The 144,179-nt window shown below is 39.0% G+C and overlaps 7 protein-coding genes across 11 annotated transcripts; 3 read left to right on the top strand and 4 right to left on the bottom strand.

Moving 5' to 3' along the window:
- Window positions 1–13,813: 13,813 nt before the first annotated feature.
- vipr1b (vasoactive intestinal peptide receptor 1b) lies at window positions 13,814–61,084 on the top strand. The gene is made up of 13 exons (XM_071485139.1): window positions 13,814–14,316; window positions 22,899–22,989; window positions 26,293–26,403; window positions 37,594–37,694; window positions 40,273–40,370; window positions 44,880–45,012; window positions 51,153–51,306; window positions 51,442–51,502; window positions 51,600–51,672; window positions 54,144–54,235; window positions 54,890–55,019; window positions 55,618–55,659; window positions 58,333–61,084. The coding sequence occupies exons 1-13, from the start codon at window positions 14,263–14,265 to the stop codon at window positions 58,522–58,524; spliced, it is 1,332 nt and encodes a 443-aa protein (XP_071341240.1). The 5' UTR covers window positions 13,814–14,262; the 3' UTR covers window positions 58,525–61,084.
- Window positions 61,085–71,579: 10,495 nt separating this feature from the next.
- On the bottom strand, window positions 71,580–77,223 carry sec22c (SEC22 homolog C, vesicle trafficking protein). Its single transcript, XM_071485138.1, has 7 exons — window positions 76,959–77,223; window positions 75,884–76,095; window positions 75,544–75,707; window positions 75,184–75,363; window positions 74,900–75,018; window positions 74,462–74,527; window positions 71,580–74,350 (listed from the first exon to the last, which is right to left on the bottom strand). The coding sequence occupies exons 2-7, from the start codon at window positions 76,063–76,065 to the stop codon at window positions 74,150–74,152; spliced, it is 912 nt and encodes a 303-aa protein (XP_071341239.1). The 5' UTR covers window positions 76,066–76,095; window positions 76,959–77,223; the 3' UTR covers window positions 71,580–74,149.
- A 15-nt stretch (window positions 77,224–77,238) lies between these two features.
- On the top strand, window positions 77,239–91,914 carry nktr (natural killer cell triggering receptor). Of its 4 annotated transcripts, none has more exons than XM_071485136.1 (17): window positions 77,239–77,378; window positions 79,504–79,582; window positions 80,114–80,188; window positions 81,240–81,347; window positions 81,788–81,832; window positions 82,994–83,081; window positions 83,905–83,934; window positions 84,383–84,528; window positions 85,223–85,445; window positions 85,572–85,739; window positions 85,868–85,955; window positions 86,468–86,616; window positions 86,721–89,423; window positions 89,503–89,586; window positions 89,889–89,948; window positions 90,796–90,897; window positions 91,130–91,914. In XM_071485136.1, the coding sequence occupies exons 2-17, from the start codon at window positions 79,525–79,527 to the stop codon at window positions 91,197–91,199; spliced, it is 4,197 nt and encodes a 1,398-aa protein (XP_071341237.1). In that variant the 5' UTR covers window positions 77,239–77,378; window positions 79,504–79,524; the 3' UTR covers window positions 91,200–91,914. The 4 variants fall into 4 exon arrangements, with proteins under 4 accessions (XP_071341237.1, XP_071341236.1, XP_071341235.1 ...); XM_071485135.1 differs by having other exon boundaries at window positions 86,718–89,423; XM_071485134.1 differs by having other exon boundaries at window positions 86,697–89,423.
- Window positions 91,915–95,091: 3,177 nt separating this feature from the next.
- Window positions 95,092–122,425, top strand: zbtb47b (zinc finger and BTB domain containing 47b). Its single transcript, XM_071485132.1, has 6 exons — window positions 95,092–95,774; window positions 109,946–111,316; window positions 112,937–113,084; window positions 113,607–113,722; window positions 114,743–114,887; window positions 115,634–122,425. Exons 1-6 carry the CDS (start codon window positions 95,772–95,774, stop codon window positions 116,077–116,079), a joined length of 2,229 nt encoding a protein of 742 aa, XP_071341233.1. The 5' UTR covers window positions 95,092–95,771; the 3' UTR covers window positions 116,080–122,425.
- A 163-nt stretch (window positions 122,426–122,588) lies between these two features.
- Window positions 122,589–126,618, bottom strand: klhl40b (kelch-like family member 40b). The gene is made up of 6 exons (XM_071485133.1): window positions 125,266–126,618; window positions 124,684–124,844; window positions 124,444–124,551; window positions 124,085–124,270; window positions 123,533–123,682; window positions 122,589–123,061 (listed from the first exon to the last, which is right to left on the bottom strand). The coding sequence occupies exons 1-6, from the start codon at window positions 126,391–126,393 to the stop codon at window positions 122,950–122,952; spliced, it is 1,845 nt and encodes a 614-aa protein (XP_071341234.1). The 5' UTR covers window positions 126,394–126,618; the 3' UTR covers window positions 122,589–122,949.
- Window positions 126,619–128,137: 1,519 nt separating this feature from the next.
- Window positions 128,138–135,597, bottom strand: hhatlb (hedgehog acyltransferase like, b). 2 transcript variants are annotated; one of them, XM_071485129.1, is made up of 13 exons: window positions 135,408–135,550; window positions 133,500–133,637; window positions 133,131–133,184; window positions 131,976–132,043; window positions 131,777–131,890; window positions 130,865–131,059; window positions 130,544–130,753; window positions 129,781–129,952; window positions 129,489–129,633; window positions 129,364–129,399; window positions 129,076–129,277; window positions 128,836–128,977; window positions 128,138–128,740 (listed from the first exon to the last, which is right to left on the bottom strand). In XM_071485129.1, exons 2-13 carry the CDS (start codon window positions 133,603–133,605, stop codon window positions 128,529–128,531), a joined length of 1,656 nt encoding a protein of 551 aa, XP_071341230.1. In that variant the 5' UTR covers window positions 133,606–133,637; window positions 135,408–135,550; the 3' UTR covers window positions 128,138–128,528. The 2 variants fall into 2 exon arrangements, with proteins under 2 accessions (XP_071341230.1, XP_071341231.1); XM_071485130.1 differs by lacking the exon at window positions 133,131–133,184 and having other exon boundaries at window positions 135,408–135,597.
- A 610-nt stretch (window positions 135,598–136,207) lies between these two features.
- On the bottom strand, window positions 136,208–143,948 carry LOC139625283 (glycine--tRNA ligase). Its single transcript, XM_071485128.1, has 17 exons — window positions 143,774–143,948; window positions 143,102–143,203; window positions 142,829–142,931; window positions 142,472–142,613; window positions 142,280–142,368; window positions 140,378–140,451; window positions 140,120–140,265; window positions 139,878–140,027; window positions 139,629–139,791; window positions 139,036–139,200; window positions 138,824–138,931; window positions 138,062–138,207; window positions 137,892–137,977; window positions 137,691–137,800; window positions 137,495–137,588; window positions 136,892–137,082; window positions 136,208–136,811 (listed from the first exon to the last, which is right to left on the bottom strand). The coding sequence occupies exons 1-17, from the start codon at window positions 143,816–143,818 to the stop codon at window positions 136,698–136,700; spliced, it is 2,028 nt and encodes a 675-aa protein (XP_071341229.1). The 5' UTR covers window positions 143,819–143,948; the 3' UTR covers window positions 136,208–136,697.
- Window positions 143,949–144,179: the final 231 nt, after the last annotated feature.

The raw sequence follows: 144,179 nt of genomic DNA, 5'->3' as shown, positions 1-144,179 counted from the left end.
CAGCACTTTCAGATGTGTTTCGCTTTGGGTAGCTGAGGCAGCAAGTTAAAATATTAGATCACTTTGGGTATTTCAAACCCAGTAGCATTTTTTTTCCAAAGCCTCCTTTTAATTGAATGTGATCACCATTTGCACCTTGTACAACAAAGAGGCAGTGATGAGTGCCAGCATATACTGTGGTCCAGAAGCAGGGAGCTGTAAATTCAGTAAGTGCACATCTTCTTGTGTGACCACAATTGAAGTGACAGGTAGCTCAAGCAATCCTCCAGCCCTGAGGTTAAGCTGTGGGGGGTTTAACTGATGGTGATGATGGGTGAAGAGTGGCAGCCTGTGGCAGCCTGGTCTATGACTGCATATGTGCGAAATGAGAAGTGAAGCTTAGCGAAAGTTCAGTCAGGGAGACTATCTCCTCGCAACTGTTTCTAAGTCACAAGCAGAGTTTGTTGCTATCTAAGGTCCACCAGCTCATTCTTATCTTCATCCAATCACATTCTGACGCTGGCCCTCTCCAATCAGACCCTTCGTTTGGGAATTTTCCTCAAATGAAGACTTCCCAACCTCAAGCTCCATTCCTCATCACCACCACCAGCGCCTATGCTCAGGGGGAAGTTTCCTTCATATTGGAAGCACGTTATTCCTAAGATTGCTTCCCATGGTGATCCACCTCCTGCCAGGGTCAAAAGACCAAAGTCTCCTCATGTTCACAATAAATGTAATTTTACCTCAAATGTTCTCTCTCTCTCTTTTCATTCCTCTTTTAAGTCTCTCCTGACTGAAATGTTAATACACTTTATTTGTGATGCTGTTAAGTATCTCATGTTCTTTTGTAAACTGACTCTTGCTGGACACCTGTTGTGTAAGAAGGAGGTTGTGAAAAGTTTTTTGTTGGATATTTCAAATTGGAATTTCACAGTCTTCACAGTGCTGAGCGAAGCGAAGGTTTAGGTGATTTTAATATGAGCTGTGACTCTGGTTGTGTTGATAAATAGCAGTTTCATACAGAGCTGGAATCAAAGGTTTGCAAGTTAATATTCTGTCCCTCTCTGTGAGCTCTGCCATACTGTGAGGTGAAAATATAAACTAAATGAAGGACGGAGGAAGGGAGATAGTGTTGTAAATAATATTTATGTCCACAAAATGCATTTTGTGGTGACTGAATTTACATGGTACCATAAATTTGCATCAATATTCTATACAGATTAGCTTTAGGTCTGTCATGGGAAAGCAAGCTCTCTGGTGGTTTTTTATACAAACGTCCCTCCTGTGGCGATGGCACCTTTTGAAAGATATTCAGAGCCTAACGGATGGGCACTTTTGAAATTCAATTAAATTAATCTGGCTTCCTGAGCATTTGGAAAAGCGAAAGGTCTGATGGATTGAAACCAAGTTTGCACCATGGAGGCATTTTTAAGAGTTTTACACTTAGTAAAATAATTAAAAAGTTCAACTGAAGATAATGAATAAAGAGTGTGACGCATGTGGGGAGGGAAAGAGCAGACAGAACAGTGTTTGGCTGGACAAGAGCCACAAGGATGTTAAAATATTTAAACATTGCACTGTGTTTGTCCATTCTCTGGCGCCAAGGAAATATGGATCCATGATGTAATCAAGCTAATCCAGTTGGTTTGAAAATGGTAGACCAGTATGTGTGATACTTGGGGTGGCACAGCACCAAAAAACATTTTGTAAAATGTTGTTTGGTGAAAAAGATTTTTCTTTGTAAACCTGCTCTGTACTATACAAAAACCACAGAGCTGTCAAAAACTCATGCAGTTAGCAATACCAAGTGCCCCGATCATGCATGCATTTTTGTAAACATTGATTTTCTCTGCAGGAGTTAGGAAGATGAGGTGAGGCGGGCTGTTTTCAGGCTGTGCTGGAGTAATTTAGAGGTGAGTTTACTCACTGGATCAGATGAAGCCTTTAATCCAGTCATTCCAATTAATCTAACACGAGGCCTCACTCAGTCAACAAACACAGCAGATATTAATTCATTATACCTGACTGACATGAATACGGTGAAACCTTGGCATTTTGAAAATGTAGCAGCCCATGTTATTAACTTCTGCTTTAAGAAACACTGCTTGACATCATTTTCCAGGTAAAAATGCCAAATGTTTACTCTACAGAAGCTTGTTGGTCAGCAGCCAGACCAGTATTGACTCTGATCCACAGTCAGACTCGGAAACAAATTCAGCCTTGGACTTATCTGCTGGGACCCGCCACATAAATGACACTGATGGAGCCGGTTAAAACTTTAAAAACTTCATGGATGTTCTGATAGTCCACCAGCCGATCAGGATTTGAGTTGGTAGTCCCCATGGCCAGTCCTCCTGTATCTCTTTCTTTGTTGTAGGCCTTTTTGGACAAAAATATGGTTTCTCTAGATGGTTTGCTTTCATCTTAACACTGTGTACTGCACTGTGCCACTTAGCATGTGGGCAGTTCCCGTGTGTTTAGAAATGTGGAGAGGCCAGTGGTTTAAGAGGAGGGACTCACATGCACTAACTTGGACACTCGGTCAGACCAGATATCAACACAAGGAAGAGAGAAACTTGGATTACAGCAAACTTATAGGGGGTGTGACATTCCTTCTCTCTAGAAAAATAGTTCTTTGTTGCTATATTATTGTTTAAAATCTCATTTACAGAACCTTTAATGTCTGAAAACCATGCTAATATAATTTTTCATGTATGAAATGGTGTTTCACGTGTGACATAACATGCAAACTTGTTGTTTTCACATGTGATTTCTTACATTTTACCAAAAAATATATGCCTGTACAATATAATGTGAATTTATCACACGTTCATATCTAAAAATCATAGATACTGCGTATAGTTTTCACAAGTAAAATGGTGTTTCACATCAGGTAAATAACATGTAAATAATGTGTGAAAATAATGTGTAAATAAAGCCAAACAATACACATATTTTTTCAAAAATGACATAATCTTCATGTCACTATTACAAGAAAAAAAGTGAGAGAAACTTCTGTCTGTATCTATATTTAAATATGTTTTAGCTGAGCACTGTAGACTTTCAGTAACTCAATTACTCACAGTGTAGGAATCTGAGTGACACATTGAAAAATGCAAGTAGCATGACTGAAGCTTAAAATATTACCAACACTGGCCTCTCACTGTGGCCTTTGAGATTAGTATTCCAAAACAATAATAGTGAAAAAAAAATGCTTTTGTTACATTACAGCTTCCTTATTCGTAGGTTTATGAAGCCTCTCACAGCATGCACTAGGTAGGGAAACACATTGGACATGCTCCACTTTTATTGAATTTTGTTTAGTTATTGAGTGTAAATAGATTTTTTAAAAATTACCCAGTTATTGCCTGTGAACAGCATCGATTCTCAGGATCAAAACTGTGACTGGCAGCATTGAAGCTATAGGCAAATGCAAGCGTGGTTCATTTTCAGTGCAGAGAATATAAATGTCTCTATGTAAATCTGTTCACTGAGCCTTTGGCTTGCACCAGATGTCTGTGGCCAGGGCTCAACAAGCCTGCAGTCAAAATTGTGAATGTGTGTTTTTTTGTTTGTTTGTTTTTTTTTTTTTTCACAGACAGCCAGCCTGCAATGACTTGGTACTCACAGCAGTGATGGAATTACACTAGACAATCCCATAAGCATATTGTGTCGTCTCTGCTCAAAACAGAAAAACACTGGACTGAAATTATGAAATATTATCTGCCATACCATACTACTCATGCCTCTCTTATGTATGCAGATACAAACAGCTAGAGGTAATTTACTCTGCTGGTTTGATATTGAAGAGGCTGCAAAGAGGCAGCAAACAAATTACAAACTGTGACAAGTCCTGAATTTACAGTTGAAGTTTACATGCAGGACAATGATTCTGATTATTCTCCTACTGAATTGTCATGCTTTCTTTTAGAGAGTGGATACCATTGCTCCACAAAAACACAGAGATGCAGATGATTGAAATAATGATGAAGTCAGTGTTTATATATAATAATCAAATAATCATAACCACCATAATCATCATTTTCATCAGGGTGAGGGATATCTGACAGCAGGTCCATAGCATATATTATAACCTCAGACAGATCATCATCAAGCCATTCAAGAAACTCATGGGGGATCATTGGCTCTGGAGGTTGGTATGGATAATCATCCAAGTCCTCGTGGTCACCTCATTCATTAATTGTGATTAACGATTTTCTCTGGTTGTTCGTAATCAATGTGCAGTTTCTGCCGTGTGTTCAATCTAAATTATTCCAGTTTTCTGACGATGTCGTCACAAGAATCAAACATCACACTAAAAACGAAAAACACCATAACACAACCTGGGTCTCTAATCTGGCTGCCATTTTTCTCTTCTTGAAAGGATTGTGTTTAAATTCAAAAGAAAACATGGTTACCGTGGTGATGACAAGTGCAGTTTAAAATAAATGGACAAATCTGTGTCTGTCGATTTTTTGACAACTACTCATCCAAAAACTTCACAGTTGACACAGCACTTCTTTGGGTCAAAAAAACACTCGTGAAGTTTGAAGTCAATTGGGTGAGCGATTGTCGAAAAAAAAAATCAAAATACACACACTTCTCCATTTTAGTTAGATGTACATGCTGTAGGCTACAGTTTTAAGGTACTTGCACTTTATTTTAGTATTTCACCTTGGATGGCAGCAATGAATATCTTAAAAATATCCCCTCAAAGATTTATTCTTCTAGTTTTATTTTCCTGCATTCATTCCGCTCAAAGTTCAGCTTTTGTTCAGTTTGAAACAATCATTGTAAAACAAGGTTTATAAAAAACAATTTGAGGTGAACTAAAATAGACCGACACTGACTGATTGAAATGGTGTCAAAATGCCAATATCCGTGTGTCAAGGCCACGTCTAAGCTGGCAGTCCATCTTCAGGTATTGTACATGCCAGGCGAAATGTTCAAAGCGGGACCAGATTCAGATTTATTGTTTAAGATCAACAATCTTTTAACTTTCTATTTTATGAATCCTCTCTGGGGTCATTTTTCTTCTCGTCTCAATTCTCTGCTGGCCTGCTGCTCCTGGACGTCTCTGTTGACTCCCTGCAGGTTAAAAATGTAACTCAGCAGTGACCCTGACCCACAGCAAGCAGGTGTCAGATTTCACATCAATATTTGAGAGAATATCTGATTGTTCTAGAAAAAAAACAACAAGATATTCAATTTACCTGTGCATAGTTGCACATACTACACTGTAGTTCTACAGTACAAGATAATTGAGGTATATAATTTTGGCAAGTTTTAGTCTTTCGGCAGGTGACTGGGGGAATCACAAGCTGCTCATACAGGTGTGACATAACTAGTCACAAAACAATAATGTTTCCATTTTACCTGCCATTGCTCTGACAATTGATGGCTGCTGAACAAAGGCTTTCAGCAAAATGACTCTTTTTCAGGAGCACGGAGATTTAGAAATGGAATAATTTCATTTTGATTCCCAAGGCAGCTCCTTAGGCATCTTTGCAGAGTGTGTTAAAAGTACAGATCCTCCTGCAAGCCTTAAGACACACTGAACCTTAATAAAATATTATTAGGGTATTTGGGGGCTATTAAAGATGAGCAGAAGAAATGCAAAGTAAAACCCTCTGGCTTGTGTAGCTGTGCAGAATAAATACATGATTTTGACAGGATTTCAAATGATCATCACAGTGTTATCACAATTCAACATTTTTCAAACAAAACTTTATCAGGGCTCTTGTGGGGTGGGTTCATCAAAGTTTGTATAGAGTTCATCCAAATTTCATGACAAGCCATCGAACAGTCAATATATTTCATAAAAGAAGTCAACTTCATGATAACACTGGAGGGGATTACCAAAGTCATTAGGATGGATCATCTGGGAATCATGAATGTTGGTACAAAATTTTGTGTCAGTCTATCAAGTACTGTAGATGTTGAAATACTTCAATGGACAAGTGAAAACTTATTACAGAGGATCACCAAAGTAATTCAGAGTGGACCTAAATGGTTGACCAACTGACAGTCATTGCCATCCTTAGAGCAATGCCGTTGGCATGGTTAGATCAGTCTGACATGCCACACCCCTAAAGCTTTTTTTTCAGCTTGGTTGTTAATCTGGTTAGGACACCTACCTGTGGAGGTATTCTTGGCACAAACAGCTGGAAGGAGACCCAGAACACACTGTAGGGATTATGCATCTAGCCTGGAAATGCTTTGGGATCCCCCCGGAGGGGCAGGAGGACATGTCTTTCCCTTGCTGCCGATTTGACCTGAGCCCAGATAATCCTCAGGAATTAATATAAAAGTAGACAGATTGACTAATTGATCTGATGGAGCTGCTTAAATGAATGGTCAAAATTCCAGCCATTAAAGGTATATAACTGCAATACCACTGATAAGATTTAAAAATGAAAGCCACATCAGTTGTGGAGTACAGTATATTCAGTTTTTCTCCCATATAAATCAGTCACATAAATGCTTGGCTTGGGAGCTTCAGTAGTATTATTTTCAATGGCAAGAATCATTTCACACCAGCAAGACATCAAGTGTCACGTTACTGAAATTGAAGTTCAAAAGTTCTTCAGCCCCACATTAGGCCACTTTCTTTTTTTTCCAGATTGTGTAAAACCTCAGGTCTGTCAATTACATTTTAAAGCCATAACCACTTTACAGTCCAGACAAATAATAATTACATTGGGGTGAAAGGTGAGGTCTCAGTATGAAATTGCATTCTGCTGAGCTTATATCCCCCCTGGGAGGTGTGATTGAGGAGCAGATCTCTGTAAAAGATGGACACATTTTTTCTCTGCCGTAGCTCCGTGACACTAATCCTCATAGAGAATCTGAAGGTATGGCCGTGTTTTCATCTTATCAATAGAGTCGTAGGCATTTAAAAACACTGCACTGATTGCAGATCAATCTCATACTGTCTCTTACCACTGATGTTTGCCATACCTCAATGATGAAAAATGGTTGCATTTTCTTTCCTTAAATCAGCAGTCTGTTTATTATAATGGTTTCATGACTGCCACGCAGAAAATTGTGCATTCTGAGAGAAACAAGTAAAAAAAGGCTTGCTGTTTGTCCTTGAGGAGATGTTGTAGTCACTCACCGCACAGGTTCAAATTGCCTATTAAGTCGCTGCTGATTGTGTTTGTGTTTGTGTCATTTTGCCTGTCACCTCTGAAAAAATAGTTACTACCAGTGGTGGAAGAAGGATTCAGGTCCTTTATGTAAAGCATTATTAAATAATTGATATTTTCACGATAACAACATATTAAATGACAATGAGATGACAATATGGCAATGTGAAACCCAAATCTGGAGCTACCCTAGACTTTGAGCCTCTTTTTCAGTCCTTTTTCTAAATGAAAAAAGCTCTAAAAAGCTGCTTAGAACTGAACAGCAGACAGATACAGTTAGCCACTAGTTTTTGAACATAGTGGAGCATTTAGAAGCTGTGGAGCCAGATGTTTCCCTCAGGAGCTGGTAAAGACCAAAAACAGAGCTAAGAGAGAGTGAAAATTGGCCTTACAATCACAAAGTGGCCACAAATGTAGAATGTACTAAATGCTGATGTTGCTCCGTAACTGATAAATGCATTACCAGTTTGCTTAAAAGGTGATGTGTTCGTGTTGTTTTCACAACTTGTTTCTGCAGCCCCCAAGTGGCCAAAGAGAGTCAAAATACTTCATCACAATTAAGTCTTGCACTCAGTACTTACGTGAAAGCATGTAAGTATTATCAGCAACATGTACCTCAAATATTAAAGTAAAAGCACCATTGCTGATTTTCTGTGAAACACACATCAGCAACTTACGTCAGCTACACAAAAGTTTCAAAAGTAACACACTTAAGTAAGTCGTCTGAGGACTCTGCACAGAATTGTACAGTGCTCGAACAAATGTACTGGCTTTGTCGTCAAGCTGCACAGACTAAAGACAAAGGCAGAGAGAAGTCCGTGTGGAGGCAGACACAAGTGAGAATGTACAGTATATCTATAGAGTATAAAAGATGACAGCTGAGTGGCTGTGCCACAGCTGGCAGGCTGCTTTTCTGCTCTTCCATAACTCATCACGGAGAAAATCAAGTTGGCTGTCAATATGATTGCTCTCACTACACTATACCTCCATTATGATGCATCATGTATGTCATGTTTTCATCTTTCCCCTTTTTCCAGCAGCTTGCAGAAATGTTTAGCACATGTCCACTGCAAACATCACAGCAGCCAAGCTAAAGTGCAAACCAACCTTAAAGACACTGGGAGCCTTTAAGCAAAGAGAGCTTATCCTAAGCTGCCAGACCACACTGAATGCTGGAAAATGAGGTTTGGCACTGATTACACAAAGGCCTGCCTCCAATACTGGACATGTAAAAAGCCTACTACAGTAAATAATTCCAGTCAGTTGGTTTCTGCACTCACCACAAAGCAAAGTGCCTTTAACCATGTGTATGTAAATATGTCACTTTTGTAAACCAAACAAAAGCTTAGATTTAAAGTCCACAATACAGCAGGGAGAAAAGGCTTTGTGTCATACATTTGTCCACTGGAAAAATTGTAACTTTATGTATTTGTGTGGTCTTTTGACCATGGTCTTCACCTAGGGGGCAGCCTAGCCACTGGAGCAAAATTAGATTAATGAACAATGTTGACTCCTCTGCTAACTGTAAAATAAATTGCTTTAATTATGTAAGACTGCAGGAAAGACACCCTTCAGTTTGACCACTGTTTGCAGCAGCTCAGATAAAACCATAATAATACAACAACTGGACAAAAACTACATGGAGTATTTCTCTGATCTTTGGATTCACAGTGTGAAAAAACCCTGAGCCCCACAGCATTCTTCCTCATCGAGCTTTTTTCCTACCTTCAATAAGTTTTAGGTTCCCAGCCTGCAGTTCCAAATTTCAGCAAGTCAGGTGAATGGAGGAGTGATCGGTACCAAAAGTGGAGAAGCATCAAGCTAGATGCAGCTTTGAAGGAAAAACCTAAAAAGCAGTCTTGAGATTAAAAAAAAAAAAAAGTAGCTCTGTCTTGCTGTTAACTTTAAACTGCATTGATTTTGGTCTCGGCTCAAGCTGTGTTATCACTGCCCTCTTTTATGTCTCTGCACAACTAATGAAAAACTCTGGCTGCAAATCTCCCATTAATTTTTTTTCCTCTTCAATTCATTCCATTCATTTTAGATTCATGATTGACTATCACACACTTGATCTGGTTCAACAATGGTAAATTCAATATTTCCTTTTGTTTGCAGATTACAAAGAGATATCTCCAGTGTAAAATATCTTTGTGATTACCAAAACAAAAAAACCAAAAAAAAAAATAGACGTAGGTGTAGAAACTCACTTTCAATTTCCTCTTGCTCTATTCACTCTGACCAGGCTCAGCTGGCTAATGTCCTGCCTGTATACAGTATGTGCTTGAATCACAAGATGACAATGACAATGATACACACTACACTAATGTGCTCACCTTCACCGTGGGTTAAGCCTTTTTTTTTTTCTTTTTTTTTTAAACAGGAGAGAAGTGTTGTTTGGTGCTTTTATAAATGACAGCCACAGTGAGAGGATTACTGGAAACATATTGTGTGTAAATGTATTGCTCTACTTTCATTCTGTTAATTGTCCCCAGCTATTGTTTAGCACATACAAACAAATGAAACATGGATCCACTTTGAGGAACCTAAACACATTTATTCGTGTTTTATGTTACATTTGTCAATGAATCAAGTTCATCATGCAAAGGATTTACATAAATCCAACAGACTAACTTTTTTTTACACTGCTCTCTTGGAACCCGTCATTCTATATTTAACCTTTGTTAAACATAGAACCACAACAAACATTATACAGCATGGTACCCATAAATGGTTAAATAGTCAGTTTATAGTGTTAATAATAATACTTTATTTCTTATGGAAATAAGTTTTAATTTAGAAATCTAAGAAATCCAAATCATGGTAAAGAGAGACTATGTAGAATTTGCTGAACAGTGGTTATGTAGCTAGTGACAGTTATGGGATAATGTTAAAGGCTAAATTACTGTGTAGCAATATTAGGAATCTTTACAAACCCCGTGAGTGTACTGAATTGAGCAAAGGTGCATTTTATTTTGAATTCAACTTTTCCATAAGATGATGAACGTGTAATTTCTTTTTACAATTACAGTGGCCCTGAGAGCTCAATACACTGCAGTTTAAGAAAACATGCAAAGAAATAGAGATGATTGCATGAAGTGCAGGAGAAATGTCTAATTTATAGTGTAACCTGTTCGTTCCTCCCTTCTCCAAGGCCTTGAGGAACAGTTCATCCTACTTGTAAATAATTAAGTACTTCATTTATTATCATCTATTGCCTCTTAAGTGTGGACACTTCTGACACAGGCAGCCCTGGATTAATTCAGTTGCAAAAGACTCTTGACCTTAGGACAGAAATCCTTTGTGGGCGTCCTTTAGTTTTCCATCATCTGCTAGTCTAAGGTGACGCTACATCACCTTCTTGAAGAGGTCAAACCTGTTTCAAATGCCACTAGGTTAAAGAAAATATTGATCTCCTTTCATCAAGTGAATTATAAAATTGTCTCTTTCCACACAAAGGTTGGTCTTTGTTATGCATCTTAAAGGAAAGACGTAGGTCAGCTCATGCTGTCAAACCTGAATTTTAAAAAGTGCAGGTAACACAGCGTACATTATATAGTTTGTACATTATCTAGCATTTGTTGTATATTTATCACTTGGTACATGTCAGCATGCTTTGACCCTACAGATCTTATTATAGTATAGATACTGTCGAGCGTTGCTGCACAAAGATACATGGGAATAGAAGGTGTCATGGTAAAATGAAAGGCAGTATTATAGTATTCATGGTCAAATTAGATTCGGACCATGAAGCCAGACCATGCTACAGAAAAAACCTGCAATGTCACAAAGAAAAATAAAAAAAAGATGCAATGGAAACAAGTCTGTGTTCTTCATGTCGTTTGATGCTGTTGTGTCCCACTGCAAAGCTGATTTTCCATCAATATTAATGGGTGGACTCATGCAGAGAAATGCCTCGCAGGGTGAACTCAGCCTGCTGCAGGGACTGAGGATGAGGCTGTGCTGTGAGGTCCGGTCAGCTGGGAGGGGAGGTCGATCAACTGACAGCATGAGCGTGGGACTGTGGTTGAAGAGGGTGGAGGAGATGGACATCTGATGTTGCAGTCAGTAACCCAGGATGGATGGTGAGTGTATTTGTGTGACTGCAGAGGTGTGGTGCTGGGGACAGAGGGTTTGTAGAGATACTACAAGGGCCTATAGTTCATTTTGTATCCCTCCCCCTGACCTATAATCCAACTTGCTGTCCCCTGTCACCACCTCTGTTTTTCTTTGCATCAAAGTCTCATGAATTGAGCTGTCGTCTGGATATAGATCTCCACAGCATCTTATTTTTGATTACACCTTTCTCATCTTTATGCATTAGCAATTACGACAAGATGCGCTAGTGTAATTTGGGTAATGGTCTTTTTATCATGAAAAGCAGGCAGCTGATTAATGGATTCCTCACTATATATCTCTTACCCACGCTTCACAAATTATTATGTTTTATACACTCATTACAATAAAGAGCTGAACGCCAAGTGCGGTAAACGTCTCCCCCTTTCTGCCTCTGTGTGTTATAGTGGTCCATAAATCCAACCTCATATTTGTTTGAGTGTTGTCTTCAAGAATTGTTCAGGAATTCTATATTTTCTTTACTATAGATGATTATTTTATTCATCCAAAGATGCGTGCAGCTTTCCACAAGACGAGGGGTGACAGGGGTTAAAAGTAACCTTGTGGGAACTTTATTCTTATTTGACAGAAATCAGTTTGTTCTCTTTAACATATACAGATAAAGGCACCCTGTGGAGTTTTTGGCCCCTTTTTGTATTTTGTTTGTATTGTGTAATGCACATGAGTTGTGAGTGCACAGCTCAAGCATGCAGGCCACTCAATACACATCCCTGCTGTTTGTCTTTCTCTGGTCATCTGATACACATACAGTGGATTCAGAAGGTAATCACAAACCATTCACTTCTTCTGATGTATTGTAGACTTTGTAAATAATAATGTTTTCCTGTCAGTCTACACTCAAAAAATCATTATGAAAAAGTGAAAACATGTTTTTAGAATTTAAAAGAAAATGTATTAAAAATGAAAAATTGACATATCTCATTTAAAATAATTTCAGACCCTCTACTGTTGCACTCCATATTGTGGTCAGATATATCCTGTTTGTTTTAATTTTACTTGACATGTGTCTAGAACTTAATTTGAGTCCACCTGTGAAACTGGATTGATAGGACATAGTTCAGAAAGGCACACACCTGTGTGTATAAGGTCCCACAATTCACTTTGCATGTCAGGATAAAAGCCACAAGAGACTCTGTAGACCTCTGCAATTAAATTGTGGGAAGGCATAGATCAGAGAAAAGGTGTAAAACAGTTTCTAAAACTGGGTGTTCCCATAGAGTGTTCACAGGAGCACAGCAGCCTTAATTATTGTTTGGAACCACCAAGACTTTTCAAAGAATTGACAATCCAGCCAAACTCAGAACAGAAAAACGGTTGGACCATGACTAAAAACCCAGAGGGCACTCTAACAGAGCTTCAGTAGTCCTCTGCAGAGATGGGAGAACCTGCAAGAAGGAAAGGACAACCATCTCAGCAGCACTCCATCAATCAGGCCCTCATGAAGAGCGGAACGAAAGCCACTCTCAAATAAAAGGAAGCCGTTTGGCATTTAAAGGACTCTCAGAGCACAAGGAAAACAATTGTCTGGTCTGATGAGACAAAAATTTGGCAGAACTATGTCTGGAGAACAACTGGCCCTGCTCATCACCTGACTACAGGTGAAGACACAAACAGGCTACAGGTGATGAGCAGGTTATTTTTGCTAGTTTGATTAGCTCTGTGTATAAACAGTAATTACTTCCTGGACATATTTTCCCAAAGAATGTCTCCACTTACAGTGGCAGTGTCAAAGATTTAATTGAAATAAAGGTCTGTTAAGTCACTATCTGTCGCTGAATGAAAAAAACACAATGGTGATTGAGCCCTTAGCTCACTGTAATAGTTCTCCAATATTTATATATTTGCATTACTAGAAAGTGTGTGCCTGTGGTGACGTTCCCAGTAAAAATGCTGTATTATTACCAATGCAAACTAAACATTTCCTACTACTATAGCTACACATTAAAAGCATTTAACTGATGAACAAATCAACCAGGGCTGAGATCTTTAAGAAACAGCCACTTCAATAAAATGGCTGGTGGAGAGGAGGGTGTTTGTATTTCTAAATCCTGGCTAAGGCCCTGGCAGAGGTGGCGTGATCAGAATATGGAGTGTAGGAATCCATTGGTTTGTGACCTGCCGTTTTGAAGCTCGAGTTTGTAATTTGGCTGTCACCATTTTGGTTTTTTGAAACCAGAAGAAACCATGTTTGGAAAAAGAAGGTGGAGCTGAGGAGGAGTGAGGGGTGGATCTGACCGGCTCTGTTCTCTATCCTGATTATCAGGCAGATCACTGAGTGTGGTACAGTCTGTCAATCACACAGTAGCCACGTCCTAATGCATGCCCTGCTTTATCATCTATTTTCCTCTAAATGGGAACATAATTTAAAAAATGAACATCATGTTTTATTGAAGGAGACTTGAAACTACCGATTGAGACAGTAAACTCATGAGGAAAACGTTTACTGAGATGATAAATCAAGTAAGAAGTAGGGTCATTTTTCCATAGACTTCAATACAATCGGACGTCTAATTGCAACCAGTGGAGTCGCCCCCTGATGGTCATTAGCCAGAAGACAGGTTTAAGGCACTTCTGCACTTCCTCAATCTTTATCTGTTTGTGGTCACTGACATCAAAAGGAGGAGTTACTGGTTAAGCAGCAGTTGATCAGAGGTCTTCTTACTTGCACCATCCTCCGTGAAGCACATTAGTCCACCTCCAGCTGTTAGCTCCCTCCTGGGACTGGCGGTGTGGAGTTGTGAATGGGCGAGGGGCGGGCGCTGTGCAGTCAGACAGACGGAGCTCTCCTCTCCTGCTGGAGCAGCGCACAGAGCGGAGCGCAGTCCGATGGAGCGGCAGCAGCGCTACACCTCACACATTTGAACACACACTCACAAAATACACGCAAATTTCTGTCTTCACACACACACACACACACACACACACACCTCAGCAGGGTGACAGAGGAGTTTTGCCAACATCGTGGAGACTTGAATAAGAAAACTCCTAAAGTAAAAACAGGATGGATGCTTCACAGCTGTCCTTCCTGCTGCTGTTGTACCTATACCTGCCAAAAGTAAGTGTCTTTATTCTGAAATTATTATTTTATCAACAAACAGAAATTTAAAAAAAAGAAATTGTTTGTTCTTAATCGTCAGTTTGCGACGAAATAACTGCATGAAACTAAGGTTTAGTTGACAGTATCACTGAGAGCAGGACGAGCTGTTTTAAATCTATCTATCCATCTATCAGTCTATATTAATGCAGTCATTGATATGTTTAGTAATTATAGTGATATATCATCTGCTTTTCGACATAGATTTGAATAATGTCCTTACAAAAGAACTTGTTTAAAAAAAACCAAAAAAAAAACCAGTGCATTTCCTATAGTAATTTTGAATAATGTGGGCTTTTCACCTGTTTAACTGGTCACTTTGATTTTACTTTGTTTAAAGATGTTCTTAGTTCATGGGGCACATCTCATCCTGAGACATCTGACTTAAAGAGTTCAGACACCTTTGTCTGCATCTGAGTCAGTGCTTGTGAAGGTGAAGTTTACAGCTGGCAGCAGGACCAGTCTATGCTTCTCAATTGATATAAAGAAGTCAAACGAATTCAAATAAGACTTTTTAGACCACGTTGCTGCAAATCAGATTTTTATCTGAGTATCACAAATTTGACTGTGATAAAATATAGATTTAATGTTCTGTTTGAAAAGCAAATCTGTGTCTGACTTAAACAATCCCTTTTTTAGAAGTTTATTTTCCTGCTCTTTTTAGACTTCCTATGTGAAAGATTACAATAGCCAGTAAAGATACAGAGTTTAATGACAATCTGATCATTTCTTCTACCATAACAACTGGAAATAAGTGCATTTGCTGAATATCATTCCTGATTGTGATATTTAGACAGATTGTGCTCAGACAAACTTATTTAATTGAATACACACTCTGCTGTAAATTAGCATCTTCCAATGACACCTAATCATGCCAGCCTCTAAAATATTTACAAGGACTGTGTCGTATACTGCAGGTTTCACCATTATTTTTGATCTATTATCTCCCATAGGTTTTGCACAGTAAATGAACTTCTAAATTCATGACTTTGCAGTAAGTAGTTGTACTCTCTCTGGGTTTAGATAGCTGGATTGAAAGCCTTTGAGCATTGCCACTTGGTAATATGTCACCTTTAAGTGTCACTGTGCTTTGCTGCAGGGTACTGTGGAGTGACCACTGAGGGTGCTAGATGTAGGCTATATGTTTTCCTCTATGTTTTCAATTACATATAATTCTAAAGATATATCTTGGGAATTAAATGAACTAACATGCACATATACAGTATACCAAAATCCACCTGATAGTGTGATATGTTGCCTCAAGAGATTAGTCTTTTCATTAGGCTGAAAAAGCCCAAGTGTCATCTGCACTTATGCCTTATGCTTTATGCTTTTTTTTTTTTTAGAGATGTTTTATCTTTATTAAGAGATGTCAGAAGTGTTTGCTGCTGTTCCTCTCACTGTGCGCAATTCCTGACAGGGATTTAGCCAACCTGTGCATCTCATCTCTGCCAGGTATCTGTAATTTCAGTGATCAGGAATGACTGGTTTTTACAACAGTTTAAGAAATAAATGAGAGAAAATCAAAATTAGTGTGACTCTAAGAAGCTTAACATTTCAGATTATGATAATGGTTGTGTCTTGGGTGGATTTTAGTCATTTGACAGTCAGCATGGCTTTATTTAATGCCTACCAGTGAAGCTCTACCCAGCCAGAATGACTGTGAACATCTGACTATGTGAAGATTCCTTCCCCCCTCACCTCTGACAATTCTCAGATGTCTGGTCCACCCCGAGGCTTTAAAAGATCAACCAGATACGTCATTTGTTGACATATTTTAGTGGCTCTTATAGGCACCAGGGTGGAAAACGTTTAACGGTTTGCTGGTGTTTTCCACAGTCCTAGGCGGCAGCTTTACAATAACACACCCTGACATCACATCAATATATCTAGTGAGGAAATGTGGTGTTGAGAGGAGTACAGAAAATCCCATAAGTGGTTAAAAGTGCATGTTAGCGGCTGGATGTCACTGTTATCAGTTTAACATATTGCAGATGGGAAAGTAGGTGATAGAATATTGAGGGTGGGGGACATGACTTCTCATTGTCTCCTACTACTGATCATTTCAAATAGCAGCAGCTCATTTAATCAGGTTGCACTTAAGTAAGTGTGTTAGCTAATAAAGATTTTAGTTAGGCTACATGTAAATGGGTTGCTAGAAAACATCAGAAGTGATGTACAATCAAAAGCATTCAACTACAGTTAATGGGACATGTACTGTACATGCTGAAACATAACTTACACTTCAAGAGGGGTAAACAATATATTAATTTCACCTGCTTTGTAGGAGTTGTAGGTTACAGATGAGTGGGAAAACTCAGATCATGCTAACCCAGCTAACGTTCTAAGGTATTTATCAAAACGTTATTGGCATAGTGTTGTGTTATTTGAGATATGTTCTGTAATTTTGTAGAAATGAAATTTAAATTCTTGGCTTAAATTCTTAGTTTATCTTTCTTTGTTTATACATTTTTGTTTGTGCACAGATCAAACAAACGGCATACGATGTGTCAGTGAGCTTTATAGGTGCTGGTATGTGTTTGAACTGTGGAGAGAGGCAGGCAAGCTGTTTCCCCTCGCTTCCAGTCATTATGCTCACTAAGCTGCTAGCTGTAGCTTTATATGATATTATATATTATTATTCAAATTGTATATTATATATTATTATTATATTCTGGTTCTTAGTTATTAGTTATTGTTGTATTAACTTCTTAGTTAATACACAGACTCGAGAGTGGCGTTGATCTTATCATCTAAGTCTTGGCAAAATAATGAATAAGGACATTTCCCAAAGTATTTCTTGAAGACAGGAAGACGTTTGTTTCCAGAGTAATTTCCAGTTCTTCTCAATATGCACACTTCTTATGTTCATTTTTGTTTGGCCTTAAGTCGAGTCCAATACACACACTGTGCTCTGTGATTATTCAGCCTCAAGTGTTGGAACATGAGGTGACGGCAGAGGTATAAGCATGATGTAGATGTTGCTCTCCAGTGAAGTGTAGGATGTGGATAAACACATTACTCTGCATTGTGTGGCCACACACAGGCACAAGTTATTCCTGTCATCTCTCCTCGTTTTTTATTTGATCGTTATCTTGTACTCAAACAAGGCAAGACTGGCAGCCATTTCAAATGACAACCATCACTAAAATCTTAAAGCAGCGGCCTTTGTGAGCAACTCTGTGTTAACAAACTGTCAAATCTGGCAGGTATTTATGTAATGTTTTACTCATGTGTCCCTGAGGCTTTGCAGAGGTCCACTTATCATCTGCATATTTTGTGATTGACATTTTAGTTCATTGCTCCATACAGTAATCTCCATGCTTGGCTGTCCAAAGTGTATATATTATATGTTTTCAGTGCCTCTCACCAGTGGGCACTTAATATTTGTCTCTAGCATTTTGAGCTCAAGCATAAATGAGTGTCAGGACCCTTACCTTCTCTTGTATTTTCATAGATTAGAAAATCTACCCCAAATTCAGCCATTCCCATAAATCACATACTCTGAACCGTAAGATTGTTTTGTTATCATTGGTGTCTATCTTTGTGTATTCTGGCTCTATTCACAATATACAGGATTATATGTGAACTAATAAACTATCTCCGTGCAATGAAAAGAGGTTGCAGTACACGGTCATGCACACATTTCAGTATCATGTCTGTTTTTCACCATGAAGAGCTTGGTTACAGTTTTTGTACTGTTTATGCAGCATAACGGTTTTCAGGACACTTTTTGTTCACCACTGATTTGCATTTCCCAAAAGCCAGAAAACACCAAAACAATGCATCACTTGCATATACAATTAAACTGAAAATCTGGGTTGTTAGCTTGATTTTTCAGTCTGAACAAAACTTCCAGTCTGTGCCTTAATCAGAATCAGAAAACTTTATTGATCCCTGCAGGGAAGGGCTTCATTACAACTGCATGACATCCAGTTAGCAAAGAGGAATTAAAACAGTAAAAGTGCAAATTACTATAAAAAAAATTATAATTAATATGTAAACAGAAAAAAAAAGTAATGTGCAAGGTGGAATCTCTGTGCCTCTTAAACATTAGCATAAAACAGGTCCAGGGTCCTGTCTCCTCTGGTAGTAAGCAGAGCGGCTGAACAAAAATCAAGATGGCATTGTGAGAACTCCCTGGGAATGTAGTATGGACATAGCCCCACGTCTAACACATTTCAGTGTTGGCAGAAATGTTCCAGCCTTTCTGCCTGAACCGTCTGAGAAGCTATTGATGGTAGCGCTAGAATCGGGGGTATCCTTCTGTGGGCATGTATCTGTGCAACACATAAGACTACACTCACAGAAGCCCCTCAAATTCCTCTCTATGGCTTCCAGCATGTCCATCTTATGTGCAGTGATCTCCGACTGGCAATGACGAGAGAACGGAGATATGCTCTTCTCCAACAGTCTCTATTATCTGCACTCAGCTCTCTACCCTCATTGCATCTTTCATTCTCTGCTTGCTCTGTGTGTCCTCCTCCTGATTTCTGGGAGGACGTCAGTTGCTCTGGTTGCCAGCTTCAGCGCGGTCAGCTGGTCCCTGGTGTAAACAATGCAACCATGGAGTTCCTGAGTAACAGAGGCGTAGCTGAATGAAAAAAGTAAATCCACTGTGGATGGAAACGGACCAGAACTCTCTCTTTTAGAGAGGGCGCATTTCAAATAAGTTGCTGGTAAAAATAAAAAGAACTATGATAAAAGAAGAAAGAATAACTGCAACAGGTTGCATCCATAGATGACGCATTTTTAACATGTCTTAATTTAAATGTTTCATGAGAAGCACTTCATCTTAGAACAAGACCATGTAACTTTTGCTGAGCAGTTGTATCAGCAGCCTCTGCAGCCACAATAGTAATTTACAGGATGCTGGTGTGTTTATTTTCTGCCGGGCTTTGAGTCACTTCGTACATGATACCAGCACATATCAGCAATCGCACATGTCAAGTCAGCATATGACTAATCTTATCTGAACTTAGCTCTGTTGATTATAAGCCAGGTTACACATTGATGAGATAATGAGCTAATGAGCAACTGTACTAATTGAGTATTAATTGAATTGCTGATAAATAAAAAAAATATTATATGATATACCTAATATGTTAGCAAACAATTGCTAATACATCCAGTAGACACAGAGAAACATTTATTTTGAGTTGGGTTTCTGGCCACCTGATGAATCTAAGTCCAATATTTGCCTCCTTTTAGAGCTCTGTATTTTCGGTTTCCTCCAACCCCTGAGGGGAATATCTGGCTCTGAAGTTGCTAAATGATTCACCATGTTCACTAGCTAGTTGCTAGCTTTATCTGCCATTTGCTGATGGGTAGGTAGCATTCAGTAGTTTTATCAGAGCTTTTTGGCTGAAAACAGCTGCCTGCGGAAGAACAAGGTTAATGACAGTGCTGAGACTGAATTAAAAAAGTAGAGTTATGCATATGCCATGAAGCAGACATCAAAGCGCTCCATAGTGCTAAATGGAAACAGGTTCGATAAAATTCTCTGTGGGTTTGTCATAAGACCAAAACCATTCACATTTGACTTAGTCATTAGATCTGTTGTTGATACAGTATAAATATTATTTAGTGCAGCTTTATCTTCAGTTCTGCAGTTTTAACATGGCTCCCTTGGTAGCTAGCTAGTTGATTCTGGGAAGACAGGGATTACAGAGTAGATCACAGTTATGCTGTATTGGCCCATAAACAGCATAACATATAAATTTGCCTTGAACCTTGTTTACTTTCTACTACTCTGCAGAACATCACTGGTTTGCATGTATATTGAAATGGTAATAGTCAGGATGCATCACTGTGAGCTGGACAATAATTCAATATTTTATCAATTTTCAGCAGAAATATATTATGATGATATCATGGCTGCCAGGGGAGCCCAAGGCAAAAATGTGTTGTTTGGCCCTCTTATTTACAAAAAACACAACTTTCATTAAAATATGTTGCTGTTAGCACAAACTCAAGAATAATAAATACCTAAAACCAAAGCAACAGAAGTAATAAAACTAGGCTTCGACAGTGTCCCATAGTTAACGGGCCCCAGGACTCGGGGGTCTTGGGACACTTGGAGCAGTTGGCCACCTGACTAGTTAAGAGCCACCCTTGGATGATGTGTTTTGTGATTACGTAATGTGTAATAGTGGCACAATTTTCTATGCACTGAACATAATTTTGATTATTTTATATTTAATTTATTTTCAATAGTTCTAAACAATCATACACTTACTTGAATAATGTAACAGTAGCCTTACTTGATATTATGATCACAATACTGATATTAAATTGGTTGCACAGAAAAGTCACAGATACACCAGGTAGCAGAATATTATGATTATATTCTCAGTTTTAAGCACACTGTGATGACAAGATATTACCTTTCCCTCTTAGTGGCTTTTGGACTCAAATCCTCCCCTAAACGCTCCACTATTACATTGGCCAACAGTCAATGTCTTGGTAATCAAAAATAAGGTCACCAAGGGGTCTGACCGACATGAGATTTCCTCCTCCATCCATGTTGCGGTGCACAGATAATGTTAGGAGATTAATCTTTAGCCTCCCAGCCAGTGCTGCTGCTATTACTTCAGGATATGTTGGATTTTCTGCTGTAATAGGTTGCAGTTGCAAAGACTCCTGTGAGCAAAGTTCTGTGGATTATGATAGTGTCAGGGCGACCTCATCCATGGGAGACAGGGGGTGAGTTAAGCTCCAGGAAGGCAGTGTGGAGAAGTGGAAATAAATAACATAGAAGTACTTTGTGTATATGCATTTTTGTGTAATATTTCTATGAATGTCACCTACATAGAGGTCGCTAATGTCTGTGGCGGAACATGGTGCATATAACTGCATTTTGAAGTAGTGTTGTTGTGATGCCTTTACAAGTCAATAGTAGCTCATTGTTAGCTGTAGCGATGGCATATCAGCAAACTGGCATTTAAATCATTTTTGTAATTGCCCTATGTAACTTTTTTGAAAGGCACTGACAATTAATACTGTCTGGCCTCAGATCAGCTTTGGAAGGCAAATACAAACAATGTATTTTCATATTTTTGTATCATGTAGTTTGAAGACTTGTTTGCCCCGACAGATGTGACCTGTAACCATCTCTTGAACTACACCCATTTTCACCCATTTTAATGAAATTGGTATAATTCCTATAACCACATACATTTCTGCACATTGACAGGCCCTCAGAAAAAAAAATCCTACTGTAAAGACTGTGGTCAAATTGATTTCTCCATTTTTAATGGATGTGCTGTTTTATCATCTCTAAGCTGCAACTCATCAACTGCTACAATTTTACCAGGATTTTCTACATTTTTACAAACAAGAACTTATTAAATTAGAATAATTTGATTATTGTTTCTATACATTTGTCATCTCTGATGACTGTGTAACAGTGCCGGCATTGACTGTGTGAAGTAGTGCTTCATCATCTACACCATCACATTTTGTGTGAATGTAATTGTATGCTCTTGAATATTCCTGCAGAATTAGACATCATACAGCACAGCACATTAGTTGTTATGTACTAACTCTTTGTTTAAATAATGAATACATCTTAACTCTGAGTGTATTCTGCCTCATTACATTGAGTCATTACACTACTACACATATTCTAATGAGCTTGTGGCTGTCACTCCGAGTGATGCTGTTTGCCTTTAATGGAGGTTTTCGGGTGTTTGTCATGTCTGAGTTGAGCCCTGCTTTTATAACAAAGTCATATCTATTGGGAGCTCAACTCCAGACTAAAGAGGGTGTTTGTGGCTGATTGATGAGCATCATTTCACGGTTGACAGCTCCAGGGTGGTTGGGGCTTATGAAGAGAGAATGTAAAGACATCTGTAAGGACCAGTTAGAGAACATGAGTTGTACAATCGTAAATACATGATGCTCTCTGTGCTGCATCACTCCTCTCACTGTGACCTTTACTGCCTTCAGTCTTGTAAGCATTGTCACTTTGGTAGCAGGGTGCAGGGTGAAGCTCTTCCCTGGGAGTTCGTGAATACACTCTGCCTCATGTCGACTTCTTCTCCCTCTTCCTCTTCCTCTCTCTCTTTCTCTCTCTCCATCTCCACTGACCTTCTCAAGCTCATCGCTGCTCGCCTTACACATTTTCATTGACCCACTGGCTCTCCGCCAGCAGCTGTCAGCCCACATTTTTCAGCCTTTGTTGACACAGATGAACAATCGCAGCAGATTACTCAGTGGCTCCCTTCTCCACTTCCTAATCCATTTGCATGATAGCATCTATTTGCCTGGCAAGAGAGAGCTCTATTTAGATTTCAGACATAGAGAACATTTCTGTGTGTTTACTGTGTTATTAGCCAGGGTTTCATTCTAATAGGAAAACAGTTGCAGGAATGTGATAAAGGGAAACTAAAATATTTATTAGCACTTTTTTTTCCCCCTTCTTGTAACCACTCTACCAGCCTCAACTTCACTGGATATAAATTCTTTCTGTATCTAACTGCAATGAGATGGAAGCATATTTGATTCTTGACACCTAAATGTGCTTTTTGCCTCTTCCACAGGTGTTGTCGGTGCAGATGTGTGACGTGGTGAATGAGATCGAGCTGGAGAAAGAGCGCTGTGAGAACAGCACCTCTGGGAACGTCACTTCAGGTCGTTCTCCGAAACATTTTCCTCCCTCTAGCTGTTCAGAGTGTGCAGTAGGAGGAGGCTATTTAGAGGAAATGGGAAACAGTATGAGTAAATAAATAGTGAGGTATAAGGGAATGCAGTGTGGGAGTTTATAGATAAAGCATTATTATAGGCAAGCAAAAATACAGACACAGATTTTCCAGAGATGTGGTTGAATTACCTCGACTTTAACCTCAGCCAACTCTTACAATCACTCCTCACTGCAAGGAAGAGGAACCATATTGTCGTCAGTTGTCAGATGGTAACAACCTTGAAAGAGTAGTTCAACACACATTTGTGAATCAAGAAAATCTACCATAAAACAGGGTGAGGATCAGCTCTGTAACTGTTAAATTTTAAAACCAGGAGAGAGTCTGTAACTCTACTTTTAACCTTATTCCTAGCATCTTTAAGCTGGAACAAATTACACCTTCAATATTGAAATTTTTAGTCAGAGTAGGGGTGGCCTGTTGTGTCCATTCCTACACTCAATAGTTTAGTGTATAGCAGAGGTTTTCAAGCAGCATCCCTGTGGGGTCGCTCAGAGGTAAAGATTCTGCCTGAGGTGAAAGGCAATTAAGATACTTTAAAATGCCAGTTTCCGCAATTTGCATCAAAATTCATACTGAGTCATAACTCAGTCACACACAGCAGTGATACACATATTTTTAGATTCAGTGTGACTCACATCTCCCATGCCTGTTGTGATTAAAAGTCCATAAATCCGCCTCAAAAGCTTACAAAAAAGATTCTAAGTCTAAGATTATAAGTCCCGAACTTGCCAGAGAGTTGTTAATCGTTTTCTTCAGTATCACACATTGCAAACTGGAGCTGCCTACAGCTAATTTGGCATGTCCATCTCCCAAATCATTATGGGAACTATAGTTAAATAATGTTTAAGAAAGCATGATTACCCCCAAATCAAAGTAAGACAAAAGTACAAAAGACAAACAAAATCCATTACATTAGTAGAGGGGAGTGTGAGGGTGTCATAGTTTTTTCAGTTTTGTCAGTGGGAGACACCACAGTGTTAGATTTTGTAAACCCCAACTTTATAGTCAGCAATAAATTGAGATTTGGGTCACTTGTGAATTATTTTGATCATTTTGCATCACAGGTGTAGTTTTGCACAGCAGTAATAATCATATCAACAACATGTAAATGATTACAGAAAGCAGTGTGCATGCCAGGGACACTACTTTTTTCATTTCATAGTGGGAATGTTTGAGGGAACTATATAGTTCATCTTATAAAGTAAAATCATGAATATAACTGTGAATGAAGTCATATGATTTTTACCCAACACTGCCACTGAAAGTCATGAATGACGACGTCATTGACGTTGAGAGTTGAACACCCACGGGCTCATCCACTCCGTCTGTAGGAGTATGTAAATATATAATGTATATACAGAGTCCACCTTCTACTCTGAATAAACATGCCCCAGCAGTGGATACACTCAGTAGAATGAGATAGAATATGGATACGAAGCTCATCTTAAAAAATGCCCTAAAACATTTTCATCGAATGAGACCAAAATTCAAATTTAAGTTTCTACTCAAGCCCACTGAAGTATCTGGTTTGCCTCACTTTCCATGACCTTACAAAAACAACGAAAAACTAATCTGTTTTAACTTTGTCAGAGCTATCTCCATTTGCTCTCACTTTAGTGAAGAATCACTATGCAAGCTGTGCATGCTGCACAGTGCATTAAGTGAATATACATGAACTGCTTGCGTGGAAACAGCTATCCTCCTTATCTCTGCAATGACCCTCATTTCTCTGCTTCCCTATCTGCTTCCTCAGCAGGAAGGTAGTGGAAGCTACTTTCAGAGGTCATGTCCCTAATAAATGAATTAGCATGGTGTGTATTCGTGAGAACCCATACGTTCACAGCCGATGGTTATACAACATATTAAAAACAGAGAATGTCCAACAGAACAGACATAAAAATTAATACAGCATGTCTTGACACTTGACACAGAAATAACTTTTGAGATTATTGTACAGACTTAAAGATGTCCTGAAGAAGCTGTGTGTACTGACAGTAACTGTGTCAAGTTTTTAACTGTGCCTCCATTATTTTCTGAACTTCTGGAATCTATCTGTCCCAGATTTGGTCCATTGCTTGTGTTTTTGTTATTTCGCGCTTTTCTGAAGATTCGCTCAGGTGTTGTAGGTCTGTGCCCGGCACTATTGATTTACACTTTCAGACTGAAAGGTTGTGACTTCCCTTCAAATATAGAAAATAGTTTTAAAAAGATTTCTGACAATTGTAGTAGACAGACAAACTGGTGTGTGATTGTCCATGTAGTCACCAAAAACAAAAAATAACTCATTCCAGCTTCAACCAAATAAACTCTCCTGGACTATTAATGCGCTCCTAACCAATGGCATGTGTTTGTTTATGCCTCAGTATAAGCTACATCAGAGGAGCAACCAGTGATAGTGGTGGTGCAGGTTTCCAAGAGCATAATCAGAACAAGATTAAAGAGTAATTAAAAAAACAACAAATTTCAACTGCTAAATGGGTAGAAATACACAACAATCACAAAATTGGGTAGTTCCTGAGCAGTGGTATGTTTTAGAAATACAAGGACAAAGACTGTAGGGGAGTTCATCATCTTGTCCTCTGTCATTGTTCGGAATAGGGTTCAGAGAAATGACTGACTACCTGATTAAATATTGATTTGTATAACTCAATACATTTTTCTATATCTTTCTAGGCAGACACCACAGATAAGCGTTTCTAAATGTCCTCAGAGTGGATTTAAAGCAGGTTGAATCACCCCAGATCTTTGTTGGCGCCCCTAATATTGATTTTATTGGTGTTAAGATGTTTGCAGCATTTAAACACTGTAATTCTGTTTGATGCAGTGAAGAGTAAAGATGATTTAAGTGTCATGGTCCTGATTTACATTTTATGTTTGGACTTTTTGATTAGTTTTGATTCTCTTTGTTTTGACTTTTTATTATTATTTTTACTTTCTTGTTGCCCCGCCCTAATGTGTTTCACCTGTGTTCTATTACCCTTGCCTCTTTTGTGTCTGTCTGTCTATTTTTCCTGTGTCTCTTGCCCCTGTGTTTTTTGTTTTCTGACTTTAAAAAAGGCAGCTACTAAAATCACTTGTTTATACTGAACTGTACCAAGCAATCACTGCACACCACAGACACTGATTGTGTCATGGGTGTCATGTTGAGCACATGATTTAATTTTGTCACTGAAGCGTGTGTGCGTCTGTCACAATATGATGCCATGTTAATGGTATTGTCTTCTCCTGGCAGGTTGCCAAGGCACATGGGATATCATCGCCTGCTGGCCTTCAGCCAGTGTCGGAGAGGTGGTAACAATAACCTGCCCCACATACTTCAGTTACTTCAGTGACCAGCACAAAGGTAAAAGCATCTTACTTCAATTAATGTAAATGTAAATACAGACCATGTCAAGTATTGTCACTGTAAGAGTTTTGGTTGATTATATATATATATATATATATATATATATATTAATTCTAATTTTCTTCCTGTGAGTATTTTGATATTGAAAAGTGTATTTGCATACAGTCAAGCTGTTGGGTAGATACCGATGATGAAATGTGTTGCTGGCATGTAAATGGACATTTAAAGTCATCAAACTGGTGGTTTCACCATCACTTCCCATGGACAGTAGAAAATTATGAGACACCCTGCAGAAGGCCCAAGGCAAACAATAAGTGGATATTGATTCATGAGCCTCATAAAGAGTTTATTACCACATTGTTATTTTTTAGATTCTTTTTTTTTTATTATTTACAGGATCCATAAAATTTCTGAGTTTTTACCATACCTGTAGTGCTTTCACATTTCATAGAGCAAGAGGAACAGATATCTCTGCAACACTCTTTACCACTGCTTTAAACAGCCTCTGTAATAGTGTGGACCCTGTGAACATGTCGTGCAATAAAAAAATGCTTCAGTTTGAGACTGGGGGTTCTCCAGGTGCCTCAAACCCAGGATCAAAGTTTATCCAGGTTACTGTAAACAGTATGTCGTGTTTACATGAGCCAAATGAAAGAGCAGATTTAAACTGCGCATGTAAACTCAGTCATAGATTACACTCAGGGTCTGAGCAAACAAGCAAGAATCCAGGTCATCCTCTAACCTTTGTTTTGGAACAAGCACAGAGACGAGGAGGGAGGAAGAGAGACATTCCACCAACATAAGATAAGAAAGAGAAACATCACCAAATTTTGTGTTTTGTTCATTGGTTCAGTTTGTTCATGATTAAAACAGGGCTCTGGGCCCCTCGCTGTCAAATATAGGACCCCCAGACTGAGCATTTGTGTCTATTTGTATTGGTTTTGAACTCTTTCAGTTGCTTTGTGGCTATTTTTGGTAGTTTTGCATGTTTTGGGTTATTTTGCAACATTACATCTCTTTGTGGTAATTTTGTGTATGTCTTTGTGCTAATTTTAATCTGTTTGTAGTTGATTATGTGTCTGTGCTAGTTTTGTGTTTCTGTGTGGTAGTTTCTGGATCTCTGATTATTTTTACATCTCTTTTTGGTTGTTTTGTCTTTTATTGTTTTTGTTTTTTTTGGTGTCTTTTTGTTATTTCATATATTTCTATTGTAGTTTTGTATCTCTGTGGTCACTGCAGCCCCTTAGTGGTTGTTTTGTATTTTTATAGGATTGTTTTGCATCTCTTTGTGGTTATTTGTGTCTCTTATCTGAGCTCTATGACATCCGTGGTTATGTTAAATAAGCTTTTGTGTCTCTACCAGGAACCAAGGTTTTCAGCAGCCTTCACCATCAGCTATCTTTATAAAGTAAATGTTACCTCACTGAAATGGTTTTATCTTCTCCTGACCTAGTTTAGCTCAGCAAGAACATTTTAATCTTTTTAGTGATCCTTCTTTTAAAAACTAGTCTTGATCTGATTCAGAGTCCTTTGTTTGGGATGCATGTCGGCCACTCACTTTAATTTCTTTCAACACCACATGTCTTTATTGTCCTCATCACATCAATTCCTCCACTGCGTGTAAATTCTTCAACCTTCATAGTTGTTCTCAATACTTGCACTGTCCGAACCGCAACTCCAGGACTTGATCTTATTTCTTGACTCTTTGGCTACCCTTAAATTACAAAATACAAAAAAGAAAATGGCTTACACTCTCACTACCAGTCTCTTTAAATGATGAGTCGACACTGAATCTCCGCAGCTAAATTCCTAATGCTGCATTGCTCTCTATGTAGGTAGAAAATGAACATATTTAGTACTTTTTCCTACGCCCCAGTTTTACCACTCCTTATGAAGTCTTACATACCACAATAATGTATCATTTAAACAGGACCCTACTTTATACTTTTTTTTTCCTCCAGATTAACCAAACAAGATATATGTGAAATAATGAGGTTGTTTTACTTTTAGACGGAGCTAAGCTAGCTTTAGCTGTCCCTTGTGTCCAGTCTTCTTATAGCTCAGCTAAATGACTGTTCTGTTAAATTTTCTTGAAAATGTCACTCTTTTCCAATTACCACCTTTCTTCTCTTCTTGATGAACCTTTATGCTTATGTTGAGATGGTGCTCCTGCACCCTGGTGTCAGTATGTCCCAGCCTCATTTGTATCCGCTCACTCTATTTTTCTTTTCTCTCTCTTATTTGACTTACTTTATCAAGGGGCAGATCATCCTGAGGTGTAAGATCTTCTATGTAGATACACAACTCATCTCCCTCTGAACAAGGACTGTATTTAAGACATCAAATGTTTAATTTTATAACATTTCATTTGAGTTATAGGAAAATTAAAAATTCCCTCTTAATAGATCAGACATGTTATTCCTCTATGACTTCCAGACCTGGCTGTGCTCCCTTATTGTCCAGTTTCAAGGGGTGAACATAAGTTGGTTTTGTGGCTACTAAACTCTAAAACAGATCATCTCTATATCTCAACCTTGATTCTTCAGCTTTTCAGTTTCCAACTTGTTATTTAGATATCTCATTTTTTTGGTAATACTGTTCTGATCTACATCTATTAAAAGTGTTTACAGTTACTAACTTTGTGCAGCACTTTGATCAACTTGTGTTTTATGTTTTTTTTTTTTTTTACAGTTTAATGAGCCTCAATCTACAATACGAGCAAAAGCCAGAGTTAATGACAGCCATGAATATAAACTTTTCTGACATGCTTTGCAAAGATTTTCTTTCTTTTTCTTCTTGAATTTGACTTGAATTAAATATTGAGTTATTAAATTAAACACACATCACAGCGGGGTAGATGGTGGTTCAGATCAGCATGAGCACCAGTTTGGATGTGGATTTGGTTTTGTGTGATGTTCCCTGACCCAAACCTCTCCTTCAGATCCTTTTTTTTTTCTTCCCCTCAGAGTAATTTTCAAATCTCTGCTGATGGATATCCATTTCTTCTTTTCAACACCTCTGGGCTTTTTACCTCCCACTTTTTACCTGCTCCTCTTGTGCTCCTGTCTGTATGACCCAGCCAGTGAGTGATCATTCTTTCCCCCTGACTGAGAGATGTGCTAATATCCAACTATTGACAGCACCACTGGGCACAAGAAGATGGGGCTTTTACTGCTGGGTAACCAGTAACACCCTCATAGATATTACCTCACCATAAAATATTTTCTGTAAGGACAGACCATATACAAACCCTCCAATGAGATGAATAACAAAGATGATGAAAGTGCATTTGCAGAAAGACCAAAGCCTTACATTAGTTTCAGACTCAAATCCCTTCCCAGTGTGTAGCTGTTCTCCCTTACTCTCTATTTTAACATCTGCTGGTTCTCACATCAATTGTATTGTGTATATTTTAATATCCACCTCAAAATATAGTTTAAAAATGGTTCATTAATCCTCTGTTTCTCCTTACTACCATTTGAGCTCTTGTATTGATTTTCCATTCCATTTCTCATTGTTTTACTTTAACCTTATACCAAAAATGATGAATATATATTTGAAACACATACAGTATATAAACATGCATTTGCTGTAATCACCTTTTAAAAAAAAATAAAATAAGAAATAAAAAAAAGATCAATCTGCCTGCTAGCACCTCTTAAGATCACTAATTAATGTGTTAAATGTTTCTTTAACCTGTGTGAAACCAAAAGTGGAAAGACAACAATGTATGGTTTTCAGTGCAGGTATAAGTGTGGCTTTTAGAGTTGTTATCTTCAGAAACATTAAGCTAAATTAAGCTAAGCCAAGCTAAGCAACAAGCTTAATATCTACAGGACTTGAGAAGGGTATTGATTTTCTCATCAAATTCTTGGCAAGAAAGTTAATGAGCGAATTCCTTTAAATTGCTGTAAAGGATAATTCAGTGTGAATCTAGATGAGCACATAATTTAGTCTAATTACTGCTAGCGTTTTGATTACAATAAAACTAATACACTGCTTGGATGACTGTAAGGAAACAGTTTACTCCAGTGTATTTCTGCCTTGTTTTGGCTCATAAGCTGCCACTTCTCATGCTTGTCACAAACTCTCTAAAATTTTAACCACAACTTTCAATACTTTTCTCTGTTTACAACCTAAAAGTGGGTGAACTCTTTTACTTTGCATATACTGTGGGGGTGAAGCCAACCAATCCTCCATAGCCAGAAATTACAAGATGGTCTATTTCCATGTGTGAATTTTTTTTATTTTCCTCTCTCTGGGAGTAATGATGCACTCATACAGGCATGTATGAGTGACAGTCAAACAGCAAATTAGAGACACAGGGAAATGTGACACTTCAAAGATGGAGGATGCACTTAAAATCCCACATGTACCGATGGCAGGATGACTGAAACTCAGCTTAAAACTTTTGGCAAAGATAGAGTACCACAATCAATTCTGTAAGAGCCAAATAATTGTTGAATATACCTTAAGATATTGTCAGATGTATTTTTGGGCTTCTAATAGGCAGTCCTTAACAATTCAACAAAATATCCCTCCTTCTCTTTTTCTATTTTGTATTTTTTATGCCTCTGTCAGAGAGAGCCAGGGTTAGAGTAACGCCTTCAGGGGATTTCTTCAAACACAAAGATTCAATAGGACTCAAGGATGAACTAATTAGAATTTGGTGCTCAAAAGTCAAAGGTCAAGGTAACTATGACCTCACAAAACATGTTTCTGACCTCTTGAATTACCTCTCAAGACCGCCTTGAGCGAATTTTTTCAGATTTGGCACAAACATAGAGCAAAGTTATGATGGAGTTTTGTTGTGACTTTTTACATGTGTCTAAGCAAAGGGAGGGATGTGAGACATAAGCCGCAGTTTGCATCAAAATTCATGTGCTTTCTCGAAGTCATACCTCAGTCACTTTTTAAGTTTTCTTTAGTATCAAAGTAACAGTGACAGTTGTCTGTACTGAACTAGCTAGTACCTTAGGTTTTTAATGGTGAACTGACAGAGGCTTAAAAAAATGGGACTCATGTTGTAGTTCACAGCTAAATAATTGACACCATGGCAACATTGTACTTCCTCCATGTTCTGTATGTGATTGGAAGTAATAAAGAACTAAATGTGATTTTATTCTACAACAGGGTTTTGTTCATTTTTCAGTTGAAGTCAGGATTTCCTTGAAAAATCTCACTCAGGGGTTTTCAAATTGAGTTACAAATTAATTATATGAATTTCCTCAAATTTCAGCTCCACTTTCAGCAGGTTTTTCATTTGATCCAGTTAAAACTTGTTCCTCTTTAATGTACACCTCACCTTGTCACCACGTAGGAAGTTTCGGATTTTAATATCATGCTTTTGATACTTAAAATTAGATGAAGGTTCTGGTTGGAAGGATGTTTTTCAAAGCTGTCATATGTAACTCCATCCTGAAAAATCTGCAGGTGTTGCAGATGAAGCCAAAACTTCAATAGTTACATATGAACTTTACTTTGAAACCAGTTGACTTTTTGTCAGACTAGGTTTTAGTGGGTGTCTGCAAATTGAGGCAAATGTCACTTTGTAATGAAAATCTTCACCAACTCTTCCTTCCTCACTGAGAGTACAAAATATTCATGACCTTTTCCTGATATTGAGTTGTGTCTCTTTTTGCTTGTTCCACCTCTCCGCTGTCTCTTAGATTTAAAAAATTGACACCCAGACTCCCATCCAAGTGAAACTGTCGCCAACAAGATGGTTTCTCTGTTTTTGTTTATCGGCTATGACCCTACCTGTTCTGACTTTGCCTATGTCCCTTGTCATTGTTTTATAATATAGTGTACAAACCCGTGCCTTTAATATGTTTTACCTGTGATCATAAAGGGTCAGTAAACTAAAACATAAAAGGAATCTGGGAAACATTAAGTGTGCATTTTCATACCTTTTCAGCATGACAACAATCACCTAGACATTATTTCTGTGACATTCTACAATTAAAGTGGATATTTTTCCTGCCAATCCACTTCTACACTTAATGTTAGGCTGCTCGGCAAAGCAGACATCACAGCAATTAATTTTTCACTGTGAGAGATGGCTGTGAATAAATGCTCATCTAAATGATTATGCACTTTGCAGCTACAGTCATAGCACAAAACACAGCACTACGCTGAAGTGGAAAGGAGAAGAAAGAAAGCCAACGTTCCTCTGTCATGGATCTTCTCTTAGCTTTAAACATTTCTCTTTAAACTTTTTTAAAACACATTTTCTGTATGAAAGTAAAACTGAACACAGGACTTTCAGACATGGGGGCACAGCTTATTCTTTTAGGCAGATTGAGACTGTTAAGTGTTTGAGTTTGACACCAGAGGCCATGATTCATATCTCATCTTCTTATCATCCTGCCATCAACACGTGTTACTTTTTTTTTTTTTTTTTTTTTTTTACCATGATCTCAATCTTTTCATAACCTTAATCCAGTGGCCTTTGTTTCCTAAACCTAACCAAACCTTAAACAACAATCATCAACATAATGGTGGCAGATCAATTTGGTGGGCAATGACAGTATTTTTGCCGTTTAGTTTGGAGGATTTTTTGAGCTGATTCTTCTTAGTTGCTGCCCGATTTCTTTGAAAGAACAACTGTATGTTTAGATACAAGCAGTTCCAGCAGTGCAGGAGGGGGGTGTTGTCTGCCTCTTCTTCTGTGGAAGCAGCCTCAGGCGCCAAATCACAACATGCAATGGAGGACAGAGCGCCCGCACTAGGTGTGGCAGCCCCCTGCTCCTGTACGGCTGTGGCAGACGTCAAAGTAGCCTCCTCAGAAGTGACGTGGTTGAATCTGACTTTTGAAGCTGTGGAATTCACATTTAGTCAAATATCTGACTTGTTGGAAGTTTTGTGACAGATCTCTCTAAGCCACTTTACACCACCCGCATGTGAAAACGCCTAGAGGACATCTATGTTTTCAAGATGTCTGAATAATGAAAGAAGCGTACAAATAACAGTAAAGTTATAAGAAGATTGGTGGCTGCCGGGATAGGTTAACTGAATGAGTGCTGTGTGAATTTCCGGAAACCTGTTGTGAAGATAAACTGCTTCATAAAATCTCAATAATGGAGAAAAGAGGTTCAGCAAAAGTCTAAAGGCATTACCCCTTGTGACGGCAGGGCTGCTAACAAGAATGAAATACAGTGCATGCAGATAGTGCAGGGATTTACACTTAAACTCAATGCAAATAAATTGAGCCGACAACAGCTTGAGGTAAACTCCACTGGAGAGGTGCACAGACATGGACTGAGGCTGATGCTCAGGGATAAATCTCTCTAAATCCATAACTTCACAAACAAAAGTAAAACTCTTCATTTGATCTGGTTTAGGTCCTTCTTTTTTCTTTTACTCTCTCTTCCTTTCTGACTCACTTTCTCAGTCTCACACACACAAATGGCCTCTGATGGCAGGTTGATATGTCTACTGAGGTTTCACCATTTTGACATTTCCAGGTTAAGAGGACACTTGTAAAGTCTGACTGATATGACCTGGGGGAGCAGCATAAAATGACATCTGTCTGTCTGTCTTTTGTATTTAATCTCATCTATGTCATATAACTGATCTAGTAATCTAAGCCACTCTATATGCATAAAATGAGCTCATAGTAAATTTACATATAATCTATGTAGTCATCTGTAAAATGACAACCATAACTGAAAGCTTTACAGGAGGACCCTTTTAAGGGTTTCTCTGAACTAGTTCTTAAGACTGACCATGTCAGACATCAAAAGTGGTTATAGTTATTTCAAAAGGCAGCAAGAAAAACTGTCCCACTTTGGCCGTCATAGCGCTACTTGAGGTGTTTTTTTTTTCTTGTGTACCAGACTCAGTCTTCACACCACCTTTACAAATTATACATTGTATGAAAGCTCTAAATGTCCTAATTCTATCTGCACAAAGCATTTTAGGATCCCCATATCACTGCAACTATCTGCAGCTGTTGACACAGAACTGGTTCAGACTTTTGCTATGGCTCTCAATATTCCCTTTTTCATGCCATGTTTGGCCTCTGTAACTCTGGTTCGGTATCTCTTATACTTTTCTGCTGTAAAATTTAAAGAATTACCCTCAAAGGAGACCAGTGTTGCCTGTAATCTTAATGCTTGAAGAACAGTAACTTTTTTATTTTGGGTACATTACGTTTGGGTGTGCACAAAAAGGGGAGTGTCTGGTAATAGGTACCTTCAAAACTAATGACCTTCCCATTACTCTCAGCTACACTTCGTGTTTGCTGCTTAGATGCTAACAAGTTAAACTAGAGTAGTGAACATGGTAAACATTACACCTGCGAAACATCAGAGAGTGAGAATTGTTATTGTGAGCATTTTAGCATTTAGCTCAAAGCTCTGCTGTGTTTAAGAGCAGTCTATTCCCTTGTCTTGTTTTATCCTTTTTCCATCCAAATATCATTTCATCACTCCCCTCTTTTAGACATTGAGTTTGATTTCAAAATCAGCACCAAACTGGGAGCTGATCCAGTCCTGCTGAGGAAAAGATCAAGGCATCCTAACACTTGAGTTTCAAAGTGCCTTTTCTTGTATTTTTTCACTTATTGAGTTTTCAGGCAGACACTGACAAATATGCAGTATACAGAAAGATCAATATCCAACAAGCTGATGTCATTCCTGTGCAACACCATGTCTGAAAACTTTATTTGTCTCATCTGAAAGCATGCCTGTCATCACTCATGCTACACTGTATATGTCTAATCAAACATCTCCTTCACCTGAATCATAAGGGATTGCTGGGTAATCTATACCTTACAGCAATACTGGATATGCTGCAGTCAACACTGACTGCTTTCTCACAGAGATGATCAGAAAACAACAAACTGGAGTATTTATAGTGAGAGGTAATTGCAAGGGGAAAAAATGTTCTTTCTTTGCCCTTTGCTGCTTATTTTCTAAAGGCGCAGTAAGTCACAACAGGAATGACCTGAGCCATACTTCACTGTTCGTTTAGGTTGGAGTTACCACTGAGGATGCACCCTGTGTGAAAAGACATGTTGTCTCAGGTGACCATGACTCGGCTCGGTGGGGTCATCTTTTTCTCTGCAAATGGCTTGACAGAGCTCCACTTATGCTTTTTTTTTCTGTTACACACAAGAGAATGTAGTGACAGCTGCTTCCATCAGGACCTGCATCATTTAGGACATAATTTGATGACGCATTCCTCCTGCATGAGAATGCACAGATTAAGCTGTTAGCGGCAGTAATGGGACTCTCGGAGGTGGCAGTCTTCTCCTCCTTTCTGTCATTTGTGGATACAATATTGTGGGTTCCTCTCTGCCTGAGTAAAGAAAATACAGGAACAAAATATGAGTATGATAGTTGCCACAGACAGGTGTATAACAAGCTGCCACAGACATCAAGTAGCAAGGTTGTCCACAAAAGATTAAAAGACAAAAAAAATGTTGAATGGTCTGGTCATGTCGTTAATTATTTCTAAATTTATTTCTATATTTGTGGAAACTTAAAAAACAATGTGTCAGATTGATTTAGCCATGCTAGCCATGCTAGCAGTATGGTTCATTTTGGTGCAAACTAAGATATCTCTAACCACTGAATGGTTTGCTATGACATTTTCTACAGACATTCATAATCATGATCATCTGACTTTTCATTTAACACCATTATCAGATCAAAATCTGGCCAAATACCAATGACATTCCCATCAAATGTATTTTGTGGTTGGTGTTTATATTTGTCTACTGTATATAATGGATCCAAAGAGTACTTTGGCAACAACAAGCAATTCAGGCTTTTACAATCCATAAAATGATTGAATGTGTCTGTGAAACAGCCTTGAGTGGAGGTGCAGTTACTTTGCTTTCAGGTGCTTTTCTTGTCCTTCCCCTTCCTCCCCCTATCTTCCCTTCCGCAATATTGTGCAATGCAGAAATAAATCTCTTAAAGAATAGTAGCATACCATCCAGACTACAAATGAATACAGAGTCCATTGGGCTGAAAGACAACTTCACATCTACTTTACTCAATGTTTCATTCAGGAGCCTCAGGAGGATTCAGCCCACGCCTTCATGCAGCACCACTTCCAAAAACCTCTGAAAAGTTCTTTGGCGACAGTAGAGGAAGGTGGAGGATGTTAGTTTAATGAGACTGATGCTGGGCATGTGTGTGCATGTGTGTAGAAAACTTACACATCCATGAAAGTGTGTTTGGTTAGTAGAGGAATGGATTTAGGATAAAATGAGAGACATGATAAGGGAGAATTCACTGACATCATCCCAGCACGATGCTCTGATGCAGCCACAGCAGAGATTAATAAAACGTGACATTTCAATCACATGACCTCTCTCTGACCGAGCAAATACTCACCTCTTACTGCATGTTCTTTCCCTCACTGCTCATTACCTGCATACGATAACATTTGGACCTAATTGGCTCCATTTACACGCACAGAGCAACTTGGCTGTCGGTCACATTATGGTTAAGGTCTCATTCGGGTTAAGCTATTTACATGAACCTTTGATGCACCACAAATGAATAAACCATGAATAAACCCCATGAATAAACCAAATACCAGACTATTTCTGGTGCTTCTTTCACAGAGCATTTCAGCTGCAATTAAGTACAAAAAGTATTTCTTTGGCTGAGAAATAGCAAGTTATTTCTAATGCATGGGAAATGATAATATATGAACAGCCAGTTTTATAGTACTATTTTACACAGTCAAGCTATGTTTTGAGCAATAAAAATATGTATCTTATAGGATATATATATACACAGCAAGTTTTATAGTACTATGTTATACAATCAAGCCATATTTTGAGCAATAAAAATATATATCCTCTAGTTTATATATATATATTTTTATTTTTTTTTATTAATTATTTTTTTTTATATTTAGCATAGAGTAAACAAGGTAGGGTTCAGAATGTCAGATCTTTAACAGCCAAGTACTTTTCTGGAGCCACAGATAACACCAAGTCAATAACTACTCACATTATAGGGAGAGAGTAACACAGCGGTTTCTGGAGCTTGAGATCCTCTAGTTGTTTGGAGCGACCTAACCATTGTATGAGGTCAGTCAGTCACAGTATGTCTCGCAGAACGTGGAGTGTTGAGTCAATTTTAAATTAAACTGGTGAGGAGATAAAAGAGAAATCTACAGCCTGGGTGGCCTGGGTGACTTCTTTGTCTTCTGCATCTCCAGGTAATCTCTCCAAAACCTGCACAGCAAACGGCTGGACTGAGATGAGGCCTATTGACATTGCAGTGAACTGTGGATACAATCTCAACAGCACTAGCGATGATGTGAGTAAACCAGCACAGTCTATAAGAGACAACAGGACAGGTACCTGATGGTCCTATAGAGACACAGTGGGAAACCAAATGAAGAGCCAGTGGGCAGGAAGGATGGGCTGAGAATGTCTTTATTTTTCTCTGTGGGTGGGTGTTGTTGGCTCTATCAGAAAAGTAACTGTACTGATTGTTTGTTTCATGACTCCGGTGTTTCCCTCCTTTTTGTTCTAGGCCTTCATCCCATCTTTTTTGTGATGTTTTTCTCATGAATTGTCTCAGGTTATTTGCAACATGACTTAATGTACCAACAATCTTTGTAAACAGTTTGTAAGTCCATTTTAGGGCTTTGAACAGTAATGCAATTTAAATGATTATTATGATTTTGATTACTGTTGGAATCAAAGTCAGATCTTTGTAGACATTGTCAGACATGCCATCAAAGATTCAAAGTTGATTGAGTTTTATTAAAGCAAAATTTTTTTGGGGGAAATTTGCTTATGCGATTTCTTGCTGAGAGTTAGATGAAAAGATACTGCTCTCCTCTGTGTGTCAAGTATGGAGCTGGAGCTAACTTGCAATTAACTTAGCCTGTCTTAACATAAATAGTGGAAGTAGGGGGGAAACGGCTAGCTTAGGTGTGTCCACAGCTAAAAAGTATACCAGCAATTCTGGGGCTCGCTTGTTCAATCTCTACATAAACAGAAATTTAAAAATTACTCTTCCGTCTTTGTGGTTTAATTGGGAGTTATGAACTGTAAAGTTTTAGTAAGCATTGGAGGTGCTGGTAGATGTATAACTTTGAGGGCAGCCAGGCTAGCTGTTTCCCCCTAAACTAATCATCTGCTGGAACCACAATAGCTGAAGCTGTAAATACAATTTCTAACACATCGTCACCTTTTAAGCTGATATGGCAAACACTTATTTACATATCCAGCAGATGTAGAGCAACATTAGCATTTGTTTGAAGTTGCGTTATCCACCTGAAACTGTAAGTTCAGTATTCGCTTTTTTTTTTTTTTTTTTTAAAGCTCTGATTTTGTTCTCCAGTAACTCCTCTCAGACATATCTGGCTCTGTGGCTGCTAAATGTTCCACTATGTTCATTAGCTAGTGGCTAACCTTGTCTGCCAATGGGCTGAAACTATCTGTAGAGCTGTGGAGGACTGCAGAGTGATCATTATGTGTGGGTTTGTTACTGTGAGCACCCCCGTTCACATGACACATAATCATTTAATGCAGTGTTAACTATCCTGATTATAGCCACTTAATCCCACCAACAAGAGACTGATAACATAATTGAACTCTTGGCATGAAAGCAACGTGAATTTCAGCAGTGTTGACTTTTCCTTTAAGTTTCCTTATGATCTTAAAAGAAACAAAAAATACTAACTTAATTATAAGTGAATGTACCAGTATGCTAAGTCAACATCCATCTTTATCCACTGTAGCGGGCACATGTCTTTGAAGCACAACACACTTAATTTTCATTGACAAGGCCGGGTCAGTTAGTAATTCCTGCCTCTGTTATCAGGCATTATGAGTCATTAGATTGTATTCATGTTGCCTTCAGGGGCAGGAAGGGAATAAATACATCACATGTTGGTCTTGCTTTGTACAGTTTAAATGCAATGCAGAGAGAGCTAATCTTGTCTGTGTTGACCAAAGTGGAGCAGGGTGAAGAGTGGATGTGCAGTACAGGGTGGTAAAAGCCTTCTTGGTGGCCCTTCTGCTCCCAGATTCACAGAAGCAGGAAGTCAAGAGGGACTTGGCTGCTGAAGTACTCTAAAAGGAATTTGATGTCCATCTTTCTGCATACTTGATAATGTGCCACAGAACTCAGAGTTCTTTATCTAATTTTCATCAAGCACAAAACATACAGTGCCATGACAGTAACATTGTGACGCTACTCTGAACGGATCTAAATGTTCATGTACTGAAGCCAGTGCTTTCTGAAATCCAGTTTAGCTCCTATGAAAATATATTAGACAAAAACTGCTGGTCACCTGCTGGTGTCCATCGTAGTTAGCTTATTTTCAGATGATTACAACATTTTTTTTAATTACATTTATTAGGTTTCATGAAGAATAAAAAAGTAAAGGTGTTTTCCTCCGGTGTTGATCTTAACTTTGTGATCTGTTACAATAATATAAAACCATGACTCCTCATAACAGGTCGCATGGGTATGTGTTAAGAGTAGTTTAATAAAAGGGTGATTTTTGCTCATTTTGAATAATGGAAGCCACTGAAAGTGGAAACAACACCATTTGGGTGTTAAAGTGTAACTATAATCCTATATCCTCTCCTCCGGTTAGGATTGAGACTGACAGGGCTCGACACACAGCAACTGATGTGATAGACCGACCCAAATGACATTCAAGTTGCAGCAAAGTAGAAACTTTTTTTTTTTTTTCCTTTTCAAAATATTTCTGGATATCATCCCAAAAGTTTTCTGGATAACACTGATGCACTGAGAAATTAAATCAGTCTCTGATTATATTTTACAGTGAGTAAACACAAACACAGAGTCTTAGCCATTTATGCATCTGTTTCCTTCACCATGACTTGTATTGATGCTGTTTCTCTTTTCGCAGGGAAAGTTTTTCTGGCAAGTAAAGATTGGCTACACCATTGGCCACAGTGTTTCCCTCATCTCTCTTACGACAGCTATTGTGATACTCTGCATCTTCAGGTACGTAGAAATACCACACAGTAAGAGGTCTGCTGCTTATTTCACGAGGAACCATCACCATGCTCATCTTGTGCATCAACCATCTTTGCTCAACAATCTGCGCTGTTGACTTTTGTAATAAATCCTCATACTGTAGATAAATCTTCTTCCTGGATTCATATGGTTTAGTTGTTTAGTAAAGAATAAGAGGATAGGATGGAAAAGAAACAGAAGCAGTCAGAACTGCAGAACCCTCTGTGTGGAGAATTAGTATGTGCAGTTTACCTTAAAGCATACTGACATTTTTCCTGCTGCATGTTTGACGTGTATCTGTCAAACATCAAACACTTTTTACTGTGATTTGATCATCTCTGATAAATGCAGCCTCACATCCAAGCAGAAAGAGAAGGCTTATGTTTTACTAGGAAAGACAAGAAGAAAGATACAAATACTTTCTGAATGAAATTGTCACTCAAATTTGATGAACATTGATCTTTTGAGGACACATGTCTGCAGTGGTTTGGAGATTATACGACTGAAGTATAGAGACTGATGTTTCCTGTTTGACAAGTCAGGGTTTTGTTGTAAGCTCCTCAACAATTACACTTTGATATCAAAAATGACTGAGATCCCAGCTTTAGAGTGCAGAGTTTTCACACTAAAGGAATGAATAGAAAATAAAAACAGTACACAAGCATGTAGATTTCTTCCTCTTTGTTGTGGGCCATTCCTATCTCTCAGGTAAAAGGAACAGACAAAAATCTTTTTATGTCTAAAAGATGTGTGGTCTATGTTTGTAGACATATTTATTCTTGTGTACTGTATTTCGTCACTGAACACACAGTAAATAAGTCATTTGCTTTGCTGTGAAATAATTCTTATCGTTATATTAACCCTTTGTTCTGCTCTCACTTCATCTCTTTTAATTCATAGCCAAAGTAAACATATTTTTCTTTCTTTCATCTTACCATCTAGTCACTTTTGTATACCCACTCATTTCTGTTCAGGGCCACAGTGTGGGAGGGAAACATTCTTTTTATGCCTCCATGCTGCTGGCAGCCGAAGCAGTATGTTCTCTGGTTCTCCAGTACATACATCCATCCATCCATGACTTCGGGAAATTTCTTCAAATTTTTCACTTTTGCAACATTAACTTGGGCTCAAAGATTAACTGATTAGATTTTGTTGGTCAAAAGTCACTATGACTTCAAAAAAAACACATTTTTTGGCCTTTAGAAAACTAGATCCCAGGAATACCTTGATCTGCCTCTCTTCTCTTCTCCCTTGATGACAACCAGGACAGGGGCTTCCCTTTTTCTCCAGTAGTCTACCACAAGCTCATTAGTTTTGCTCATACTGAGGTTCAGGTGATTGTTGTTGCACCATGTGACAAAGCTCCCTGTCAGTACTCAGCACTCCACTGTGATACTGGGCTCTTAAATTGAAGACAGCATATTTCTCAAAAAAAATTATTCACTGGAATCATGTATGTCAAAATAGTTATAAGTTCAATTTTGCCAAAAAAAAACAGTTACTAAATTCTTATAAAATCTACACTACATGTATATTACTGTATGATTCTGGACAGACGTGCATGTAAACTGCAACCGGACTGGTTGGCGGAAGGTATGCAACCGTGAGTTTCTCATACAGTATAGGAAATAACTTTTTTTTTGGTAGCATTTTTCAAGAATCTCGTATATTCTGCCACCGCTACTACACTGTTGACTACTGAGTTAGTCCGTGATCAGAGTTACTTTTCATGTTTGCCACAAAGCCTGCACAAGGTGTGAAAGTGAGACCACCAGAGAGTTTTCTTTGCTCTCACGAATCCGTGCCACAAGGCAGGCCAAGGTCAGGATAATAAACTAAAAATTTAAAGTGTGAAATAACGGCAACCAACAGATTTGAGCCTGAAGGAGAGTTATGACGGGGCAGTGGGAGGTGAGGGTAGCTTGGGGGATAATAGGGAGGGGTTTCAGTGGGATAGGGAGACATTGCAGATAGGTGACTGTCACATTTGTGCTGGTTGACCACAGTCTGTTGAAGTACAAGCCTCAACATATGTGTCTTAATGGCAAATTTGATCAAAATGGCAACTCCACAGTATATATAGGGCACCTGTTACCTGTGCGAATGTGAGTAAATATTTAATAGAATGGTTTTCCCCGTCCTCAGGGGTTAAATAGGTTTGTGTTTTATCATCAACAGTTTGTTTTTATTAGTGATCTCACATGAAAGGTAAAGCATCAAGGGGGAGGGGTGGCAATTGACTTGTACGGTAAATATCTATATATTGCTGTTGGAAAATGATGGATGCTGTAAACAGTTGAGGTGTAGCATCAATAGAGTGCTGCAGGAATGAATCCTGAAACAGGAAACACGTTAGTACCTAACAAAGATAATGAATGAGAAAAACATGTACAAATTTGTCTAAAAGTAAGAAATCACTCACAGATAGGATGCTGTATGTTGCCACTAAACACTGAAATGGAAAGATGCAGAGGGGAGGATGACAACAAGATGATTTGTAAACATTTAGTATTGAGTGGAAAATGAAATACAAGAAAATAAAATTTGATCGATGAAAGTCTTTTGCTTTGCATGGATTACTATCTATATATTATTTAGGTCTATTTATCATTGAACTGAATCAATCGAACAATGTGTGAAGTGACATGAATTGTTGCATATTTATTTGAGGCTGTGCATACATTTACATGTATTTATTTGATGTCCAGTGTTGTCCATATCTCATGGGGATGTTATATGTAGGCTGTTTAAATTTGTATGAGGTCAATATATTGTGCTGTTAGACAGTGGCAAGTATACAATGGTTTGCTGTCGATTAATGTGTCTGAGCAATCCCATGAGCGATGGGTCATGACCATGAGTGAACACGAAAATCAAATTCACTCAACAATCAATCAAAACGATAAAATGTTAATAAAATAAAACAGAATAAAATAAATAATTATCAAAAGTAAAACATTTATGAAAAAAACGGAGAAAGGAAATAATGATGATAAATACTGAAACCAAAAAATTATGAAACAGTAGCCTACATATAAGCCAGATTTTCAGCTCAGAGCCTCTAGAAGGCTGTTCCAGCAGCTTGGAGCGTAATGACTGAAAGCAGCATCACCTAATGTTTTTGTTCTGCTTTGGGGAACAGCTAAAAGGGAAGAAGAGGAGGATCTGAGGAGCTTTCCTGCTTCCCAATCTAAAAGCAAAGCCATGTTGTGCCTCATAAACTGATAAAAGAATTTTAAAATCAATACAAAAACAGGAAAGCATTGTAAAGACTTTAGAATAGGTGTAATATGTGGTCTTAGTCAGCGGCCGTGCAGCAGAATTTTGAATTAATTGTAGCTGATTTATTGGGGTTTTTTTTGTGCAGACCAGAGAGGAGAGTTACAATAGTCTATCCTGCTAGTTATAAAAGCGTGAATCAGTCTCTCTGTGCTGCTCAGAGATAGAAATGGCCTTACTTTGGAGATGTTCTTCAGAAGATAAAATGCTGTCATTCATTCTTTGTGCTCTCAGCAATATAGCCTTCAAAGAAAATGTTTCTTTCTTTCTTCATCTCTCAACAGGAAAATATACTTGTAACACTGTAAATGTATTTATTCTCAGCTAAAATAGGAAATTACAGTCTGTGGTAGCCTATTGTATTCAGGCAGCACTAGCATAATGACAGAGATTAGATCCCACATTTGTACTCAAAACACAAAACGCTAATTATTTTACATGTGATGTTTCATCACTTTCATTTTACTGATCATTTTCACTTTCATTCAGGCACAAAAATGCTCTAAATATTTAAAACTGGCAAGAAATGTTCACATTTACACTGCAGCCGCAGTTGGAGAAAACAAGCATTTGATGAAATAACAGTTGCAGTTTGCAGTGAAGAGGAAATTTGGGAAATTGCATATAAAAATTGGTGTTTTAAACAGCTGTGACAGAATGTGAACAAGCTCTCCTGGCTGTGAGATAAGGTTAGATGAAACTTTCGTGACTCCCGAGGGGGACATTAAGCGGTTGAGTTTGTGTTACATCGCAGCTAAATATTTTCCCACCCTGGGAACAAGCACCATCGACATAAACAAATGAAGCTAATGGGAGCCCCGACACAACTGCCTTCTTCTCCCTTTAATCATTTAATCCTCTCAAGCATGATAATGTAATCAAGAAGTATTCAAAAATTGATGCTTGAGGATTTAGAAATGCTTCCGATTAGCAATTTTGAAATCCACCTCTCTTATCTTTATTGGTGCGGTGTGTGAAGGACTATAAAAAGCATTCATTATGCTCTAAAACAGACCCAACCACACAGTGACAAAAGGAACTAAGGAGCTTAATTAGGAGGTAATTCAGTCTGTGATTTGCTGTCAGTTTAAACTATTAACTCCTCGGACATTAGGTGATAAGCATAAAGGCCCTAATAATTAATTAATTGAATTCAACTGTGTGTGTTTTCTCTTGTAATGACCTGCATTCTTGTGTCTCTTTTACCATGTGTCCTAGGAAGCTCCACTGCACAAGGAACTACATCCACATGCATCTGTTTGTGTCATTTATCCTGAAGGCCATCGCCGTGTTCGTCAAGGACGTGGTGCTCTACGAGGTCGGGGAGGTGGACAACTGCTCCTCAGGCTCTGTGAGTTAATTGTTTTGCTGTAGGTCTTTTGGGATGAGCAACTCAGGGGATTCTCGGTGTCCTTGAACTTTAAAGACGTCAAACTCTGTAAGAAGCTCAGCAGGTGAACGCTGAACACTCAGGGTGTGCAGAAGTGATGCAGAGCTGGTCGGCTAATTATTATCCCCATTAAACCGCATAATGAGAGATGTCAGCTCAAATGGGGATGAGAAGATGGATTTCAGTAGTGCTGCTGTTTGAGGAGACAAGAGGTGAATTGAAGTGGTTTTGTGAAATGACCATCTCCATTAAAGTCAAAATCAAGTCTAGGTATAGGCTCGTATCATTAGATGAAAGTTTTATAGTACATATGAGCACAAGAGAACAAGAATCACGAGTCTTCTACAATTCTGAATCAATTCATAGATTCCAAAAATCAACTTTTGTGTGTTATTCATAACATCAACTGTGTCCATACAGCGATGAGGCTCTGCAAACTTGGTCACTTCCAATCACTTTTTTCTGCTTCTTTCTCTTCCAAAGACAGCAAATTTAATCAAGATCTGTTAGCATCACTGCCAGTTACATTTCACTGTGCAGTTTAGTTGACTAAGGACCAGTCATTCAAGTCTTTAGTCTGGAGTAAAAGCCTGACACGAGTGTTTCCTTTTCTATAATTGAATCAAGAACTGCTCTTGAATGAAAAATCAACTCTCAATAAAACTGTGAAGAATCCAAATCAGATTGAATCTTTAGGTTCCCACCCCTTCATTTGAACATCTCTACACAGGCTCCTGGTCTGTTTAAAGAAGCAATTTGAATTTTTTATTGTTTGTTTAAAAGGCTGTCTCAGGTCTATCACCTCCATACGAAGTCGACTGTCTCTCCTGTTATACTGCTACAATTATCCACCTCGTTAGATAATCAACTCTGCATCTTCAAATATAGCAGCATTTATTACAGACACCTTAAGATTTAGCTTATTTTATCAAATGTATGAAATTAAATCTTGTATTTTCCATACTGTTTTTTTTATTTTTATTATTATTATTATTTTAATTGTTTGCTTGCAACTATTTAAATTAGAGTTTATTTCTACCATTATTGTTTTTAACATAAACATACAACTTACAGGATCTCTTAAACTTAGTTATTAAAGATTTGCAACCTGAATATGTAGTGAAAAGGAAACATACTAAGATTTTGTACCATAAAAAAGGTGGAATGAAGAGGTTGGGTATTTCCAAATATTATTTTCTTAGAAAAGCTCAAAGCAATCTCCTTTTTTAGATGGGAATTGAACACTTGAATGGATATTGATAATGCAAATAAACTGTGATACTCAGATGATATTGGCTCTGAGTTTGAGTTACTGGCACCAGAAACGAGAGATGTCCTGAATATTTTAATAGGAGACTTCTTAGGATGCGGGAATGCCTGACTGGCATCCTTAAGTTTGATTTCATTTCTATACCGCTCAAAGAAAAATGTATACATGTAGAAAACAGAAAAAAATATCTACAAAAATTCTACTGACATAAAACAAACAGCATCACACACTAGTTAAATATGTTAATTTCTTGGTTCAAAACTGTGCTTATGTGAGGCCTACAAGCCATTTCTCCTTGGACTTACATCAAACGACAGTGTTTGGATGTCTCCCGGTCAGCTTTCTGTGCCACTGCCACCAGCAGCTCACAGCATACTGCTGAACTACATGCCAGTGGGCCCCTGAGGCCACAGTTAGGCCTACGAACATGAAGTTTACGTGACATGATGTGGCCACAGAGGCCAGAGACAAGAGGAGTCTGAGTGTATTTGTTAGTGAGCTCTCTGTCCAACTCCAGTGTGTTAATGGAGCTATTGTGTTGACAGGAGCCAGCTGCTGTCATGGGCTGGCTGAAAAAGACATTATAGAGATAGGTTTGGTGCTACAGCGCTCATCACGACCCTGACATTACTTCCATTACAACTGTTGGCTCAGTTACTCTCTGCATGCGTGTGGGTGGGTGTGTGTGTGTGTAGGTGTTCTGTGTGCTTGGATCATTACCCTTCTTGTATAGTTGCTTGTTTGCCTTTGTGACCCGTTAGATTAATTCATGATATAATCGCTGTGGGGAAGCTTCAAACAAATGCATTATTTAAGGTACCTGTGCGCTTGTCACTGTGTGTGTGTGTGTGTGTGTGTGTGTGTGTGTGTGTGTGTGTGTGTGTGTGTGTGTGTGTGTGTGTGTGTGTGCATGTCTGTTTATTTAAAATCCATCTTTTTCCCTGTGTTTTTCCAGCAGCAAAATAACTCATCATTCATCTACATGTTACAGATGGTAGGCTTTTTAAAATGGAGTTCTGGCAAACAATTTGCACTGATTTGCACGTATTAGAACTAGCAGAAAGGTTCAGACAGCCCATCTGGGTCCATTTTCCTCCATTTCCTCAACATGCCAAGTGGGAATTCATTTATATAGGCTACCAAATTCCTGTCAGCTTCACTGCCAGCTGCTTTAATGAGCTGTCCGAAACTTTACCTCTATGCTAAAGAAGTAGATCCAAACAAAACAAGAAAGGAAGGTACATTTCTCGGTTGTATATAACCCGTGTGTATTTGATTCAACAAGCAAATTTACCAGCCTTTTATGAGAGGCAGAGTGGTGTGAAATCCTCTGTCAATATGCCAAGTCTTCTCTACTTGGAAAAAAAAAGTTATCGCTTGCATGGTTAAGCAGCTCATCCCAATATAGACAGTAGAAGAAGAATTCAGATCTCTTTAACTTAAGTAAGTAGTAATAACATGAACTCCTTAGCTCCCCATGATGCCATTTGGATTCAGACAGTGCTTATCAGCTGAGCAAAGAGTGGAAATCTTCCCAGCCTCCTTCTTGGTGTGCAAACAGAGCAGCCTCTTCCTTTCCTCTAGGCTGATAAATTACAGTCTGCAAAGAAATGTCCAAAATTCCCATATAATAACATATCGGTGGTTCCTAAATGTTTGGACTACCACATTTCTCAATGTTCATTTTCCCTTTTAATAACAACAGCAAGAACAAAAGCAAGAAAAAGGACAAAATAAAATAACATATACACATACATTATTGTATATACATTATAGTACATTCCTGCATAAATTATATAAACATACATATAACGTACATGCACATTGTATAGACTGTGTAAGCAGCATTTCTTCCTGTCCTGACTCCTGTGAAAACCTCTTAATGCAAACAAGTGACAACAGGTGCCAAATAAATGTAGTAGAGGAAAAAGCAAAATATTTCCCACTGAAACTGAGTTGTGTAGATCTACAAAGTAGCATTGCATGGAAATAATACAGAAAATGCCTCTAAATTTTATTTTAGCTATACTACATATACTAGAGTAAATATTATAATATTCTTCCGTGGCTTGATATGCTAATATAAAGCCATAGCATTACCACTACAATGTGACATACATATGGTTCTGTAATCAGTTTAATGGCCACAACATGATGACAGTGTTTTCCCAAGAAACTGCTACTAAACAATGAATGAGAAGCTGTTTGACGTCCACTTCTCCAGCTTTAGTGATGATTGATGCTCATGTATCCATGAAGCGTTCCACTCTTCTGCAGGGGCTCGGGCATTATGTTGCAGTCCATTTATCTTGTGACACATTTCAAGTTGAGGTAAGAGGTGTAGCATTTTCAGTGTTAGGTCATGACTTGTTTGTCCTTGTTTTGTCTTGTGGGAGAAGGATGAGCTCAGTCTGAAAGAAAAACAAAAATGGTGCAGTTGTTCCTGCTGTTGTCTCATTCACATCCACTCTGTGTTTTTTAATCATATTTTTATCTTTACATCTCTGCTCTACTCTCCGCATTGCTGTATCTATAATATCCATCAGTCCGTCCCTGATCATTCACTGTCCCTTTGCCTCTCCTCCCATTTCATCCCATGTCTCGCATCTGGTAAATGAACCTTTTATACGTGTCCTTCTTTAACAATAGCAGTTTCAATAGCAGCCTCCGCACTCTGTGTTCAACAAGAGAAAACTGAATTTTGAATGAATTCATCCATCCTGATGGAAGGGTTGTGCTGTTGTGCAGTCAATTAACCAGAATATAGCTGATTGTATTATCCTGCATGGTTGTTTCAGCTTTCCTCACTTGTCCCTCGCTGGCTATAATATTTCTGCAGTTTGCTGGCTTTGCTTCCTCTGGTTTGGGAAGAGATTACATTTTACCATCTAACTATATGTTTTATATCTCTGTGGTGCTTACAATCAGTGTAAAACACTCTCACCCAGCTCTTTATACTAATACTGGGTAGGGCCTCCCTTTGGTCTCAAAACAGTTCTTCATGGTATAGTATATATTCAAGATGTTGGAAACTTTCCTTTGAGATTCTGGTCTATGTTTACATGATTGCAGCACATCATTTATTTGGGTTTGTCAGCTGCACATTCATGCTGCAAATCTTCGGTTCTACCAGATCACAAAGGTGTTCTACTGGATTCAAGTCTGGTGTCTGGGCAGGCCACTGAAGTAATGAAACCAGTTTGAGAGAACTTTTGAGTAGCCATTAGAAGATGGTGAATTCTCAGCAACAATACTGTTGAATACAGATCAGCTGTGGCATCCAAACTATAATTGATTAATATGATTAGTATTAAGGGGCCCAAGGTGTGTCAGGAAAACATTCCCCACACCATCACTAGCCTGGACTGTTGACACAAGGAAGGTTGGGTCCATGGATTCATGCTGTCAAAGCTGAATTCATCAGAGATTCGTCAGACCAGGCTATGTTTTCTTTCTTCAGCTGTCTAGTTCTGGTGAGCCTGTGCCCACTGCAGCCTCACATTTCTGTGCTTGGCTGACAGGAGTGGATCCTGATATGGTCCTCTGCACGTGTTGTGCATTATGAGATGCTTCTCTGCTCACCACAGTTGTAAAGAGTGGTTATCTGAGTCACCGAAGCCTTTCTGTCAGCTCCAACCAGTCTGTCCACTCCGCTCTGACTCTCTCTCATCAACAGAACTGCCGAACCGCAGAGTTGCTGGTCATTGGATGTTTTTTTTTTTTGTTTTTGGCATTGTGAGTAAACTCTAGAGACTGTTGTGTATGAAAATCCCAGGAGATCAGCAGTTTCAGAAATACTCAAACCAGCCTGTCTGGTCATGCCAGACGGGCATGTTTGTCAAAGTCACTGAGATCACATTTTTTCCCCCCTTCTATCATTTGATGTGAATATTCACTGAAGCTTCTGACCTGTATCTCCTGGATTTTATGCGCTGCATTGCTGCCACATGATTATCTGATTGGATCATGCCAAAAAGTTGTTCCTTCTAGTTCCTAATAAAGTGGTCAAATGGTCCATCAGAGGGTCATCCTGAGGAACTATACAGCTATTGTAATGATTAATTATTGTTATACCTGACCTATAAAGCATTAGTATTATTAGCATGATTTATTAACCAGTCATGTAGCCACTGGGTACAAACATACAAAGTCCGCAAAAGTGTTCAGTTAGTTCTTGAATGAACAACTTTTAAAATCAATGAATTACTAGTGACCCAGTGCAAGGAAGATGACCAAATTTTACATGTTCAAGTCCAACAGTTCATGCACTGACATTACATTTATCGCACTGCTTCACTGAAATGGCTGAGAAATTCCCATCATTAGACATATTTTAGGGAACAGAGCTGCTAACATTAGACTATAAAAAATGATTTTTTCCAGTGTAGAAAAACCTGTTTTAATCACCTCACTATTAGCCTGCCATTTATTATTCACTGAAGGCTCAGAGGTGGATTTAGTCTGCAATCATATGCACAAAGGTCATGTCAGCTGACTTTTGCTGCCCTCAGTTTGCTATGTGAGACACTGTGGTTGCTGGTACTCTCTGTCCCTGCTGTTTGACTTGATTATGCACGAGTTTGTGTTAGTGTTCTTGGCTGAGTCACAAAGCAAAAATGAATTGTGTAATTTTAACGTTAGAATACAGGCACCCTGTACCAAAAGAAAAAGAATCAATTTATGCATTGTTCCTTTTTCTCATTTTTTCATCACTAAAGGGAATGAAATGGCACTTTAATATCTTCATTGTAATTTTGTTCTCGTTCAATATCCACCTGTGTGTCTCAGTAGGTGATTGTGTTATGCTTTTGTGTACTGTGTCCATTGCCAGGTTGGCTGCAAAGCAGTGATTGTGTTCTTCCAATACTGTATAATGGCCAGTTTCTTCTGGCTGCTGGTAGAAGGCCTTTATCTTCACGCATTGTTGGCCGTCTCGTTCTTCTCCGAGAGGAAGTACTTCTGGGCTTATATTTTGATTGGCTGGGGTAAGAATGTCTTCCTTTTACACCTTTCTACGCCTTTAACTGTCTGCTGAAGATGAACTACAGGTTGTGACCCTTGTTTGTAGAATGCCATAATAACTTTGTTGTGCATTTTTATATCTTTTTTAATATGCCCAGGAGGTCCAACAATTTTCATCACAGCTTGGAGCATTGCTAAAGCCTACTACAATGATGTGGGGTAAGACAAACTCAAAGGAATTGCCAGCATGAACTTAAACATTTTTTTCTTTGATTTGCAACATCTTGTACATGAATATTGTTTTATGTCTTACCAGGTGCTGGGATATAATAGAGAACACTGATGTGTTCTGGTGGATCATTAAAACTCCTATTTTAGCATCAATACTGGTAAGTTTACAAGCCTTAAGCACTTTTTTTGATATTACATCAACATTTAGGCACACTGAGCTCCCAAGTCAGACTTTTCCAAAAGTAAAACTAATTGCCAGTGAGAGAGAAAACATCTTTGTCAGTTGTCATCAATCCACCCCAGACTTAACTGTCAGTGTAATTTATGTGAATGCTTTTGAGCTGCAAATCTTTTTGGTAGTCCTATCAGTGCAACTGAGAGGTTAGCATGACCTTAAAGTTCTCATTTCGCTTTGGGAAGTTGGCAGGAGAATCTCTATCAATTTGTTTTTCTTGACTGGCAAGTCATCATCTACTTAATTTACAGCATCTTCATTGCTGTCTTTTCACCCATTTTCGTGGAGATGCATACAGAGAGGTTGAAGACAGGGATGTTCGTAGATGCACTGGTCTGATTCACCAAAAAATAGTCAGGCATTTGATCTACTTTGGATGTTCAAGGACTTGTTTGACATTTTTGAAAATGCTCTTATTTGCTTTTTTTCAAGAGTTAGATCAGAAGATCAGTGTCACTCTCATCTCTGAGCTTGTGTTTAATGTCTTTATTAGTGAGTTTTAGAGGTGCTGGTGGGTAGATTTTGTTACCCTTGAAGAGAACCTGACTGGCTGCTTGCCCTTGCCCTAACAGGCTCCTGGCTTCATATTTAACATATTTATCTTAAAATAACTTACCTTGAAAGAGAGAAAATCACTGATCTGCATTGACTGTGTGTGTGTGTGTGTGTGTGTAAGAGAGAGAGAGAGAGAGAGAGAGAGAGAGAGAGAGAGAGTAAACAAATGAAAGCAATGTGGATGTGTGAGTAATAAAAGAAGACACTTTCAGAGAGGTGTGAAGAGAAGGGTAGAGATGAGTTCAACAAGCAGTGGTGCCAAGAAAAATTACTTATAGTACAGGAACTGCATCAGGACCAGCATTTATAGCACTGCTGTATTAATGCTGCATAATACAGATCTGTGATTTTCCTAATGGTTCTATAGAAGATTTACTGATAGATAAATTAATTTGGTTTTGATTTAATTAATTTATTGCTTTTAATTTAATTTAATTTTAATAGGGACAGTAGCTCAATTTCTTTTTTGAGTTTTGAGTCTCTAAGCAGTTGCTGATTTCAAGTCGAATTTCTTTGAAAGAACTGTTTCATTTCCCTGCTTCAATTCACCCCAAGTAAACATTTCATCATTATTAAACGTTTAAATGTTTCCACTTTATTTTCCACATTTGTTAAATTGCGTTCTTATTTCTTTACATTATTCATATTTTTCGACGTTAGCAGCATCGCTCCAGGTATGGCAAATTAGTATAGAATGTTAACATACAACAAAACAAAAAATAAGAGGTTGAACATAGTAAATATTATACCTGCTAAACAGCAACATGTTAGCATTGTCACTCAAACGCATCTCAAAAGCATTTGGTGTTGCCTACGCAGTGTGACAGAGCTAGCATGACTGCAGACTGTTCACCTCTCCTGCTGTGCCCTGAATTTCTCAAGACTCTCTAGGTTATGTGGAAAATTAATTTGAATTAAGTAGTTGTGCTACTTAAACATTGTCTCAATTTTCCCAGTTCTTGATACCAAACGACACTGTCCTTACAAGGAGCCTGCCCATAAAATTTACATGTCAGTCCCTTTCAAGAAAATTCTAGGAAACTGTAAGAACCACTAAGACACTTTATCACACTTGAAAGGGAAAAAACACCAGACAGCTACATATTTACAATAAATAAAGTATAACTTCTAAATTACTGAACATGAGAGGTGGTGGTAGGTAGATGTTACCTTTGGACCTTGCTGGCTGTAGCTTCATATTTACTCTACAGACATGATAGTGGTATTATTGGTACTAATACATGAACAACCTGATATTCACAGTTTGCACCATCAGATTTGAAAAAAGACTACATTATATACACAAAGCAAATGGTCTTTGAGATGAAATTCTCATCCTTTACTGAGGTCCTGCTTTGTCTGTTTTTTCTTTCCTTGCAGCAGTTGTTGACAAAGCAGGTTCAGTTGTGTTATTTCACATTAGGATCAGCATCAGTGGCCGGGCTGTCAGAGCTCTCTGTCTCTTTCTCTCTGCAGCTGCTGAGTGATGCTTGTGAGTGCATCATGGTGTGTGCGATGTGTTGCCGGTTCAGAGGTCCAAACCAAATTAACAATTTTAGAAATGTTCATTTTCCCACAGGGCAGCACCACAATCCAGTCAGAGCAAGATAAAATTCAGCATCTGGCTTCTATGAGCTGAATTTTTCAAACATTCCCCTAAATCCATTTGATAAAACACTGAAAATAACGTAGAGGAGAAGTACTGACTTTCTTTGGAACAAGCTTTTTCTATCTAGGAATATCATTTTGGAAAAATGTAATCATTAACCAGCAGCATTAACCCTGTTTTACTCTGTAAAAGACCCCTATCCTGTCCTCACAGTTGAATATTGTCCACAGATGAACTTTATTCTCTTCATCTGCATCATTCGAATACTTCGCCAGAAGATCAACTGCCCAGATATCGGAAGAAACGAGTCCAACCAATACTCGTGAGTTTAATGTCAAGTCTTTTTCATGCTGTAGAATAAAATATTCATCAGCTGAGATAAGATGAAATATTATTGATCCATCTAAGGACACTGGGAATCCTCTCCAGTTTTCTGTGTTGGGCTAAATCCAGTCCACAATCTGTGAAAGTGAACTGCATTCGCACAATGAATGAAGATTATCTTGAATAGGCAAAGAAAGTTGAAATTAAAATGCATATATTTGTCCTGTAGGTACAACTGGTGCTGTAAATTTCTTTTTTTTTTCTGTGACTCCCTTTAACTCTTTTATATGCTCAGAGCAATTCACGATGACCAATCCTTTTGGACTTCAGAAAAGAAAAGCCTAACATGACGCTCAGAACACTGAAGTCTCCCCCTGGCAGCTGCTTTATGCAGAGATATAGTGCTCTGTGTGCTTAAGTGATTTTTTTTTCCTGTGTTAGAGAGCCAGCTGCAACGCATGAGCTATTTTCCCACTGACATTTTTAATGATGTACTTTTCCATCTCTGGCCCATCCAACTCCTCTGAGTTGAAATGTAAAATGAAAAGTGCTCTGGAGTTGCATTTCATTATTGTCATATACAGAGACAGATTTAAAATTGGTTTCACCTGAGGGAGAAATGTGAATTTGTTTTTTTCCTTTGTCGTTTCAGGAGACTGGCCAAATCAACGCTGCTTTTGATTCCACTGTTTGGGATCAATTTTATTGTGTTTGCATTCATCCCAGAGCAAGTGAAGACTGAACTACGGCTAGTTTTTGACTTGATTCTTGGGTCATTTCAGGTTTGATATCAACTTTTTAAAAACAAGTGATTGCAAAACCAAAATGCTAAGTTTTACATTTTGCAAATTTCACTTCAAACTCCTAAATTAGTATTTAAATTAGATGCATTTTGTGAAATATTTTCCCAGAGGGTCAACCAACACTGAAAAAAAATAATGATTTTGAAACAGAGGTCCAGGTCCAAAGTAAAATTGTTTTACTATTGACAAAACCCCGGCAGAAAACTGTGGCAGGTCTTCAGGCATTTTGCCGGCTGATGCAGTGGCAGTGTTACCTTTTTAAGCCCCCAGTGTTATTTCAGTTCATCACATAAGGATGAGGAATGAGTGCAGCTCCACAGCACAGTTGCATTACAGGCCGCCTGGAAACCAAGGAAACTATTCCAACACATTCCTCCCATCATTCCTCTCATCTCTCCTTAATATAAACTAGCAATCGTATGGTATGCATTGTTTTTGTTGGTGGAATCCATTTTTATGTGTCATGAATGCCACACATTACTCTTAAATTAGCAAATAGTTGTAAAGACAAGATGAACAGATTTTACCACGACACACATTATTACAGCTCTGTCATTTGTGTTTTCCTCCCCTTTAGGGCTTTGTGGTTGCAGTCCTTTACTGCTTCCTCAACGGAGAGGTAGGTACCTCCCTCACAGTGATGTAAACAGTCAAATAAACACTGTTATATCTCAAGATTCCCATGCAGAGATTGCCCACAGTGCTGCTGTGGTAATTCCCAGAAAATGTAGTTTCTCTGTGGCTCCCCCACGATTACACATACAGTCGTGAAAGGTGGACGGAGCTCTGAGTATGAGTCACCACCGCTGGTCATTTCAGCCTTGGACCTCCTCGCAGTATATTTTCTATGCTCTGCCTGCAGGGTGGGAAGGCTGTAAAAAGCACATCCTTTATGGCAGGGAGCTATTCAGTGATGTCTGCAGAGGCTCTCTGTGGGCAGATTAGTTATGTTCCCAGTGCTGGGCCAGATTGAATCACAGTGATGGGCTGGATGGCAAGCTTTGACACTATGCTGCCTGAATTTTAATTTGGATGCAATTTCCAGGTATCCTTTGTTAGGTGTTGAGCCTTGGTGGTGTAGTTTTTAAATTAATGGAGCCTCAAGAGTGGTATACAGTCCACAACAAAACACATGAAATATAATATCAACAAAAGACAGAAATTACAGACATTTTCACATATATGAAAACAAAATTAAATGAAGGGCATGAACATATTGTGCCAGAATATAAAAAAATCCTCAGAAGTGCTTATTCATTACCTCTAACTAAATAATATAAAACAGGGGTTAAAAGTCTGACACTGTGCTAATGAAACATTACTGAATTGCATTATGGGGAATGTAGGATACAGTGTTTTTGGAGCTTGACTCATACAAAGGGCTTAGTTTGGATATATTTTCCTTCACTGCCTTGGCTTTGACCATTCTTTCACTATATGTATATAAAAAAACACAAACAAGAGACAGCTCCACAGGTCTCCACCCCAATACACCCATCAACATATAATAAAAAAGCTTGCCAGAGTAGTGAGTAATTGCCCGTGCATGGCCAAACATGCTGTATCTCCAGTGACCACACAGGCTGAGATTGTCTTTACATTGTCATAGTCCAGAGATTTACAATGGGTATGATTTAAAATGTTGTTCAAAAGGACTGTACATTAAGCCACACACATAAATCAACATGCACGACTTAGTTGCAGCCAAGTGGCTTTACTTTCTGATATAATCAATAAAGGGACACTAGTGAATATACTACCTGAGACAGATGTGGAGTATCTAATCTCCAAACACAGGCAGGAAACCATATCAGTTGAGCCACTTATTAACAATGAAGCCTTTTACCTGTAATGATACAAAATATTAAATGTTTTAGAGAATTTTCAGACTAGCCAAAACAGCATGTTCACAGTCTGGGTCAAATTGTTTCCCAATTATTATACTAAATAAATGAATAGCAATTATTTTTTAAATCTGTCTCCTTGGCAGTGCAATTAGCAGAGTACCATTTCAATCTATGACATACTTTGAAAATTCAAAAAAATGTGGCTCGAATGGGGAAAAAGAAGATCTTTCGCAAAGCTTTTCAAATCAGTGCTTTGCAACAGATTTGAAAATTGGCTTAGTGTAGACGCACATCCAATATAATAACGTTACTCTATACAGCAAAACCTGCCAGATAGAGAGCAAAAAAGCCTTATCATCTCAGTGAGGCAACGCTAACACTCCCTCTATTTTCATGCTGCAGAAGGTCCCTTTACCTTTTAGTTCACTTTCCTCTGTCTTACTGGGTCTGAATGCAAAGTAAGCTTTATGTGAGAGTTTATTTTTCATATTCCTTCACTGAGTTGGAAACCTCTTGTTCTTTGGTAGTTGTGTGGAATCTTTTAATGTTTATCTCTGTCCTTTATCTTTTCAGCTTTGGCTGCTGTTGGTGGCCGTGCAATACCTAGTTTTTCTTCTGTTTAATGTAAAATGCATCACATCTTATGTTCTAGACAGTTTATTTTGCATGGAAAGAGGGACATGCTCACACATGCTCTACACAACAAATCTCAAAGCCTTTGTGACCCAGGTATGAGTTGTATTGTTATTGTCTTATGTAGGACAGTGGAAGAGAGTTGCAAATGGGGAAACTATCAGTATAAATAATTCAGAGGTGATTACTAAAACTTTTTTGTATTATACAAGCCACCATGTTTGAATTAAGTACTGATAAAACACTTGCAGGTTCACACTAGTAATTAAATGTAGGTGCAGATGAAGACAACAAGACCATGGGGAACAAGGGGGTAACAATTGGGCATTTTTGAGGAAGGGCACCCCCCCACTACTACCACCACCAGAGACAAAATGTGATAGACAGTTGGCTTGTGGCATGGATGGATTAGTGAATGGGCGCACTGGGCTACAGGCTGAGGGCCCCTGGACAGTAGCCTCTGTATGACCTGTCTGTTGGAAAGTCAATTAAACAACTACAAAATCACAAAAGACACAAAACAGCTATAATGAAGCACAAAATGCTACAAACACAAACACAAAGAGACAAATAACAACCACAAGAAGATGCATAATGACTAAAATGAGACACGAAGTCACCATAAAGAGATGTGAAATGATTACAAAGAGACACTTACTCTCTCTCTTTTTTAAATGTGAGTCATAATTACTCATTTTGACATTCTCCTTCCTTTCTGTTCCTCATTTATACACCTATACAAGATTAGGTGGTGAATCACTGGCTGTTTATAAAGACTTACCCAGAATTCTTATTGTTCTAATCCATCGCAGGTCCAAGGAGAGATCAAGAGGAAATGGCGGAGGTGGCACCTGCAGAGATACATGAGCTCTGACACCAAATACCAACATCCATCTATTGGCAGCAGCAACAACTTCAGCACACAGATCACCATGCTGACACGATGCAGCCCGAAAACGCGCCGGGGTTCATCCTCCTGTCACGACGATTTGTCTAGCATTTGACTCACACAAACAGTGATACAGACATACGCGCTGTTCAAAATACTCTTGTGCCAAACATCAGGCAGACACAGCATATGTAAGCTCTAGAATAATGAAACTTCCTCATTAACACATGCACTCGTGGAGGATGGTATGCTTGAGTGTAACAGGGACAAAGGACAGTGATGACAGCGCAGAAAAAAAAGATATATGACAACAGCGTGACAGTAATCACCTGCTAAGCAGCTTTGAATCTCCATGCTTCTTTAAAAAATAGGTTTAAGTGACAAAAATACAAACGCATTGCTTTAAAAGCACAGCTTCTGCACATTTGAACCAGAGGGTCATTGAATATTTGTCTTTCATGCCATGACTCAGTGCACATCTACAGGTAAATTTAGTCATATCATTATGGCTCATTTGGTCAATTGTTATTAAGTTCCCAGTATGCTCTGACACTGGACAAAGCAAAATGTCACATATTAATGGGGTTAGATGAGGGATCCAAATGTCAACTGCACCAGCAGACACACAATCTGATGTGATTATGTGCTGATTAAAAATCACTTAGTGGATTCCTGCAGCTTCAAATGAACAAGGCTGGTGCAAGGACACAACCATTAGAAGAAATGGAGCTGATGGTTTTTAACACAAAGTCCCATTATTTATATTCTTAGTGTGTGCAGTGACATAACAGGCAAAGAAAAGTACCAGAAAATGCATTATGAGGTTGCATTTGAGCACTTGATGTGAGTGGACAAATACATGTTTTAAAGTATATTCTTTGGCAACCAAAAAGAACAAAAGAGCAACATTTTGTTTTCCTCACTGTGTGGAAAGACTGGCTTATAACCAGCAGGACACTTCATTTCCATACACACCGAATGGTTGAGGCTTCAGACCAGGTGACCAGTGTGATGCTGATTCACAATGATGGATTTGGAGTACAAATGCCCTTCTCTGCACTATCACTCTCATGAGAGACTGATTGCCCTTTGCCTTCCATTTTTTTCAGTACAGCCTTCCCGTTTGTGTGTGATTGTGAGCCTGTGGTAAGGTTCATGTGTTTTATTATTTGGGGCACTCTGGCAGTTTTGTGCTGATCACTGACAAGTGCCTGTTTCAGTATTTTGAAGTGACACTTTCAATCCAATCTTCACTGGCTGTGGGGCTGCAAAGCAGCTGTGGAGAGGAAATGCCTTTAAGCAATTCAGTCCATGAATGTTTACATTTACTTGTGTGGAGTCATTTAACATTGTACAGTAAGTATACAGTGTAACATATTATAAATTACTATGGACTGTTGTGCAATACTGATTACATTGTGGCTACAATATCGGTAATATGTCTCTGTAATTTTTGTTCATGTTGTTCATGCAACATGTGAGATTTAATGTTTTGCCAGGAACATAAAATTCTCCTGTACAAGCTGTTTATGTAGCAGTCTGTTTTATTGTAACACATAAAAGCTAAATAGAAGGCTCTGCATTACATTTTAAAACAGATTCATGATACAGAGTAATATATGCAGTTTGATGAGAACCTTTATTGATGATGCTTTGGTAGACTGACATGAGCTTCAACTCCTACATCCTTTGATTGTGAGTGAAAAATATTCCCTGAATACTTCTTTGATATGTCATGTTCAAACTCATCAGCTGAATGAGGTTGAACCTGACTATAAGTATCCAAAGCAAAGCAAGGTGACAAGGATGACTGGCCCCATCACAACGATGCTGTCGTTGTTCTTTTCATCTTACAAGGTTAGACTAGTCACTTAAATGTTTACGCAAGAGGGAACATCCAGTTCAGTCCAGTTTTAGATCAGAAAAAAATTATCTCAACACACTGCTAATTAAGGTGTGTTCAAACACGAAGAGTTTTTGCCCTGTGTCATTTGTGCTAATTCCATCACTGTATTGTATTTATTTTTCCCAAAGAACCAATGCATTGTACCAACTGTGCACAAATGAGCTGTAAGCTTGTTAGCAATGGACACACCAACCATATCTGTGGGAGTGTTCCTCTTTGTTTGTGCTCAGCTCAGCCTCTGACTGAACTCAGAACTCACCAGAGGCTCCAGTTATTTCTGTTATTTCACTCCACGCTCTCTGTGCTTTCCCCTTGTTTCTGTATGTTAATGTAGCAGTTTAAAAAAATGGATATGGATATTTACAAATTTTTCGCCAAGGTGAAATATTTTTCAACTCACATGGACATGAATTGCTTCCAGTTGCATTTTTTTAAATTGACTTTGTCAGTCATGCTGTTGCTAAAATTCACTTCACGTTCTATCTGAATAACAGTAACAAGGGAAGTTAAAGGGGAACGCAAGTGTTGATTGTAGAAATTATGTAGAGCAAAGTCATATCTGATGTTTGATAGGTAACATAAGCTTGAAAGAACTGTGGAATATCCACTTATTTGCTTTCTTCTGCCGAGAGTTAGATAAAAACACCGATACTTCTCTAATGTCTGCAGAGTAAATATTTAGCTGAAGCTAGCAGCCAGTTAGCTTAGCTTAGCAAAGGCCAAAAGCAGGTGGAAACAGCTAGCCTAGCTCTGTCTGAAAGTAACAAAATCCAGCTCCTCAAAAGCACACAAATTAACACTTTGTATCTGTTTCTTGTAAAGTCTAACAGCAACTTGTTGCTTTTACACTTTTTTGGATTTTTTTTTATTAAAAGAACAAGATACAATGTGTTAACTAGTGAGCTTTAGAGGTACTTATAGATAAATGTTGTTACCTTTACACAGAGCTTGGCTAGTTGTTTATACCTGTTCCCAGTCTATATGCTAAGCCAAGCTAACCAACTGGTAGCTGTAGCTTCACATTTACTACAAGGGTATTCCTCAAAATGTCTAACTTACTCCTGAAAGACTCATTGTTGTGTGCCTGTCTTCTGTTGTCAGTAAAAATGTAATGTAACTGTGTGAATTTGTCAATGTACGTCTGTGAAATAGATCTGTATTTATGAAAAAAAAAAAAAAAACAGTTTTAGTATACAGTATTTTAGAATTCAGCCACAGTTGTTGCTTGATATTACCTTTTAGTGTTTTTATGACCTGGCATGGTTGTTGTGTATCAGTCAGACAATATTAAAAAGGGATATTAAATCAACAGTCATCTAATGTGCACTTACAGTAACTATTCAGTATTGAAGTATGTGTAATATAGATTTGTTAATTTACAAACTGGATATTGTGTGGTGTATATTTAAGAATTGAGGGTTGATTTGTTTGGTTTGTTGTAAGTGAATTATATTTAACACTGGTGCTGTGCATACCATTGTGAAGCTACAAATGTACTGTAAGTATTAGCTTAAGTTCATAGTTTTGTACACATAAAGCCACTTCTTAGTTTTATGTTTTTGTATATTATCATTATTAATTTTGTTGTACAGTGTATGTAAAGAGTGTTATGTTGATGGAAGATTTAACTTGTCATAATAATTTGACATTGTTTCACTCAAACTGAATGAAATAAATTATTTACAAATATAAAAGAAAGAAGGTAGAATTTTATTTTCTATCCTCGTACTTCAACTCCACATCATACTTTGCTTTAATTGTGTGTTAAGTGTCTTTTTAAGGTGAAGCGATAAGACACTGCACCATGAACAGTTTTAATTTCCTCAATGACTGCCACATAAAACATATTGTTGCCAAATTTAATCTTATTTTCATAAGTGCTCTCCTCTTCTTGACAAGGGCATGGCTTAAAGCTGATCCATTTTTTATATCAGTCCCAGAGATGTTCACTTAAAGTGTCAGACTCAAGTTGTTCATGCATATATGCCAATTCCTGTTAGTGAAATAATTATATTCAACAAGCTGCATTCAGGTCTTTTTCATTTAAATATTTATGTTTCACAGTCCATGCCTCCTCAGCTAGCATTCTGTTCATGTTAAGCTTAGCAACATGTTGACTTGATTAAATATATGTAGTTAGAATATTGAGGTTCCAGAAGATATGAATGCGCAATATTATTAGAAAGCAGCAAATTAGGTTCTTTGAGAAATAAAGTGTTTGTAACAGACAGTTAAAAGGCTTGGGAACTCTCTCTTCAGCTCACAGAAAGGAATTATCCCTGTAACTTATTGTACTTTTTTACTTCACTGTGTGCTGCTACAGGTCACTGTGTCCTTAAAGGCAATAATAGATTTTTTTTTTCTTTTTTTCAACTCTCCAAACAGTATAACCATTTTAACATAATTTACAAGTGCACACAGAAATACACGATGGACAATAACTACAGTTACTAAAGTAACCAAATACAGTCTTTATAGACTTTGAGGTAGGTTACGAGTACTTAAAGTATTTCTGTGTTGTATTACTTTATACTCTTTTATGCCACTACATTCATCAAATTATGATTATTATAGTTCCACCGCTACTAAACACAGTATTGTGCTCATTTCTTGTTTCAAGGACAAACACTAGACATCAGTTATCAATGTTTGCTAATCCTGTCAATGGTTTTGTTTTACAGTACACACAGCAGTAAAACAATTTTTAATTGTGGTAAGCTCAGAAACAGCAAAATGTTAATTTGTTACCTGTCACTCAAATGTTTAGTCATATACATATGGTTATACCAACATTTACTCATTGATTGGGCTATAAACACTACTTTATTTACATTTCTGTAAATGCATTTTCTGCTTTTCAACATTTACTTAATCAAAATTAAGTACTTTTACCTCTACTTTTTTGGTATTGCTAGTTTTACTCAAGTACAGCCAATGCTGGACTTAAACAGTATTACTATTTCTACGCTAGATTGCTACATTTCTACGTTTCTACATTTCAGAGGGACACAACATATGATTAGTTTTAAATTATTCTGCAGTGTTATAGATTAAACTGCACAACAATTTATAAAGTTGTTAAAAAATAAGAAATTACTCCACGGCAGCTACAATATTTAAAAAAAAAATCTTTCATGAGTACATTTACTTTTGATATTTTCAGTATACTTTTTTCACTCATACCAATGTAATTTTGCTTGAGTAAAATTTTGAATACGTGACTTTTACTTGTAATACAGAATTTATACTGTGGTATTTCTATTTTTACTGGAGTTGATGAAGATACTTCATCATCCACTGAGTAAATGATAGGAATCATTCTTCCCTTGAAAGGAAATCAGCGGCTCTTGCTCCAGTTCCTCCCACTGCCAGATGCACCTCAGTTACAATATTTGACAGGTATGACTGACCTGCTGAGTTTGCTTTGGTGTATTGAAACTCCAGCTATTTGAGCTAATCCGTATGTTGTTCCTCGGATTTATTGGTCCGCTTGCTGCCTTTGAGTACAGCAGACCTCTGGCTGTGCTCAGCACCATGAAGAAGAGAGAACTCAGCCAAGGCAAGAAGCCATGTTCCATAAAAAGATTAACAAACACACCCTGCCATGCCTGGTTTCTCAAATCAGCCACTCTTGGGTCTAATGTTTCATTAGCTCTATCCATGAAGTGGAAATGAACATGCATATAATGCGATTAACTATTTATAGGAATTGTAATGATTGTAAATAAAGGGATTTCCAGAGTTGGGTTAGATTTCTGAATAAAACTGCTGGCACATATATTAAAAACATTAACCCCGAGGCCCATGTATTGAAATATGCTGATCAAAAATATACAAATCTGCTTTGTTGTATATTCTGTAATCAGACATTTGAATACTTTTGGTTTGATGTCTTAGATACCAGCTGTCAGATTTCATAAAACAGGCAGTGGTGAAGACAAGAGAGAATATAGGAGAAGTTATTTTCAGATTGTCAGTGACTCTTAAAATGTAAGACAGGTGTCTTGCCTTTAAGCATCTTTCAATATTAATGACATCAGCTAAATGTGACAAATAAGGGAAAGTTTGGAAAGGCGAGTGATTGAGCAAACAAGTGAGCTCTGTCCAAACCACTGAGAGGCTGCTTTGATCAACTCTGCTGTCCTCACACCAGCTCTGAGAAGCTGACTCCTCATTTGAAGAGAAGTTGTCTGCCAAATCTGATCTGATCTGTGGCCGGGAGTCATGCTGATGAACATCAGAGGTTTGCCCACTTTTCAAAGGCAGAGCTGCAGGAGAAAGTCATCGTATATCACTGGTTTCATGACCTCTGTGGTCGTGATTGGCTCCAGTACTTGGTTGTAATTCACAACACTTACCACTTAAATGAATGAATGATGACAAATGCTTGACTTTCTCTTCCACACAAAGGGGGCGTCTTACTTGGCTCCAATCTTTTCATTTGCATATAACAGAGAATGTAAAAACAAACTCTATTACCTTGAATTTTATGAACATGTCACGCATTAGTATGCCAACCAAAGATAACCCAAAGATATCCTGCTCAGGGGACTCTGTCTTGTCAGGCACCATACAGCACAATGGGGTTTTACTGGAAATCTACTGTTGTTTGTTTTGTAACAAAATAGAAACAAAATAACAAAATATGAAATATACTTTCACATCTCAACAAGCTGAGGATAACAGAAAGTTCTGAATTTCCCTTTGATATTTTGTTGTTTCTATCATTCATGTATGCAAACCTTGTAACTGAAAGCAGAGCAATAGTTTGAATATTACATGTGTGGCATGTAGATATTTCAGTGAATGAATTCATAACAAAACAAAATAAAACAAACATGGAAAAAACACAATTAATTAATTTTCTTTTTTTTTTTTTTTGTCCTGTAGTCCTTTGGTCCTGGTGCATTGTTGTGCTGCTCTTTCATCTTGATTTGTGAGGCACACACACTCATGACTAATGCACACACATTTTTTTTAAAGCTATTCTTCTAACATATTTTCTTACCCTCAGTATGTAAACTGATCTGTCACTGCCAACACACACTATAGAAGAAAGTGATAGAGCTACACTGTTTGATTCATGTTTAACCAGGGTGTAAACAAGCTTGGGAAATGGTTCCCCACATTTATACAATGACAGGATGCTTGATCTCACTTCTGACATAAATACATAATTCAGTTAGGGAAAATATGAGTCATGTAGTATTTGAAGTACGCTGCCTCGTCTGGGCAAAGTGATTGCATTGTATTTCGGTCTGGGCTGGTTTGGCTGGGAGAGTTCTGGCATGAGTTTGGGAAAGTGGTGTGCAACACAGAGGGAGCTTGCTCAGTTTTTGAGCCCTGACATGGAGATTGAAGCCTGTCTTTCCCACATCAGTTGTTGCAGCTATAAGTCTAAAATCCCTCTGTTGCCCACAGCACAGCTCAAAGACTTGACACCGGTATACTGTAATACAAATTTTTCAGTGCACATCATCCTAAAGTCAAATTCTAATTAATGGCATAGCTGCAGCTGCGCTCTCATACATGTAACAACTACAATGCAGAACATTCAATAAAAATATGTGTCATAAGCTTCATACAGCAAATGTGCCACATTTCATGTTTCATAAATAATAAAATTCATACAACTGATTCCATTGACCCTCTGTTTAAAAGCTGGATTGAGTCCTAAAATAATAATGTTGAAGAGACTTATGAAAATAGCCCTGGCTTTGCTTTCTTCTGATTTCCTCTGTAATATTCCTGTGCAGCAGCCTTATAGAGAGCTCTCAAAGGAGCAGTTAGTGTCGGACTGATAGGAGAGTCAATTTCAGCCTATCTCTGTGTTCCCTGAATTTCATAAGAGGAGGGGACATGGATGAAAGGAAAACAAATAAATCAATTGACTTATGGAAATGTTTTCTTCATCAGAACGGGCAGATGAAACAGCACATCTGAACAGAGTCTGCTCTTCACGTGGATGAAAAGGAGTTTTATATGTTTAAATCAATGTTTAGCATAGTTTATATCTTTAAGATAGAGAACAATGAACAAATGAATCGGAGACATATATTCCAAAGACAGCTAAAACAAAAAAAATTAGTGTATTAGACAAACAGCTTTTGGTCGTATCACATCATGTGATCTTTAATGTCACAGAACTGCAGTTCAAATTTCTGATGAAGATCACGTGATATAATTAAAAGCTAATGAACAGCTAGTTATGAGCTTGTTTGTCAACTACTATTTCCAAGGTCAAGAATGAACTTTGAACCTCAACATTTCAGCCAATATAGATGAAAAGTTATTACAGTTCTTTGTAACTCGGGGGAAAAAAATTGAAAATTTACATTTACAATTATATGACTCATGATGAAGATCGTGTTACACAATTGAAAGCTCTACAACAACTACTAAATTAACCTTTGTTGAGATTGTTTCTCTGTTTCAAAGGCCACAGATGAAATTCAAAACTCAAGTTTATCAAGAGTAACCCATGGTCAGACTTGGTTTCTTCTTGGATCAGTTATTCTCACAACTCTGACTGGCAGCAAATGCATGTGGCAGGAAAGAAAACTTTTATTTTTTGATTTGTCTTTGGTTTGTGATTTCATGCATTGACTCAGTTAAGTCTCTGTGCAGGGAACATCAAAGGCCCTGGGTTTATGAATTGTTGAGTATCCTAATAAGCATAAGGGACATGCCATATGTCCTTAAGGCCTGGAGTACCAGACTGTGAATCAATGCATCACAGCTAGAACATGGTGTGAATGAAAGCTTAGCCATTATTTCCCCTGCAGTTATGAAAGCACACAATAGAGAATGCAAGAATACAGACATGCAAAGGTTTTTGGATTAAAATAATAAGTGGTCCCCTTCAACAGGAAGTTCCTCACTCCACATCTATGACAATAACATGACTTTAAAGCTACATTAATCAGTACTTTTTGAATTGATAATGGATCAGATATTTGTAAGTAAGAAGGATCACATATATTGACAAGTCTGCAGAGAATTATCACCTGAAGTTCTTCTTAGCTTTATGGAGCAATGGAGCGTCTCAAACAAATTTTGTCCTTACTTCCTGGAACTGTATTGTTTGCTTCAGTCTTACAGCTCTCGTCAGTGTTCCCAGACCTTTAGCAAATAAACTAAAAACCCGCTGTGTGCGTACACTACCTGCCCAGCCAATCCTGTTCCCTAGATTTTTTGTTTAGAGACAACTTAATTGCAACCCAATTACATTTTCTAATAACATCATGCGGATATGTTGTTGATTAACGTATTCGTTAAGCCACAAATATATATCAGTAAAATGTTGACAGACATTATGTAGGTTTTCTGCCTAAATATATCCTGCAGTACAATATTCACTTGTAGTGGAGCATTATTTAAGGGGCTTTTTGTAAGTTTTCTCATGGTTTCTTGCTGGGAGCAGGTGATGGTGATTGGGGCTTGTCATGAGCTGCAGCCATCATTGGAGGCTACAGCGAGTAGCTATGGAAAAGTAATGAGATAACTTTTTTTCAGGTTGTGCACTTGCATAAGGTTTGGAAGAGATCATGGTCTTGTTTAAAACAGAAAAAGTTTACTGTGACACAACAAAAACCAGAAGTTGGTGGAGAGCAAACCACAGCTAAAAGGAGAGTGAATATTGGACTTAAGTGGCTAGAAGCAGGAGTCCACATACATCTTAAAGTGGCTCTGGATCTGTAGGCTAACGTTTACATTGTGTTGTTATGCCCATAAGTGACTCAAAAAAACCAGTTAATGCATGTTAGGTGGCTAAAGTTAGCAACAGGAGTATTTAGAGGCTAGATGCAGAATACTGTCAGATCTTTAGTGTAGAACAAAACAGAGCTAAAATGCGAGTGAATATTGGACTCAGTTTCATCTAGTGGAACAAACATAACTTCAGTTTTTAATGCTCTGTAACTGTACATGTATAAATGTGAAACTATCTGCTAACAAGTTTGCCACATCACTTAAAATGTGTTGTGTTTACAGCTTGTTTCCACATGCCTCTAATTAAGTGGCCAATATATCATACTGATTGTAAAATGAAAACATGTTATCTGTCCACTGACCACCCAGATAAATGTTCTATGCCAAAGTGCAATTAAAGCAACTATCTAGGTAATAATTCTTAACTTCTGATATTGGAGACTTCCACAGAGAGACTGCTACACTCAGGGCACCCAGAAAGAGAAATGAATGATGCGTTTGAAATTGATGGGAAACGCTAAAGTCTAGGCCTCCAGCATGTGGTACGGGCACTGAACCTGAGACAAAGATTAAATAGATGAGTGGGTGCCTGAGTGACTCACCTTGATTAAATCTACCGTAGCTCAAAGTAATTTCAGTCCTAGAGAGTACTCCAGGAGACTCTTTGCCATCGTATTGAAATATCAGAGAGGAGGTCTGACCTTAGGAATAAGGTTATTTTGTTGGGTTTTTGTTGCAGTCAGGTTAACCACTGAGCAGTAGTTCCAACCTTTTTGTCAGACATGCACCCACAGCCTGTGGATTAATTCATGTCCCAAATGTTCTCTTTAATAGATTTTAAACTGGATGCTATTAATTATAAGATAGCTGATATTACAATTCTGTTTTTAATTAAATTGTCAATGTTTAGGTCAGCTTGGTCAAGCAGTGGCAGCAGCTGGATGGATGGTCTGTTTATACAGCCAGCTAAAGTATGAATTGTGTTGAGTTTTTTCCAATGTTCATCTATTACTTTTCACTAATTATTTCAACTGTTTATCCATATTAGCTAGCAAACTGCTAACCAACAATTACTTCTAGTTAATTTTTTTTTGCCTTTTATCCATAACATCCAGCTAATTTCAGCCACTTTTCTATTTTAACTAACCATTTCAAACATTTATGTATTACTTCACGCTGTTTTAACCATTTACCCATTAATGCTAGTTTACTATTTCAACTATTATCCATTATATTCATCTCATTTTAGATATTTTACTTTGAATTTACTATTTTAACCATTTAACCTTTGTTTCTGGCTATCTATCCATTTAATAATATCTTTTAGCTAATTATTTGAACTGTTTACTTTAAGCTATGGCCCTATATTTCAACCTTTTACCTATTACTTTTAGCTAACTGTTTACACTCCTCTCTGTTTGTTTGCTCACTAGTTTTCACATCATTTCAACTACTACCTCAAGTTTGGAACAAGTTATCTACACTGTGACCACTTTTGTAAAATATTAGGTATACGGTAGCCTCTACTGTTGACCTACATCTTAATTTTCTGACTGCAATACTTACAACAAGGACACATCAACTATTGTCAAATGTTTGACTGACAGGGATGCAGATTTAATGCCCGTCAGCAACATGTCAGTCAATGACAACAAATAGCACAGACACAGGATATGCGTGTCATAAACATCACATTTGATAGGTATTGGGAAACATTAGATTATATCACTTCTACAATACAATCGAGATGGAAATTGTTGCAAATGCTGGATTAAATCATCTGTCATTTGCTGTGTAATTTATTATTACCTGGATCTGATAAACCAAACATTTCTGAAAAAAACAACAGTGCTGCTGTTCTGTGAGCGTGTAGGAGCAGAGGAGGCACTTCTCTGTGAGCGAAAGAAATGTGAGCTATAAACATTTCAGCAGGACCACCCATGTTGTTAAGCCTATTTGCTAAGGGAGAGAGGGCAATTTCTCAACAGCAGGAGCTTCTGCCAATTAGGATAAAAGAGGTTAATCCCAGCAAATGAGGACCACATCTGAAGCTGATCATTTAATTTTGATGCATTGTAGCAGCACTGACGGCACTGCGGATTTATAATGTAACTGTGAGCTCTGAGGGACAAGTTTCATTTGTTTCCAGCTTGCAACCTCAAATTTCCCTCTTTAACATACATGAAAATGCAAATAAACACTGGCATGCTTTACAGCTAGTGACCCAGCTACAGCAATGTCTGTAAACTAGTGACAAAAAAATAAAAGTGGCAACAAGAAAGTGAGTTTGATATTTATGGGAGGGTTTTATGTGTGTTCCCAGCTATTAAACAGAAGCTTATTTGAGACATTAGTGGAAACTGCTGTAAGTGATATAGGTTGAGGTCAAAGGTGACAAATCTAAACATATAGGAGAATTAAAACTGGATTATTTATATAACAATTTATGCATTTATGACTATGTGAACCCTTGCAGTGATGCCTGAATGAAGACTGGAGCAAATGTTACAGCTGAGACACCTACTAAAGTCCTAGATAAAAGAGAGGTGCAGACATAGAGATTGAAGATATGATTAAATCCCTGAGAATCTAAAAAACACAAAATGAACCCCATATAAAACACTCTGTCATCTGACATCAGACACCATCATCACACCAAGAGTGAAAGGTTTCTCTCTTTATTCTAACTTCTAAAAGCCAAGTCTATCTTTTGATGTACAAGTAATTTACCTAAAGAGGGCCACATAAAATAGAAGTTTGCTTTTAATATCCCCCTTTGAAATTTAAGATTTTTCAGTGCCAGCAGATTGTTTGTGCTCAATGTCACAAGGCTTCTCTGTCTGATGTAAGTGTTAATTCTATGAGTAGTCTGTGACCAGTATTTCTAAATAAACCTGGGCTATCTGTCTGGATGTTAAATTGACATATGAACCTTTTAGTTGATCTAGAGTGTGGATGAGATATAAGAATTTGTCTTAAGTTACCACTCCAGCTGTTTAAACTTCAGCGTGATCCATGTAAATCGGGGTCGGCAGTGCTGAAGGAACAATTGGTCTATTTTCTGTTAAAAATTCAGTATTGTGTGCATTTATTCCCACCTGGTTTTCTCTGAAGCTGCTTAGATTTCGTCCATAGGATTTGTTCGGCCTAATGTAAGTTTGCTGGGGATGAGTCATGAAGCTTGTATAAATGTTATCAGCTGTACTCATTCTTAACTAACCAGACAGGTAACAATATGAAGAGCAGCACAAACACAAAGGAACGTCAAGATTACTAAGTGGTGAAAGAGCGCCATCTGGTGTAACATTGAAATAATACAGCAATTAATTTATATTTGGTGTTCAGGTTTGTCAAACCAATTTTGTGGCACTTTTTGACGTTTATGTTATTTCTTCCATTTTCTTTGTAATGCAGGTTCAAGCATCAAAACAATTTATCTGGGTGTGGCATAAAGACATTTTTAAAGAGAAAATAAGCCAAATAATCAAGGTAATAAAGTATTTCTTACGTTCACATTGTTGATTTTGTGTAGACACAAATAAAGCATCAGCAGGTGGAAAAAGACACTGTTTATTAATGAAATGTCAGTTTTACCACGGCAGGAAAACTAAAGCCCTGTAATTACCAGTGTATTTGGCAGATACAATGAGTGACAATATTCCATCACTTCCCATCATTATAAACAGGCTGCACCCCACTGAATCAACCTTGCATGAGTCAAATTAGACACAAATAATTTTTGAATGTTTTGTACTGAACAAAAGAAAACGTCCCATATTCAGTTAAGACTTAAGACTTTTGATGGCTATAAGAAAAAGAGATGGCTGCCACATGTGTCAGTTGTACAGTGTGCTTGTTTGAAAACCTTCATGTTAAACATAATTAGACTTCATTTTTGTTTTGAGTATTAAAATATCCTTATTTGATTCTACATCTTTAAAACACAGACAGCAACATTTTTTTACAGTTCATTTGGTCAGCAGTGTAATTGCACACTTCTTGTCGTCCAGAGAGAAAGTGGTGAGTCAGTAAAACCTTTGTATCAAATATATCACAGCACAGGAAAAACCATGTTGCATAACAAATAATAGCAAAATTCTACTTATTTACTGTGTTTGAACTTTGCAAAATCGCCAATCACAAAATTTACAACAACCCTGTCAAATAAAATTTCATTTAAATAAGAGTTTAATCCTCCGTCATACGGTTGAACACAGCATCAAAAGAATGTTCATGGAGCCAGTCTAATTTTCAGCACTGTATATAATTCTGGATAGAAAAACCTAATTATGAAAAAGAAAAAGGAAAATTTACTAAAGCAGGCTCAACTGTGTTAACTGCAGTTGCACAACATTTTATACTTCCACTGAAAACATTTGAGTTCTCTCACTCTTTATAAACTACAAGCTAAAAGTGGCTTTTCTAAACTATTTGTACTTTATAGCGAAGGATGTTTGGATTGTCAGATGAAATAGAAACTTTTTGTTTTCCTTAAAAATTCCCTCTAACTTTCTTGATAAAATAAGGAAACAGTTCAATGAAGAAGACAGATTTTACAGTTACACTGCAGCCACACCACTACTTGTTTGACAAACATTATAAACAAATAATTTATTTCCCTCGCTTAACGGAAACCAAGTGCAGCTGTTAAGCTATTAAAAACTGAATATCTAAGAAGCTCAATACACAAAATGTTAAAAAATTAAGCTAAGGAGACTTACACTATTTATTATTTATTTAGCAGCGCTACTGTGATGTGTTCTATATTCATACTTAAATTATAACCCTGTTGCGAACTACACATAGGGAGCAGTGTAATAAACCCCAAAGAAACAGAGAAAAAAAATAATCAACAAAGTAAATGGAAATCAGGATATAAATGTCATTTTAGCTCAACCCTATATCTACACATTCAGAATTTCCAAAAAAATCCAAAGCTAAAAGTGCAGTCAAAAAATGTTTCCAACAATTTTCAATACTATTTTACCTATCAGTGCTTTCATATTCTTACCCGCAGTATACATTTTAACAATCCAGAGATCAGTAGAAAAAGACAACTAAAATATCAAAATTTGCTTTGATCGTACAAAAAAATGGTTGAAATTGGAGATTATGTGATGCAATTCTCTTTGAATCAAAAACTGTGTTGAAAATAGTATGTGTTTAAATGATAATATGCCTTAGTATTTTCTGTGGAGTCATTAATTGAGCCCTTACATTTGAACTTTCTGAGCACTTGCCGGTGAATTTGTAAATAAGATGATACAATTAAATAACAAAAATAATCAACTACATTTGCATTGTCACATAGTAAGGCATGACCCCATAGTTTAACATTTACACCTTTGAAAGTTTTTCTTTCCATAGCCTAATGATCAAATAATTGAAAACAAGCAACAGCTGCATTTCAAACTTAAATTTCACTGATCTTTAATCAAACTAGACTAAATAGTTTACGTATCACACTGCCACCAATACAAGATGGACTACCTAATTATCTCCTAATCAACAATGTGTACCTATTTTAAAAGTACAATTAAATTCTGTTACAATCATGAACCGTCACCTAGCTTTGTAAACTGATTATGCAAAGATAATCAATGGCCTGTGGTGGCAGAAATAATACTGAGCTGAATGCAGGCAAAAATGCATCTTAACTCCTAAAACCCAAGCATAACCAGCTTCAACAACATTGTTGTTTTTTTGAGAAAAACTTTGGTCAACAACTTTGACTGAAAAAAAAAAAACTCCTTCATCTTCTTTACAAACTTTTTGGACAGGACAGGTCTGACAGAGACTGATCAACATTTCTGTTTCTCAAAGAGACATCTCCTTCTTCTCCTTCAGTTTACAGTGTTAGTTTAAGGTTAACCAGATATTTTTAAGGATCCAGAAAGAACTGCTTTTCACTGGACAGTCTTGAAAACAATGTACACACAGTGCAAGTACACAAGTAGTTCTCAGTGAGGACACAAAGTTCAGGAATATGTTTTTGTTAAAGGGCAGGGCATCTCCTTAACTCAGGTGGATCAACTCATTCCTTCCCTGTTATTCTCACCTGCGTTGAAAATCGGGGACACAAATGGCTAGGAGAGGTGTACCACAATTATGTGTCTCGTGCTTCTCAGACCCCACAGTCATTGGTTCTGTCTTGGAGTTTGCGGGTGAGGATGAGAACAGTGGAGAGGGAGGCGACGGAAATGTGAAAGATCAGCTGCCACACATTCCTCATGCCGAGCAGGTACAGGTTGCATAGGACGATCACGCTCAACAGAGTCAAGGACTTCTGTTTCTTCAGAGATGAGTGGAACAGGTAGAGGTGGCACTGTGGACACAGGGAGTTCATTCACAAGCTTAATGCCACAGATTGCAAGGAGAATGTGTAATGCTGGTGAGGATGAAACACCTGTGTACGCAAAAAGTGAACTACATGTACCTGAAACACACAGCAGACAAACGCCAGAAGAAATGCCACTACGTTCCATATACCCTCATAGTCATCCTGTGTAAAGGGAAAAGAATACCATTATACAAACTGGTGATTTTTCATTAAAAGTCCACTTAACCTAAAACGTGTGTACAAGTTCTTGCAAATTATAAACTAAAGTCACACAAGAGTGATAAGCTGTGAAGTTTTGTGCAAATCACAATGTTATTATTTTCTATGTAACCATGTTTTGCTTCCACAGCAAAATGCTAATGCACAGCGGCCACTCAGTTCAGCCAGCTTAACATCTCTGTAATTAATATAAGCTTATGCATGACTAAAGTTTTTCTTGTATGTTTGCAAATTATGAAACACTGACATACTGCAAAGGGATGCAACAGTAATTTATGTTAAGTAGTTGTGAGAAACATCCAAGCGCTGCCATACCTGGAATGTGTACTCTATGAGGTGCACACCACGAATTACATTCAAAGACGCACACATAATATTTAGGACCAGAGAGAGGATGCCTGGTGCTGTCACTGGTTCAAGTCTTATATTTTGACCTGTTAAACAAAAGAGAGTGGCCATATGAATAGTGTATGATAATCAAACATAGTCAAAATATAAGGACTGTTCATGATTTATGGATTACCTGAGCATTAAAGAATCAACCGATAAATACATTTTGCAGTGCTGTTACTGCTAATTTTATGCTGTATAGGACTTACCAGATCCAGAGCCTTGTTCCATATGCCCGTTTGCGATGCCATTGGTGAGCTCCACCTCATCCAAGTTAATTACTTGTAGTGGATGGATCCTCAAATCCTCCTGGACCTCTGCCAATGTAACCTCTAGGGCCGGACCACCGCTCTGGTTGTACTGCTGCTTCAGTTTCTGAATGGTGCCATCTATTAATTGGCAGCAAATGTAACAGATTTGTGTTAAACAACTTATTCAATTATAATTTAAAGGAGGTGACCAAAAGACAGGAGCTTTGTTTGTCATTCTGGATGTCATATTTTAATTCAAAGCAAAATCCCTTACAATCAACAGTAAATCTAGGTGACGGTATTTCTCTTCCTACTCACCAAATTCCAAAAATGGATATGGCCTGGCTGCCAAGGCAACAACAGTGCTATTGAAGCATGCTGTGAACTCCCAGCGCATATCTTCCAGGAAGCAGAAGGCCTTAGCAACAGGGAGGCTGCAGTGGCACACAGTCATGTAGGATACACCCTCTGAGGAGATGAAGCTGAACAGTTGAAAGGAGGAAAGGTGTTTAGTAAACAAACAGCCTGACACAGCACGACATGGATGCCCATGTGACCAAACGGACAACATTCTGTCTGAGTCCTGCTTTAGGATGTGCACAGCTACAGAGAGCAACACTAAAACAGTCTGCTGCTGCTTTGATTCCTGAATCCTTACTATATGTTGAGCTCCTGGCCCTTGACAGTCCCTCGGTCAGGGAGGCGGGCCAGCGCCTTGCTGATGGCCCTGAGCTGCTGTTTCCTCTCCTGGAGCTCTCGGTTGTGTTCAAAGTCTGTGGAGGCTGACAGGGGGAGTCCATCCCTCACCCGAACCACAAAGGCGAAGAGGATCAGAGACATGATCCACTGGGTCCATGAAGAACACACTGCCTGCATAGGTTAAAGACCAAGATAGATCATCAGGATTACTATGTTAGGGTTGCAACTACATTATTTTCAGAATTGTAGTTATTTTCTTGAATAATTGATTAATTTTGGTCCACAAAATGTCTATAAAATAGTGAAAGATGCCCATCATGAGTTGCCAAAGCTGAAACCGATGTCTTCACATTTCTTTTTTTGTCTCACTAACCCAAAAAGACTTTGTTCACTATCACAAAAGACAGAAACGCAATAAATGATGATTTCATATATTGGCTTTTTGTTGCTTAAATAATCACAGATTAATTTCCTGCCTATTGACTCACTGTAGGCTATCAGTTAATCAACAGATTATTTCAGCTCTATTCATATTCAGCGCTATTAAATTCACTCAATTACCAAAGTATTGGGTAAACTTAACTAAGCAAGGAACTATTTTAGTCTAATACAATGGCCCTGAAATACACCCTGTCTTCATGGAGGACATAACTGAAAACTTGAACTGCTTCAGACTGGAGTTGATTCAACTTTATGGTCAATTTCGGGGTTTATGGTGCTGTTCTGACAGGTTGCTCACCCAATTTTTATCAACAGACTGAAAAATACAAAACATATGTAGCTATTACCAGTGTGATTACACTTCAGCAACACCACTACAACATCCAAGGTAAATCAACACTTCTCTATCGTCATGAATGGGGAATTATTGCAGAGCTGTTGTGTTATTGTTTTACACTGCATTAGTTTTAACTGGGGTACATTATGAAGTGTATAATTTTAACTGCGTAGATTTTAAAATTGTGCGGTATGAATCTGTAAACTCTCGCCTGAGCTAAACAATGTACGCGTTGTTACAGTTTGTTACACCTTACCTCATTATCATGGGTTTCATGCTGCACCTTGTTACTTAGCTACTGTAGGTTAGCTGACCATAGCATCATATCAAACACATAAATCTCCAGCTGGTAGCCAGCCCCAGCTTCAGATACGCGTTACGAGTGCGATCGCAAACTTTCTGTTGCCGGTGATTAATATGGAGAACCGGAATAACCTGCTATAACATTTACGCAACAAAATTATTAAAATTAGCCAGCGAGCTAACTTGAAATCTCCTTCCTGATACAACAAACCACAACAAATCTTCTACAGGAACTCGGGAGGGACAAATCTAGTGGCAACCAGTAGGACTTATATCTTCCAGCGCACCAACCTGCTTCACCAAAAAGTGAAGTTAGCTCATGCTTGCTGACCGTCAGTGACTAGCTAACTGGCCGGCTAGCTACTGTACAGAGGTTAGTTATGTTATTAACAACTTTGGATTTGCCTGTAATGTAACTCTTATCGTTACGTTAAATGTCAGTTGTCATTGCAGCTGAAAGAAATCTAATGGAAGCCAGCTAACTCTAGCTAGCTACTAGCCGTTAGCTCAACCATTTTGGAAGCGTTTGTGTTAACGTAAACGTCGTTAGCTATGTAGCAAGTGATGTTTTCCTTTGTCCCTTTTCTTTCAGCATGGCTCGATCTCTCAGTAACGTTTGGTTTATTAAAAAAAAAAAGAAAGAAAAAAAACAGATATGAGTAAAATGTGTCACACTGACAGCCAACGTTATGCAAGTCGCGAATACGCAGATTCTTGTGCCAATATATGTCGCGCAGTTCCTAGTGTGAATTAATAATATTGCTGGACCATGACATTTATATTTTGATTGCTTTATTATTATTTTATCAGGCTCTTTAGCCAGTGTGGTTTGCATGACTTGTATGACATTTAGCTCACATGTGTTCTTTGAGAGTTCTCCTAAAAAGGAAGGCGTTAATTGTTAGAGGGCAGGTTTTATAAACTGACAATGTCAATCCCACTACTTCAGCGTTCATACAGTCAGGGTTTGCAACATGATATGAGTCTGGCTATTAATACAATTCATAGCTGTAGCTGAAGTGATGTGACCCATAAGCTATTGAACAGACCCACTATCGTCACCTTCAGTTTATTTTCGTCTGATTTTTGGCTACAGTTGTTATTGTTTTGTTTTTTTTATTATTATTATTCTGTCATTAACTATGCACTGAGATAGTAAGGCTTATACTACTGCGTTAGTTATTGTTCACTCATTTACTAAGAATTAAAATCTGTTGACACACCACACATCCTCAGATGTCAAATATCAGGAAATTCTCAGGTGTAATGAAGTGTGTGACAGTATTTCTCATGTGAATGGCTTAAGTTGATTCGCACTCATTAGATGAGGCTAATTGCTGTTAAATCACACACACATGATATAGAAACATAAATCCCAGTATACTCTTCAGATGTGGCTTTTGTCCTTGCTCATTATTCCAAAGACCCTCTGTTGTACACACAGAAATTCACAGAAGCTGATCTGTATCATACTACTAGAAAGGGTGGTATCATGGCATATTCACACAGGCAGCTGTTGCCAAATTAGGATGCAGAAATACCTTCCTCATAGCCTTCTAATACTACTTCAGCGCCTCCTCAGTCTGTGAATCTTTGCTAACACAAAGTGCCACTACCTTGTGGTTTATTGCTCTCTGTGGCCTGAAATCCAGAAATGTTTGCTCCATATTTTACTTGTCAGACTACTGCGTGCAAATGCAAAACACTTCCCCGCAACACCCAAACACACCATGTGAGTTGATAATTATTACATGTCGGCACAGTTACACAGGGTTTGTCTAAATAATAGGCAACTTTAATCCAGACATTGCTGACAAATTATTATGAGACGCTCTATTGCCTCAGTGTTGCACTTTTATCAGAAATAAAGCTATGTTTGACAAGTCAGCATGTGGTTCACCCACACAAACTGTTCACAGACCAAATGTTTCTATGTACTGTAGATATAATTAAAGATGTTAATGACATCTTTGTGCACAAACTGAAAACACTGTCCTGTTCAGCTTCTCTACACAGCAATAGAAGAACTCCGGGTTTTGGAAACATTGTTTAGTGGCTACTTGTCCACATTATAAAAATCAAACACGTTCAAACCAAAAGGCCTCTGACACAGAGGTAGAGAGAACCAGAGTCTATAAACCGATATACAGTGACATCCAAGTGGACAGTCAAAACAAGAGTTAAAAATGTCCAGTGAGGAGGCTGTGTTGTGCCCTGCTTGGATTTGCATCGTCAGTACATTTCCTCATAGGCTTCTCTCTCTCCCTCTCTCTCTCCCCTCCCATGTTCTCTCTCCTCCCATTTCTGTTTCTATCCTCTATTACTGTTTTTTACTCTCTCTACATTTTATTCCAACACTCACCTCTCAGTATGCTTTACTTTCTAGGCTTAAACTAACAGATAAAAAAGGAACCCAAATGGGGCGCTTAGTGCTTATTAAAGAGAATACTGCCTTATTTTTCCTGCTTAGCTTTTTTTTTTCTCTTTCTACATTTTAGGTCACCCAGACTTTGATCACAATGGGGGTGAAAGACCGCCCTCAGTGTTACTTTGATGTGGAGCTCAACCGGGAGCCAGGTAAGAGAATTTAAAATCAGTATATTGGTATGATGATTAGTTAGTCACGTAAACAGCCTCGCTTCACTTTGGTGGATGATTACTTTGAACTGATACCATCAACAAAAACTTTGAGACTTTATGTATGTAGTGTTTATCTTAGCCTTGGACCTTTTGATTGATATTCATGTGGTTGTACAAAACAATAGTGGGGTAGTAGTACACTCGCTTGGTGTGACGAATGGTTCCATTTAAGTCTAGATTTGCCTCTAGCTATGGGAAAGTTTGCCACAGAATCCTTGTAATTTTGCAATGGAAGCCAATTAAAAGTGTGCAGTATAGTAACATCTGGCCCACTTCAGTGTAATTCTTAATTGTATTATATAAAAAAATTTCCTCCATGTTTTTTTTTTTTTTTTTTTTTTTTTGTTAATTGTTTTTCGTAACGCAGTTAATGTTAAATGCTTTATATTGTTTTTTAACATTTGTAATTTTCCATAGCTGCAAGCAGAAGGAGTTCTTTTGCTAACTTTTTTCTTTTGTGTCTTGTAGTTGGGCGTATCGTCTTCCAACTTTTTTCGGATATTTGTCCCAAGACGAGCAAAAACTTTCTCTGTTTGTGCACTGGTGAGTTATGTTCAGTCCAGGACAGGTTTGACTCAAATATCATCCTTCCTGTGTGTTCCATTAAATTATCACCATGAGTAGGAAATGAAATGGAAAAATAAGAACAGCACCACACTCCACACACCTCTGGTCATTTAATACCATGAGGAAAGGAGGTATGGCTGTAGTGTAATGATCCAGTGACAGATGGAGTCACTGGATGGGTAGAGGGACCCTGCTCTGTCTCCCTAGATATTTCATGCCACTGACCAAAACACAGTATACTGTAGTAGTGATGGTCTGCCTAGAGATGGCCATAAATCTGCAAACAGACAGCAGATCGATCCTCCCTCTCGTTTTTCACCCCACCTGGCCAATGGGAATGTGATGCTGGCAAGGGCAGACATGGGAGATGGCTGGTTAGTCTGTTTCTTCTCCTTAACATACATCTACACACACAGACAGCATAACACAATAAAATACACAAGTCAGCTGGGCAGATTGCTGTGACTTCCTGAAAGTCTCTAATGCATCCTTTTAGGAGGGGATCAGCTAACTCCATAAGAAACCAAATCCTCGGAACAATGCTGAAGCCAGTGAAGCAAAATACTAGAAAATTAGCAACTGAAGTTACCCATCTGAACAGCCACCCCTCTGTCTGCTGAAACCCACCACGAACAGATCAACACATTTAATGAAATCTCTGCCTTCACGTCTCCTTTTACCCCAGTGGAAAGGGAAATCCACATGGTAATCGCTTTGGGCAACTATTCTGTCCCAAGTCAGTATCACTCCAGTGGAAGATTTCTTAATGGATCATGTAGCCCTGCACTGGAGTATTAACATCAAGATGCCTGCACAAAGGCATCCTGTTTATTGAAACCCCCACTGCCCCAACTGTGGTTTCATTCCCTTATTAAGAATGAACCCCATGCAGCAACATTCAAGACCAACATTTCTAAACACCTCAAGGCATCTGGTAGACACAAAGCAGTTTGTACAGTAGTAGGCCCGTTAAGCTGTATCTTTCCAGTTTTTTGAGAGCTCAGTTAACACACATACCTATTTTCAGGTGAAAAGGGAACTGGCAAAATCACAGGGAAAAAGCTCTGCTACAAAGGCTCCACATTTCACAGAGTTGTAAAGAACTTCATGGTCCAGGGAGGCGACTTCACCGAAGGTAATGTGTAATGCATAATCTGATTTCACTTTGAAAGTGTGTTTGTTTAATCAAGAATGAAATTAGTGTGTTGATATTTTTTTCAAAGACAAGGTGCTTTAGAAAAGATGCTGCACATTCTGTTTTTGGATGAATTTTAAACTGTGTTTTTCAAGGAGTGTACTTTGGTTTCGTACAACGTGGGCAATAATTAACTGCACACTGTCAATGAAGGGATTTTTTTTTGTTGTTTCAGATATGTAAGAGATGCACCTAGCATACTATTTTGCTGAATGTGGTGGTAACTTTCTTCCTAGAAGCAAAGCACATGAACCACTTCTCAAATTGTGTCCAAAATGCTAACAAGAGAGCACTTTTATCTAAAGTGGTACATTGTGTACACATTTAGTCTGACATAAATATAACAAGGTTAAATTATTTTACTGTTTTAATCTCTGCAGGAAATGGAAGAGGAGGAGAGTCCATATATGGTGGCTACTTTGAAGGTAATGAGAATATGAAGTTATGTAATGATCAGTCTACATTGCTGATATCTCATAAATGTACATCTAAATACTTAAATACTTTTGCATGAGCATAACATCGCATGTGCCTATTGTTGTAAATGGGTTTCTTGTGAATTTTCCTATGTATGACTCCGTTGACCTTCACTTTTCCATTGTATCGTGCTGTCTTCTATTTAGTTACAGTAGTGGGCTTTAATCAAATCAGCATGGAGAGTAGGCATTCTCTTTATTGAAAGCTACAATCTTCCTGCCTAAAATTTTCAACATATTCTTTTATTTATAGAGTGGTCTTTTGCAAAATGAGAAGGTAAGAGATGTACACAGCTCAGTAACACCATGTCAACATTGTCCCCACCACCTTCCTAAGTCAGTAAAAAAAAAAAAAACAGCGCAAATGTGTGCAAAGACGCAGATGCAATTTGCACTGAAGGATTTGCCGTTCACACAGCTCCCCTGTTAAACCCCCAAAGCCTCTGGCTGCTCAAATTACTTTTTATGTTACATATGTGATATTTATAGCTCCAGTATCCTCAGCATGACAGGTACAGAGTGGCAGTTTCTTTGCTCATATGAGGACTAGTGGGGAGTGCCACAGTTCATATAAGATAAATAACCTTTAAACATGTATATAGTATCATGTAGATGTTGTTTCAGTGAGCATTTAGTTGCCTTTTTGTCTGTAATTTACATCACTGTCAGACAAATGTGTGTACAGTTTGGTTTTTACAACGTTTTCTTATTGATTATCTTCTCTCCTGCTTGTAATGTTTTTATGTGGCCTTGCTAAGAAGAAAGGCAATCCTCTCATAGCATGTTGATTTGAATTACAGCCAATATAGTATATTTTGCAAGGTAGTCAGAATGATGCTGTCAAAATGTAGGTGATTTATAGTTGATAGTCTAAATCATACAAAAGCAGTTGTTTGGTGCTTTAGAAAAGGACTAGAAGTAGAATTTGGCCCAAAGAAAACCTTAATAAAACAGCTGACTTTAAGGAAGGACTGATTGGTGAGGTAATGATTAGGTTTGATGGATTTAAATGCAGATTTTTTTTTTTTATTGTATGTCCCTGAATATGTCTTAACATTAATCGAAGAACACACCGTGAGACCTCGATCCCTCTTTCTCTGCTCCCAACAGATGAGAACTTCACTCTCAAACACGACAGAGCCTTCCTGTTGTCGATGGCCAATCGCGGGAAGGACACCAACGGTTCACAGTTTTTCATGTGAGCACTCAGTAAAACAATTCTCTCTGCAACTTAATTAACCATACCATTTAATTGAGTGTCATTCTTAACAAAGTTTTGTTTTTGCTCTCTGTCCCTTCTGTTTTGAAACTGTAGAGTAGAATTTGTCATTGAGTGTGACCGTCAACAATCCCCTCTCTGTGTGCAGTTAGTATTCAAAGTGCAGAGAAACATGGATTCGTTCTTTTTTTACCTACAAATGTGTTACATTTTTTCTCTTGCCGTTTTTGTGTAAAATTTACAGAAACTCTAGCATCCTGCTCTTCCAAGGTAATGTGTCTCCAAGGCTGTGTTTCTCTCTCTCCTGACTGTATATAACATTCACTAGTTTATTATTGTAAACATTCTGCAGAGTACAGTGTTTATTTTGGACATGTTGAAACAGTATTTACACATGGTTTAAGTTTCTAAATCACTAAAACAGGTTGTCACCATAAGTTGGAAATTTCCTCCACGAATAAAATCTCATGAAACATAAAAGAGTAAATGTATTGTAAAATGTCTTTGTGTGATTCAGATATGATTATATAATTGCCCACACTCTGTTGTTGAGTGTATACCTGCCTGTTTATCACTGTTTTTAATTGAAAGTATTTTCTTAATTTAATTTGCAATCAAATATCTTTAAACAAAGCTTGGTCTTACAAATTCTGTACCCTTTTTGAGATGGTACAGTAGCACCCACGCTTTGTTGAAGTTGCTTGTTTATTCTCATTCTTTTCCTCCTTTTTCTCCTTTTTTCATAACCCCACATCTGCTAATGGTTGAATCCTCCCTGGATTGCTGGATTTTCCACAAACAGCACAACCAAGACTGCGCCACATCTTGATGGGTAAAATCTACTTTTGGCAATTTTTTGAAGAATCATAGAAGGAACTAAAATGGTGTTTACAGTTGATATTGAACCTTCATTTCTGATTTTGATCTGGTTTTGAGAATTGTTAAAGGCCCAGAAAAGTTGTTGAAAACAGTCAGAATTTAAAAAAAAAAAAAAACCTTCATAAACTCCGCCAATCTGCTTCATCTCAGGGCTGTGTGGGTTTGATCAGGTTTCATAGACCAAACAGCCCACAAACTGTCATTGGGTTCTGATTGAAATATTGCTAAAGTCAGATTGGTGCATGGTTGTACCTGAGATCCCCATGTTACTTCATCATACATAGTGAGAAGCTGTCTGAGAAAATGCGTTTTCAACTTTTGAAGATATTGAAATAATGTAATAATAGTCAAGACACTGTGTAATTGTGACATTGTGTAAATCCTTTTTTGACTCTATGCAGAGTCCACGTCGTCTTTGGTCTTGTCATCTCTGGCTTCGAGGTGATAAAGAAGATCGAGGGGCTGAAGACAGATTCAGCCAGCAGACCCTACGCTGATGTGAGAGTGGTGGACTGCGGTCAGCTGATCACAAAGTCTGCAAATGATGGTAAGTTCTCTCTTCAGTTACTGGTCTTTTTAATAATTTCTGACCTCCCTGCCCTGTCTCTGGCTCAGCATTAACCTCACTGGTTCCTACTTAAGACACATATCTTAAAAAGTGGCTCACAAATACACGTAGTTGTAGTTTATAGCAAACTTGTCCAGTTCCAGACTTTGTAGATTTGATATATTGCTACCCAGCCAGTGTAAAAAAAAAAAGAAATTAAAAAATAGATGTTATCCATTGTCCAGTGAGCTATACAAAAGCTTATACCTTTTCATTCTCTCTAGTGTTTTTCTCTTCTGTGTAAATAACGTGTTGCCTGTGATTGTAAGTGGGTCATATTTTGTGCTCATTCTGTAAGAGGTTGGCATTTGGATGCCAACGCCACCACCCCCTCCCTCTAGTGGTATTAGAGCAGAGCGTGTAACCTGATCTTCTGTTTAATGGGGATCAGCGAGGTGATCTCTGTGGAGTTCAGTTGGCATCTGCCCACCTGACTCTGCCAGGCCTGCCTTCATTAATTCCAACATACCAAGAAGAATCAAACAAAGCCTTTGTTGTAGCAGAGTCATGCCACCCTGAAAATGACTCCTGGCATTTGAACTTTCCTTCATCCTTTACTTTACTGGCATATTCCTAAAAAACACTGCATATTGTAGATGAAATAACATACATGCTTTTATATTTCTTACTTTAGTACTTGAAGGCAAGAGGAAAAGAACTTCCCATTCTGCCGACTCATCCCTCAACTCCCAGGACTCATCCTCTCAGTTCTCCTCTTCAGCAGAATCTGAAAGTGAATTTGATGAAAAGCACAAACATCGCAAGCACAAGAGACATGCAAAGGGTAAACGATCAAGAAAGAAAAGGAGGGAATCAAAGAGGGGGAAGAACATTGATGTCTTGCCTTTCAAGCAAAGGTAATATTTTATCTTACGTCACCACAGTTTTGAGTAGAAATACAAGCACTGACATTAGAGACTTGTTGGCACTTTGCATAACAAAATATTGCTTTGCATCATTTTGTTTTGTTGCTGCTCTCAAAGCTCTGTGGAAAGACAGATACTGGAGGGAAAGAATGAAGTAGAAGGAGAGAAGGAGCATGGTGGGAAGAGAGAAAAGCCAGTAGTCCGACCAGAGGAAATCCCACCCGTGCCAGAGAATCGCTTCTTACTGCGCCGGGACATGCCATCTCAGGAGGACAAAACAGAGATGTCAGTCTCAATTTGGGCTTCATTTATATAGCATTTTTAGTTTTAGTTTTATTTGTTGTCTTACACTTTGAATAGTTCACACTTAAGTAATTACAGTAGGCATTCACATTGAAATTTTAACTTTGCAGAGTTGAGAAAGAAGAATCGTCTATTTCAGCTGACCAGAAACCAGCAGTGTCTAAGTCTGGACGAAAGATCAAAGGTCGAGGAACAATGGTAAGCTCACCTCAACTAATATTTGTCTGCTCACATATGGTGTTTATGTCAATTGTTATTATAAGTATCTGTTTGCCACTGCACTGCCCTAACTTAGGGTCAGGATCTCTCAAGTGGCCACAAGATAAATCTGTGAGGTCACAAAGGATTAACAAGAAAAAAAATCTGTAGCTCACAGTTATGCTTATTTTTCAGACTTCCCTCTAATCCTTCCTTTTTTTCCTTGTGGATTGCTGGATATTTTTACTTTTTGGGACAAATATAGCAAAGCCAATGGTTTGGGAACCACTTCTGGAAAGAATTGATCTACATATCTATTTCATTGACCACAGAGACAAACTATTTTTTTGTTTTCTCCTTGTTTCTCAGCCTCACAACTCTTTGCAAGTCTGTACTCTGAAATTATATTCAAGATAAACACACCTGAAAAAAGCACAGCCTCTGGGTGAAGAGTTTCTATATGATTAAGTATTTATATGTATTTATATGATTAATTTTTACCTTTTCTGCAGAGATATCACACTCCCACAAGATCTAAATCACGCTCTGCATCTGTAGAAGAACGTGGTAGCAGTGAAACTCCACCTCACTGGAAAGAAGAGATGAAGAGAACCAAAGTTTATCAACCACCAAGCATGGAGAGATGGAGCAAAGGAGACAAGTATGACTTAATATTTTACTTAGTAGCTTTAAATATATTTTTTCTGTTTTTTTTTCTTCATGCGTCTTTTGACTTAACAGATTGAATGAACATTCCTCAAGCAGATGGGATGACAGAAGTGACTCCGCATGGTCCCGATCTGCCGATCACTCTTCAGACCGCAGCTCAGAGAGGTCTAGCCTGCGCCGCCAGCCGAAGAAAGAGAAGAAGAAAGCCAAACACAAGAAGAAGGCCAAAAAACAGAAACACAGCAAGAAGAAGAGCTCCAAAAACAAACCTCAAGTGACCTACCTGTCAGAGGGTGAAAGGTCAGTGTCTTCAGGAAGAAAGTCCAGAAGATCCTGTTCTCTGTCCCGATCCTCCTCAAGTCAGCGCCATTCATCAGCTCGGAGGAGGCGGTCCTCGCCGTCTTTCAGAGACTCACGGTCCTACTCTAGGTCCTACACATCCAGTCGATCCAGATCTCGAGGGAGGTTTTATTCAAGATCCAGAAGCCTGACTAGATCTGGAAGCCGGTCCTTCTCCAGATCTTCCTCCTATTCTAGATCCAGGTCAAGATCAAGATCCAGGTGCAGATCCAGGTCTGGGTCTCAATCCAGAAAGAGAAGTTCATCTAGATCCCCAAGAAAGAGGAAAGCCAGCAAGACCAAACCAGACACCATGATGCATGTGACTGACAAGCTTCCTGAGAGCAAAGTCACACCTGTCCCCAGACTCCCTACTGTCCCCGCTCCTGAAAGTGTCCCTGTGATCCCGCTGAGCGACAGTCCTCCTCCCTCACGCTGGAAGCCCGGTCAAAAGCCTTGGAAGCCCTCTTATATCCATATTCAGGAAATCAAAGCTAAAGTAGCTCACAATGCTATGTCCTCCACAGGACAAGCAGTTGATAGGGTTACAGAGAAAGCTCAGACTTCAGTTACAGCAAAGTCTCTGCCAGGAGACTCTGAAAGCAACAAAGCAAACAAACCTGCAGGGCGCTCACGCAGCAGGTCCTCTAGGAGCAAGACCTACAGCCGATCATACAGTCGCTCACGGAGTAGAAGTTATAGTAGGTCAAGGTCCAGATCCCCTCATCAGTATCACAGCAGTTCATCCTCCTACAGCAGATCAGACTCTGAGAAATCCCAGAAAACAAGTAAGAATAAGAACAACAAGAAGAACTCACTAGACAAGGAATGGAAAGAGTATTACACCTCTCTGAGGAGGATAAAAAATTTAGACAAGTACATTTCACTCACCAGTAGTCAAGATGCTCATTCAGGATCAGAGAACAGGACAGGCATTGAGCAGAGTCCTGATATCAGTGTCTCAAGGAGAAGTGGCTCTTCAGAGAAAATAAAAGAAAAAGGCAGCTCACAAGATCAAGAGACAAAACGTTACAGCTCATTGCCAGTGGAGAGCTTTAATAGCAGGTCTGAATGGGATAGTGACAGCGATAAAGTGACCCAAAGCAACAGTAATGTCCCATCAAAAAAGCAGAAAGAAACAGCTCTGTCCAGTGAGTCTCTTGATAGGAAGTTGTCGGCTCTTACTGGATGGAATTCAGAAAGCGATTCTGAAAATATGGCGGCTAGGGCATTAGCCATATCTGAAAAAGAGGAAGGGGAGGCGAGTTCAGAATCAGACTATGAGACTTTGAGAAAGACGTCAGAGGCAGTGACTGATATACCAAACAAGATCGCTGCCGCCACTGCTGTGTCTAGTCCATCAGAGGAAAATCTTGAGAAGGCCACAGAGCCAGAGAAGCACAAGAGCAAGAAGAAATCCAAACGCAAACATAAACATAAGAGGAGAAGTGAGAACAAAACTGGCTCCCATCACAGTAAGGACAAAGGGAAGAGATCTAAGAGGAAACATCAGAAGCTGAAAGAGACTTTTCACTGGCAACCACCTTTAGAGTTCGGAGAAGAGGAAGATGAAGATGAATCCAAAAAGGAGAAACACAGTCCAGGTAGAGTTGGCAAAGAAAGGCCTGGTGTCGGCAGCACAAATTATGTTGCCTCTAACCCTGGTAGAGAAGAAGACAGGGGGCAACAGAGGGCAAAAGAATGTATTAATAAAAACCCAAAACAAGCTGAACCTCATCAGTCATCCAACAGGAATGGTGCTAACAGTGCTAATAATGCAAATTTACCCAGTATCAAAGAGCAAGAGTCACTGGATGACATGGACATATGTACGCCAGAGCATGACACTGAAATTGTAGACGCTTCAGTTACACATGATCCTTTTAGTAACACATCTGAATTAACCCTGAATTCTACCTCAAAGTCTTCACATATGTCAAGGAAAGCTAGTGATTTACCTCACAGCAAAGAACAGTCTGCTGTTACCTCCACGACAACAGCTGCTGGACTGGAAGATGAAGCAGCCGCTGGCAAACCTACCAGCACTGTAATTAATTTTAAATGGAGACCTTTGAAAGGAATGTCAGCTATACAAAATGTGAATGTGCCACCTGTTGCTGCGAAACACATCCAAATTCAAGAGAACCAGAACCCCAACACACAAGGAGTAAGAATGGAGATTAAAAGTAAAAGCCGGGTCAGACCGGGATCTCTGTTTGACGAGGTACGTAAGACTGCACGGCTCAACCAAAGGCCGAGGAACCAGGAGAGCTCCAGTGAGGAAAGATCCCCTTCCGTGGGAAAGACCAGGGGAACATCTCGCACACGGTCCCCAAAGAAGTCCAGGTCTGTGTCCAGGAAGTCTCGTTCCGTTTCCAGTCACCGGTCTCACTCCAGAGGGTGGTCGCACTCCTATAGCAGGTCCAGGAGTAGATCCCGCAGCTCCAGCTACTCATCCAGGTCAGTCAAAATAAAGCACTCTGATTAAAAGAAGAGCACGAGGGCATCATCAGTACATTACAACACGCTATTCTTTCAGGAGTCGAAGCAGGAGTCGAAGGAGACGAGGAAGAGGACGGTCACGCTCCCGCAGCAGTACATACCGAAGTTACAGGAGTCACAGGTACAACCCAAATCACTGATCTGTTGTAGCAACTAATGGATCCCAGTGGGAAAGTGTTTTCAGTAAAATGCAGGGTCATGAATGTAGAGAAAAAACCTTAGAGATCCTGGTGTTTTAGTATCTTGCTTTACATTTTACTTCTCAGCCATGTAAATTCTTATAACAGTCAAAAAACCTCTGTTAGGTTAAAAAATTGTACACACTTACCTTTCCAAGACTTCCCAGTGTATTTTTACATTGTGCATTTTAACATAATGTATGATTAGTCTTTAATTATGTTTCAAACTTTCTCCTTCCATCAGTCGGACCTACAGTAGAAGTCATTCCAGAAGTCGCTCGTATAATCGCCATCGGAGATCCAGGTCTGTGACCCTCCTCAATATACTCACTCAGAATAAAAATGTTCCTTTGTTTGAGTTATTGAACACACTTAAGTGTCGATTTAAACACAATTATGTATACTGTATATTGAGATTAAAACAAACAACATCATATTTCTACATTTTGACTGGCATGTTTGCAAAACAGGTGTTAAATTACATTGTGTGGTATTAAAACTGAAATTTAAGTTGAATCCAGCAGAAACCCTGAATAGAGCACTGTTACCTGTTTTTGTAAAAAGTCAACAATAGGTGTGAAAGTAAACTAGCTTGAAGCATTAAGATTGAATAAATATTCGCTTTATATTCTATATTTGTATTTGTTTCCTTTATGCCTTTGTATCCGTATTGATCTAAATACTACAAGCTTGTCAAATGTTAGGATGTGCAGTATGTACCTTAGAAGGGGGTCCCAGGAAGGACATTCTGCCCTTGTGATCAGTTTATGACCAGTTTATGGGGTCTTGTGTTTACCTGGCTGATACTGATGTTGAACTTTTGACTCTTGTTAGGATCTGTAAGTTTTCTGTTGGGTGACAGCTTATAAAAGCATCAGAGGGTCAATCATGTGTGATTTTGTTTACTGGAACTATAAATAATGATTTCTTTCACTTCCAACTTGTTGTGATAAGGTCTCTTCTCCTCTTTACAGGCAATTTCTGCACCATGGGTCTTAAAGACTTAATGATGAATGACATTTCAGAGCTGTACTTTTCCTTATATATTATGTCTCTACTAAACATATCTGTGTAAATTAAACACCATTATGTAGATATTCCCTAAACAGTAACACTCTGTGACTCTGTTATGTGGCTGTATGTTAATGCAGGTCAGACTCCTATGACAGCTATTCCAGCCGGAGTCGCAGTGTGAGCAGGAGACGAGGGCGTAGACGAAGTGACAGCTACAGGAGCTCAGACCGCCGATCACGGTAAGACACTCTGCTCCCTGGTGAACCCTGACAGACATCAACAAGGTGGCAGGTCTCAGTTCAGTGTCTTTACTCTGTCTTTTGTTCTTTCCTGCAGCTGAATGTTGCTTAATACTAATGTGTATTCATTCAGTCTTTTACACAAATTCCTGCTTTTCTGACGGAGTGTGGCACCAGCATCTCCTCCATGCCTGAAAGTTAAAATCTTGAACGGTGTTGTTGTCCTCCGCAGGTCATACCGCTCCTCCAGTCGCAGTTCTTCTAGGCACAGAAGCCACAGTCGCAGCAGTCGGTACAGCTGAGCCTCAGGCAGGTTGTTGGGTTCACTTCTGCTTTGGGGGAACACGAAGTCTGGACACTGTGCACAAACAATGGCAACCACAGACCAGCAACTAAAGCTCGAAGAGGAAGAGTTACTAGTTTAATACTGTAGTGTATATCCTACCTACATAAGCTGATGTGATGGTCTTTGAAGAAGTGAATGTGATTGAATGTGAAAAAAAAAAATAAACCACTTACCAAGATTACATAAAGGCAGATCCTTGTCTTCGGGGAGTGTCACAGCTGAGAGCAACTGGGTTAACAAATGGCCACTCGAACAGAAATTTAGTTTGTGAAATATATGTTATGGCTTGTGAAATAAGTTGTAAATATTTTATATTATTGTATATTTGTGTAGTCTTTTTCTACTTCTGATTTTTATACACTGATGTGTGCAAATATATTGTAAGTGTCCAACACCTCGAGCTGTGACAGGTCTGAGGGGCTGATGGTTATGGGTTGAGGTTATGCCTTAAGTTCAGGGTCAGTAAGACTGGATTGTTTGTCTCTGAAAAAAATCCTCATTAAATGGAAAACAATTTTTTGTAGCAGTTTCATGCTGTAATTTCTCTTTGTTACATTTGTTTTATTACTGTACTATGAATGTTCAAACTAACTCAAACTAGAGTGTATCTAATTTTGATTTTATTCAAACAGTTATGAATGTTTACACGTAATAAATTCTACTGCATCCTGTGCCTTTGTTTTGTTTTGTTTTGAATCTCACAATTTTTAGTAGATAATACTGCAGAGATGTCAGTTTATGTCCTTTAAAGTACTTGAAGAGTTTATGGCTCTACAATGGCGCCATCTACACTTCAGTTCAGAACTGCAGTGTGAGTGTGTCTTTCCTGTGAGACCAGTCAGCTACAGGCCCATGTCTTCATCCTGGCAGACTTAAGTGTGTATTATATTTATGTCAAACACCATCAATGCACAGCCCAAATAGTGCCTGCAGTTTTCTGATTAAGGGATCAATGTAATTTCTTTCTATTACATGTCATGTAATTAGAAGATTCAGATTAATTCTTGACTATAATTTCACTCCCTGATCAGGGCACTTCATTGGAATAAGAAAAAAAGAAAGAAACGACTCTATTAAATTATTAATTGGACTCAGAACTAATTGAAAATTTGGTTCTCTCCTTGCTAATATTTGCATACAATTAAAAACTGCTGGCGTCTGAGTTCCTGTCTGTCTCCTGTGGGAACTTCTGTGAGCAGCATGCTAGAAACTAAATGTCCATCAGATACAGATCTTATTGAATCACTAAAGTGCTGGACTCATTTTTATCTGCAGGTGCAGGAGAGCAGGCAGTGAGTACATGTACTGTTCAGGCCTGTTTTCTATTGACAGCTTCTCAAATCTGGATTTATAATACTCCGTCCTGCCACAACACGAGTGAAAATGTAACAACATGCGCACAGATTTACACCAAAATACATTGTGTCTTGGGAAAACTAATCTCAACGGTCAAAAGATAACAAAAGATGTAAGAAAGAAAAGTCTATCAAGTATGAAGTACATATACTTTCTTGTGAAACAGTAGATACTTTTACCTTTTCAGCTCTAAAAAAGCTCTCAAATGAAATAATTTGATAGGAAAACATCATTTTCCATTGTAAGAAAAAAAAACTTGTTTATCTTTCATTGAGTTTTTAGGAAAGGTCTTTATAAGCTCTTTGTTTTCTACTTCTCCTTTGGTTTCTTTTTAATTCATAGTGTGCAAGGGTGTCTGTATATGCACCATATGTAATCAATTATATCTTGTGTAAATAGCCTACATCTTGCAATAGTTGTATTTTTTTCAATGTGCAAAAAGGGAACATGACCAGCCTGAGGATTCAGGAGGAAAAATCATCAGCCAATTGACACACTTTTTGGGGAAATATATGATTTACTTTTCTCGTCTTCAGTTCCTCCTTGTCTGAAATGTTTAACAGCATCAGATCTGAAATATTGAACTTTTTTTGAGCTGCTATGACAGTTTTACACTTCCACGCACTGTATCTTTAATTAAAACCGCCTAAATGCTAAGCAGGTTTCAAGATTTTTATCAGTCTAGTGGTCGGTTTGACAGCTTCCCTGAGTGACTGCATCCACACTCAGGTTGTGGGCTCAGCTGAGTCCTAGACGTGAAGTGATAAATGAGACCTCCTCCAGGTTGTGATCAATTTTTTTCCCACCTTGTTATGAGAGTATCGACTTCTTCTCCATACAGTCAGCGGAGCAGTGAGTGATGGCAGTGGGGTCCAGAGGCCCTCAGCTGAATTACCAAACAGGAAAAGTGGGCAGTTGCTGCAGGGCCCATGACTGTCTGGGGGTCCGGATGCTCAAGTTTTTCTGTATGACACTTAGAGAAGAAACTGTTAATTAGAAAATTAATAAGCTATCACTATTGTGATAATTGATTAATTCAAAGTCATTTTTCATTTCATTTGCTGGTTCCAGTTCCCCAGTGGGAGTATTTGCTGCTTTTTTTTTTTGTTTTACACAATTGTAAACTTTTGTCGGACAAAACAAGACATTTGAAGACGTCACCTGAAAACAGACGGACAACTGAGAAAGTAACTCTCAGATAATTTGATAATGTAAAGGATTGTGGAATAAACTGACCTTGTAGATGTAATAGTTTGACACTTAGGGAAATAAGCTTATATGCCCTGTTAACTGAGAGTTGGATGGCAGGATAGTTACAACTCCAATAAATCTGAATCTGCAGTGCCGGGATGAATAGCTTAGTTTAGCATGGAGACTGGAAGCGGAGAAACAGCTAGCATATCTTTGTCAGTAGATGATAAAATCTGCCTGTCAGCATCTCTAAAGCTTACATGCTAAATCTCATTTGTGTCTTGTTATGTTTTCTAAACACCAGAGTATAGAGCCAACAAGTTGTGGTTTACTGGGGGATTATGTTTCAGTGTATTTTGGCCAGGCACAATAGATTATACACAGATGTGGCATGTTAAAGGTTGTGTAGATGATAAACAATTAAACAAAAATTTACAGACAAATATTTCCTATGTAGATATAGTGGCGTAGTGGTGTCCTGAGCAGAGAATGAAAGTCACACGCAATCTGTGTGGTGTTGTAATCTGAGTCTCTCTGGTCTGGGATCGTATGCATGTTGAGTCTTTTCTGTTGTTGGTCCTGCCCACGTTGATAAACACAGGCACCGCCCATACACGAAGTGGCACAGTGCAGCATTCAGGTGAAAGCTACATCCCAGAATTTCCTCCCCTGAAGAAACCTTTCACCTAAAAAGGCCCTCCACAAAGGAAGAGATAAGACACAGAAGGACTAGCCACGGGGATTACCGCCACAAATCCCATTTGGCCACTGGACAACCTCCAAAAAGTTTTTTGTTTTTTTACCGGCTTCCTCCGAGTCATTTGTTCAACTGCTGTCCCAGCGGGCTCCAGCTTGCAGAACTGTCTTTTCTTCTCCTCAATGTCTAACTAACTTGATGGCTACATAATGTTACAGTAGGCATGATAAAGTTAGCCGACTTGCTGTTACCCTTATTTTGAATTTGTTCAGCAAATATTGCTATTGCTAGCTGTCAGTATAGCTGTGGAGCATATCACGGCAACGCTAGCATTGTCTAATGGTCGTGATTAGATTGTTTTTTTGTTTTGTTTTTTTCGGTTCGCGTGTATACAGGGTAACTTTATTCAGGTGTGCGTCCTGTTGTGTGTTTAGTGGCCACTTTCACTGCGCTCTGTAACACCTTATTGACTGAGACCAAGGTGTGCCTGATGAAACTTTGTTTTGGTCTGAGATGTTGGTGGCCTATTGAGACATCTAGTGGCAGTGACAATCGTCTACAGAACCTTTATTTAAAGAGCTATATTTATTTATTAGTTTTACTGTAAAGGAGTGTGTTTGAGGTATAACAGGAATTTTTATTATATCACATTTTTTGTGGTCATATGCATAATTAACAAATTACACAATGCATATGTGCATATACAACAACATGTATGTTCCAGTGGAGACTTCTGACAGGAAAAAGTTACGACAGGGCTGACCAATGCTGCTTATTTTCGTTCCCATTTCGTAATTTGAGTTCTGCAACATGGGAAATGAATGAACTCCCTGACCTCCGCATCTGTCTGCCCGTGTGACGTCACACTGTCGCAGGAGCGCACGGTGAGAGGAAGCGCACCCGGGTTTGCGCCATCTGGCCGTGTGTCCTTCCCCGGTCCTCCTCCTCCTCCTCCTCCTCCTCCTCACGCCAAAATAATCAAAGGGCAGTACAAAGAAATGCGCCCGTCTCGCAACTCCACGCTAAACAGTACCGTGTCCCTTTAAAAACGTCTGACAAAAAGCCCATATGATCCCCGAGCTCCAATCACCAATTCCTTCTGCAAAAGCAGCCTCTGCATTTTTGTCTGTCTGAATGCTACAGCAGCACGGGGGGAAAAAGATTGTGGATAAGGCAAAAACTGAAGAAATGTGACAATCCAACGGTCATTTTCATGGCGAAGGGAAAACTGGTGCGAAAGGAGTTATTCTTGGACTCCTTTGAGCCTCGAAACGCTGGATCAAAATGGTAGGCTACAGAGGAGCGCTGCATTTTTGTTTATTTTTTTTTTTTTGTCCCTATTTGATCTCTTGCAAATTTGAGCTACTTAGCAGGCCGATCAAACTTGCCACACTTCTGCCTCAATGTGTGTTTGTGCCACTGGCTGTCACTGGTGTGTTCTGTGCTTTGTGTCCTCTGCGGTGAAGTTTGTAACTTGCCGACATGGCACAAGTTGGAAATTGAAGCTGCTGAAAGAATGCAATGGCTACAATAGCTACATTGATGCGGAGAAGGAGTTAAATTCTTTCATATCAGGGCGCTTCTGCAAAAACCTCAGGTCGTGACTGGTGCATATGTAGACATGATGAGTGAAACCAAACTGCCTCCTTTTTTTTTTCTCTAAGCCATACAGCCAGTGCAGGACAAGTTTGTCAGGCTTTGACATTCGTGCATAAATTACAAAATCTGCTCAGTGCAGTTTAATAGAGGAGTAGATGTCACTCTTGTGTTGTCAATAACTTGATTGCAGGTGACAAAGGTAGAAGTGAAATGGTCCTAGAGATGTAAAACATACATTTTGGTTGAAGCTGCATGGTACGAATAAATGTAAATCCAATTGAGTTTGAGAGTAATATTTTATTGAATAAGGTTTAATTTTGTCCGTTGCATGAGGTCAGCTTCTCATGGCAAATGTGTCATTCACTTTTACAGGCTGATATCTGGTGTCACTGTGGATAACTTGCATTTTTCATGATGTTTTAATCCATCAGCAGATAAGATTAAGATTCTGTACAGACAGACTGATAGAGTTAAGGGAATAGAGGCAGATAGTGAAGCAGACAGTCAGCTCTGTCTCCAGGGTCATGTTAGGATGCCTCATTAGGAAAGCATGTGGAGTTTGATGCAGTGGTGGAGTAATCCCAGCGCGCGTTCACATCTGGAGGCTTGGGTTAATATCTGGGTCAGGTCAGCGGGGTTAGCCCCGGTGCTCGCTGGGTGGCTTCTGGTGGGAGCAAAGAGGGAGTGAGAGGTTTTGGTTTTTGCTGTTTTCCCTCTTTTTTCTATTTGCTTTTGTGTGTGTGTGTGTGTGTGTGTGTGTGTGAGAGAGCACATGAGAGTAAGCCGTGATAAACATAGTGCAAACTGTGCTTGGCAAATGCTCCAGTGATCAGAGGTAGTGTATCTTTTGACTGTTTTGGTAAACATGCCCCAGATAATTTCTGCATTTACTTAGTTGACATCAAAAGCAGATTAGTCTGAGCTAATTTTGTTTTTGTCAATAACCTCAATTTATATCTCATAAATTCACTTATTCATGGATTACATAGATTACTGAATGGGCCTGTGGGGTCACGTGGCACCTGGACCAGTGCCTCTAATGAAGTGACTGCGTTTGGAAAGTCAATCAAATGACTACAAATAGCTGAAGAACAAACAATAAAGAGACACAATGAGGTTTTTTTTTAAGTCAAAATGACTAAAAAAGAGATGCAAAACAACTACAAATAGATGCGAAATAAGTACAAAGAGATGCAAAAATACAACAAAATGAGTATAACTTGACACAAAATTACTCAGAGGAGGAAAGCAACCACAAAAAGACACAAAATGATAGGCACATAATGACCAAATAAGATGCAAAATGACAAGTGTCTCTCGCTGTTATGGTGTACAGGTGAGAGGCCTTGTACATGTGTGTACCCAGGGGCCTGTTGTCTCATAATCCACCCGTGGCCTTATTTGAGTAAAATGATAGTATTTGTTGCTCTTCTCTTAATTTGATTGATTTGTGAAAATGTAAATCTGCTAAAGATGTTTATAAAGTACATTCTGGCCGCCTGAAACGGTTTAATTTCAGTCAGCATTGTGAGGTCTTGAGTAGCTCCTTCTCTGTCCTCCTCACAGGGTGCTCTGAGTTTTACGTAACTGCCTATTCAGGGCATTCCTGCCCACCCTTGACTTTGAGGCTTCACTGTCTCTGGGTGCTAAGCGAGAAAACCGTCTTTAGTCCTTGTGACAAGTGCAGCCATTCCCGAGCCCCAGCAACAAACTTCAGCGGACATCTTCGGCCCCTGGTAGGAGGCCTTTCTCCTTGGAAACTCGGGCCGTACTGTAGGTGCTGCTAATTTATGCCCCTGAGATAAGAAATAGTGGACAAGGCTGCAGACAGCAAGGTCAAACTCACTGGGCTTATGTAAGGTTCTTTTGTTGTTGTTGGTTCAAATGACACAAGTTGGTTTGAAGTAAGTCAGGTTGCTTTTACTCTTAAATAAATCCACAGTGTTATTGTTTCCCAGCAGTGCCTGCCAGCATCAGTGTCCTTTCATGTGGGGAAAACAGTTACTCTAATTTAACCCCTATGGCTCTTTTTTTAAAAATGACTTTGAACTCTATTATCAAAGAGGCTAAACAGCTTTTTCTTTTCATGCAGCTTGATATGAAGATTTCTATTAGCCTTTCATTGTCAGGCATTTGAAGATATTAAGTGAGTTTTTTTTTTTTTTTTTTTAAAAAAGGGCCCGTCTAAAGTGTTCTTATAGCTTTTAGCTGAATTCAGGCCAGAGAGAGACTTAGGAGGAGCTTTAAAGCAGATGGGAATGAGTTTCCGTGCTGTTTCCAGAGAATAGCCAAGCAGGAAAGCAGAGATTCTTGATCTGATAGTTACCACAAATGTTTGTTCATTTACACAGATAAACATTTTTGCTTTACACCGGAAAGACATCTAGATATCTGCCTAGATTTTTAAGCTCCTATCAGCATTAGAGTAGCACGGATGTTACAAAAATTATGCACAGATCCTTTTGGAAAAAAAAAACTCCTTAAATACATATTTGATTTCTTGTAGAGAGATAGATAAGAAGATTGATACCGCTGTATGCTAAACATGAAGCTACAGCTAGCACCCACTTAGCTTAGCATAGCTTAAAAACTGAAAACAGGAGCTGAAGGTAACAAAATCAGCCAGCAATGCTACATCTCAATAGTTAAACACTTGTTTACTAGTTTGTTTAACTTGGACAAAAACCAAAGTGTAAAAACAACAGTTTGCCGCTTTGCAGGGTTGGGACTATTTCTTGGCTCTGAGCAGTTGCCAGGCAACCAGTGGAGACTCCAGGAAGTTACTACTCCCAGTCAAGAAATGGTTTTATCTGGTTTTATCTTCCTATAAATGGACATATGGCTGGGTGGATTTTGTTAGCGTTCGACAAAACCAGGCTAGCTGTTTCCCACCGTTCACAGTGTTTGTGCTAAGCTAAGCTAGCCTGCTTCTGGCTGTGGCTTGATATTTACTGTACAGACGTTGGAGCAGTATCCATCTTCTTGTTTGACCCTCCATCAGAAAGTGAAAATATTCCATAAACGTTAAACTATTCCTTTAAGCTCATTTCCTCATTTCTCTGCCATCCATTGATTGGCTGCCACAATAGAAAGCCGATGCTCCTCCTCTACCTCTTTTCATCTCCGTCCTCTCTGACCTTCTCATCAAACATATCAACTGCCTCCACAAAAACACACACACACACACACACACACACACACACACACACACACACACACACACACTCATAGAAAGAGTATTGCCACACCAGAGAGATTCCTCTGATAGGGAGCTCTCTAGAGTCTTGTGTTTGCCTCTCCTCTCTTTGTGTCATGCTATGAAAGGGATAATGAAGATATCACAGTGTAATAGCCCTCGGGTATGTCTGCACCTGCTCGCTGCCGCACATCAGAATGATCTTTTGTCTCTAATAGATCACTTCAAAGGTGCATCTTTCACCCTTTGTGTCATGTATTTATGAGATTTTTTCACTTCACTGACTTTCATTCTGACACTCTTGTTTGCATTTTACAAACAGAAATATCTCTGTTTGTGCAACCCTGCACACTCTTATTGTGCCACAGGTATTTGGCATCACATCCATGTATTTACTGATGAATCCATGCACAGCAGGTGAGTGTGTGCGGCCGCATTGTGCACATGCGTGTACGGCGCTGGCTTGGGAACAGTGTGTTATGACTCCAGCAGAGCGGTGGTGTGTGAAGCGTTGTAACGTGTGTGCGAGAGGAGGAGATGCCAGCACCACGGGCCCCTCTCTTGGCCAGGCTTCCTGACTCAGCGCTTCCTCTCCCAGCTCATTGGCCCAGACTCAAACTTCCTGGCAGAGCTTCAGTGCGAACGCTCTAACCGCATCGCTGTCCCCCCACCCCACCCCCACCCCTCCACCGTCCCCCTGCTACACCCGCCTCCAGGCAGCTCCTTTGATTATCCAACCGCTCGTCATCTCAACTCCAGACGACCGCCGGTTGATGTCTTCTTTCGACATCACTTCTGATTGTCCAACACACACTCACACACACTGTCCTCAGCCTCACCGAACTGATAAAACACAGTCGTCCAGTTTGTTCAAAGGACAACCCGGTAGAAAGGACTTTGCAAAATCATGCAGCTGAGGCAATCCTGCTCACGCTGTCAAATTTTAATGTACTGTACGTCGGCAAGATGCTGCTCAAGCTGTGTTCTCGTCCTTATTTTTGTTTGTGTATCCCAATTTCATGCTTGGGTAAACGCGTATCAGTTGTAGATTGGCTTGTCACCTGTGGTTGCATTAACATATAGATGGAAATGTATTTAAATCTAATGGTGAAAGCTGGTGTAGCTCCACCAGGGCAAAGCTGGGGCAAGTCCAAACTGGTAGATTAGGACAGGGAAAAGTCTGCAGTGTGGGGGGGGGGATTGGATGTCTAGGATTAGAGCAGCACTAATGCTGATAATATTGTCTTTATTAATTGCAGCCAGCAGTGAATGCTGTGGTTAAGAAAGTTAAATGTTTTAATAGGCTGAGGGGAATAAAATAATTAGCTAAAGTGGTGGAAAGAAAAACTGAATAACCAGCAGCATATTTTAAAGTAATTTAGGATTTGCCTTTTGCTGTATCTAAAGTTATTGAGCTGTACATTTTACCTGACATCTCATTCATTTTCATGTGTTTAGGTAATTTAGGTTGTTGGTCTCCTCTGCTTTTAAAATTATTAATCATGACCAGGGATACAACTAAGGATTATTTTAATTATTGATCAGCAGATTATTTTCTCCATTTAAACAGTTTTGCTGTGATTTGGTATTGCACTCCTGTAAAGTTTGGCCAACTTTATGGTAGAGGTTTTTAATGGTGACAGATTTCAGAAACAGTGGACAAAATTCATGAGGTAGAGGTCAAGAACTGCTGACTCAGCCCAGGACCCTAGGAATTACATTTATATTGGGTCGTTCCCTGCTGCACGATTTATGTCCAGTGCCAACGTTCTTTGTCAACGCAGGAAGTAGTCTGCTGTTCATGTAGCAAGGCATGGGTGCTTGATATCAGTGTGGCACTTCTGATTATTGTGCAGATAACCACGTGCACATTCCATCACAAACCTGTATGCCGTATGTCCGTCCTTCCCATTTTTCATGAATGCAGTATCTCTGTAAATTTCTTCAAATTTGGCACAAATATTCAATGAGACTCAAGGATGAACTGATTAGATTTTGGTGGTCAAATATCAAAGGTCAAGGTCACTCACACACACAGTTAGAGACCAGCTGGTGAGCTAAGTGGAGCATTTAGCAGCTGAAGAGTGAGGTATTTCCCGCCATTTGGTGGAGAACATAAACAGAGCCAAAAGAGAGAGTAAACCTACCTTCATCAGGTGGATGCAAATGCAACTCCAAATGAATGCTAATGTTGCTCCAGATAATAAAATAAACAACTGTCTGCTTACATGTTCATCACATAAACCTAGAAGGTGTGTTTATAATCTGTGTTTATAACCTGTTTCCCATGCTTCCAAGTTCCAAAAAAATCTGATATTGCAGGTTGAACCAAGTGTTTTATTTTCCTAACATTAATCATGTCTTAACCAGTTTATTTTCCATCACCATGATCTTTCCTTCTCTTTAGCCATACCATAGCTGCCATGTGCAGTTTTGAAGAAAGCAAGCTTTGAACATAATCCGTCAATGTGCATAATCATCCAATACTGACATTCTTGTCTGGTGATATAATTCTCGCTTTTTTAACCAAGCTTGAATAGGTATGTTTGATACATAACACAAACCAGTCTTTTCACAGTATGGCTGTTTGACGATTTTTGACAGTTGTTCTTCCACCAATCTGCATCGCATGCACCACTTGTTTACTGGATTATATAATCTCATAGCCTAATACCACAAGGTGTAACTATCAGACATAATACCATTATTATCCGATAAACAGTGCCGTCCTGGTCAGTATTAAACTCACTATAATGTGGCCGCGCATGTGACTGTGCCTTGTATGACCTCGGCAGTGAGTGTGCTGCCGTCTGTCGCTGTGGCTCCCCCTTTAGTCATTGAACATTGATTTTTATTAGCATTTTTTATCATAGTGCTGTAATGATCACTGCAGGGCGTGTTAAAAGCAAGACCTTGTCACTTGCGCTATTACCAGTCTGACTCGTCTGTGCAAGAGCAACATGTTTGAAAACAGGATAATGTGAGTCCAGTCACAGTCAGATTGTCCCTTTCTCAGCCTTCTGCATCAGCAGTGTCATCACGCACACCACATTTCTTGATTTCCTGTTTACTGACGTGGGCACAAATGCACGATTGTGATACAGGTATGCTTGCATAGGCGTTCAGTTCAGGGTTGCAGGAATGTGGGTGGATGTGCTCATGCATCTGCTACTGTATATGCTGCTCCTACCTCAAGGTCAGTGCTGGGTCTCTGTGCTGATTGGATTTAGAGAGAATAGCAGGCAGTGCAGACTGCAGACAGAACAGGAATCTTCCACTAGACACATGGACGGATTATGAGACAACGGGCCACTGGGCACAGACGTGTAAGAGGACCCCCCACCCCTCCTCCGACCCTCCTGCATTGTCGAAAGACACCCAGACTGAAAGAGACACATAACGATTATGAATAATGTTGCCGATGTCATGTGGCTATGTCGTGTTATTTGTGGCTTTTTTGGGTCACTTTGTGGCCATTTGTGTCTTTTTGTCCTCATTTTGCATCTCTGTGTAGTTGATTTTTGTGTCCTTGTGGTCATTCCGTCTATTTGTGGTCGTTTTGCATCTCTTTGAAGTTGTTTAGTGTCTGTGGTTATTTTGCCTGTCTTTGTCGTCTATGAGATCTGTGTCTCTTTGCGGTTGTTTTATGTTTCTTTGTGGTTGTTTTGTTTCTCTCTGATGTTGTTTTGCATCTCATTGTAGTCATTTGATTTCCCTTTCCAATAAAAATTGTTGACAGCGACTCTACAGTAAACAGACATTACAACAGTAAGCTGTGGCCCAGGGGCCCAGGATTCTCGGTAGGCCCGTTCAGTAATCCAACCATGACTAGACACAAGCACTAAAATCAGGGAGACAACTTGGCAAACTGCTTTCCAACCATGCCGGTCTTTTCCAGTCTATTCTAGACCAGATAGCACCCCAAGTATTCAGCCATCCCACACTTTCAGCTGCAGAATCAGAGCTCGCTCCTCTGGCTCAGCATCTCTGAGACTAAACCTGCCTGTTGTTTGGCGTCAGCAGCAGGGAAGGTCTGGTGAGCACACAGAGGACACAGTGTCAGTCATTACCCTGATGACTTTTTAATGGCTGTCTGATTAGACTCTGCCAGAAATGACATGCCCTTGTCCCGTTCGGTTTGCTTGTGTTTATGCATGAGCTGATCAATTTCCCACCACGTAAAAGCACTCTGACGTTACTGCCAGGCAAGACTCGCTGTTGTAACTGGGTGATCTCTTCGTGGAGAGTTTGTATTCGGGCCCGTCAAGCTCCACTCTTGTCTGCACTGATGATGACTCAGGGATATGTGTGTGCATGTGCATGCAGGGGTGGACACTGCTCTCCTACTATCTTCATACCAGTGAGTGAGATGAGGCCTGACACTGTGCCCACTCTCCTTCCTTCGGGTGTCAGTCACGTCGAGCCTTGTACCGGGCCCCTCAGCAGGAGGCCTCACTGCTGCGTTTGCTCTTTACTGTAGGTTGAAGTGCTCTGTGGGTGGAAGTGGCGGAGCCTCCGACCCCCCCCCCCCCCCTTGTTCTCTGATGGTCATTTCCAGGTGGAGAGACTTCACTGTGCATATGGACAGTTTGACATTTGACTGGTAGCAAGTTGCGCTTGTTTGCAAATTCATTTAATGAGCATTGTGTGGCCTGAATGAGATTTGCAGAGGTCAGATTGAGATGAGAGAATTGCTTTGTCGTACAGTATGGTATTGAGATAGGAGGGGTGGCTGAACTGAAATTCAACTCTGTTATCTGAATTAGCACTTCAAGTAATGGTGATTTTCATTATGGATCAATTTTATCTCCATTAATTACATAATTGTTTGGTCTATATTGACTGACCCAAACTGACCCAAAACCTTTACTATAATGTAAAACATGGAAATACAAGCAAATCCTCAGATTTGAGATGCTTGGATATCAAATGTTTGACTTATTTACATATAAAATACCTCAAACAATCAGTTATTTATTAGTTACGTAATTGCAGATTAATTTTCTGTTGATCAAAAAATCAGTTATTTGAGATTTAGTCTAAATGAAAGAGACTAACCATTTATTATTGAGTTTAGTGCTAAAACCACTGACCAAAGTGATGATAATCGTATATATAAGTTTTTATTGAGCAAAAATGTAAAACATCTGGCAATGGATCTGTTTCATAATTATTTGGCATTTGATAGATAAAACCATTAATGATTTGGAAAATGATCAACATGTTCATCAATAATGAAAATACTCATTAGTTGCAGTCCTAAGTGAATTATCAAACAAAATGAGATCTGAAATTAATTAGGCAAAATTAATAGATTAACTTGAAGGTTCATTTTTTTAAACTGGGAAATAGCAGTTTGACAAAAAATTGTGGACTCCATATTTTCCAACAACAGTTTATTTCACAGTGAGGTAAATGTTTTCAAAAATCATAAATGAAATCAAACTGATGCTCAAAGCAATAAACTGTCATGGACCAGAAAATTAACTGTTCACATATACAGTTTGCTCGGAATCATTAAATAGGAAAACAGAAATGTGTTGAATGCTAACATAATTACACTGAAAATCAATAATCAATAACTTGCTTTATTGTCCAGCAATAATAATAATATTGATGTTCATTTTTATTCATACTATATTTATTGTACTCTTTCTCTTTCCATACTATAACTGACTCTTCATGTCTACTCATGCATGTTTAGTTATCAGCATTACTGTTACTGATCGACTGCACTCAGACTTAGTGGCAACTTATCCAAAATTCAAACCATTGAATTATTTAAACAGTTAATTAAACAATAGTTAACAATAATAGTGGTATTCATTTTGTCCATATTCAGCTGTAGTTACACTGTTGGTTGGAATAAAAGATAAAGAGGATGATGTAAGAGGACACTGAGTTCAGTCTGAGCAGTCTGCGGGCAGACAGAGAGAAAGCTTTAACCCCCCGCAGTGTTTCCCCCCTGGGACTCCCTCCTGCCAGAATACAACCTGCCCTCCCTCGAACTATCGATGTGTCCATGACTCTGTGCTGCGCTCTGACATTGGCCCCCACTAATGGCTCAGTCTGTTCACTGGTCAGAAAGCAAACAAGACAGTTAAGGCAGTTGTTCAGTTCAGTTCCCTGCTCATAAATCAGCCATACAAAGGTGTGTGCAAAATAATGACAGAATTTGATTTCAGGAGGATACTATATAGTCAGCTTTATTTTAACACAAGAAAAACACTGAAAAGGATGAACATTAAAGACACTGTTCAGTTTTACCCAAGCTACCATCTAACATTTACATGTGCTGTCCTTGCAGGAGGCCTCATTTTTACAGATAAGTGTCCACCTCATTACAGTGAACAGAGAGGGGAACATTTAAAATGGCAGCTCAGTGGAGGTCACGGCACATCCACAATCTGTAGCCAAGCTGCACAATGATGGAGATGCAGACTTTACAGAGTAGTAAATCTACATGATCGTCCAGTGCAAAGGTGTTGGAGAGAAAGGGCATTCTCACCAGTGAAAGTCAAATTAGAAAGAGGGCTCTCATTCTCAGACTCAACTCTGGCTCGGGTCCAGGAGTCGGACCAATGCCAAGTGCATACCACCGGCCCTAACATGGCTGAGGCTGGGTGAGGATTCAACTCTTCCTCACAAAACCCACTGTTTTTATCTTCCTCTTTGACTGACATGTTAACTAGGAGCTTGTCTTGCACCTCGGTGTGTGACTGTCACTGAAGATAACTAAAGAAATGGCCATTCAACAGCAACAATTAGTGAAAGTTTTTTCTCTCATGATTGATGTGGGCTTCTCTTGGGCCAAGCACTAATCCTGTGCATCATCCATCAACGGCTTCATCAAAACTGGATTAGTGGCGAAGTAGTTACAGAGTTTGAAACTTTGAATTCTAATTAAAGCATTGCCATTAGGCTGATGAGGGAAGTGTTTTTAAATGCCTGATTATCCTTCCAAAATGCTTCATCCTTCCATATTTGGGCAAATTTGACATCCGACACATACTTGAGTGAAACTTTTTTTTTTTTTTCTTAAATGCAGCAGCCCATTAGACCAGTTAAACAATTAATGTCTGGTTTTGTTTTTGTATGAGTTGTCGCCTTTCAGAGTTTGAATGTTTGATATTTCATTACCGAGCCTCCATCTGGCAAATTAGTATAATTTTTGAATGGAAAATACAGTGAAACACAGCTAAGAGTCTCCAGCCTTGCTAGCTGCTCTGTGAGGCTGTACTGAGCTAAAACGCTAACATCACCATGCTCACAATGATGGATAGCAGGCATAATGTTTAGGCTACTATGTTCAACACTTTAGTTTATAGTTAGCATGCCTTGTAATTAGCACCAAGCACAGCTGAGGCTGAGGGGAATCTCATTAGTTTAACAGTTATTTGGTCATAAACCTAAGTGCTGGGCAAAGTAAAATTTCATCCTGGTGATGACATTAGAGGGAAAGTCAGGGAGTCACCAAGGATATATCATCAGGATAAATTGTCTAGAAACCATCAATTTCTGTACAGATTTCGGGCCAGTTCGTCCAAAGGATGATGAGATATTGCACAGGATAAACGAACACTCTGATTTGATACTAACATGACTTCATACCTCTTAATTTGATCACTTGTGATATCAGTTATGAAGCAATTTTCAACAGCATGGTTGTAAAGCAAAGACAATTTAATAGTCGTGATTTTCTCCCGTGGACTAAAATCCCAAAGTATGAAGTGCAGAATAACAGAATAACATGTTTGTTGGATTAAAACAACCTTGAGAGTTGCCTTGTGAAACAGGCCCTCTGAGGCCTCCACAATGCAAGACGATCCCCTCCCACTGTTGTGTTTGGCACATGATGAAATGATCTGCGTGGAAAGGGTGTACAGAGCTTTGATTGAAGCCCGTTTAAATGACACCTCTTGTTGGGTGCGTCAGTAATCCCCCCGCTGCTTGTTTGTCACGGGTCAGGCCAGATATGAATAATGTATTGGGAGACATCTGACTGAGAGGCTGGTTAAAGGTGGCGCTCCCTCTAATGACAGCAAACAAGCTCTCTCCCTGACATTTCCAAGGAAAGTGGGAGGAGGAGAGAAGAGGGGAGGAGGGAGGTAATGACAGACAGAGATGGAGGGAGCTGGATGTGCTCTTTCAATCCAAAGTACTCACTCAATTTGTTTGGCTACTGAATGTGATGAAATGTGACAAGACGGCTTCATCTTAGTTGCATATTGTGACAGACATGGCAGCTGCTGGGTTACTCCAACTGTTTACTATTGGATTGAATAGTTTTAAAGCATCTGTCTCTCATCCACTGAAGGAAAACCCTCTATCATTCATCGGTATACACATAAACTTAGAGATCATTTGGTAGAAGAATAAGTGTCGAGTTTTGTTTAAATATATGGAGTTAAAACCTTTGCACGTTTAAAATAATTGTTGGTATTTTATTTTGTTTTCTCCCTGTCAATGTTTTGAATGTACTGATACTCATTCTGCAGAATTTAATCTTTGACTGGGTTTTTCCTTTTTGAATCCCAGAAGAAGAAACTGATCGCTATCACTGAAGGAGCATAACTTCCAGTCTGCAACTTACACTTGATCTGATTAAGGCTGCAGCATTTTGCCCTTGGGCGATGTCTGTAGCCTTGCACGGAGACAACCCGATCTCCACTCCTCTCTAGCTCCGAGTCCAATTTAGCAGCTCAAAACTATGAATAAATCTAACACTCCATAATTGAATTCTTCAAACAGGCCTGATTTTCAAGGTTAGGCCTAAATGCAAATCCATTTTCCAGTCTGAACAATGAAAAGTCATTCTCATTGATCTTAAAGACAAAATATGTTAGGCAGCAAGAAAGGCAAATATTTTGATTTTATATTGATTTTATAACAGTCTTTGCAGTGCCATTCATACTCATTTAGAGTCTACAGAGTACTATATAAATGCTACAATGGCTATTGTCACAAACTAAATTATTACTGTAATCACTTTTTTGTATGTCTGAAAAATACTGAAAAATAAACAGTGTAGAGATGTAATTATTCTTCACAGTTGCGTCATCTCCAGCAACATATTCGCCAAAACCAGGCTCATATCAACACTCTTCCTATTCTGCTTTCAAGAGACACCTAGAATGATAAATTCCATTAATTGTTTGGAGGGTTAGTTAGTATTTATTCAGCATGGTTTCCCTAATTATTTCTCTGGACGTGTTTTGTCTTGTGCATAATTCGCCATTCCTCAGGGACAGTGTAGTGAGTGGGTGTGCTGAGAGAGCCGGCTAATGGGAGGGAGATGGCAGTGAATACCAATGCTCAGACCAGTCAGTCCTTGCAGGGACCAGACACTGTGTTTGTGTTTGTTGCGTGCGTGTGTGTGTGTGTGTGTGTTCTGTTTGCTGCTCTGTCCCCACTCACATCCCGTCTGGATCGAAACCCTGCCCTTCCTGTGCTAAAATAAACCCACCTTGGGAAGTTGAGGACCTTGCACAGAGCGCTGAGTGTTACACCTTTTGATTTTTCACTGACTCGTATCGTGCAGGATGCATGCAGACTTTAACTTTGCACCATGTTCATAACAGACTGAAAATCACAACGGGCAGAATATACTAACTGCTCAAGGATCTAATTTTTTTGAATTTATTTCAACATATTTTTTTTATGCCAAATTACTGAAAAAGCATGGACATTTTACCAAAAAAGTGAATTTGGGGTATTTTATCTATTCTAGTGTTTACTTTGAAAGGAGTAAACACAGCATTGTAATGTTATTGTAAAAACGTAGCATTGACCTTTCACGAATTCCACAACATCTATAGATAATTTGCACCAAACCTCCTTTGATGTGCTTTTGTGCAAATGAACTCAGTTCGACAAGAAAACACCCACAAACAACGAAATAATAATAAAGTAAAAATACCATGAAAATCTAATGACCCATGGCTACATTCCTGATTCCTCTTCAAAAACGGTTTCACCTTGAGTTTTAAATTATCCATTTTGAGTTCTGTGGACAAGATATTGCACATATTGATCCCCGGCAGAGGGAAGACGTTGACGGTTTAATGAAATGATACTTCTCAGTTCTGCATTGATGCACCCCGAGTTACTAAGACCCTGAGGGGTTTTATTGTGTTGCCAAGCACCTTCAGAGCCTGATTATATATGTATTTATGGATCAGTTTAATGTGGAATTTAATGAAATAATAGAATATTTAGTTGAGGAAACCAATCACAAACTCTATTGGTTAACTCTCCTGGAGCTTTGATCATATCACATGACATTTAGCAGATGGAGTTTTCCACTTAGATGTGCTAATTGCCTTTTTTTCTGAGCACTTTAAGGGCTCCTCATCCTTGATGGCCTAAATTTACAATCCAGTGACAAGCAGGTAAACTCTGTATGCAGAGGAAGATTATGTGGTATGATTGAAAGCTCCAGAAGAGCTATTAAATGGACTTTGGAGTAAGATTGTTTTCTCAATTGCTGAATCTTAGTGTTAGCACATTTAGTTTGTTGGCAGTGACAAGGCACTGATGAGATCTGATAAGCTTCTAATCCAAAAATTTTAATTAGTACAATATTTATTGCTGTATGATAATGAGGTCCTTCCTATTTTAACCCTTTTCTCTGTCCCTCTCTCTCCATCTCTTTCTGTTTTAGCTCATAGTGGAGAAGACCACAGACTTCCCCTCTGCTGAGTTCTCTCTGGTGGAGGATGTGGCTCTGCATTTCACCTGTTTGATGGACAGGCTGAATGAGCAGCGCCTCTTCCAGCCTGACCTGTGTGACGTCGACATCGTTCTGGTGCGTCAGCACAGCACCTTCCCGGCCCACAAGGGTGTGCTGGCAGCCTACAGCCCTTTCTTCCACTCCCTTTTCGCCCAAAGCAAACAGCTGCGGCGGGTGGACCTGTCGCTGGACGCCCTGACATCACAGGGCCTGCAGCAAATCCTCAACTTCATTTACACCTCCAAACTGCTGGTGAGCAGCCGCACTGTCCGCGACGTGCTGAACGCAGCTACCCTGCTTCAGATGAGCGACATTGCAGCTTCCTGTCACGACCTCATCAGCAGCCACTCGCTGAGAACAACCTGCGCGGATATGGCCAATCAGGAAGGGCTCAGTAGCGGTGACCCAGCTGCTGTAGCGATCCCCCCCAGCCAGCTGTACCGGGAGATCAAACAGGAGTCAGAGCTAGGCAGGGTGTACACAAGGGAGGGCAGCAGCCCATTTTCTGTTAGAGTGGAGGAGGCAGGAAAGACACCCTCCCAGCAGAAGCAGTACTACCAGAAAGAGGAGGGGACAGGGGGTGGGGCTGGCACAGGTGCTCTGTGCAAAGTAGAAGGTAATGGAGAAGAGTCGAAGACCACAGATAGCCACTCCTCCTTCAACAGAGATCAGATCATCGTCGAAGTCAACCTCAACAACCAGACACTTAACGTGTCAAAGGGATCAGAGGGCAAAGCAGCTGCCACCACAGAGACAGCCACCATGTTTGGTCGTTGCCATGACAATGAGAGAGATTCAGAGGATGATGAAGAGAATGAGGCAGAGAACGATGACGCAGTTGAAGATGAGGATGATCTGAAGAGGGGAGACATGCTGGGGCACAGCAGCGAGGAGGAAGATGAAGAGGAAGATGAGGAAGAGGAAGAGAACACCCTGAACATTCCAGGCTTGGAGCAGACAGCTATTATGGATCGACCTCGACGGGGAACCAGAGCCTTATCCATGGCGGGAACCACAGCTTCCATGCGGCAGACGCTGGCAGAGGCCACGCTGGCCAATCAACGGCCGGGTGGGAAGAGGACTCTGGATGCAGAGGGCCTGGGCCAGAAGGTGAGGCTGGAGGAGAAGCAACATTTCCCGTGTAAGAAATGCCCTCGCATCTTCAACAACCGCTGGTATCTGGAAAAGCACATGAACGTCACTCACAACCGCATGCAGATCTGTAATAACTGTGGGAAACGCTTCCTGCTGGAGAGCGAGCTGCTGCTGCACCAACAGACTGACTGTGAGAAGAGTATCCAGGTATGATGCAACGTGATGATAATGGAACCCCCCCCCCCCCCCCCCCCCCCCCCGACACACACACACACTTTATTGTTTCCATGTACAGTTTCACCAAAACATTTCAAAACAGCAAAATCAGATCATTTCAGTGTAATCGCCAAAATCAATAAAGTAAATCAGTGGAATTATTTTTTGCATAAAGTTCGACTGTGGTAAGGTGACACAAAAATTTGCAACACTGATCTATGTCAAGCCATCTCAATAGTGCTGACATATGCATCATTTACTTCTCTATTTAACCCACTGTCTGAGAAGAAACTGTTCCACAGAAGAGATGTGGTTTGCAGACAGTTACAAGACAGAAGTCAATGGTACAAATCATCTTTATAAAAAAAACTGTGTGCACTTACTGCTAAATGACAGTTAGTGAGATAATTAGCCAGTTAGAAAGCTTGTTAGCTCTGAGCACTTTTTTTCCCCTCATCAATAAAACTCCTCATTGACTGAAATGATGTGGAGTCCTGAGCGCAAAATGCCAGGCGTTGTAAACAGCCAAGTGCAGAGAAAATGGAAAGAAGCTCAAGGAGCTACTGTGACTGACTGGCCAGCCCTAACTTGTCAGCTACAGGCCCCTAGTTGTTTGCTAACAACTAGCCCTGTGACTGGTCACTATGTCACCAGTCTTTCAGAACCAAATATGTCTTGCAGATGGATTTTTCTTCTCCACTTTATGGTGTGACTGGGATTTTACAGGTACAGTTTGACTTGCTTACTATTTACCGCCCTGGGTTTTGCCTCAGGCTACATAGAGACCGCCCTGCCTCACTGATTGGTGGAGCTAGCTGGGGCTGTATGCAGCTAGACACACAGCTTTGCAGGCACTTTAAGAAAAACCTCACACCTCCTCTGCATGTTCTAGGTGAAAAACATTGAATTTATGTCCTGATTTAGAGGCACAGGCTGCTCCTGCAAAATATATGTAAATGAAACATCAATCCAATTTAAGGCAGCGTTTTGAAACAAGAAATGATATTAAACAAGAGTCAGTTTCAGTGAAACAAAACATGATTTTAGTTGGGTTATTGCAGTAATAGCACAGCTTTTATTATTTATTATGACAGGAGACTAGATTTATCCTATAAATGCAGCAAAAACCTTCATATGGTTTTAGTTTGTTTATGTCAGTTTTATTTTCTGTCAACCTTAGCTTCATTATGCCACCCTCACTCCTGACACAAACTTGTGCTCTTTGCTGTACAAGTAGTTTCAGTTTTTAAAGTGTTATTTAGTTGCTAATTAGAATATTCACAGTTGCAATCATGTAAATATATTAAAATTGAATCAGAGTCAGTTACTCAGTCAACTGGCAGTCAGTAATAATAAATTCTCAGTACCTCCACTATTACCCCTCTGCACTGAGCAGCTGGAGTCCTGCTGTGGTTTTGAAGCTCATTTGCTGCTTTAATCTACTGAGTCTAATTGCTTTCCTTTGTACAGTGCACACTCAAGTACCTGTGTAAGCACACACACCTGGATTGTATTCATAAAGACTGTCCCAGATAATGACTCTCTACATATCTCTTGCACAAATAGCTCCAGTGCTGACTATATTTTGTCCTCTCCTCTGCTTTGTGTAAGTGTGTAACATGTGGCAAGGCCTTCAAGAAGCTGTGGTCTTTACATGAGCATAACAAGATCGTCCATGGCTACGCTGAGAAGAAGTTCTCCTGTGAGATCTGCGAGAAGAAGTTTTACACCATGGCTCATGTCAGGAAGCACATGGTCGGTGAGTGGCAGCGATATCAGCGATTCTGGTTGGTCACTTGGTTCCCGTGTGTTACTTTAGGCTTCCTTTTCTACATCCCACTGATTGTTGTGCAGGGTTTGTTTTGGGTGTTGCTTTCCTCTTCCACTTTTTGGGAGATAAGCATCTTACTTCCCAGGCAGGCTTACCTCGTGCCTGGTGTCCATCCATGTTTCTACAACTAAGGAAGGGTTAGTATGAAGTACTGTGTGTCAATGAGTCCTATTTATCATACCTACTAAAGGACTGACTGGAGAGTTCATTGTGGAAACTGTAGAGGAAATAGCTTATTTACCAGAGGAGACACATCCATAGTCCTAAGCATCATAATTAGCCAATGACAAAGCATCTCACTGTTGTGCTATTTCAGGGAAGCTGCCTGCTTATTTGTCCTCCTGCTGCTATTTGATGTTTAGTGGGTCAATATTAAATACCATTCACCGGTTTTTTTTGTGTGTGTGTGTGTGTGTGTGTGTGTGTGTGTGTGTGTGTGTGTGTGTGTAGCCCATACGAAGGATATGCCGTTCACCTGTGAGACGTGTGGGAAGTCGTTCAAGCGCAGCATGTCCCTGAAGGTTCATTCTCTGCAGCACTCGGGAGAGAAACCCTTCAAGTGTGAGGTTTGAGCTCCTTTTCTATGCTGCTGCTTTCCACTTCACTCACATGAGGAGTTTCGTTCCAAACTGACACATCCACCAGTTTAAAAACCTGTAATTTGTTAAATTATTGGTGTCTGGGATGTAATTTGCATTATATGAGTGTCTATGGCCTTTGCTTGTGAAATAGAGGGAGGGATCCAGATGTGCTGATCCAAACAAGTCATGTCAGCTCGCTTTATATACAGGGAATCTCATTAGGCAGTTAAACTGTGAATATTGATTGCTTTATTAGTTTGTGTTTATTTCTGGCATCATTCTCACTGCACACCACACTACCTTGTGAATGTGGCTTTTGCTTTTGCTGGATTCATGTGATGTGTTAGATAGATTGACCTAACTGCTTAAGAGAATAGTTTGTGGTTAGCCTAGCTTAGCATAAAGACCAGAAAGAGAGGGAAACAGCTACCCTGGATTTGTCAAATGGTGAAAAATGTGCTGTCTCCCGGCTCTTGCTTCATTTTTACTGTACAGATATGAGAGTGATATCAATCTTCTCATGCAAAAAGTAGAGTGTATTTTCAAGAGATGTCGAACTTATTCATTTTAAGTAAAGACATGGAAATTTTCTTGTGTTCTGAGCCATTTGAAGGTTTGAAACTCCATAAAATATATTTTCTGAACAGTTTGGATGCTCATGAAATTAGAATGATTCTCATATTTTATAGTTATATAACTCAACATGTGTAAAACCCATAGTACAGTTTCAATTTCACAGCAAGGCCAAAAATAAGCAGTGGTGACCCAGGAATACATTTTATTTTATTACTGAAATCTGTCAGAATGTGTACGACAGAGTTTCTCAGAGCTAAGACTCAAATTAAATTTGTCCCAAAAGAGACTTAGATTTCTCATCTGGTTTTTTTTTTCCATCATTTGTGCATCGATTTAATTTTGGACTCCAACTGTAATACCATTCATCAAGTAGTCTTTTGACTACCAGTTCTGAAAAATTTGCAAACTGTTCACTGTGTACCATTTCAGAACTGTAGTGAGCGTTTCCAGTACAAATACCAGCTGCGCTCCCACATGAGCATCCACATCGGACACAAGCAGTTTATGTGCCAGTGGTGCGGAAAGGACTTCAACATGAAGCAGTACTTCGATGAACACATGAAGACACACACTGGTGAGTCACTTGTTGTAGTACTTTTGTTATTTTCAAGGGGGCGTTGATGCAGAATCACAGGAGAGCAACCTATGTCTCCAACCAACATTAACAGATTTTTATTACCTGATTTTTTTTTTTCTTTAGGACAGTGGAAACAAACTGTAAAAACAACATGGACGTATTTTCAGCATATAAAACTGTCACGGAGAGCTTGTTTGCAACAGTTGCTTATTTACACATCCAGCAGATGTAGTGCATCATTTGAAGTTATCTGTTTGGCCATCATGAATTTAAGTACAAAATTCACCCTCCTTTTACCTCCTTTTTTGGTATCTATCAACCCCTGAGGGAAATTGAAGCTCCATTCTTCTCCAGCTAGTTGGTAACTTTATCTGTCTGCCTTTGGTAGTGTACTGTGCGGTTTTAGTGCTTGTATTGCTGAAAACAGCTGCCTGCTGAAGCTGGAAATGACAGAGCGGTGAGAATTTGTGAGAATCAAAACAATGAATCTGCATAAGACCAAAACAGAGAGCTGAAAACTAAAACCAAAACTGCTAAAACTCTCCACAGAGCTGACAGAATCTAGACTTAGATGATCATTTTCTGTGGGTTTGTGAATACAAACAATCCCTTTCACATTACACCTACTCATTTCATCCATCATTGACATAAAAGTATTGATTATAGCAGCTTGATATTTTATGCTGAGTGTTGAAAATGTGTCCACAAGTTGTGTTTTTCAGCCTCATTTCATCTTTCTGCAGGAGAGAAGCCGTACATCTGTGAGATCTGTGGGAAAAGCTTCACGAGCCGGCCCAACATGAAGCGCCACCGCCGCACCCACACTGGAGAAAAGCCATACCCCTGCGAGGTGTGTGGCCAGCGCTTTCGTTTCTCCAACATGCTCAAGGCCCACAGGGAGAAATGCTTCCGTGTCAGCAACCCCATGGTTACAGACGGCAACGACCCCCTCGGCCTCGACCAGCCCCTGGCTTCGCCTGCCGCAGACTCTTCCAGTCAGGTCCAACTGGGGACAGTGCTTCCCGCCACGTCTGTGACCACACCCGCTGCTGCCTCTAGCCCCCACCCCCTCCATGGCACCCAGCTGTCTCTCCCACTGCTGCACCCCATGGGGGGGCTGCCTCCCACCCCTCATTTACCCCCACCACCTCCCCTGTTCTCTGCCGGTAGGATGAACTCCAACAACTAACAAATCTCTCTAGCATTGAAAGCACTTTGTTACTTTTGTTTAACCGTTTTTCTTTGAGCTTTTAAGAGGACTCATGCTGCAGCAAAGTGATGTACCTCAGTGACATTTACACCGAGGGGAAAAACTGATTGAAGGCTACATGGAGGCCTCATAAAAACACACATACACCTACCACAATAAGAGAGTTATTTTTTACTCTGTTGAATACAATAGATAACCTCAGTGTCCAGTAGGACATGCCGTCATCACTCTTCTCGTGATTTTCACAACTCTGTCCTGGTTTCATTTGGGATTTTCTGACACCACACACATCTCTCCAGACCCTTGCACAATGCATTGATTGTAGCATCTTTTACAAAGTGGGACGAATAGTTTCCTAAATCTTCACTCATACGGGGTTCATCAGTCAAGTGTGAACCACACTATGACGAGAAAAATGTTTTATTTTCTGTTCTCTGCCAAGATGTAGCGAGTGGTTCTGGTTCCTACCCAGCAATAACCAAATGCTGATTTGTCTTTGAGCATATACATGTATATGGCATTGCCAATAACCAAATCCTGTTAGCTCACCTGCTATAGTTAGGTAATGTTATACAGCATTTATAATCGATCCTGCACCTTACATTTAACTCTAGTGATATTTAAAATGTACTCCTAATTGTCTTCATTTTTATAATTGTGATAGTGTGTAATTCGTGGCACGTTAACAATGTTTGTAAGGACATAAGAGAAGTTGTGATGCGTGGAGAGTCGACCGTGCAATGCAGTATGTATGTGTGTGTGTGTGTGTGTGTGTGTGTGTCAGGTGTAAAGCAGAGATGGGAGGTGAGAGTGCTCAGATCTACATTTAGCTAATTAATGTGTGAGCTTCCCCAAATCAGGAGATGGAGTAAATTGTTGACTGTCATCTTTTGCTTACATTAAGCAAGCACGCTCCTCTCCTGTAGATCTGACTTAGAGACGATACAGCACTTTTCTGTGACTTGTTAGTAAAAGCTAATGTACTCGGACCTACAGTATATTTGTAGAGTTGATCCTAATGTTAGTATTAATTTACAGCTCGTTTCCCAACTAAACTCAATCTGTGTAATTAGTTTTCAGATTACAAACAGTGTAGGGATAATAATATTCACAAAACCCTGCTTATGTAGCTCATTAAGTGTGCACATTTCGTCTCGATGTATATTGTGAAATGCTAAACATTATATTCCAATGCCTAAATCTCTAAAATAGCACTGACAGTAATTACTTTTGGCACAACAGAGCTCATCACTATTTCCGTACAAACTAGTCAACCTGTAGAAGCTAAAAAAAAAAGTAGTCACTTTTGACTAGTGTTTGTCAAAAATCTACTGGAGTAGAATTAAAGGAATTTTAATCAAATCATTGTCAGTAAAAGAGCCTTAAAGGAATTATTAAACATTTTATGAAACATGCTTATTTGCTTTTGCAGCTATTAGAAGGTTGATACCATTCTCATACCTGTCCATCAAATATGAAGCCACTTATTAGATTAGCCCACCAAAAAGACTGGAAACAGCTAGTCTGTCTCTATCCAAAGATGAAAAACATCTATCTGCCATCACTTCTTAAGCTATCTAAATTACAGATTGCATTTCACATGTTGAATCTGTACAAAAAAGTGAAAAACAAGAATTTGTGGTTTTACCATGAAAGTGAGATAGTTAGTAAGCTTTACAGGTGCTGGTAACCAGCACCTGCAAGGTAACCAGCTGCAGCTAGCTTAGCTTAGCATAAAGACAGCTAGCCTGGCTCTGTTCAAAGATAACAAAATCCAAACATCAGCACCTCTAAAGCTAAAAAATTAAGTGGTTATACCTTGTTTGTTTAATCCATTCAAAAACCTAACTTTAAAACTGACAAATTTTGACAGCACTGTGCCTTCTTGGGTCTCCAGAAATTGTTGCTTTTACACTTGAATGGATTAAACAAACCAGATATAACATGTTACGTAGTTAACTTTTTTCAGCTGACCTTTGTTACCTTTCAACTGAGCCACATTAGCTGTTTCCTCCTGTTTCCTGTCCTTACGCTAAGGTAAGATAACTAGTTTCTAGCTGTATTCTAATATTAAATGAACAGACACACGAATGGTATCAGTCTTCTCATCTAACTCTCAACATGAAAGCAAATAGACATCATTTCCAAAATGTCAAAGTATTTTTGAAATCTGACATTTCATTTGGTTTCTTATCCAAAAAGAGTCTCTGTGCACTGTTGATGCACTCCTGCTCACTTTATCTGTAGCTAGCCTACTTGTAGTGTAGCATTAACCTGTAAATATTGTTAAGATATGTTCCTTCCTTGTGATTAATTCCTCATGTTTACATTGGGAGAGTCAGTTGAATGTGCCCCCGCGTGTCTTGGCTGGTGGTAGCGGAAGTTGGAATTTGTGGATTAAGCTTTTGTAAATGTAATAAGCTGTTGATTGTTTTATTTAAAAGACAGATTTAAGCACCTTAGTGTAGTCTTATGTCTTAGCTCACCCCTGTTAAATGTATTTCTTAAACTGCCATGGTTAAATGGTTAGGGCCACATCAGATGTTATTTGATAATGGTACGTTTTAATTATTTTCTTCATGCGTCAAACACATGGTTTATATTTTGATTTGCTGCTTTTGTACAGTGTCCAGTTTGAGACTGCCCTTTAAATGAAAAGTCTAGAGCTGTTGAATTTATTGGCTGTGAAAAATCCAATTTAGCCTTACTGGACAGTGAGCTCCAGGGTCAGAAATGAGCTACAATTTAGATGTTTTGAGCAGTTTGAGGAGGTGATTGTCAACATTTTATATGTATCTAAGGTCTGATCTTGTCAGTGGTAGATGGGAACAACAGGCTGTTGATACAGACAGGGATAAAGGCAACCTGTCAATGACACACAAACGTAAGGACTGTTGCTCTCTTGTGGCAACTCGGGGAAACTGCACTTTGGTAGCAACCCTACACTAAAGAAAAAGAATAGCCTCCCTCAGAGTACATTATCAGTCATGGCCATCATTGGAGAAGCCCGTAGGTATTTGGGATCGCAAGAAAAGGCTAAAGATCCACTTACCACTTCACTGTATTGAGAAGCACTATCCCAAGAGACAATACTGAAATACTGTGGTTATAGCTTGTGTGTTTGCCTTATACATGGAGGGATTTGAATGTTTTTGTGTTATGGATATTGGTAGTGGCTGACAGTAAAGGAGGAGCAATAGTAGTTATTACTACTGATTTATGCACTTTGATGGCCACATTAGCCCATAATGGGGACAAAATCTAAATCCAATAGTGTATATCTAAATGTATCTGGTAACAAAATCTTCAAATCACAGTAATTTTCTCTGCATTATTTGTTTAAAACTGATCACAAGTTGTGGTTAGTAAGTTACAGAAGTGGCAGACCAGGACCTGACCTGTGCTTTGTTTCCTAGAATAACTTAGTGGATCATTGGCTGTGGTGTGGCATCCTGCACACTGAGGACGACTCAGCTGTGAGCAGCTGTGTGTTATGTGTAACCCTGCACCCGAACTGGTATTTCTGTGTTTTAGTCTGCCCGTTTTGCACTGTGCTGCTCCATAGCAAGTATTTGTGTCTCCTCCCTGTGGTTGCGTTCAGTACAGCTACGGTTGTTTTGGTTCGTTTGTTTCCTGGTCACTACCATAATCAAGAAAAAGTTTAGGTCTTACCAGTTTGCTCCTATTGAAGGAGCTTAATATGTGACTGTTATTGATTAATTGATTAATGATAAAAATATCTTACTGTGAGCACTTTATACTCCAGATCAGCTAGTAGGGTTTGAAGGCTGATACAGTAGCAGTTATTTGAATCAAAATCTGCTGATGGTAGGTGTTTTTTTGGTTTGTTTGTTTGTTTGTTTTTTTTAAACATTTCCATGGCAGAAGATTATAGGAAATTAGAAAAATGCAGTTTCTGCCAGAATTTTGTTCTTGGCAGGTGCTCAGTCCTCTGAAACAGCAATTCAACCAAAGGGATGAAAAAACTGTTTGTTCAGACCCTGCAAAACTAATAAGTCCTACTGTATGTAACTGCTTGGAATCAGATCAAAATAATGTTATACCAGAATCTATTTAAGTTATTGGCTTCCAAACCAGTGCAGTATTAATCAGTTGCAGTTCTGAAAAATCAAACAAACAAATATAATGTAAAAAACTAAATTATTTGGTTTATCCCTTGGTTTACACACTATATATAGTGCGTTACACAGTATCCACACAAAGTTTACAGACTGAATTGGTTATGAAAGTCTAAATCTACCCTAGAGAGCAGAATTTGTTTGTTAATCCTTTGTCTTGGATTATTTAGCGAACAAGTCTTCCCCAAATCCAGCTGCAAAGAAGACAAAACCCATCTGTGATATCATCAAAGCAACATTTTATAGAGACATATTTGTGGACCCTTACAGCGCCCAAATCCTGAAAAGGAACACGAGAAATAATTTTTGTTGCAGTCTACTTTTTAATTCAATTTTTTTAAATGGCAAAAGTTAAAAACTTAAATGGCAGTAAAGCTGAGATTCTAGTAAGTGAGAAGGGAAATTTTGCACAGTGTTTAGGAGTCCTACATTCAAGGCAGGTAGGTTTTATTTCTTTTAATTAGCCAAGTTCTCCTTTATTAAGGCTAGCAGCCAAATATTAGATTAGGCAGAGATGGACCTGCTCTTGTCCTTAAATGAAAGTCTGCCAGTGATGGTAAGTGGGAGCCTAGACGCCACCGTAGTGACTGTGCATTCTGCATTGCACCCAAGGCAAGTGTTTGTCACATAATTAGGCACTGACAATGGCAGTTGTTGGAAAGCAGAGAGTGCTCATGAGATTGCAAAGCTGAGTCTCCTCTGGGACTTGTAATTTTTAGTGTGTGTCCAAAAGGATTTGATTATGTGGCCTTCAGCTTCCAAGAAAATGGGAATATGACTATCTGAATTTCATAGCATTTACTAAAGTTTCAAGAAGATGGTGGTGGGAAAGCTTTGTATATATGTAAGAATTTGATGAAATGTTACTTTATTGAAGTGGAGGAAGAGTTTTTTGTTTGTTTGTTTGTCTGTTTTATTTTCCCATACTTTGGGCAAAGTTATGGCGTCCCAAAACAATTAGACAAGTGAAAAATATAACTGAACACATCAGTAAATTATATTGTTAATTAAATTATAAAAATGGAGTATAAAAAGTAGAGCTGCAGTTAGTCAATTGACAGAAAAATAATCTGCAACTATTCGATAAATGACAATTGTTTGAAGATTGAAGATGAAGAAAATATTAATATAAAAGCAATGTGTCAGTGACCTTCTCATTAGATTTAATGCTAAAACGTTATTAGAGTATAGCATTATTACGTATGCAATAGAATGTATAGCTGGTGAAACTTAGCTTCAGTTTGTAGCCAGCTGACAAAGCTGGTGCTCTGTGTTTAGTCACTATTGCTTTTCAAGCTAGCTAGCCACCCAGTCCTCTCATTTGCTGTGCTGATGTTAAAACACACAAACCCTGAACCAGTCACTGCTCTAAACATACATGATTGTGCTTATCTCATCATATATGCATTAGAAAAATTGAAAATGTGATGAGGGCAGTGGAACATACTGCTAAAAAAGTAAACTAATGACCTGTGTTAAAAATACAAGTGTAAAATAATCACATCAAAATGTATTTTATCAACTGATTGTTGGTGAAAGTATAGAGCTTTAGATTTCTTTTTGCACTCTTTTAAATAATTTAACTAACTGAATTATTTATTTAGGTGTTCAGTTATATATTTGACTTGTCTGAAAATATTTATTCTATTTTGTCAGTTGCTGGGCTGACAAAGGACCTTGATTATTGAATTGGAAAATAAGTTTTGTTGGTCATTTTGCATGTGAAAGTTTGGTTACCTTTTGTAATAAATTTGCTTGATGGTGACTTTTCCCCTCCTTGGGCCAAGGTATATGTGATGATAACCACAGGCGCCAATGCCGGAGTCAATTCAAAGATGTATTATCCACATACCCTCTACATGTCCCATACTTACTCATTTTGCAGCTGTGTTAAAGAAATCATAATGTGTACTGTTACTTGCTGATTCTACTTTATAATGTAAACACTATGTCTTAGTTAACTCTGGTGTACAAAGACCATGTGTAGGCAGTAGTTGTCAAGTTCAGCTATATTAAAATACTAAAAACAGTACAAGGACAATAGTGTCTAGAGGTGCTAATAACATTAGACTGTATTTTCTGTCTTTTATTGTATTATTGACTAGTGTCTACCATCTGTAACACAGCAGAACGTAATGAAATCATTTCAATATTAAACAGTATAGATATATTATTGAAAATGGAAATGTGTGCTGTGTTTTTGTGTCTGCGCAGACAAACTGAAATTGTTTTTGAACTGTGTCATGTTTCAGTCAGACTCTCTAAAGGCACTTCTATTATGACTTTGCTGCCATCTGTTGGGAAATGCGCAACTTCTTGTCAGCACATTCCCCATAATAATCAAGACAGTTTATGGTTGGTACTTAAATACTTCAATTTTATTCCACCCATTGCAAAAAAAAACTACATATTGTTTACAATTTTACAAACTGAATCTGTTGCTGAAACACATATAAAAATGTTATTAATTAAAAAAGAAAAGTGTCCATGACATTAGGCCAGAATCATAAGTAGTAAGTATACAATTAGAAATGCTGCCGCACTGTGTAAAATAAACAAAGAGAACACCAAACATACAAGCTGATTCTCGACAAATGTGGTCATGTTAGATGTCATTGTGACCTTGAACATAGCTGTACTTGTCCTTGGACTGCTGTAAAACTAATGTGGACTCCAGATTTCTGTAGACAAACAGGCACCGGAGGTGGTTTTACATCTTGGTGAGACGCAGGGTGTTGAGGCGGACCCCGAGGATAGTGGCCCCTGACGCGTACTGGATATCTCTGAGGATCCCGTTCCACATTTTCTCTGACTCATTATACCTGAGGAGGTTGACAGACAATTTGTCATGAAATGCAAAATTTGGACATCCACTGATATTGACTTAAAGTAAATATATACTTTTGATGTAGGGTATGGTTGTGCAGTACATCAGTATTTAGTTTTTACTGTCATTTAAAAAATACCCGGGTATTTTTTTTTAGTGTGATGTGTAACAATATACAATGGTTTTTGGTTTTTGGTAAAATGAACACTGTAGAGCATGTGCTGTTTCTGTATGAATTATGTCTGGGCTACTCTAGAATACCAGCTGCAAATGGTACACCAGTTTAATTTCTCTTTAACATACAAACACACAGAGACAATTTATCTCTTTAGTTTTGATTTTGGCTCGATGAAGTGGAAATATTAAAGTAAAATCACCTGCTAATTTAACATTGTGCTGTCCATCACAATGTGCCGAAGGCATGAATGTCTGAATTAAAAGGGATATGTCTATGACTGTGACCAACCTCCAGATATCGTTAATCTCTTTGGGAACGACGTCATCGCTGTCCTCCAAAGGCATCATGGCAAAACCTCCCACAGCGTACAGCAAGCCAGCCAAAGACACCAGGTTCAGAGAGCTACGCTCCTGGGGAAACGCTACAAAGTCTGACCACCTGAAAAATGTCAACACACATACAGAGGTACTGTTAAGTACAATACACTTAAGGAGGTGTCAAGTATGCAAATATGCAAAACTACAAATTGCAACTTAAATTAACTGGGGAAAAAAAGAAATAAATTAATATATTTGTATATTTATTAATACATCAGTAAACCAAGTAGTATATCTTCAGTGTGACTTCCCTCTTTTGCCAGTTGCATATACAAAAACAATTAAGACATTTTACAAAAGGATAATGTTAAAATGTGATGGGGGGAAAAAAGGGGTCAGAGGATTTCACACTTGAAGGGTTCCACCACTGATGCTTCAGCAGTATAAACTTTGCACCAGCTGCTATATGAGATATCCACATTCCCCTTTCGTCAGCCATATTCACTGATTTTGATGAACTCACTTGTTAGTAGCGATGTTGTACACCTCCACAGAGTCTGTCAGGCCATTGTCGGTGACTCCTGCTGCCACATATATTTTGTCCTTATGAACGGTGGCTCCAAATAAGGAGCGTGCGATCTTCATGGGCGAAAGCTCCTTCCATTCAAATCTCTTGGCATCATATGCACACATCTTATTTAGACAGCTCCTTTTCATAGAGAGACAAAGAAAATAGTGCCTCTGACGCTCGCCATTCCCTAGTGGTCTCTTTTAAATGACTTTTCTTAAGTGAAAAATGTGTTGCTGAATTCATAAACAAAGGCCTAAATTAAATAATTGCCACAGATGGATATTGATATTTTGATCACACTTTATGCTTACTTGTTTTCCCCCTTTCCTCCAATCACATAGACAATATCATTGTGGGATATCGTTGCATGTCCATAAACTGGGTAAGGAATTGACTCTGATTCACCCCATTTAAAAGATCTGCAAATGCAAAACCACAGGAAATGTATTATTTATTAGGATTCAGTCCCAAGAATAGCAGTGTATTAAATAATTTCACTAAATTCATCATCCACTCTAAGACTTGATATATAAACTCAAACTTGTACTCACTGTCTGTCATAGACCAAAACTGAGTCCAGCGTGTGCTCCTGCTCCTTCAGCTCCCTCCCTCCCAACACAAAGATGGAGTTCTCTGCCTCGGCCAGCCCGAACAAGAAGCGAGGAGATGGGAGAGGCGGCATCCCCAGCCAATCAGCACTGACCGGGTCATACTGAGTTCACAGGAGAAAAACATTTGTACCTGAAGGTTACTGTGGTAGAGTATACATACTGCAATGCGTGCAGACAGGCATGAACAGACATATACTCAGATCAAACCAAAAACCTCAGGGAAATATTCAACCCAAGACTCCAGCATTTTTATGGCTACACAGTTTCATCAAAGAGAAATTTTTGTTTGTGGGTTTGAACAACTGCTGGCTGGACAGCATGAGTTTGTACTAACTGACCCACCAAAGGGACAGTGGGGTTTTAGTGCAATTTCAAGCACAAATTCAACAGTAATTTTGTTGCATCATAATGTATTTTTTGGAAATGAAAGAAAACTTTAAAGCTTTCTTTCTTAATCCTGCCCAGAGATGCTGTGGGACTCCTCTCTCCTCTATCAAATCTTTACTTAGAGCCTCTACCTACCTGCAGGAAATAGGAGCACAGTGGATCTTCCTTGTTCTGTTCATCAAAGAATAATCCTCCTGCCACAAAAATCTGGTTTTCCCTGGTGACTAGGCTGGTGTGGTTCTTGGGAATCTGTGTGGAGAGTGATGCTACAAAGCAGTCATTCCCTGATGGATCATAGGCCACAGCACCTGTGTCATTGACCATCAGTATCAAGTCCCTGACGAACATGCCGAATCTGAGGTTGTCATTCAGGATGCCTGGGAGAAGACCTTCTTCTTCTTCCTCCTCATTATCCTCCCTCTCTCCATCTTTTTCTGCTCCACTATTCTCCTTCTTGTTTTTTTTAACCTCAGGCAATTTCCCGGCACGAGCATCCCTAACCAGCTGGAGTTTCTGCTGCAAATCAGGATTTGAAGAGAGAAGTTTGTGTTTCTCCACTGTGTCTTTCAGGTAGTCCTCGTCGACAAGACGCAGACGAACACAATCCAGCAAACCTGGCAACTCCTTTTCTCTGCTGTCTGTGTCCCGGGACACCCAGTTCATCAAAGTCTCAAACACCGCCTCTTCTGTCTCTACGTTCAGGTTGTCGTTTGATAAAATGGCTGCCAGCTCACTGGGGAGCAGCTGGAGGAACTCCTCATCTCTGGAGATGAGCTGGAAGCGTTCACAGGCGTAGTTTCGGGCAGAGACAGCCAACCTGGGACAGTCTAGCATCAGGCCGAGCCTGAAGATAGCCAGACAGTTGCTGAGGCTCAGGCGCTTTTGTAGGAAAGAGACACATACAGTGAAAATTGAGGGAATCTGGTACACATTAGCCACAGCGAAGATGTCCTGAACATTCTGCTCTGTCACGTTGATTTTTGAGGTGTACAGGTACTTGAGGACCAGCCCCATGACACCAGGCTCCACATCCTCCAGGACAATCTCCCTCTTTTTGCTCTCTTCTAGGTCAGACAGAAAGATGGAGCGGAAGTACGAGCTGCACGCACACAGGACCAGCCGGTGGCAGGGGAAGTCCTTGTCTTTGATCTTCAGCACACAGTCAACCAGCTTGTCATTCTCCAGCAAGTCGTAGAGGCCGTCCTGGAGCAATGTCTGCTGGTACATCCTGGGCTCGTCCATGGGGTTTATAGGTAGAGCCATTTTTACTGGCGGTTGAGTATGAAGAGCCTTTCAGGGGCTGCAAATCAAACAAAAAAGTGAATCTTCTTTTTAGCAGAGTAGTTCTAATTTCTAGCCTGGAAAGAGGATTCAGAGGCACAGTCAGTCTGCTATTAGCCCTCACCAGCTGAACCCAGGGGCGGCCCACTCCCTCAGCTGTCCTGACCCTTCAACTGAGCTCCAACTGGGAGGTTATTTATAGACTGGGTGCTCGGTGTGGAGCTATGGGCTTCATTCTGGAACATGAAATGCAATATCCACGCTTCAGTCCCTCTTTCCCACCTCCAGCCCTACCCCTACCCACTCCCCAGGAACATCCACCCACACTTAGACAGCTGACACATTGCTTTATGGGAAATATGTCTGACCCGTGTCACAGGGGGCTGAGTTAGAGGCTGCCCTAAAGGGTCTCTGTGACTGAGTCATCATAGCCACTGTGTCACCTTGTCAATTTGTTATATTACGTCATTTACATGATATTTACACAGTTTTGTGGAACGTACACACTTTAAGAACTGATAGAGGTAATATAAAAATATTGTAATTTGGTTGTGATGTGCCCCTCCAAACACACCACTTATTGTTTTCCTTGAGTTCAGATATTTCAGGATATGACTTTTTTTTAAAGTTAGTGTCTCATTAGAGGGATGTTCCAGTGACTTTTAGTCCCCACAATGCCGCAGGAAAGAAAAACTTGCAGATTATTTTTCACTCTGCCATACATTTTTTTTTTCTTAAGGATGCAGTTTAGGAAAAACTTTCAAACCTTAAGGGTGTCAGGGGCTGAGATGGCCGTTACAGCTATTCTTCTAAACTAAGCTAGTAACCTTCTTTGCATGACTAGTTTTTCTTTGCATGACTAGTACAATTTTTCGAATTGTAAAAGAAATAGTTTAACTCATTTTGAGAAATATGCTAGCATAGCCAGGGAACCAACCGGCTGTTGGCCCTAGCTTAGGTTGCTTGCTAAGATCTTCAGCCACTCCTTCGTTTATTATACAAGAGGTTACAATACTCCCTCTGAGCTGCACTGCTATTTTCAGGGCAGATGCTTGATGCTTAACTTGTAACGTTTCTTCTAGACTGGTGAGTAAACAGATGTTAATAAACTTAAGCTTTGTGGCAATAGCATAACCTTGTAGCTCCTTTAATATTGAATCAACATACAGATAATCATCTTACTCTCAGCAAGAAAGCAAAATAAGCATGTCCAACTATTTAAAAAGTTGGACTCTGAGGCCCACGCTAAGATCACCTTTGATGACATCATCAAGGTATTTTTCTTAGACTTTGGAAAAGTCCTCTAGAGCCACTAAAGACTTACACCTGTTTTCACAGACCATGTAGTGCTCCACGATAAGTAAACTGATCCTCGTGTGTAAAAGCATTAGAGTGGTTTGGTTAAAGGAACCAGTGCGTCAAGCATAATCTCCCCTCTTTCATGTTATTTTTACCTTTTATACCACACTGTCCGGGTCCAGGCAGTGACTTATTACAAGTGTAGCCATCACCTTTTCTCTACACAGTGCTTAAGTGTTTCCAGAGTGGAGGCATCAAACAGGAATTAAGTTATACCACTGATGTAATGCCACAGAAATACCTCACGCCCCTAACAACAAGATACACCACTGACTCAAATGGTGTAAAAAGCCCCACTCTCTCATTCATATTTTAACAGCTCTATTACAAGGTCAGAAACTTTCCATAACGACACAAAACAATGCGCTTTGAACAAATCTTTGCAGTTTATTTTTTTGCATTAAAAGTGAAAGCAGAGATTTCAGAAAAACTAAATTTAATTCGAACTTCCCTACAATGTGTTAAAACAGTTTGAGAGAAACATTTTGTAACTTTTCATTCACATAGGGTACCGGACAGTATACACATGAGGTGAACTGTACATTATATAATACATCAAATATGATTGTCTTTCATTAAGATTTAGATGTTTTCACTTACAGTTAAATGATGGTAAACATATTTACAGTAAATGCAGTTTTTGACATCAGCAGAAGTAGTGAAGCCAGTGAAGGTGACATTATAAAATCTAGATTGGCAATAATAGGGTTGGCTGCTACATCCTTCATTATCTGCAGCACTAGGTGGACATTAAATATCTACTCTGCTTTTTCCTTGCTGGGATCTGGGACTGGCTGAGCAGCGGCAGGTGCAGCTGGAGCACTGGTCAGGCTGGGGGTGGCATTTGGAGGGGGGGCACGAGGAAGAGGATCAGGATCATCAATAAGGGCCTGTCTCCTCTCTCGCTCCTTAATCACTTGAATCAGGCAGTAGGTCATAAACATGACGATGATGGTGGTTATAGGGAAGCCTGGGAAGGTAATGAGATACACAATTTCATTATTAATAGGGCTGGTGAAAAAAAAATAAAACCCTCTTCAAACTAAAAAAAAAAAAAAAAATTACCTTTGAGAAGCAGCCGTTTGGTGACCAACTTAGCAAAGTCCAAACTGTTCAGCGCCAGGATGTTGTATAGCACAATACTCCAGAAGTTGAAAGTATTGAAGATGGCTCTAACCCTGCGGGACATTGCTTCTGACATTGCCATCTGTAAAAGAAAAAAAAAAATTTAAAAAGGAAAAGAAAAATAAATTTAATAAACAAAAAGCATTTTACCTCAATATTCTTTCTGAAGTGTAAACCAACCTCAAAGGAAGCAAAAGGCTCCATGGAGAAGAGCTTGGCAGTCCACAGCTCAAAGTTGAGGCCAAAACAGTTAAAGAAGGCCCAGATCAGCACCACCTCGCAGGGTCCCAGCCAGAGGATGGTAACGCCAAAGGTGCACAGTGTAGCCACCAGCTCCTCCACCACTTTGTCATGTTTCCCACCCAGGTAATCATACACATACCTGTGAGAAGGAAATCATCACAACTTCTAAACTTGATAGAATTAATACAACTTCATTTAATTTATTGGTCTCTCTGAAGCACTCACTTGCACAGCCAGTCATTGATTCCTCTGTCAAAGTGGCTACAAAAAGAGAAAACGTCAAGATCAGGTTTAGTATTCCAAAGTTATATCATGAGTGTAATGAAGCTAGCTGCGAAAAGTCGACTCACGTTTCAGCAAACACATAGAGCAGAGTGATACATTTTGGTGGCTTGGGAGGGTCTAGATGATCCAGTCTGGATACTGTGTTGATGACTCCAAACATGACAGCGGCTTTTACCCAGTCATACACCAAGTTAAGGTAGGCTAGACCCACTGGAAACAAAGCAAGCATATTAGTTATACCTTCATTTTACACCAAGAACAGTAAACAGTTGATAGAACATGTTAGATGTGCCAAAACTGCTGTAATTAATGTGCCACAGCATTATAAAGTAGTCATTTCCAGGAGGTGGCCCAGACCTAGAGCCCAGTCAGAGAGGTGTTTCAGCAGCTTCATGTCGGTGGGGATGGTGAGGATGTACATGAAATGAAAGAGGACGTCCACTACAATGATGACCCCCAGGTGGATCAGGCCCTGCATACTGATATTCCACATCTCCCGTTCTTTCCTTGTCAGGTCCGACTTGTTGGCCTGCAGGGGGCAGCAGACACGTGTCTCAACTACCATGTGGTCATAGACACCCAACCTCTATACTGCTACCCTGCAGCTCATGAAGGACACTCTCTGCATACATTACAAATGTGATGATTGATTTTGGTGTTAATTCATGGAATCTGAATGGATTGCTGAGTCAATCCTTTACATGAACAAGGCAGTAAGGGGAACTCTTCAACTGCAATGCTGATGTTTTTTAAATGATCTCCTTCAGTATGTTGTGATGGTCTGACCATGAAAGAACCTGTGAAGTTTAGATAACTTTAGATTACCACCTCTCAAAGAAATCAAAGCATCCTCTAGGACAGTGGCTCCCAACCTGGGGGAAAGGACCACCTTAAGGGATTGCAAGGTAATTAACAACATAACTATACATATATACATTTATTTTTTCAGTTGTTCCTTTAACCTTATTTATCTATTTCTTCTGAATTACTTGTTTGTTTTACCTCAGTAAAATCAAATAGAGAAACCTAACAAGCTTTATTTTAAAGGGTAACAAACCAAAACAGTTAGGAGCTGCTGAATGACTGGGAATGATTAAAAAAAGACCCAAGTTTGACTTACTTGAACATAAAATTTATCGAAGGTCATGATGGGCCCAAAATAGAAGAAGGGGAGGTAGAAATTGTACTTGAGCAGCTCCAGGATGCTGTAGTTTCCCTCTTTCCTTTCACAGTTCTCCAGAGCAAAACTCATACAGCGCATAATTGTAAACCCACAACCTCCATAGAAAAGAACATGACGCAGCTCAAAGTCCCCCTCGACAAATCCAGCCTGTGTGAAGAAAAACAAGGAAAATAAAGAATAAAAGAGAAATAAGATAACAATTCCCTCAAACTTTATTCCCCTTGTGTAATCACTTCTACTATGTAGGCAGCAGTTTACCTGCCAGGACACGAAGGGTTCACACTTGAACGTAGCGAGGGTACACAGACCAGTGACAAAGCAAAGCCAGCGGATTTTCACTAAGGAGATGCTGTAGAGCAGGATACAGTGGGACAGGATGAGGGTGACATATGTCCAGCCCATACTGGTCCACACAGCCAGGAGGCCATACACCATGTACACCAAGGACCTGTACTGTGAGGGAGAAAAATAGTGTCACCTCACGACCACACATCCAAAGTCAATCTAATGATACAGCTTGTATCTGGCTTTAGAAATGTCAAACACCTGAAGATAAAACTGTTTACAGTCTGTCTATAAGTAAAAGAACAGTAGAGTCCCCCACAGAGGCCTGTTTATCATGAGGCCATCTTGTTGATCTGTATACATTATACACAAAGGGACACATTATAAAATCTATACTTAAGGATAGACTTTCACCCTGAGACTTTGCCGACACATGACATGACATGTGGTCTAATGGTGTCTAACCAAACCACACTGACATAACTGATCTTGCTAAATATAGAGCTACATTTCTATTTATTGCTCTCTGTCTCTTTCATTCTTCATCTGCAGTCATCCCCCCATTTGACTTTTGCTCAGTGTTTTCCTTTCCACCTGGTTCCATTCGTCATCTGCCGTTTTAGGTAATGATATAAAAAGCTACTGTGCAATGTTGTAAAAATAAATTGTGACAAAGTGGGTTTCTCAAATGTCAAGCATTCATAATAACAGCATAGTGAGAGATAAATTCATCGTGTCGGACAACATGATTGTTTCCTCCATCTTATTTCTTTGTGGCTCGGTGCTTTGCTCAGATCATTAAACCCGACTCCTTTACCTCTTTCACTGCATTACTCTTCCTTAGAGGAGCTCAATAAATGAATCAATTATTCAGTTATTTAGAACCTGTGGAGCCAGCATGGTGCAGATCTTGGCGAACAGCACGTGACCAGAAAGAGCAAACAGGATGTGCTCTCTGAATGTGGAAAACCACATCATCCACTCAAAATCAGCTGTATCCTGCAGAACGGTGAGCAGAGAATGAAAATTAGAAACAACAAATGTCTATCAATGGACTCTAACTTAATAAACTATGTTCTCTCACCATTTTCCTCCCAAAGTAGTACCACCCTGGTTTCACGGTGGTTTTGAATGTCTTTCTGTTTGCATTGGCTGGAAAAGAAAAGACAAAAGAAGATGAGAAGAGTCTAATATAGATTAAAAAAAGACCTAATCATTTTTGACTATTAGTTCTACTGTCCTTCCTGACTTCTCGTCAAAATAAAGTTTGATGGAAAAGCTGCAACACAACAAGAAATAAGCTTAGCATACATTTAAATTTTCTGTCACTTGATGTATTACTTTCTGTCTTTTATTTTAATCTCCTTGTCCTTGAATGCAGAAATAATACACACTATGCAGGGCCAACACAGGGCCTATTTTCTTCTTCTGCTCTGTGGTATTAATACTGACACCTGATCTCTGCGTGGTCTGCATAGCTCCAACTCCTCACCCTCACACAGTGACACTGCCTCTATATGTATACTGCACATTGTGTTGTCTGTATGTGACTGTACTACAACAAGTATAAGTTATAATGTACAGTATGTCTCAACATCAAGTGTCACAGTCTATGTCAGGGTAACCTAATGCACTGATGTGTACATTGTATTGCACTATTCTACTTTTGGAAAGACAAGCATTTCAGAGGTGCCAACACTTATGTTGTTATGGCACAGTTAAGACAACATTTCTTTTAAATTTGGTTTGAACTTTTTTTTTTCTATAACATGGTCTGTGGGAAATTCTTCTTATAAAGGATTCATGGTTACCATCTTGGATAATATCAACACAGTAGTTCATTACAGATATGTCAGTATCAGCAATAGATGATGATGATAAATACAGAAATGCTAAAGGTATATTCAAGGTCATTTAGAAACAACATCACCATACAGAACCACAGAGGTTTTACCATGTAACTGCCTGATTAAAACTCATGAATCGACCATGTGCAGACTATGACTGTGTCCAAAAACATTTCTTCCATTCACTTATGTTTTTTTATGCTTTTTTTTTAATGGAAAATGTGTGCAAGTAACAGGTTTAAGTAATAAAATGACTGATCGCTGAATTCCAGTTCAAATGTCAAATGTCTGTCCCACACAGTGATGGTGGACCCACACAGGCGTTTTCATTTAACTGCCTGATTAGACCTCTAATTAGGACTGTGCTGGCGTAGACAGACTGTGCATCATACCTGTTAGTTTAGATGCAAGCACTGAAGTGGACACCTGTGGCAGCAGGTATGAATCTGTATCAGCGGATTATCAAACAGTAGCAAGTGATGAAGAGGTTGTGGTTTTCTTATTACCCCTTTTAGTGTTGGCTGAGACATTCTAATATATAATATACTGATATCAGTTGTTTGTTTTGTTTTTTTACTCAAAAATCTAGTATAAGTTAAGATCTAAGAACAATTAAACAACTTTATAATAAAGTAGTCTTCTAAAATATTTTAGCACTTTTACTTTAACTTACTGATTATTGTTTAATTATCAGTACCTCCAAATGAGCATTATATTCTACAACTGTTTCCACCTGTGTTTGCATGTTGTGTCATACTCACAACTGGACACCTCAAAGATCCAGCTGGCAGCCCAGAACATGGCCAGACACAGCATCGTGTTGTAGAAATAGATCTCATATTTGGGAAGTGCAGCTTTGATCCCCATCGTGATAAAGACAGGAAGAGCTCCGGAGGCTCCTGAACACACAACCAGTCAGACCAGTCAACACTTTGTACAACTAGAACAGGTTTTACGCCTGATTTGACGTACAAATCAGGAACCTACTTATTATGCAAAAGGACCCTGTCAGTGATATATTATCATATTATTGGATCATTATTACTGACACAACAATATTTTATATGTAAAAGTAACTATAGCTGTGAAATATATGTAATGGAGTAAAAAGTGCAGTATTTCCCACTTAAATGTAGTGCAGTAGAAGTATAAGGCAGACAAAAATTGGGAGTGCTCAAGTTCAAGTACTTCAGCACTATACCTGAGTAGAGTACTTCAGTAAATATACCTACATTCTACTACTGCCTTGTACTACCTGGACCATCTACACCATCTACATGTAGCTTACACATTAACACATCCAATAATTTAAGATTGATAAGAGCAGTGGAGGAATGTAACTAAGTACAATTACTCAAGTACTGTACTCAAGTACAAATTCTGACAAATGTACAAATTGAGTATTTCCTTTATGCTACCTAATAAATCTACTTAACTACATGCAAAAGGTTTAGTTATTAATTACTTTTAACTAAACATTTTACACATAAAGCACATGAGGAGCTTAGAAAATAGGATACAGCACTTTATTATTACACTTACCTGCATAAAGCACTTAAAATTAAGTAATAATATCCATAACACCCAACAACACAACGTATTATTAATGATATAACATTACGAGAGGAGTGTTTCTGCATGATGAGTAATTTCACTTTTGATACTTAAGGTGCAGTTTCCTGATAATATTTATGTACTTTTTCTTGTAATGGAATATTTATATATCAGTATCAAAACTAAAAGTACTCAATAGTCAGCAGAATGGCTCCTTCCAGAGTTTTTTTTTATATCATTATAATATCAGCAGTATTTTCATGCTCAACCAAGAGGCAATAGCTCATCATAGGTTTTCTATGTAAAAACTCTATCTGCAAAATAACTAGTACCTGCAGGTGTAAAAGGTTTTAGAGTTAAAAAAAAAAAAAAGAAGCTAAATACTTCCATAATGATATTTAGTGGAGTAGTGAAAAGTTATATAAAATTTAAATATGCAGGTGAAGACCATTAGAACTGCATTTAAGTATCGTACTTGAGTAAATGTACTGAGTTACATTTCACCACTGGCTCCACTCAAATGAAGAATTTGTACACTTTTGATACCTCTTCATGCCATATAAAAGCCACAGGGCGTGTATAGTGACCTGTTCAGTAGCTGTAGCTGAGGGGCTTTATATTGACCTATCTTCTTCTGGACCTAAAGACGTTGTTTTCACATTCAAGAGATACAGTATCAGCTGAATACTTCGGTATCTTGTGCTTTTTAAGTCTCAGTCAGATGACACTAAGTCTTAATCATTTAGGAATTTTATCTGCCTTGACCTCCTTTATCAAGGAAAGAACAGAGGGGGGCAAATGGGCAAGTTTCCACTGACTGGACCTCAGAGAGGTAAAGACACTAACCAAGCGCAGCTGCCTGCTATTTTTATCCAAACAACTTCTCTCCGGTGAGAAACAATGATAGATGGCTTTGTAAAGCAGAAACCAAACACAACCAGGACTCTCTCGGGTTTGCTGAACACAGAGGCCACTCTGAGTCAAACAAATTATTAGCTACATTCAAAACTCCCCCTGTTCTCTCCTCACAGTGCCTGCTGGAGATGCCTGCTGCTGAAATGCCACACGGTCGTGCTCTTCAGTTTGTCCTCTGCAGCACCTGTCGTGATACTGACCTTGAACGCAGCAGTTGCGAGCCCGAAGAAGTTGCTGTAAAACGAACTTTTTCAGTTTGCTTGGAAGGGATAAAAAATGCAGATTAAAATATCATGTTAAACAAAACATACAACAAAATGTAAACTGTTGTGCATCCGCCGGGCGCAGGCTGGGCTGCGGGTCCCTCTGACTCCCTGAGAGGGAGCTGCCACCGGTTAAAGGTGACAGGATGTATTTATACTTTGACCACTGACACAGTGGGGGCGGAACAGGGGGACTGCTAAATCAGTATAATAGGTTATAAGCCAGGCAACATCAGGAGTCTATCAGGGTCTTTGATCTTGGCATGTTTTAGGTTATCCTACCTTCCTATATAATGTAGCAGGGGGTTAAGCCACATTAACCCCCTTATTTCTAGTAATTCTGTGATGTGCAGCATAGTCTTTCATCTCTGGTGTAAATCACACATAGTATCAGACTATTAAACTGTAATTATATGTAAATGAGCATGAATTACCATACATCTGTTGCATTTTTTAAGTCAGCATTGTGTATTTCTTTATTTAACATTTTCAAATTAAAGGACCCATCCTCTCTCTTTTCTCTCTGTGGTATTTTCCATATTCCTGGTTGCCAGATCTGTTTTGGGAGGGTCTAAGCTTGTTGCAATTTTGAGCTGAAGCCAGACGTCCATGTTTCACATTCTACAATGAACTGCAGCTGTGCAACAACACGCAGTGCCGACTAGTGACAGTAACACAAAATACAATACAGTGGCAACATTACAGCTGGAAACACAAAGCAAACCAAAACAAAAGTATAGGATGCATGTCTACACAGTGGAAAGAGCCATATGTGGTTTATTTGGAAAAGTCAACCAAGACATACAGGATATATGTTTTCTGCTTTCATGGTATCAATGCTACACATCCAGTGGGAGTTGTTAAGAGAGTTGTTCAAGTGGCAATAATACTGTTTAAGGTACGAGGCCTCAGAGGGCTGTGTTAACCCTCCAGCGTGTTTTTGAGTGGTTTTAATTCAGTCTATGTGACACAAGCAAATCTGCAGAAGCTGTTGCTACTTGTTTATCATAATACATGTCTGAATACAGATTAAGATACAGTACCTCGAATTATTATTCTATACACTATAAATACAGTCATCATGTTTAGCCTGTGCAGCATCATCATTACAACTCCTGTTTGAATTTCTCACATTTTTTAAACCAGTAAACTTTCACAAAATGACTAAATGCAAAATCTTAATGACAATATGGTCCCTGAGTGTACAGTAGAGGAGTCCCTGTCTGCTTACTCCTTCTTGCTGGTCTCCTGTCCTTCAAACAAGGGGTACTTGTTCTCCACCTCAGCCCACATCAAGGTGCCATTAGCCAGATCTCGAACCATCGCTGGTAACTCAGTGACCTGCAATACGTTTTAGTAAATGAGTTAAACAGATGTGATACTTTTTATCAATTAAGAGCTGAAGTCATTTCATTATCTACCTCGGCCCTGATCTGCCTCATTGAGTCTCGGTCTCTCAGCGTGGCTGTGTGTGGCGTCTTGTTCACGGTGTCAAAGTCGATGGTGATGCCAAAGGCCACTCCGATCTCGTCCGACCTGGCGTAGCGCCGTCCAATGGATCCTGAAGAGTCATCCACCTTGTGAGACAAGCCGTTTTTGGCCATCGCCTCAGCTGAAAGGAGATGAAAAAGAGGATGAAAAGAAGTAAACCGACTGAGTAGATGAATTTCAGAAGGAAAAACAAATTATGTTCAGTTAACCAAAATAAATAGTTGAACACTTTGGGAGATACATTTATTCGCTTTCTTGCTGAGAGTTAGACAAGAACATTGATTTTCATTCTCATCCTCATGTCTGTCCTTTAAATATGAAGCCAAAGCCAGCAGCCAGTTAGCTTAGCTTAGCATTAAGGCTGGAAACAAGAGAACAAAAAGATAACAAAATCCACCTCCCACCATCTCTGAAGCACACTCATGAACATGTTATATCTTTTTTGTTTATATGCAAATAAACAAAGCAAATAAACATATTTCCCAAAATGTTGAACTACTCCTTTAAACTAAATATTGTTTTATCACACTCACATAACTGGCAGACAAATGGCATAAACTCCTGGTTTTGGCTCAAAGGCAGGATGGAACATTTATATGGAGCAACAGGAGCAGGGAAGCTGAAATACTGGACAAGAAATAGATAATCATCAGTTAAAAAGAATGGTAAAAATCAAAACAAGCTCATGATTCTTACTCAGATCTGATTTCTGTTTTGAAGCGTTCTTACCGTCCTCTGTTCGTCCCCCTGCCGGATACGGAATGAGTGCTCGAAGATAGAGTACATGATTCTGCCGATGCCAAACGAGGGCTCGATTACATTGGGAACAATCTCCTCCACTGTGGGAAAACAGAGACGGTTGTTTTCTCACAAGAACAACACACTGTTCTACTCTGCAGCCACAAAGCCAGGTTTGATGTCACCTCTTACCGTGCAAGGTTTTCTGGAACCTCTTCACACTGACCATGTCTTTGGTCAGTGTGAATGTTTTGCCCTCTGACTCAAAGGTGAACTCTCTATAGACACAAACACAAGACCGCAAAATTAAGAGAAGATTCATAAATACATTCATGTGGTACACTGCAGTGATCAGTAATTACCCAGTGTCACTGAGAAGCTTCTCCTGATCACTGATGTAGCATTCGTCACAGACAGCCAGGTACTCCAGAACCAGCTTGGCATCTTTCTTGTAGGCCATCCCTATGGCTCCTTTGTTGGGTTCAAACTGGACAACATTTACCACTTTGTGTGAGGAAGTTAAGGTTTAAAACAGACACACTATACACAGGCCTGCTAATACAATAGACCATACATTAATATGTACTAACAGGAACAATTAAAAGCTTGCTCTTGTCTGCACTTTTAAATTAATTCTATCCTTCTTTTATTTTTAAGGTCATGATTATTATTATTATTTGATACATTTTTTATTAAAAACACTTTCCATTGCATCTTATGCATATTTTGTGCTATAAGAATAAAGTTCATTATCATATCAACTGCAAGTGGTACTGTTGTGTCAAAAACAGGATCAAAAACACTTTGCACACTGCTGACGTCAATCAACATCCTCTCCAAAAACAGAGAAATTTTAACATGAATGTTAACATTTTCAAATATACCTTTTTTTCCAACACGCTTAAAACGAGTGTTTAAAACTACAATTCAAATGAATCTATTATTTTAAAGCATAAAGATGAACATATATTGTTGTAAGCATGTGGTATTATTTTGATTTTGGATAAGTAACGACATACTGTAATGGGCCAAATGTCCCTGTTGGTGTGACAGAAATAGAAATTAACTAACTATAATGGTGTGATTATAGTCAGGGTTGTCGGACTGGGACAACAGAAGGATATGGGTTCTTTCAAAGGCTTTTCAGCCACTAGAGGGACTTTGGTGGCTCTGGAGTGACATGAGAGGTCATAACAGGAGCGATCAGCACAGCCCACAATTTCTATCCAGCCCTGAGAGAGAAGAACAACCATGTATAAGAATAAGGCACATTGATTTGGTCTCATTGTTTTCAACTGTTGAGCTTATAAGAGAGAATAAAAGAGAAAAGATTTACATAGGAGGTTTTAGACTCGGCGTCCCAGCAGTCGCATGCATAGTGAGCCATCTCATTGTCCATGTGTTGACGGAAGCGCACTTTGTCTTTGGAGAGCCCAACTTTAATCAGGTAGAGGTAGATTCTTCCAATGAAGTAACCCAGCACTGAATTGTTGATCACTCCCTGCAGCAGACACACAGAAGATTTAAAGATGTGATGAGTTGATGAAAGTCATGACCATGCTTGAATATAATGCTGGATCAATCTGATCTTACAGCATTTTTGTAAATTCAAACTTACCATATTATTGGTTAAATGCATTAACAGTTTCCCTGTTCAGACTATATAAGTAAATTGCATTGTAAGTTATGTAATCACAATTATGCAAAAGACATTTCTATGGCGCGTGCTGGGAATTTTATAGTGTAACATTTATAATATAATCCTCTATTTCCTACTGTTTGTATTTGCTATAATATTGTTAAATGAGGGTTATAACATTTGTTAGTGACCATCAATAACTACATCCACATGAGACAAAGTATGTTCCAGCACTAACAATAAATACACACACTCACACGTGATAATAAGTTAAATGAAATGAGCGCTACCTGCTCCACAGCGTCCCCCAGCCTCATGATCTGTGCCGGCTGTCCACTGGTCTGAGCCTTTGAGGAGAACAGCATGATCTCCAGGTCGGCCACATTAGAGAATTTAGGGTGGACCTTCTCATTTGGATCCACAAAGTGCTCAATCTCAGCCATGGTGAACTCTCTGCAAGCAGGAGAAGTTGAAGTCTCGCTGTATATTTGTTATAATTTGTAGGTGATTTGTGTTGAGGAGCTGGAGTTTCTGACTACCTGACACGGATGAGTCCAGACCGGGGAGAAATTTCATTTCTGAAGGAGTTTCCAATCTGAGCGGCACCAAAGGGCAGTTTCCCCTGGTTAAACTCCAATAAACGCTTGAAATTGAGGAACATCCCCTGAGCTGTTTCAGGCCTCAGGTAGCTGCACAGAAACAGTTGAAACAATTTCAATACAGCAAATGCTTTTTACACATGAGACACTCGAGACAGATTGTGTGTTAAGATGGTCAGTACCCGGGCATGTTGCCTCCCGGCCCTATGGATGTCTGAAACATCAGGTTGAAGGAGATGGGAGGTGTAAGGTCATTTCCTGTGGAGGGAGACTTGACATTGTATTTCACAAAGAGATCAGCCAGCTCCTGCTGAGTGTAGTTGTCCATCTGAAACAAAAGACAGCAGCAGTGCATTAGGTGATTATTTCTCAACCAGCAAATGTCAGTATTTTCACCAACAGCAGATGTCTTATGTGCATTGTGTTCATAAAGCACCCACCTGAGTGATAACATCCTCCATCTCATTCACCTTCTCCACCGTTTTCTCATCAGACATGAGTTTTTTTAAGTGAGCTGTGAGGACACAAAAACCTCAGTTAGCAACTGCCAATCAAATATTAGCCTTGAAAGAAATAGCAGGGATTTGCCCAGGCATACACAGCAACATAAATACCAATTTTTAATCACTCAAGTCTTAACTAATACGATACTTTTCTCATTCCAAACATGCCTATATAAACAATGGGAAACTCAGCACCAGAAATGTAATTTCCTGACATTGAGTTTCCTGTCATTGTAATGTTTAGCCCTTTAACCCAGTAAATGCAAATTAACTGTTCATTATTTACGTTCTTAGTTATCTAGTAATCTTCAAATTAGTAATCATATCAATACAATATATTTGTTTTATTTCAGGAATCTGAATGTGATCATTGGGATTTGGGAAGGTCTGAAATATTTTCAGTGAAAATTACTGATGTTTTAAGGGATTTGTATTCTAGTATTGAAGTTTCTATGCCTCAAATTTGAGATTCTTTAATGAAAAAATTAATGGATTGTGATACATTATGTCCTTTTGAATTATATGGGTGTTTAAGAGGTAAAAAAAAACAAAAACAAAAACCTTCAAATTGGCACCAATCATGGAGATAATGGATAAATGAATTGATTGTAATATATGAAAGTATCTTTAATGGGGATTGTACATGCTCTCGGGGAATCCAAGGGGGTAAAAACCCTCTAAAATTAGTAATTAGTTAGTAATGGGCAAATTAATGAAATTTCATGTTTAAAAAAATCTAATTAAGGGATCATAGTGCTCTGGAGTCCATGTTAATTTTGGTTCATTTTTTTGCAGACTTTCTGTGCAGTCATTTCCCCACATGTATAGTATCCTTTTTTTCAGCACAAACTCAGCCATGAGTCTGACTTCACATTTTGTCAATTTGACAAAGTAATAAAGTAGCAAAGCACTAGGCTGCCATAAATCCACAAGTACAAAAAACATGACACAAGCACATTTGAAAAATGTACAAATAATTGAGCTATTACTATAGAGCTTTTTTTTTGTCATTCAGTTCCCCTCAGGGGTCGACAGTGCTAACCACTGCACCACTGTGCTTACTACTATAGAGCAATACAAGATTGAAAAATATATTGTTTCATTTTTTATACAGACAACTACAACTCTAACACAGTCTATTTACATGTAAAGTGATTTTATCCCAACTAATACTTGTGCCTTTTTCATTAAAGGTGCTTTTGACTCACAGAAATTGTTAAAAAGAAAATGTTTTTTGACATAAATGAGAGTGAAAGTGTGTGATAGCCCAAGACAATTATTTTCACTTGGTTTTCTGAGCTTGTCTCAACATGATATATAAATAAACTTATGCTAGTGTAATTAAGCCATACTCAGTTTACACTCTGATTATTGGACAACCTCTAAATTAAGGAACACCTGAATAACCAGTTGCATATGACCTCCTGGCCCACCACTCCCCTGCCTCTACCTAAAATCTCCCTGGGGACATATAACGCAGTACGACGGGTTAAAACCTGTTTGCACATTCTGTTAAAACTGGATCTGCAGAAATGAAGTCAAAAAAGTAGAAAAATATCACCAAAATCTAGAGGTAGCCTCATTATTATAATAGATTCTGACCGCCTGTAGTTACTCTCATCTATAATGTACAAGTTTCAGATGAGTATACCTTGGACAGTCACAGCTCAGCTAGTAATTATCTGCTCTGTTCATATGTGTTTCCCGCAGGTCACCAGGTCATCCTTCTCTTTAAGGATGAAATCTGACACCTTCTTTGGAGTGCAACGAAACAATGGAAAACCAGGTGGGGCTCATTTTGATCCTTTAAATGAGGTAATGGTGGTGGGACAAAGTCACCTTTGAGGAGGTGGTCAGCTCTGTAACACTCTCCAGTCTTGGCATCTTTCACCATGTAGTCAGCAAATTTGTCCACATGTCCCGACGTCCTGAAAAGAGGCAACGGGTTTTTACCACAGAGCTGTTCCAAGTCTAACTTAAATTTGCACTTTCTCAGTCAAGAGCAGTGAGTGTGAGTTTGCTGGCGCCTACTTGAGGACAGGCTCGGGAGTCAGCATGGTGCAGTCAATCTCCAGGATCTGCTCCTCCTGGATGAAGTGCTGCCTCCACACCTGCAGGATGTTGTTCTTCAGGGCACAGCCAACTGGGCCGAAGTCATACAGGCCGCTCACACCTGAGGTAACAGTCAGTTTTCAAAGGCAAACCCATCAGTGATTTGACTGTATAATGAAATATTTCAGGTAACATCTCTCTTGAACTGTGCATGCTCTGTTGCCATCATATTTTTGTACATTTTTAATTTTCTCTGTGTAGGAAATCGCTCGTCAGTCAAAACTTTACTGGGTGGTTTCACTTCTTTTTTATTATTTAATTATTATGCTATTTTACCTCCATATATGGCAAAAGCCTGATCGTAGAAGAACCTTCTCTTTAAGGTGTCCTCCATTTTCACCCTGTCCACTGCATCTTCTTTGGGTTGCAACGCAAGCTCCTAGAAGTGATAAATGTGCATAATTGCTTAATGGTTTGTAAAATTATCCTTCAAACTGAACAGGGAAATAAAAAAAAATCCCCAAATTATTTGTAAAGTAAATATTCTAATATAAAAAGTGAAAGTGAAGCCAAACGATATCAGTAAAAGATTAACCAGCCGTTGCTGACCTTTGCTTCAAGTATCTTCTTCCGGGCTTTCAGCTCTGCCACAGCTTTGCTCACCTCGTGCTCTGATGCACCCTTCTCCTTCAACTGATGCACCAAGTCACCCTGCAGGAAAAATACTGTTTTACCTCCCCAGGCACCTTACAATTTATGCTATTGTTTCATCTGTTAACTCTCTTTTGAAGTACAGCCATGGTGGATTAAAAGCAATACATTGGGCACAAGGTGAGCACAGCTGCCATTAGGTGATGGCTGTTGGCAGGATATGACCTAAGAGGGTATGAATTCATTATATGTGTTGGTATTAATTTTTAAATAAATTTTGGTTTTCATGCCATGAGGCTCTGTCATATGTGTAATTTCTAATTAATCTGACAAATATGCATTAATTGAAAAATATCCCTTGAAGTTCAGATGAAACCTGTTACATAATGTATCTTGCTAATTTTATATAGACATTGTTTACATCTGTTTCCATGCTCATAAAATGTAAAACTATGTAAAAAAAAATGTTTACAGTATGCTAATGCTACTTATCTGCTAGAATTGTAAATGTAAAATTATCACTTCATTATCCAAATACAGAAATAATTTTAAATCTTATAATCACTCAGAAAAGTGGATAAAATCAACTCTCCAATCAACACTTTAATTTAATTTCACCCTTAAACTCACCTGTTCCTTCACAGCCTCCCTTAGCGGTGCCAGTACTTGTTCCATCTTGTCAAGTATAAAAACTCCTTGTGCAGCCAGCTGTGGATCTCCTCTGGACTCAAGTGATTTCACTCTTCTTCAGGCGCTCTTCAGACTGAGAGAAGAGAGGGGGAGGTGCTGTTTTTACTCAGTCTGACTCTGGTAACTTATGCTTTCTGAAACAAGGGCTTTTTGTTGCATCATCCAGGAAGCTCAGACAAAGCTTCTTCCATTCTGACCATAGAGACAATAGTGAGCAAATAGCACCGACACAACCTTTAAGTACAGTAAATACAACCTTTATTAACAACCCCTGTCCTAATTAATAATGCATTGGGTGCCTGGGGGCAAAAACCCTTTGTTGTGTACATGTTCACTAATATATTTA

This window comes from Trachinotus anak, unplaced genomic scaffold, assembly GCF_046630095.1.
Source record: "Trachinotus anak isolate AG129_WGS33_773 ecotype Australia unplaced genomic scaffold, CSIRO_AGI_Tana_v1 ptg000009l, whole genome shotgun sequence".
Lineage (NCBI taxonomy): Eukaryota > Metazoa > Chordata > Actinopteri > Carangiformes > Carangidae > Trachinotus > Trachinotus anak.
Note: the sequence above shows the minus strand (reverse complement) of the source record. Positions and strands in the feature narration are given on the sequence as shown.

Excerpts from the sequence above, each read along its gene's own strand:
- vipr1b (XM_071485139.1), top strand. The coding sequence starts at position 14,263 with ATGGATGCTTCACAGCTGTCCTTCCTGCTGCTGTTGTACCTATACCTG. Across the intron at positions 51,503-51,599 it reads GCCTACTACAATGATGTGGG|GTGCTGGGATATAATAGAGA; the intron begins GTAAGACAAACT and ends ATGTCTTACCAG. Across the intron at positions 51,673-54,143 it reads CTATTTTAGCATCAATACTG|ATGAACTTTATTCTCTTCAT; the intron begins GTAAGTTTACAA and ends TATTGTCCACAG.
- sec22c (XM_071485138.1), bottom strand. The coding sequence starts at position 76,065 with ATGTCTCTGATCCTCTTCGCCTTTGTGGTTCGGGTGAGGGATGGACTC. Across the intron at positions 75,364-75,543 it reads ATATCCATTTTTGGAATTTG|ATGGCACCATTCAGAAACTG; the intron begins GTGAGTAGGAAG and ends GCCAATTAATAG. Across the intron at positions 75,019-75,183 it reads GGAACAAGGCTCTGGATCTG|GTCAAAATATAAGACTTGAA; the intron begins GTAAGTCCTATA and ends TTTGTTTAACAG.
- nktr (XM_071485134.1), top strand. The coding sequence starts at position 79,525 with ATGGGGGTGAAAGACCGCCCTCAGTGTTACTTTGATGTGGAGCTCAAC. Across the intron at positions 85,740-85,867 it reads CAGGAGGACAAAACAGAGAT|AGTTGAGAAAGAAGAATCGT; the intron begins GTCAGTCTCAAT and ends TTAACTTTGCAG. Across the intron at positions 90,898-91,129 it reads AGCTCAGACCGCCGATCACG|GTCATACCGCTCCTCCAGTC; the intron begins GTAAGACACTCT and ends TGTCCTCCGCAG.
- zbtb47b (XM_071485132.1), top strand. Across the intron at positions 113,723-114,742 it reads AGAAACCCTTCAAGTGTGAG|AACTGTAGTGAGCGTTTCCA; the intron begins GTTTGAGCTCCT and ends GTACCATTTCAG. Across the intron at positions 114,888-115,633 it reads ACACATGAAGACACACACTG|GAGAGAAGCCGTACATCTGT; the intron begins GTGAGTCACTTG and ends ATCTTTCTGCAG.
- klhl40b (XM_071485133.1), bottom strand. The coding sequence starts at position 126,393 with ATGGCTCTACCTATAAACCCCATGGACGAGCCCAGGATGTACCAGCAG. Across the intron at positions 124,845-125,265 it reads TGTGCTCCTATTTCCTGCAG|TATGACCCGGTCAGTGCTGA; the intron begins GTAGGTAGAGGC and ends CTGTGAACTCAG. Across the intron at positions 123,683-124,084 it reads TACAACATCGCTACTAACAA|GTGGTCAGACTTTGTAGCGT; the intron begins GTGAGTTCATCA and ends GACATTTTTCAG.
- hhatlb (XM_071485129.1), bottom strand. The coding sequence starts at position 133,605 with ATGGGGATCAAAGCTGCACTTCCCAAATATGAGATCTATTTCTACAAC. Across the intron at positions 133,185-133,499 it reads GATCTTTGAGGTGTCCAGTT|ATTCATACCTGCTGCCACAG; the intron begins GTGAGTATGACA and ends CCGCTGATACAG. Across the intron at positions 129,400-129,488 it reads CTCTATGTGTTTGCTGAAAC|CCACTTTGACAGAGGAATCA; the intron begins GTGAGTCGACTT and ends CTCTTTTTGTAG.
- LOC139625283 (XM_071485128.1), bottom strand. The coding sequence starts at position 143,818 with ATGGAACAAGTACTGGCACCGCTAAGGGAGGCTGTGAAGGAACAG. Across the intron at positions 142,369-142,471 it reads ACTCCCGAGCCTGTCCTCAA|GACGTCGGGACATGTGGACA; the intron begins GTAGGCGCCAGC and ends GCCTCTTTTCAG. Across the intron at positions 137,801-137,891 it reads GTTCCAGAAAACCTTGCACG|TGGAGGAGATTGTTCCCAAT; the intron begins GTAAGAGGTGAC and ends GTTTTCCCACAG.